The sequence below is a fragment of the Ranitomeya imitator genome, chromosome 1, assembly GCF_032444005.1.
Source record: "Ranitomeya imitator isolate aRanImi1 chromosome 1, aRanImi1.pri, whole genome shotgun sequence".
NCBI lineage: Eukaryota > Metazoa > Chordata > Amphibia > Anura > Dendrobatidae > Ranitomeya > Ranitomeya imitator.
Window position 1 is genome coordinate 786988139 of NC_091282.1, and position 144179 is coordinate 787132317.

Consider the following 144179-nt stretch of genomic DNA (forward strand, 5'->3'; position numbering starts at 1 on the left):
CTAATTTTTTAACATTTTTCTCAAATTTTTGATATTTTTTATAAATAAACACAAAAAATGTTGAACAAAATTTACCATTATCATAAAGTATAATGTGTCACGAAAAAACAATCTCAAAATCACTGGGATTTGTTGAAGCGTTGCAGAGTTATTACCACATAAAGTGACACTGGTCAGATTTCAAAAATTTGGCTCAGTCACTAAGGGGTTAAGCGATGTCCTTGCGGAGACAGCACATTTCTTGTTACTGAGGCTAAATGTCAGGTAAGGTAAACAAGGTACCAAAGGGAAAATGATGCCCTTTTTGAAAAACCACCACCCAAAAGCAGACAACCACAGATACCAGCACTTACATAGCCTCTATGGGTGACACATAAGCACTACAAGTCCCATCACAACCCAGCATTAAAGTACAAGTCTGCAGTGACTGTATATGACTCTATGTGACTGTATAGATTGAGGCTTGAAACAGTCTAGTCGGATTGTGACCGGGAGTATGCATATGGCACACTTGTGGTCACATGACCGACCATTGCTGGCGCTGACACGGGGGAATCTTCACAGTGGATGAGATGTAAGGATTCTCAAGTCTGTAGTTAGGACAGTCTTGTAGTTAGGTCCGGACACCCCCTTTAATGCACTAATACATTTCTCCTCTATTTACTCCCTTTTTCATATTGTTCTGCTCTGGTATTACATTCATGAACCCGTGGAGTCTTGAGGTGCACAATATTTTGTGAAGATGCAAAAATCTGCACCTATCCATCACTATAAGGCTGCCGTCACACTATCAGTATTTGGTCAGTATTTTACCTCAGTATTTGTAAGCCAAAACCAGGAGTGGGTGATAAATACAGAAGTGGTGCATATGTTTCTATTATACTTTTCCTCTATTTGTTCCACTCCTGGTTTTGCCTTACAAATACTGATGTAAAATACTGACCGTGTGACGGCAGCCTAAGTCATGGAAGGCCAAACTGCATATTGTTTTTCAGATTTCCTTTGCACGTTTTGCAATGACTGAGAGGTTCCTATTGAATTCATGATGGATGGCTCCTCCGATCGCTGATGCTGTTTATGATTATTGCTGCCGTCATTCACACTCCGTGTGCGGATCAGGCGGGATTAGCCGGAAAACAAATAAACTGCAGCTTCCATGACCCCGCCGTGATACTTGTAAACCACTGACCTTTCACAAATCCCTTTCCTCAGTCCCATTTCATCATCATGTTTTACCTTAATCCTTTTGTTCTCTTCGCCAACCGGAGATAGATCAGCAAGAAAGCGAACTCCGGGCGGAGACAATGAATCGACTTGTCGGAAAACTATCTTTTTTTATTTCAGATTTTTCTATCGAAGACGTGCAGAAACTGATGTGTAATGTCCTCGGGTGTTCTGTGCGGCCTTTTAATCATGGATCCAAAAAGTGTATTCTAAAGGGATTTTAAAGGGGAACTCCACCCCATGTTGGAGACAGTTACACAAAATCTCCTCCCGCTAAAAGTCCCATCACTGGGAGGCACATTTTCTGTAGAGGACTGTGTAATATCCTGAAGAGTTCAGTTTACCTCAGGCTCCAATAGACAATGCAGCTCATCCAACGTCACTGGTCAAAGTGCCATAATAGAAAAGAGCTGCAGTGTAAAGCATAGCAGAGACCCACTGAGATAAGAGCTAAGTTTCAGAGGACATTGGACTACCAGGCAATGTAGCTGAGCCAGAGTAACTGATCATTACGGTGCCATAAAGGAGCAGAGCTGCAGTGTAAAGAATGAGGAGCAGCCTGAGCCTCTACTGAGATAGCGGATGGATTACTGGTTACCTTAAGGTACCATTACACTAAACGACTTACCAATGATCACGACCAGCGATACGACCTGGCCGTGATCGTTGGTAAGTCGTTGTATGGTCGCTGGGGAGCTGTCACACAGTCAGCTCTCTCCAGTGACCAACGATCAGGGGAACGACTTCGGCATCGTTGAAACTGTCTTCAACGATGCCGAAGTCCCCGGGTAACCAGGGCAAATATCGGGTTACTAAGCGCAGGGCCGCGCTTAGTAACCCGATATTTACCCTGGTTACCAGTAAACCAGTAAACAGTACATACTCACATTCCGATGTCCGTCACGTCCCCCGACGTCAGCTTCCCGCACTGACTGTGTCAGCGCTGGCCGTAAAGCAGAGCACAGATCACACACGCCGATCCAGCGATGACAGCGGGTGATCAGCGACCAAAAAAAGGTCCTGATCATTCCCCAGCGACCAACGATCTCCCAGCAGGGGCCTGTTCGTTGGTCGCTGTCACACATAACGATTTAGTTAACCATATCGTTGCTACGTCACAAAAAGCGTGACGTTGCAACGATATCGTTAACGAAATCGTTATGTGTGAAGGTACCTTTAGTCGTTTATAGGCACTGGAGACACTGATCATGGCTACGCCCTAATGGAGCAGGGCAGCAGTGCAAAGCATGAAGACATACACTGATGAAACAGCAGTTCCATATCACACTACATTACAGCTCCCATACACATTAGACTAATGTCAGAAGACTGCACCTATAATAGTAGAGTAGAGCTGCAGTGTAAAGCATAAAGGGAAGCACTGATTGAACAGTAAGTGGATTTTCACCTACATTTGGCTCCATTAGGCGATACAACCGAGTGATCGTCACCGATCTATGTTGTGCCCTAGTGGAACGAAGTGCAGAAAGCCATTAGGTGGTCCCTGATATCTTACTGATTGGGATTGTCCTCCTTGGGACCCTCGGGGAGCCGTCGTCGGAGAAGCAGCCGGGTGACAGTGTAACAGCAGGACTGGATACATGTTCTATACTTTGTCATTCTTCCTTTCATACAGACCCTCAAGGAGCGGAGGAACGTGCGAGACAGTCACACTCGTCAGGTACCATGTCCCCTAATTTGTTCTGTCAATGACAGAAGTGATTTTGTAGAAGTCTGGCTTGTGGGCAGAGTCTGCATGGCGCGCAGAGCCGCCCTGGCACGTGCCCATGTGAACAGTCGCTTTCATTACCTGACAGCCCAAGGTACGGCGAAGCAGCGCTCCATCCAACGACAAATCTCGTTATCTCCACCGGCGTGGGCTTTAAAGATGGAGGCGATAAAGCGAGCAATGGTTTTCTTTGGGATGTAAAATTGCTCTTCATTTACACCAATTATAACGAAGGGAGAGGGATGTGTTTGGGGGCGGCGGGAGGTGAATTTCTGGTGTATTCCGGGTTTGAAGCCGCCTGCCGCCGTCCTGGGTATTAGCAGTTAATCTCGGCTTAATTGCTTTCTCTCCAGGCTTAGCAGCACAATTCACAGTACATTAAATGGTGCTTTCTTGTTTGACTTTATTAAGTAAGCAAACACTGAGACAAAGACACGACACCACTGCGCTAATGAGATCTAAGGAGATGGGGACATAAGTAACTGCCTGTCTTCCAGCTACAATGTCCTGGGCCCCCCCCCCCCCCCCCGAAGGTGGTGATGGCTGTCATCAGGGTTGGGGGGTGATGGGTGTCATCGGGGTCATGAGTGTCATCAGGGGTGGAGGGTGATGGATATCACTGGGGTGATGATGGGTGTCATTGGGGGGTGATGGGTTCAGGGTGATGATGGGTGTTATCAAGGGGTGATGGGTGTCATCAGGGGTGACTGGTGTCATCAGGGTGATGAAGGGTGTTATCAGGGGTGGATGGTGAAGGGTGTCATCAGGGTGATGATGGGTGTCACCGGGGTCATGGGTGTCATCAGGGGTGGAGGGTAATGGATGTCATTGTGATGATGGGTGTCACCAGGGTGATGGGTGTCATCACAGTGATGATGGGTGTCATCAGGGGTGGGGGAGTGATGGATGTCATTGGGGTGATGATGGGTGTCATCAGGGGTGGGAGTGATGGGTGTAATCGGGGTGATGGGTGTCATCATGGGTGGGCGTGATGGGTGTCATCAGGAGTGATGGATGTCATCGGGGTGATGATGGGTGTCATCAGGGGTGCGGGTGATGCGTGTCATCAGGGGTGGGGGTGATGGGTGTCATTGGGGTGATGGGTATCATTGGGATGATGATGGATGTCATCAGGGGTGGGGGTGATAGGTGTCATCAGGGGTGATGGGTGTCATCGGGGTGATGGGTGTCATCAGGAGTGATGGGTGTCATCGGGGTGATGTGTGTCATCGGGGTGATGATGGGTGTTATCAGGGGTGGGCGGTGATGGGTGTCATCAGGGGTATGGGTGATGGGTGTCATCGGGGAGATTGGTGTCATCATGGGTGGGCGTAATGGTGTCATTAGGAGTGATGGGTGTCATCGGGGTGATGATGGGTGTCATCAGGGGTGGGGGGTGATGGGTGTCTTCGGGCTGATGATTGGTGTCATGGGGCTTATAAGTGTCATCGGGGGTGATGGGTGTCATCAGGGTGATGGGTGTCATCAGGGTGATGGGCATCATCAGGGGTGGGGGTGGTGTGTGTCATCAGGGGTGAGGGGTGATGGGTGTCATTGGGGTGATGGGTGTCATCACGTGTGGGTGTGATGGGTATTATCAGGAGTGATGGGTATCATTGGGGTGATGATGGGTGTCATCAGGGGTGGGGATGATGGGTGTCATCAGGAGTGATGGGTGTCATCGGGGTGATGATGGGTGTCATCGGGGGTGATGGTTGTCATCAGGGTGATGGGTGCCATCTGGGGTGATGGGTGTCATCAGGGTGATGATGGGTGTCATCAGGGGTGGGGATGATGGGTGTCATCAGGGGTGGAGGTGATGGGTGTCATCGATGTGATGGTGTCATCATGGGTGGGGAGGGATGGATGTAGTCAGGAGTGATGGGTGTCATTGGGGTGATGATGGGTGTCATCAGGGGTGGGGGTGATGGGTGTCATCGGGGTGATGATGGGTGTCATCGGGGTGATAGTTGTCATCTGGGTGATGGGTGTCATCAGGGTGATGGGTGCCATCTGGGGTGATGGGTGTCATCAGGGTGATGTTGGGAGTCATCAGGGGTAGGGGTGATGGGTGTCATCAGGGTGATGGGTGTCATCACGGGTGGGGAGGAATGGATGTCATCAGGAGTGATGGGTGTCATTTGGGTGATGATGGGTGTCATCAGGGGTGGGGGTGATGGCTGTCATCGTGGTGATGGGTGTCATCAGGAGTGATGTTGGGAGTCATCAGGGGTAGGGGTGATGGGTGTCATCGGGGTGATGGGTGTCAACACGGGTGGGGAGGGATGGATGTCATCAGGAGTGATGGGTGTCATTTGGGTGATGATGGGTGTCAACAGGGGTGGGGGTGATGGCTGTCATCGGGGTGATGGGTGTCATCAGGAGTGATGGGTGTCATCGGGGTGATGATGGGTGGTAACACGGGTAGGGGTGAAAGGTGTCATCGTGGTGATGATGGGTGTCATTGGGGTGATGGGTGTCATTGGGGTGATGGGTGTCATCAAAGTGGTGATGGGTGTCATTGGGGTGATGATGGGTGTCATCAGTAGGTGATGGGTGTTATTGGGGTGATGGGTGTCATCGGGGACATGATGGATGTCATTGGGGTCATCATGGGTGTCATTTGGAGGTGATAGGTGTCTTAGTGGTGTAATTGGTGTCATCAGGGATGGGGTGATGGATGTCTTCGGGGTGATGATTGGTGTCATCGGGATGATGATGGGTGTCATCGGGGAGATGATGGGTGTCATCAGGGTGATGCTCTGAGCAGGGGCTGACTGGCAAATTTTGGCCTGGGGGGCAAGCACACAGCAGTGGCCCATGAGGAGCTGCTCATCCTTAAAGGGGTTGTCGGATCTTATGCTACATGTCTACAGTCACTATGTGTGAATCCTCATATCGTGCGCACTGTGCACTGTGAAGATTCTCTGGTGCCGGCAACAGGTGGTCTTGTGACCACAATCATGCAATATATATATATTCCCAGCCACATTTCGACTAGACTGTTTTGGGCCTTGTTCAATACAGTTGTATTCGCCATGCAAGTCTTGTCGGCATGTGACCGCATGTATGCAAATCACAAACTTGCAGCCAGACACCCGCCAAATAACCACAGCTCTGCGAGCAATGTGAGATGCACAAGTCTGCAGTCACATAGAATGACACAGAGTGAATGCACCAATGACACACACACACACACACAGCCCCACTGCATAATTACACACACGAACAGCCCCACTGTATAATGACACACACGCACAGCCCCACTGTATAATGACACATACGCACAGCCCTACTGTATAATCACACATACGCAGAGCCCTACTGTATAATGACACATACGCACAGCCCTACTGTATAATGACACATACGCACAGCCCTACTGTATAATGACACATACGCACAGCCCTACTGTATAATGACACATACGCACAGCCCTACTGTATAATAACACACACGCACAGCCCCACTGTGTAATGACACACACGCACAGCCCCACTGTGTAATGACACACACGCACAGCCCCACTGTGTAATGACACACACGCACAGCCCCACTGTATAATGACACATACGCACAGCCCTACTGTATAATGACACATACGCACAGCCCCACTGTGTAATGACACACACGCACAGCCCCACTGTGTAATGACACACACGCACAGCCCCACTGTATAATGACACACACGCACAGCCCCACTGTATAATGACACATACGCACAGCCCTACTGTATAATGACACATACGCACAGCCCTACTGTATAATGACACACAGCCCCACTGTATAATGACACACACACAGCCCCACTGTATAATGACGCACAGCCCCACTGTATAATGACACACACACACAACCCCACTGTGTAATGACAGGCACAAGCACAGCCCCACTGTATAATGACCCATACGCACAGCCATACTGTATGACACACGCACGCACAGCGCCACTGTAAAATGACACACACGTACAGCCCCACTGTATAATGACACACACACGCACAGCCCCACTATATAATGACATACTCGCACGCAGCTCACACACACACGCACACAGCTCACACACACACACAGCTCACACTCACGCAGCTCACACACACGCAGCTCACACACACACGCAGCACACATGCAGCACACACATGCAGCATCACACATGCAGCTCTGACACAAATGCATCACACACGCAACTCTGACACAAATGCATCACACACACGCAGCCATCACACACACAGGCAGCCATCACACACACGCAGCCAGGGGTGGATTAAGGGTAGCCAGTGCCCCGGGCTGTTCAGACACTGTGGGCCCCCCGGTCATGTGACGGGGGTCATGTGACGGGGGTCATGATATACCTGAACCAGATTATTCCAGAAAAATGGCTGGGCCCTACTCTACTGTAACCTATTAAATATTTGTTAAAATATGCAATACAATTTAGGAATATTTTGACCAATATCACATACAAGGAACAAATACCACCGCACCATGTCAACACCACATATTACCACCACTTGGTGACCAAATAGCACACACAAGGGACAAATACCACAACACCATTTCCAGACCACATATTATAACCACATAGTGACTGAATAGTACAATACTGATCAGTAATAAAAAAAAAACAAAAAATAAAAAACACAATACTATCACCATAAGTGCCAGTATTCACAGGAGATCTGTACTTAGTATGCAGTGTCTGTGTAGAGGTAATACAGAGATCACTGGTGACATTGTACACAGGACCTCTGTATATAATGTATAGGTAATACAGTGATAACTGGTGGTATTATACACAGGAGCTCTGTATATAATGTATAGGTAATACAGTGATCACTGGTGACATATTATACACAGGAGCTCTGTATGTAATGTATAGGTAATACAGTGATCACTGGTGACATTGTACACAGGACCTCTGTATATAGTATACGGTGTATAGTGTCAGTGTATAGGTAACACTGACTCACCAGTGACGTCTCTAGGTGAACTCCTTCATCTTTCATCCAGCACAGACTGCCATTATTTCTTCCAGCCAGGACTCGTTTCTGCAGGAAATAAGTTATCTCGAGCTCCGCTTGCAGAACACATTACTTAATTTTTCACAACTTCTACATAACACCACATGAAGAAAAAAAGGCGACATAGTGTCACTCTGCACAGTAACAGGACCGCTCCCCCCCCATTTAAAACAGTATACTCAAATAATAAAATAAATACATCACGACAGTAATAATATCCCTTAATTAGCCCCTATGGTAATAATATTCCCCATCCTGGCCCCGTATATCTCATCCTGGCTCCAGCCATATGTTCTCGCATCCTGCCCTCATGAGCATCCATTCTGCTCCATATGATCCATATGATCTCCCCATCCTGCCCCATAATCCAATCCTGCCCCATGTCTTTCATTCTGCCCCGTGTCTCCAATCATGCCCCATATCTACATTCTGCCCATGCCTCCAGTCCTGCCCCCAGTGTGTCCAGCAATCTGCCCCAGTGTGTCCAGCATATTACCTCAGTGTGTCCAGCATATTACCCCCAGTGTGTCCAGCATATAAACCCCAGTGTGTCCAGCAATCTGCCCCAGTGTGTCCAGCAATCTGCCCCAGTGAGTCCAGCAATCTGCCCCAGTGCGTCCAGCAATCTGCCCCAGTGCGTCCAGCAATCTGCCCCAGTGTGTCCAGCAATCTGCCCCCAGTGTGTCCAGCAATCTGCCCCAGTGTGTCCAGCATATTACCCCCAGTGTGTCCAGCATATTACCCCCAGTGTGTCCAGCATATTACCCCCACTGTGTCCAGCATATTACCCCCAGTGTGTCCAGCATACCAGCATATTACCCCCAGTTTGTCCAGCATATTAGCCCCAGTGTGTCCAGCATATTAGCCCCAGTGTGTCCACCATGCCCCCAGTGTGTCCAGCATTGCCCCCACTGTGTCCAACAATCTGCCCCAGTATGTCCAGCATATTACCCCCAGTGTCCAGCATATTAGCCCCAGTGTCCAGCATATTAGCCACAGTGTGTACAGCATATTAGCCCCAGTGTGTCCAGCATATTGCCCCAGTGTGTCCAGCATATTGCCCCAGTGTGTCCAGCATATTGCCCCAGTGTGTCCAGCATATTGCCCCAGTGTGTCCAGCAATCTGCCCCAGTATGTACAGCATATTGCCCCCCAGACAGTGTGTCCAGCAATCTGCCCCAGTGTCTGACTCCAGCATATTGCCCCCAGTGTGTCCAGCAATCTGCCCCAGTGTGTCCAGCATATTACCCCCAGTGTGTCCAGCAATCTGCCCCAGTATGTCCAGCAATCTGCCCCAGTATGTCCAGCATATTGCCCCAGAGTGTCCAGCAATCTGCCCCAGTATGTCCACCATTGCCCCCAGTGTGTCCAGCATATTACCCCCAGTGTGTCCCTAGTGTGTCCAGCAATCATCTGCTCCAGTGTGTCCAGCATATTGCCCCAGTGTGTCCAGCATTGCCCCCAGTGTGTCCAGCAATCTGCCCCAGTGTGTCCAGCATATTACCCCCAGTGTGTCCAGCAATCTGCCCCAGTGTGTCCAGCATATTGCCCCAGTATGTCCAGCATATTGCCTGTTGTGAATTCTGTGGCCAAGCTCCCTCCTGTGGTCGTGAGTGGTACTTCGGCTGGTTCTGTCTATGAGCTTCCTTTGGTGGATGAGAGTGGTACTGCGGCTTCTGAGTTTCCTTCCTCAGGTGATGAGGTTAAGTCGTTAGGTGCTGCTCTATTTAACTCCACCTAGTGCTTTGATCCTGGCCTCCAGTCAATGTTCTAGTATTGGTCTTGCTTCCTCCTGGATCGTTCCTGTGGCCTGTCTTCCTGCATAAGCTAAGTTTTGCTTGTGTTATTTTTGTTTGCTATTCTTTCTGTCCAGCTTGCTATATTGGTTTTTCTTGCTTGCTGGAAGCTCTGGGATGCAGAGGGAGCACCTCCGTACCGTTAGTCGGTGCGGAGGGTCTTTTTGCCCCCTCTGCGTGGTTGTTTGTAGGGTTTTGTGTTGACCGCAAAGCAATCTTTCCTATCTTCGGTCTGTTCAGTAAGTTGGGCCTCACTTTGCTAAATCTATTTCATCTCTGCGTTTGTATTTTCATCTTAACTCACAGTCATTATATGTGGGGGGCTGCCTTTTCCTTTGGGGTATTTCTCTGAGGCAAGGTAGGCTTATTTTTCTTTCTTAGGGCTAGCTAGTTTCTCAGGCTGTGCTCGAGGCGCATAGGACTGGTCAGGAGCGCTCCACGGCTACCTTTAGTGTGGTTGGATAGGATTAGGGATTGCGGTCAGCAGAGTTCCCACGTCTCAGAGCTCGTCCTATGTTTTTGGTAATTGTCAGGTCACTTTGTGTGCTCTGAACTTCAAGGTCCATTGTGGTTCTGAATTACCTGTTCATAACAGTACTGGAGGCCCAAAGTACTAATGCTTCTCAATAGAGGGAAAAGAGAAGTTCTGAGACCATTTTTTTTTCTTTGCACTGTGTTCTGTCTTTCTTTTCCCCTTTACATCAGGGTGGTTCAGAACAAAGGTGTGGACATGGACATTCAAGGTCTGTCCTCTTTGATGGATAATCTCGCTATAAATGTACAGAATATTCAAGATTTAGTGGTTCAGAATCCTATGTTAGAACCTAAAATTCCTATTCCTGAGTTATTTTCTGGAGATAGAGCAAAGTTTTTGAATTTTAAAAATAATTGTAAACTATTTCTGGCTTTGAAACCCCGCTCCTCTGGTGACCCAGTTCAACAAGTTGAGATCATTATTTCTTTATTACGTGGCGACCCTCAAGACTGGGCATTTTCCCTTGCACCAGGAGATCCTGCATTATGTAATATTGATGCGTTTTTTCTGGCGCTCGGATTGCTGTACGATGAGCCTAATTCAGTGGATCAGGCAGAGAAAAATTTGCTGGCTCTGTGTCAGGGTCAGGATGAGATAGAGATTTATTGTCAGAAGTTTAGAAAGTGGTCCGTGCTCACTCAATGGAATGAATGTGCGCTGGCAGCTATTTTCAGAAAGGGTCTCTCTGAAGCCCTTAAGGATGTCATGGTGGGATTTCCTATGCCTGCTGGTCTGAATGAGTCTATGTCTTTGGCCATTCAGATCGGTCGACGCTTGCGTGAGCGTAAATCTGTGCACCATTTGGCGGTATTATCTGAGCATAAACCTGAGCCTATGCAGTGCGATAGGACTTTGACCAGAGCTGAAAGGCAAGAACACAGACGTCAGAATGGGCTGTGTTTCTACTGTGGTGATTCCACTCATGCTATCTCCGATTGTCCTAAGCGCACTAAGCGGTTCGCTAGGTCTGCAACCATTGGTACGGTACAGTCGAAATTTCTTTTGTCCGTTACTCTGATTTGCTCTCTGTCATCCTATTCTGTAATGGCATTTGTGGATTCAGGCGCTGCCCTGAATTTGATGGACTTGGAGTTTGCTAGGCGCTATGGGTTTGTCTTGGAGCCCTTGCAGTGTCCTATTCCATTGAGAGCAATTGATGCTACGCCTTTGGCCAAGAATAAGCCTCAGTATTGGACCCAGCTGACCATGTGCATGGCTCCTGCGCACCAGGAGGATATTCGCTTTCTGGTGTTGCATAATCTGCATGATGTGGTCGTGTTGGGGTTGCCATGGCTACAAGTCCATAACCCAGTATTAGATTGGAAATCAATGTCTGTGTCCAGCTGGGGTTGTCAGGGGGTACATGGTGATGTTCCATTTCTGTCTATCTCATCATCCACCCCTTCTGAGGTCCCAGAGTTCTTGTCTGATTACCGGGATGTATTCGATGAGCCCAAGTCCAATGCCCTACCTCCGCATAGGGATTGTGATTGTGCTATCGATTTGATTCCTGGTAGTAAGTTTCCTAAGGGTCGACTGTTTAATTTATCTGTACCTGAGCACGCTGCTATGCGGAGTTACGTGAAGGAGTCTTTGGAGAAGGGTCATATTCGCCCGTCATCGTCGCCATTGGGAGCGGGGTTCTTTTTTGTGGCCAAGAAGGATGGTTCGCTGATACCTTGTATTGATTACCGCCTTCTAAATAAAATTACGGTCAAATTTCAGTACCCCTTGCCGCTGCTGTCTGATTTGTTTGCTCGGATTAAGGGGGCTACTTGGTTCACCAAGATAGATCTTCGTGGTGCATATAATCTTGTGCGTATTAAACGGGGCGATGAATGGAAAACAGCATTTAATACGCCCGAAGGCCATTTTGAGTACCTGGTTATGCCATTCGGGCTTTCTAATGCTCCATCAGTGTTTCAGTCCTTTATGCATGACATCTTCCGAAAGTACCTGGATAAATTCCTGATTGTATACTTGGATGATATTTTGGTCTTCTCGGATGATTGGGAGTCTCATGTGAAGCAGGTCAGAATGGTGTTCCAGGTCCTGCGTGCTAATTCTTTGTTTGTGAAGGGGTCAAAGTGTCTCTTTGGTGTTCAGAAGGTTTCATTTTTGGGTTTCATTTTTTCCCCTTCTACTATCGAGATGGACCCTGTTAAAGTTCAGGCCATTTATGATTGGACTCAGCCGACATCTCTGAAGAGTCTGCAGAAGTTCCTGGGCTTTGCTAATTTTTATCGTCGCTTCATCAATAATTTTTCTAGTATTGCTAAACCGTTGACTGATTTAACCAAGAAGGGTGCTGATGTGGTCAATTGGTCTTCTGCTGCTGTGGAAGCTTTTCAGGAGTTGAAGCGTCGTTTTTCTTCTGCCCCTGTGTTGTGCCAACCAGATGTTTCGCTTCCGTTCCAGGTCGAGGTTGATGCTTCTGAAATTGGAGCAGGGGCTGTTTTGTCGCAGAGAAGTTCTGATAGCTCGGTGATGAAACCATGCGCCTTCTTTTCCAGGAAATTTTCGCCTGCTGAGCGAAATTATGATGTTGGCAATCGAGAGTTGCTAGCCATGAAGTGGGCATTCTAGGAGTGGCGTCATTGGCTTGAAGGAGCTAAGCATCGCGTGGTGGTCTTGACTGATCACAAGAACTTAACTTATATCGAGTCTGCCAAACGGTTGAATCCTAGACAGGCTTGTTGGTCGCTGTTTTTCTCCCGTTTTGACTTTGTGGTTTCGTACCTTCCGGGCTCTAAAAATGTGAAGGCGGATGCCCTGTCTAGGAGTTTTGTGCCCGATTCTCCGGGTTTGCCTGAGCCGGCGGGTATTCTCAAAGAGGGGGTAATTTTGTCTGCCATCTCCCCTGATTTGCTGCGGGTGCTGCAAAAATTTCAGGCTAATAGACCTGACCGTTGCCCAGCGGAGAAACTGTTTGTCCCTGATAGGTGGACGAATAAAGTTATCTCTGAGGTTCATTGTTCGGTGTTGGCTGGTCATCCTGGAATCTTTGGTAACAGAGATTTGGTGGCTAGATCCTTTTGGTGGCCGTCTCTTTCGCGGGATGTGCGTTCTTTTGTGCAGTCCTGTGGGATTTGTGCTCGGGCTAAGCCCTGCTGTTCTCGTGCCAGTGGGTTGCTTTTGCCCTTGCCGGTCCCGAAGAGGCCTTGGACACATATCTCTATGGATTTTATTTCGGATCTCCCCGTCTCTCAAAGAATGTCGGTCATTTGGGTGGTCTGTGATCGCTTCTCTAAGATGGTCCATTTGGTGCCCTTGTCTAAATTGCCTTCCTCCTCTGATTTGGTGCCATTGTTTTTCCAGCATGTGGTTCGTTTACATGGCATTCCAGAGAACATCGTTTCTGACAGAGGTTCCCAGTTTGTTTCGAGGTTTTGGCGAGCCTTTTGTGCTAGGATGGGCATTGATTTGTCTTTTTCCTCGGCTTTCCATCCTCAGACAAATGGCCAGACTGAACGAACCAATCAGACCTTGGAAACATATCTGAGATGTTTTGTTTCTGCTGATCAGGATGATTGGGTGTCCTTTTTGCCTTTGGCTGAGTTCGCCCTTAATAATCGGGCCAGCTCGGCTACTTTGGTTTCGCCGTTTTTCTGCAATTCTGGGTTCCACCCTCGTTTCTCTTCAGGGCAGGTTGAGTCTTCGGACTGTCCTGGTGTGGATACTGTGGTGGATAGGTTGCAGCAGATTTGGACTCATGTAGTGGACAATTTGACTTTGTCCCAGGAGAAGGCTCAACGTTTTGCTAACCGCAGGCGCTGTGTGGGTCCCCGACTTCGTGTTGGGGATTTGGTTTGGTTGTCATCTCGTTATATTCCTATGAAGGTTTCCTCTCCTAAATTTAAGCCTCGTTTCATTGGTCCATATAGGATTTCTGAGGTTCTTAATCCTGTGTCTTTTCGTTTGACTCTTCCAGCTTCTTTTTCCATCCATAACGTGTTCCATAGGTCATTGTTGCGGAGATACGTGGCACCTGTGCTTCCATCTATTGATCCTCCTGCTCCGGTTTTGGTTGAAGGGGAGTTGGAGTATATAGTGGAGAAGATTTTGGATTCTCGTGTTTCGAGACGGAAACTCCAGTATCTGGTTAAGTGGAAAGGTTATGGTCAGGAAGATAATTCCTGGGTCTTTGCCTCTGATGTCCATGCTGCCGATCTGGTTCGTGCCTTTCATGTGGCTCATCCTGGTCGGCCTGGGGGCTCTGGTGAGGGTTCGGTGACCCCTCCTCAAGAGGGGGGGTACTGTTGTGAATTCTGTGGCCAAGCTCCCTCCTGTGGTCGTGAGTGGTACTTCGGCTGGTTCTGTCTATGAGCTTCCTTTGGTGGATGAGAGTGGTACTGCGGCTTCTGAGTTTCCTTCCTCAGGTGATGAGGTTAAGTCGTTAGGTGCTGCTCTATTTAACTCCATCTAGTGCTTTGATCCTGGCCTCCAGTCAATGTGTTAGTATTGGTCTTGCTTCCTCCTGGATCGTTCCTGTGGCCTGTCTTCCTGCATAAGCTAAGTTTTGCTTGTGTTATTTTTGTTTGCTATTTTTTCTGTCCAGCTTGCTATATTGGTTTTTCTTGCTTGCTGGAAGCTCTGGGACGCAGAGGGAGCACCTCCGTACCGTTAGTCGGTGCGGAGGGTCTTTTTGCCCCTCTGCGTGGTTGTTTGTAGGGTTTTGTGTTGACCGCAAAGCAATCTTTCCTATCTTCGGTCTGTTCAGTAAGTTGGGCCTCACTTTGCTAAATCTATTTCATCTCTGTGTTTGTATTTTCATCTTAACTCACAGTCATTATATGTGGGGGGCTGCCTTTTCCTTTGGGGTATTTCTCTGAGGCAAGGTAGGCTTATTTTTCTTTCTTAGGGCTAGCTAGTTTCTCAGGCTGTGCTCGAGGTGCATAGGACTGGTCAGGAGCGCTCCACGGCTACCTTTAGTGTGGTTGGATAGGATTAGGGATTGCGGTCAGCAGAGTTCCCACGTCTCAGAGCTCGTCCTATGTTTTTGGTAAATGTCAGGTCACTTTGTGTGCTCTGAACTTCAAGGTCCATTGTGGTTCTGAATTACCTGTTCATAATAATTGCCCCAGTATGTCCAGCATATTGCCCCAGTGTCCAGCATATTGCCCCAGTGTCCAGCATATTGCCCCAGTGTCTCCAGCATATTGCCCCAGTGTCTCCAGCATATTGCCCCAGTGTCTCCAGCATTGCCCCCAGTATGTCTAGCAATCTGCCCCAGTATGTCCAGCAATCTGCCCCAGAGTGTCCAGCATTGCCCCCAGTGTCTCCAGCAATCTGCCCCAGTATGTCTAGCAATCTGCCCCAGTATGTCCAGCAATCTGCCCTAGTATGTCCAGCAATCTGCCCCAGTATGTCCAGCAATCTGCTCCAGTATGTCCAGCATTGCCCCCAGACAGTGTGTCCAGCATATTACCCCCCTTTGTGTCCCTAGTGTGTCCAGCAATCATCTGCTCCAGTGTGTCCAGCATATTGCCCCAGTGTGTCCATCATTGCCCCCAGTGTGTCCAGCAATCTGCCCCAGTGTGTCCAGCATATTACCCCCAGTGTGTCCAGCAATCTGCCCCAGTGTGTCCAGCATATTGCCCCAGTGTCCAGCATATTGCCCCAGTGTCCAGCATATTGCCCCAGTGTCCAGCATATTGCCACAGTGTCTCCAGCATATTGCCCCAGTGTCTCCAGCATATTGCCCAAGTGTCTCCAGCATATTGCCCCAGTGTCTCCAGCATATTGCCCCAGTGTCTCCAGCATATTGCCCCAGTGTGTCCAGCATTGCCCCCAGTGTCTCCAGCATTGCCCCCAGTGTCTCCAGCAATCTGCCCCAGTATGTCTAGCAATCTGCCCCAGTATGTCCAGCATTGCCCCCAGACAGTGTGTCCAGCAATCTGCCCCAGTGTGTCCAGCATTGCCCCCAGTGTCTCCAGCATTGCCCCCAGTGTCTCCAGCAATCTGCCCCAGTATGTCTAGCAATCTGCCCCAGTATGTCCAGCATTGCCCCCAGACAGTGTGTCCAGCAATCTGTTCCAGTGTGTCCAGCATTGACCCAGTGTGTCCAGCATTGCCCCAGTGTATCCAGCATTGCCCCAGTGTGTCCAGCATTGCCCCAGTGTCCAGCATTGCCCCAGTGTGTCCAGCATTGCCCCAGTGTCTCCAGCAATCATCTGCTCCAGTGTGTCCAGCAATCATCTGCTCCAGTGTGTCCAGCAATCGTTAGGTTAGCAAAAAACAAAACAACAAACTGAGTTCTCCTCACCTTACCAGCGCTCCAGGCGGCGAGCTCCCTCCAGCAGCGTGCATTTGCCGGCGACTGACAATGACGTCAGACGCCGGCGACATGTGCACTGCGCGTGCGCCTGCGGCCAACTTCAGCTGCCAGCCTGTTGTGAATTCTGTGGCAGAGCTCCCTCCTGTGGTCGAGAGTGGTACTTCGGCTGGTTCTCTCTGTGAGCTTCCGTTGGTGGAGGAAAGTGGTACTGCGGCTTCTGAGTTTCCTTCCTCAGGTGATGTGGTGAAGTCGTTAGGTGCTGCTCTATTTAACTCCACCTAGTGCTTTGATCTTGGCCTCCAGTCAATGTTCTAGTATTGGACCTGTTTCCTCCTGGATCGTTCCTGTGGCCTGCTGCTCTGCATAGCTAAGTTCCTCTTTGCTATTTGTTTGCTGTTTTTTTCTGTCCAGCTTGTCAATTTGTTTTTTACTGCTTGCTGGAAGCTCTGGGACGCAGAGGGTGTACCTCCGTGCCGTTAGTTCGGTACGGAGGGTCTTTTTGCCCCCTTTGCGTGGTTTTTGTAGGGTTTTGTGTTGACCGCAAAGTTACCTTTCCTATCCTCGCTCTGTTCAGAAAGTTGTGCCTCACTTTGCTAAATCTATTTCATCTCTATGTTTGTCTTTTCATCTTAACTCACAGTCATTATATGTGGGGGCTGCCTTTTCCTTTGGCGTATTTCTCTGAGGCAAGGTAGGCTTATTTTCTATCTTCAGGCTAGCTAGTTTCTCAGGCCGTGCCGAGTTGCATAGGGAGCGTTAGGCGCAATCCACGGCTGCCTTTAGTGTGGTTGGAGAGGATTAGGGATTGCGGTCAACAGAGTTCCCACGTCTCAGAGCTCGTTCTTGTTTTTTGGGTTATTGCCAGGTCACTGTATGTGCGCTGACCTCTATGTCCATTGTGGTACTGAATTACCTTTCATAACACCAGCCTCCAATTGGCTGGCGGCTGTTGTTATTAACTATTGACGTGCGGGCACGCGCCCGCACGTCAATAGGAAACCGCCGCAGCGCCGGTAGGGGCCCGGTGAGCAGATGAGACGGGGCCTGATGCGGGCCCCCTCTCTCTGCCAACCGGGCCCATAAATGATACGCCAGTCAGGGCACGGGCAGTAATGCCCTGATGGCGGCGGGCAATCTGTGCGATAGCCCAGGGCCCCCCCCACACCACTTGGCCCTGGGCTACCGCCAATACTGACCCTCTTATAATCCGCCCCTGGTCACGCAGCCATCACACACATGCATGCAGCCATCACACACACGCAGCCATCACACACACGCAGCCATCACACACACGCAGCCATCACACACACGCAGCCATCACATACACAACACACCAGATACCAGGCTCATACACACATCACACAATCTCCTCTGTGGTGCAGGGGCGGCTGATGTCCATGTGCAGCTCTTCAGTTTCTCCTGCTCACAGCTCTGCACTGTCCGGGCACCTCCCCCATCTCTCCTTCTCTGCCGGGATAGCAGATAAGAGCAGAAGCTGGAGCTCCATGCACACATAGGAGGTATGCTGAGTCACTGACCTTTCATCTTGATTGCTGCTGGCTCTCTCCCTCAGAGTGGCAGCGCTGCACAGGAGCCTGCTCATCACATACCCTTGCAGCCTACATGTCGGCTGCTGGCGGGATGACGCCACCGCGCACTACAGGTGGCGCTATGTATTGCAATCACTGCTACTGCTAGTCCTCCAGCGGCCCTGTGCAGCTGCTTAGGCACCGGCCCGGGGGGCATATGCATTCCTGCCACATGGGCCAGTCCGCGCCTGGCTCTGAGTCTATGTCAGTACCAGTGGATTTATCTCCCAGCTCATTCCTATTTAGGTCTATTAGAAGAAGTTAACTAATTCCTCCCCAACATCATTATCATTCAAACTCACAGCAAAAACTTACAGGAGATAATTAATGAAACACTCAGGGACTACAAGTCCCATCATACCTTGTAATGGATGATTAAGCATCGGAGCACTAAGGGACTAGAAGTCCTCTCATAACCTAGTAATGGATGATTAAGCATCAGAATATTAAGAGACTACAAGTCCCATCGCAACCTAAAAATGGATGAATACATTCCAGAATATTAAGGGACTACGAGTCCCATCATAACCTAGTAATCATTATGCACCTGAACACTAAGGGGACTACAAGTTCAATCATAGCCTAGTAATGATCATGCATCGGAACACTAAGGGACTACAAGTCCCATCATAACAAATTGGGTAGTTAATAGAGATGAGTGAATAAATTTAAAGCAAACAAAATACATGTTGACTTTTTGGATCTTCGCTGGCTCAGGGAAATTCTAATAATTTATCTCTATTTTATGCAAAGCAGAAGGCTGCATCAGCCAGAGAAGGCTCACACACAGCTGGGCTTCCCCATTATGCCTTGCAGATATCACATGGTGAAACACAGCAAATCAGGAGGGACTATCATAGCCTGTATAAAAGCTGAGGCAGGAATGCAGAAGCCATAATGTTGTGAATGTGGATAGTGAGAGAACGTCACTGGCTCAGCAAAAGAGAAAAGGAGAGAAACCCATGAACACTGAAGAAACTGTACAGATGTGTGTGGTGGCTCAGCAAGGAAGAACAGCTCCCATCTATTTACCCACAGACACATACGTATGTGGAGGCCACATGGACGTTATTAAAGCTGTGTAAAGGGTTGGCCGCAGTCCTAGGAAGCCTCAGATTGTTTCACACTTGTATCCCAGGTTTCTATTCAATTGGAGGTTTTGCAGCATTTGCAATTTGTGGAAAATTTAGAGAAACAGTTTGGTGAAGCTGCAAATTCTAATTTCAAAAGATTTCTTGATTTATAGTAACTTCATAATGGAACACCGAGGCACTAGAAGTACCAGGATAATTTAGTAATGGATAATTACTCACTGGAACACCAAAGTACTACAAGTCTCAGCACAACCCAAAATGGATAACTACATATAAAGAACAGTGAGGCACTACAAGTCCTAGCATAGCCTAAAATTAACAAACTGTCACACAGAACTGTCTGTGCTGTTCTTCAGGGTTTGTGTAGGGGTCAGACCCATGTTGGAGCTGATGATGACCCCGTGCCAGCTCCTCTCTGTAGACTCCCAATATTTCATTGTTTTCGGTGTCTTCTTGCTTCTTACCTCACAGCTGCACCTGTCTCAGACAATCTGGAGCTGCTGGAATTTACGGTTCCCCTCCCTGGCAGCTCATTCATCATTTACAGGTTTGGTCTCGTTTCTTAACAACCCAACATATGCGATTCTTCCAATTTTAGGTCATTGCTGTTTGCTTCCACTTCCATTTGCTTTGATTATTTGTTCCCCGGACCGAACATATTTCCGGACTGTTCAGTACAACATACGTCATCTCTGGACCTGTCCCATTGGCTCAACACATGCTGAGACGTGTGGTGCGACATGGCCAACTGTGACCAGGACATGATTTTGTGATACTCTTCCATGATATGATAATGCTGATGTGGTATTATGGTTGTGATGTGGACTGCGGCCCATACACTGCGACCCCTACACTGCGGCCCCTACATTGCGGCCCCCACACTGCGGCCCGTACACTGCAGCTCAGGAGAACATATGGAGCTTGTATCTTGAGAAATTGGGAGTTTTATGTAGAAATGAATGGATGGACACATCGACCCCAGAAGGTGGCTCCTTGGAGGAAAAGATGAGTTGGACTTTCTTGGTCATTGTTGAGCTGAGACACTTCATTAATGTCCAGGGTCTTGAAGAAAACTCACCCAATGTGGTGGTTTCAGCAGAATGGAGATGACTCTGGCGCCGGACACCCGTCACCCTCAGATGCTTAAATACCAATTTTGGGGCTTTTCACTTCTCTTGTGCTTTGTGCCACGCGGCTCTTCTCTACTGGGGTGACCTGGTGACACCTTAGTGCTGACCGTGGAGGTCTGGAAGTGACTGTTCAACAACAAACAATAAGTTTCATCGTCACCATGAACAAAAATATTACAGGTGAATCAAATTAGTTTAAAATTTTACAAAAAGTCACAATTGTTTGGCACTTTGACCTCCTTGAAGCAAACAAAATCATGTCCAGCCAAGTTCCTCAAGTCTTTTCAGGGTCTGCAAGAAGATAAAATATTTAAAACCGTATTCTCACCTCACACCCCCACTGTCCCAGTGCCACAGCTCCCCGCCCGCTCCTCCACTCTGCCTCGCTTCCTCTTCTATCGTCACTCTGTAGGAAGATGGACCGGGCCAGGGATGCTTCTCTTGTGCCCGTTCCGGAACTATTGGGGCTGTCAAAATTGTTGCAGGTAGGAAAGCCTTCCAACCTGGACAGACCTTTGCACTTGACTGTAGGGGGCATGTCAGGTATAAAAGGGGTGGTACACGGGAAAGCAGGACACTTGGTGGGAAGCCAGAGTGTGCAGCAGAAGATTGACTCCCTCTCTGAGAGACTATGCAACAACTCGGGCCCACGCTGCAGTACCCCAGGCCCTGTGCACACTGACCATGGGAGACTTGAGGTGGTGTGTCCGGCCATCCTTACTACCAGAGCACTCACCTGCACTGCTCCGCTACCGGCCGTGAGTGTTCGGCCTGGAACTGACCAGGGGGACCGTCGTGGACCTGGTACCTACACCTCTGGCACCAGCGCTGTTCAGCAACATCTTCTAGTGGAGGCAGAGACTGCGACACTTGGTGGACTTAGCCCCGGCAACCCGCTACCTCATCTGAGATGGCCAGGAGATGCAATTTCAGGAGACAGTGCTTCACCTTCCTCCAGGATCAGGCCATAGACTTCACGCGCCACCGTGGGATTCCAAGCTTCCACCGCCTGGAAACCATCAGACTGATAAGTTTACCAGTTTCCTACCCTCATAACAAGCCCAAGTTTATTCCCCCCTTTAATCTTGTCTCTCCCTGCGTGGAGTAATCCCTGTAATAAACCCGTTAACTCTTGTTCTGCCTCCTGCTCGTCACTGCATCCCGCGTTCCTGCTATCTTACAACTCTTTGCCTCTTATGTTGCCGACTTGGCTTCAAGTGATGTCCTAATGTCACAGGTGAGCACACATCACTGCATTGCAAGACACCAAGTCCGGTAGCGAAAAGTGAAGGCTGGAGATGGAAGAGGAAAAAGGACTGGAGGAAGGAAGCGGAGGACCGGGCACAGAGCTATTGCATCAGCATAGGTGATGACATTACCATAAAGTTTCCCATCTGTAACCTGTGGTTCGCTGAGAGGTCAGCTCCGACGCACAATCCGGTAAAAGACAACAGTGACCAGGTTCCTCTGGGAGCCTGAGAAATGGCTGCCACATGCAAGGAATTCACCAGGCAGGAAAATTACCTACTGCCAACCCAGCCCAAAGTAGGGGATGAGAGGTACCTCTCTCATGGATCTTCCCTGAGGTTTTCCATTGACTTCTCTGGGTTGTAATTCTGTCCCATGAACCCGACATGTCAAAAACAATAAGAAAAATCGGATAAAGATGAAGTTTTCCGTTCAGTCTTAGCAGGTGACCAGAAGCCATCTCAACTCTGCTACATCTGCATATGAAGCATGATGACTGAGACTTGTAGTTCCACTGCAGCCAGCGAGCGGCCGGCCGAGGTACACGGACCAGTTATCTTCGTCTGCAGTCTCTTTTACCCACAGAGGAAGACAATGGCCTGATCAAATGTGGTCACCTTGAGGGTTCGGCTAATTAATGCCGGCAGATCATTAATATCCCATGTAGATAAAGGTGCGAGATGCGACTCACGGTGTCCGTGCATCCGAATAGCGTGCCAAAAAGATAATGGAAAATGTTTAAGATCAACTTTTCTGATCCTGATTCTTGAATTTCAATCACTCCATGAACGCTGTCTGTGGCCGGAGGGGCTGCAGATACCGCACAGAGGTAAATGGCCTCCGGCGCTGGTGGCAGGACACGTTGGCAGAGCAGAGGCAGGGGGGAGGATTACATGCTTGGTTAAACATCAAAATGCATTGAAAATATGGAGCTAACCAACTTATGAATCCCTGAATCAGCACCACCACTGTCCATGGGTCAGTTCTGGTATTGAAGAAAAAGAAAAAATGCCAGCTTACCACCTTGGTGTGTAACAGCGCAGACTCCAAGCGGACCACTTGGTAATGAATGAAAAAATGCAGGATGAATCCAGCTTATAAAAAGGCTTTGACAAAGACCACAGCTCATGTTCGAAATGCATAGCTGCGCATTTGGGTGCCATGTCACCATTTTTATGAAATTGGAATAAAGACAAGCCTTTTTATCAGCTGGACTCATCCTGCATTTTTTTAGTTCTGGTATTGCAGCTCAGCTTAATTTAAAGGGAAGGCACCGCATTTGTAGATCATTAATAAATCAATGTAATGTAGCATAACATGCTGTTATAACCAAGTTTTTATTGCATTTGAAACATATTTTGTATGTTATATGAGTTTAAAGAAGGCATCGGGGGCTGACATCTTGTTTTCACAGTAGCAGCACGACACGATCAGTGTCATAATACGGCACCCCACGGTCATAGGAGATAACAGACAGATGCCGACCATATCTATTGTAATAGAACTATCACTGTTGTGAACTGGGCATGCCTCTGTGGGCTGCACAATTCAGAGTAGTGGGAGTGTTCTGCTGGCATATTCATGGAGCCCTCGGATCTGCGAACATAAGCACTACTGCTTCCAGCAGAACAGATCCTAGATTGAGGTCTGAGGGGAGTAAAATGCAGGAGAAAAGTATGGGCAGAATAGTAGAGACATCAAGGAGGAACAGTGTACCATTAGCATTATTGGACCAGGAGCTGTCAGCTGCTGGGGCAGGAGCTGTGATTAATCCCTTCATAAGATAAGAAAAGTAGTTGCTGGTCTGCAGTGAATGGCCAGGCATTGTGGAGGGGGGTGAGATAATCATGTAATCTGGGTGAGAGAGACTGATGGGAGAGAGAGAGACAGTAATGGTATGTGCACACGTCAGGATTTCTGGCAGAAATTTTCCTGACAAAAACCTGACATTTCTGCCAGAAATCCGCATGCGTTTTTACCGCGATTTTACCGCGTTTTTGACTCGTTTTTTGTGCGTTTTTTCCCAAATGCATAGAATTGCGGGAAAAACGCAGAAAATCCGCAAAAATAATGAACATGCTCATTTTTTTACCGTGCATGTGCACAAAACATGCAGAATGCATTCTAAATGATAGAATGCATATTGTATGCATTTTTAATGAGTTTTTATAGCATTTTTAGCGTGCAAAAAGCGCGAAAAAACCTGAACATGTGCACATAGCCTAACTGCTAGTGATAGCAGATCACAGGGCAGTCTCACACAAAATGGCACTGCCCTGTGATGCTACTCTTCATTTTGCCCCAGGAAAACTAGAACACCCAAAAGGGGAGGGAAATGGTGATGTCAGCAGTTACTGCCCCAATTTTCCAGCTAACAGTAAAGCTGGTAAGTCTTACTATAGCTGCTTGAGGTCTAAAACGGAAAAATGGTCCCCCTCGTGGTAAATATATATTTGTAAGAAAATATATATTTTTCATATAGAAATGTTTGCAAACAGTGCAAACACTGCATTAATACATTTTAATTACTATTTTAAGCTTAATTTCACAAAAATAACAAACTACAAGAAAACTGGTGGCACCTTCCCTTTAAGAGAACAGGGATAATTTGCAATACCAAACACGACATGTTCACTGTGGTGGCGCTGTAACAGAACGCAGCCGTATTGTATTAATCCTTGACAAATCATCTGTTCACCCAGAAACATGTAAAGGAGAAGACTACAAATGGAGAAGAGAAACATTGTAAGGATTTTATATCAGTTATTCCACAATTTATACAATTCTGCTAGTTGTTATAAAAACAGTCAGTAAGTCTGGTGTTTAATTCAGGATGTAACCAGCAGAATAGTGAGTGCAGCTCTGGAGTATAATACAGGAAGTAACTCAGGATCAGTAATGTAATGTATGTACACAGTGACTGCACCAGCAGAATAGTGAGTGCAGCTCTGGAGTATAATACAGGATGTAACTCAGGATCAGTAATGTAATGTATGTACACAGTGACTGCACCAACAGAATAGTGAGTGCAGCTCTGGAGTATAATACAAGATGTAATTCAGGATCAGTAATGTAATGTATGTACACAGTGATTGCACCAGCAGAATAGTGAGTGCAGCTCTGGAGTATAATACAGTATGTAACTCAGGATCAGTACAGGATCAGTAATTTAATGTATGTACACAGTGACTGCACCAGCAGAATAGTGAGTGCAGCTCTGGAGTATAATACAGGATGTAACTCAGGATCGGTACAGGATAAGTAATGTAATGTATGTACACATGCAAATTGCCTGTTCAGAGAGGAAGAGGACTTGAACTCTATATAGCGCCAACTGTTGGAAGTAGCGATCCTACAAGTCACAATCAACCCTTTAACGAGTCTTGCAATATGACAGGATAAAAGCCAAATCAGAATCTCAATTTGCAGACACGGTGTTTCGGGCTATTGGCCCTCGTCAGTGGAAAGTATGATATCTGATTTGGCTAGGTGAGAGGCTCTGGACTGGGGTCTAAGGGGTAAGGCTTCTCCTTGTGGAGAGTGACATTCCATCTCTGGCTTGTCAAGGTAAGGAGGCTTATTTTCCATGCAATGCTCCTCTGGGAAATTTTATATGCAAATTACCTCTTCAGAGAGAAAGAGGACGTGTATGTACACAGTTACTCCAGTTCTGACACCGGCTGAAATCTGTCAGTAATTAGAAAGCAATCATGCCACTTAGTGACAAATAATATCAGCTGATTCCACTGATGGCCTATAAGAAAGTGTCCCATTACGAAGGTGCCACTCGATAAACATGTTATGATGGGGAAAACCAGTGAGCCATCTCAAGACCCCAACAACCTTATTGTTGCAAAATATCCTGTTGACATTGGTTACAGAAGAATTTCTAAACTGAAGGCTCTAGTGAGCACTGCTGAGGCCATAACCGTGAAGTGGAAAGAACATCATTTTACCATAAACTGGCCATGACCAGGTTCTCTCACAAGATTTCAGACACAGGAGTGAAAAGAATTATCAGTAGAGTCATTGAAGAGCCAATGACCACCTGTGGAGAGCTGCAGAAAGACCTGGAATCAGCAGGCACAATTGTTTTACAGAAAACTATAAGTAATGCACTCCACCTCCATGGCCTCTATGCATGCTCACCACACAACCTCATTGGCCTGTATGCATGCTTAGCATGCAATACTCCATTTCTGAGAAAAAAGCACTTCCAAGCACTTTTAAAGTTTACTCAACAAGATTTAGACAAGCTGGTAAAATACTGGGAGAATATAGTCTGGTCAGATGAGAACAAAATTGAACTCTTTGGATACCATAACATACCATGTTTGGAAGCCAAAAGGCACTAAAACCCTATACCAAAAGTGAAGTGTGGAGGTGGGAACACCATGGTGTGGGGCTGTTTTTCAGCATACGGCACTGGCAAACTTCATATAGTGTGGAGGGAAGTATGAATGGACAAATGTACTGAGACATTCTTAATAAAAATCTGCTGCCATCTACCAGGATGATGATGATGATGATGAAAGGAGGATGGATATTTGAGCAAGACAATGATCCCAAACACAAAGCCAAGGAAACTCTCAATTGGTTTAAGAGAAAGAAAACAAATCTGCTAGAATGGCTGAGCCGATCACCCGACCTGAATCCGATAGAAAATATATGGAAGGAGCTAAAGCTCAAAGTTTATAGAAGGAGCCCACGGGTGTGGAAGAATGGGCAGAAATTATACCTGAGCAAAGCCTGCGACTAGTTTCTCTATATAGAGGGCGTCATGAAGCTCCATAACCAACAAAGGCTTTTGTACAAGGAATTAATTACATTTCAGTAATCGTGTTCAATACTTTCCTCTGTATAATTTCTCATTATTACACAGAATTTATGAACATCTATGGGGATTTCTTTCCTGTGTGAAATGGATGAGTTGTTACCGACATCTGGGGAGAATTTCATGTCAATAGCAGCTTCACAAATAGATTTACTTTGAAAATTTGTGACGTGTTCAGTACTTCTTTCCTCCTGTATTTCCGCTCAACCAGGCTATGTAAGAAGACTCGGGGAGCAAGGGGATATACATTTCATACCTCTCTACCTCGGCTTAGACACAGTTCCCTGGTGCCGGTTCGCACTGCTCTGCATTTTACTAGTCACACATTGTGACCTCTGCTACATATGTACAGTGTTGTGTAGACTCTGTGGAACCCGGTAAACAGACGTAAAGGACAGATATGAATAATCAGCTCAGGCAAGAAAATCTCAGCTGAGCTTGGCGAATTGTGACAGATCCGCCGCCGCCTGTCAGGATTGACGAGATTTAATTGCTCTTTGTTGCTGTTTGATTAATACGTTTGGAGCCATAAATTGTCTTGTTACAGTTACTCCAGGGAAAATGCAGGAAAAGAGTTCATATTCTTTCAACTGGAAGGATGACAGATCTGTGAATGCTGAATGGATCTTTCACATCTCCCCTCGAAGAAGTAGAATATGGAGCTTCATTGGGAGATCTGCGGGAAAACGCGGCGTCAAGCAGAGAAAGATATCAGAACCACAATCCACTCTGTGTACTAAACATTTCCACTCTACAAAGTGCTAGGACGGAGGAATTCCTCCTTGTGTGAAGGGATGGAGTCACTTATATAATATCTAATGCCTTTTGTCAGAAACTTCTCCATTATTTCCACATGGGAACCTCAAAAGAAGTTTCAAATGTTGTTGAAAACTTTTGGAAACTTTTTGAGTAATTGGGTTGATGGTTGATCTCAGCAAGCCGATTCACAAGATCCTGATCCAGGGATCACATCAGAGATCTAATGCCACCGGACAGGAGCCCTGCAAAATACAACCTGCCTGCCGGCCTCCGGGGCACCTGTACTGATTTGCAGACATGGCGCGATGTCGACTTTGTGGCTTGATGCAGAAGAGGCGCCGGGGATGTCGGTAGGTAGGAGGTGGTGTGCTGGTCTCCTGTCTGGGGGCCACAGATTACTGCCATCGCCACTGGATCGGGGTCATGCAAGTTGACTGACTCATCTCTTTTTGGCGGCAAATTAAACAATTTTTTAGAACACGTCCCCAAATTGATACAAATAAATGTAATTAATTTATTCATATTCCGTTTGTTTACGTTTGTATCTAAGTATTTTTTTCTTTTAGGTGGCTCCGAAAAGTTAATCAGCGCCTGTTCACACACACATACTGCAGGACAGTGGTGACATCCTATACAGCCACACTGATTCATCAGATGCACAGTGATACGGATGATTTATATGGAAGGATTTACAGAACTTAATGTTCACAAGAACAGCATAGAATAATGGATAAATTTATGATCAGGGGTCCGAGCGATGGAGAACAGGGGTCCTTTGCATGTCATGTGAATAGGGCATAGACACCACTTCATCCACTTCTTGATCGCTCGGTCACGTACAGTACAATGGGTGCTCTCTGTACGGTGGGAGCCAGGCTCGGACTAGCCCATAGGGTAAGAGGGTACTCCCCCGGTGGGCCCCTGTGCAGATCTGGCCCCCCAACCCCACTGTATGAGAAGTACTTGGCATAATTCACTTGATTCTGTATAGAAAAAAGCAGCGTCTCATCATTCATTAATCAAACTACCCAGTTTATTATTATATAGAGATATAGGTAAATTTGTGAACAAAGTTAGTGTAATATTGGTATGCAAGTGGGCCCCCAAAGTCAGTGTTACTGGTGGGCCCTTGGCACCCCAGTCCGACACTGGCGGGAGCGTTGTACCACCACCTACATAGAGCGATGGTGACACGTACACTATTGCTGTATTTACATGGTGTACTCAGGAGCTCTAATCTTGGGGTCCCAGTGTTTGCTCCCATTTGACCATTCAATAACGACATACCATGTATTCAGCGGCCATGTCAGAAGTCTGGAGCAGCCGATAAGAAGTTGGCAGGAACGGCCTCCTACCTACCAGCGCCTCTACCGATTAGTGCTGTGGGTATGAAGCCACAATAATGATGTTGCGCCAGATCTGCAAATCAGTACTAGTGCCACCAACAGGTAGGAGGCATTTTGCAGGGCTCCTGCCCAGTAGCAACAGATCTCTGACATGATCCCTGGTTTAGGATCTTGTGAATCGATTCACTCAGCTGAACCACCAATCCCATTACACAAATTTATGACATTTGCAACTTTTTTTGAGGTCCCATAACCATGGCGAAGTGATGGAGAAGGTTCTCACTACAGGCAGGAGACATTTGTAGGGTTAATATATAAGTGACTCCAATCCTTCACATAAAAAGGAATTTCCTGTCCGACCACTTCATTATATGAATCCTCCAGAAAGGTGTTTGGACTTAGTGGCTTCTGGTTTTGAAGTTCCTGCCATGTTCTCTTAGTCATGTTCTTCCCAATGTGATCCCCAATCGATGACATTTGGCCAATCTCCATGCGCAAATGAATCTTAATAACAATTTTTTTGTGTGGTGCATCAACCTGTAATACATCTTGATAGGGAAATCAGGGACCACCTTAATGTATTCTCATAATTCATTCATGTGACTCTGAATATGCCCAGGCATGATCTCCCTGACTCAGACCGATACTGCTGACTATTGATTAAAGCTGTTTACGGGTGAGGCCAATCTAGATGGGACTTAGGACCTCCAACACGACATGTGTTGAACCCAAGTACCCTCTTGTGCAAGGATCACCTGTCTCCAGTTCTGCCCTTATTAGGGATAAACATGATGGATTAAGAATGATCTCATATGTAATAAACTGTTGATTTGTGCAGTACATGATGTATACGCCTACTCAAAAGTGTATATAACTGAAGGTCCTTCCTGGAATTAAAGGCTTGCGGTTAGATACAGATTCATCCCTGTCTCTGTCCGTCATTCTCCGGAGAAACCTCACCCATTTGGCAGCCATCCAATATCCCTGAGGGTCTGACTTGCAGACCACCCCAACAATCTGTTCAGGGGACTAGAGATCCCATTAAAGATCATTCGGTCTCACAATCTATCATTGCTCCCTGCAAATGGAACTGAATGAGTGTAGATCGATTTGGTACATTAATAATCATTGCTTATTGTGGCAGATTTTTATATGAAGACCTTGAGCTTCTCATTCCCTGATATCAGACCCAATAGATGGGAGAAGGAACCTTAATGACATGTAGTAAGAAAGTAAGACGCCGAGCATGTGCTGCTACAGTGAAAGGGTTAGTGAAGCAGGAGGGGTGTACTGGGATTCCCAGTGACGGGAGGGAGGGAGAGGAGAAGATATAGCTATTGAATATTGCTTCTTAAATCCTTAGTACTACACACATCTCCTGAGCTGCTCTTCTCCCTGACTGACACACAGACCTCACAGCCCAACAGCCTGGAGTTAAGTTGCTCCTTGGTGAACTTCTTATCTGAAATTCTCAGCTTTTTAATCTATTCTGAAGGATTCAAGCTGATCCAGAATGAAGTGTGGATCCAGAAGAAGTTACTGTGGCATGAGAAGGAAAAGTCTTATGTGATTGAGATCACCTCCAGCTTTATATCCAGTCACCAGCTAAGACTTGCAATATGACATCTTGCGATATTGTCTTCTTGGAGATACTTCGGAAGAGCTGAGACATTGACCATGGAAATTACTCTTTCGTTTTGTCTTCTGGTCATACAAGAAAGCTGAGACAGACCGATGAGTAGGACATTTGGGTCACTTTCTGGCATCGCATCTCCTTGGACAAGCATGGGCACCCCACTGCCAGCAGTATGCTCTGGGCTGCACCCCACATCTTGATGCTGTGCAGGGTAAGAACCTATTATGTAACATAGCAGCAAATACCAGAAGGTTTTCACATCCCACTTGGTGGGGAACGTCTAGAGAAGCTCCCTAGTTTTCAGGTTCTTGAGGTCTCTAGTTTTAGGGAATTTCTGGGCTCCCACCATATGGAAAGCTTCTGATAGCAGGTAGCTCTGGTGGTGTGGGTGGGGAGTGCAGCGGGGGTGGAAGGGTGGAAGATCAATGAGTGGGAAAGTTTCAAATATAGTCTCATCATCATCAACGCTGCATCGCAACAGAAGACTATAGTAACAGGTGTGTTACACCAATGTGCGTTACTTACATTTACATTAAATTAAGTAATTTGTTTTGAGATAAAAATAGGAGGACCCATCAGCTGCCAAAGTGAACAAATAAATTAGTTCTAGACTCAAATTATATTCTAAATTTAAAAATAATAAAAAAATAAAAGCTAAATAATTTGATTAAAGTTAACTATAAAAATATTTTGAAAATTATTTTAAAATAAATGTTACAAAAAAAATGTTTTTTTTTGCCAATTCTCAACTTTTTTAGGGGTATATATATATACACACATTTATATATATATATATATATATTTTATTATTTTTATTTATTTATTTGTTTATTTCCTGCTACCCATCCCCCAGCAAAAAAAGAAAAACCTTTTGAACTTCTAACTATCCATTCAGTAGTCTGGACTCCTTCTTCCCAGTGTTTGCACATTTATCATCATTCTGCTAGACTAGATTCACTGACATCTCTTTGATTTTGCAACGATCTTTATTATTATTATTATTATTATTAATAATATAATATTTTGATATTTTTGTTGCATTATTTTTTTATATTTTTATTTTATGTTAGAGAAAAAAAAGACATAAAATAATAACTAATGTGAAATGGAATGAAATTTGTGCAGAAATGTTTTTCTGACCCTTATTCTGCGGGGGTGATATTTCCGGCATTGTTATTTTCTGTGCCCCCCATTTTCTGGCATTAGCTATTGCTCCGATGCTGCCTTGATTAGGAAGTAGCAGTAAGTGATTTCCCAAGACGGAGATAGAAACACATCAGGCCGGTACCCAGATTTTCAGTCTCCTAGCAACAGCGTAGAAGACGTGAGACCCAGCAAAAAAGTGCGAATGTGGCACAAGTGAGGAAACGTCCCTCTCATGTATCAGCTGCACATTTCATGGATCAAATTATTCCCTGCTCTTTTGTACATGTGAAGCCCCCTCTTCCCGGCTTAGAATGGAATCTTCCACTAAAAATATCCAGGTGGAGTTAACCCTTTCAGACTGATGCTGAATATTATCCCAAAAGCGTCGGCAGACGGCAATAACAAGAAGAAAAGTCCAGGTGATTCCTCAGCAGCCCAGTGATAACTGCAGACATCCCTGTATACTCGTGCTCTGCTTTAGTCGATGTTTTCCCTCTTTCTACATTATGTAAAGTTCCAGATATTAGAAAGAGATGGAGGAATATTCAGTCTCTCGCAACAATGTGACAAACAAAGGAGACAGTTTTGCTGACGACAAATAAAATAATTGAAAACGTGCACAAAGATAACAATAATAATAATTAATAACATGCACACACTAGCATACATTTATACACACACACATGTAGATATATACAGTCATGGCCAAAAGTATTGACACCCCTGCAATTCTGTCAGATAATACTCATTTTCTTCCTGAAAATGATTGCAAACACAAATTATTTGGTATTATTGTCTTCATTTAATTTGTCTTAAATGAAAAAACACAAAAAGAATTGTCCTAAAGCCAAATTGGATATAATTCCACACCAAACATAAAAAAGGGGGTGGACAAAAGTATTGGCACTGTTCGAAAAATCATGTGGTGCTTCTCTAATTTGTGTAATTAACTGCACCTGTGACTTACCTGTGGCACCTAACAGGTGTTGGCAATTACTAAATCACACTTGCAGCCATTTGACATGGATTAAAGTTGACTTAACCTCTGTCTTTTGTCCTTGTGTGTACCACATTGAGCATGGAGAAAAGAAAGAAGACCAAAGAACTGTCTGAGGACTTGAGAAACCAAATTGTGAGGAAGCATGAGCAATCTCAAGGCTACAAGTCCATCTCCAAAGACCTGAATGTTCCTGTGTCTACCATGTGCATTGTAATCAAGAAGTTTAAAGCCCATGGCACTGTGGCTAACCTCCCTAGATGTGGACGGAAAAGAAAAATTGACAAGAGATTTCAACGCAATATTGTGCGGATGGTGGATAAAGAACCTCAACTAACATCCAAACAAGTTCAAGCTGCCCTGCAGTCCGAGGGTACAACAGTGTCAACACGTACAATCCGTCGGCGTCTGAATGAAAAGGGACTGTATGGTAGGAGACCCAGGAAGACCCCACTTCTTACCCCAAGACATAAAAAAGCCAGGCTGGAGTTTGCCAAAACATACCTGAGAAAGCCTAAAATGTTTTGAAAGAATGTTCTCTGGTCAGATGAGACAAAAGTAAAGCTTTTTGGGCAAAGGCATGAACATAGAGTTTACAGGAGAAAAAAAGAGGCATTCAAAGAAAAGAACACGGTCCCTACAGTCAAACATGGCGGAGGTTGACTGATGTTTTGGGGTTGCTTGCTGCCTCTGGCACTGGACTGCTTGACCGTGTGCAATGCATTATGAAGTCTAAAGACTACCAACAAATTTTGCAGCATAATGTAGGGCCCAGTGTGAGAAAGCTGGGTCTCCCTCAGAGGTCATGGGTCTTCCAGCAGGACAATGTCCCAAAACACACTACAAAAAGCACTAGAAAATGGTTTGAGAGAAAGCACTGGAGACTTCTAAGGTGGCCAGCAATGAGTCCAGACCTGAATCCCATAGAACACCTGTGGAGAGATCTAAAAATGGCAGTTTGGAGAAGGAACCCTTCAAATATCAGGGACCTGGAGCAGTTTGCCAAAGAAGAATGGTCTAAAATTCCAGCAGAGCATTGTAAGAAACTCATTGATGGTTACCGGAAGCTGTTGGTCGCAGTTATTTTGGCTAAAGGTTGTGCAACCAAGTGTTAGGCTGAGGGTGCCAATACTTTTGTCTGGCCCATTTTTGGAGTTTTGTGTGAAATGATCAATGTTTTGCTTTTTGCTTCATTCTCTTTTGTGTTTTTTCATTTAAGACAAATTAAATGAAGATAATAATACCAAATATTTTGTGTTTGCAATCATTTTCAGGAAGAAAATGAGTATTATCTGACAGAATTGCAGGGGTGTCAATACTTTTGGCCATGACTGTATATACACATTTATAGACACACATATAGTTATACATATTCATACATACATAGATATATACATGCACACATACTGTATACACACTTATAGGCATTTACACATGTACATACAATACTATACGCAAACGTTTAGACATCTTCAGAGGCATACATACCCAGATCTATATTATATGTGCACACACACTTACAGACAATATACAGTGGGGCAAAAAAGTATTTAGTCAGTCAGCAATAGTGCAAGTTCCACCACTTAAAAAGATGAGAGGCGTCTGTAATTTACATCATAGGTAGACCTCAACTATGGGAGACAAACTGAGAAAAAAAAATCCAGAAAATCACATTGTCTGTTTTTTTAACATTTTATTTGCATATTATGGTGGAAAATAAGTATTTGGTCAGAAACAAAATTTCATCTCAATACTTTGTAATATATCCTTTGTTGGCAATGACAGAGGTCAAACGTTTTCTGTAAGTCTTCACAAGGTTGCCACACACTGTTGTTGGTATGTTGGCCCATTCCTCCATGCAGATCTCCTCTAGAGCAGTGATGTTTTTGGCTTTTCGCTTGGCAACACGGACTTTCAACTCCCTCCAAAGGTTTTCTATAGGGTTGAGATCTGGAGACTGGCTAGGCCACTCCAGGACCTTGAAATGCTTCTTACGAAGCCACTCCTTCGTTCCCCTGGCGGTGTGCTTTGGATCATTGTCATGTTGAAAGACCCAGCCACGTTTCATCTTCAATGCCCTTGCTGATGGAAGGAGGTTTGCACTCAAAATCTCACGATACATGGCCCCATTCATTCTTTCATGTACCCGGATCAGTCGTCCTGGCCCCTTTGCAGAGAAACAGCCCCAAAGCATGATGTTTCCACCACCATGCTTTACAGTAGGTATGGTGTTTGATGGATGCAACTCAGTATTCTTTTTCCTCCAAACACGACAAGTTGTGTTTCTACCAAACAGTTCCAGTTTGGTTTCATCAGACCATAGGACATTCTCCCAAAACTCCTCTGGATCATCCAAATGCTCTCTAGCAAACTTCAGACGGGCCCGGACATGTACTGGCTTAAGCAGTGGGACACGTCTGGCACTGCAGGATCTGAGTCCATAGTGGCGTAGTGTGTTACTTATGGTAGGCCTTGTTACATTGGTCCCAGCTCTCTGCAGTTCATTCACTAGGTCCCCCCGCGTGGTTCTGGGATTTTTGCTCACCGTTCTTGTGATCATTCTGACCCCACGGGGTGGGATTTTGCGTGGAGCCCCAGATCTAGGGAGATTATCAGTGGTCTTGTATGTCTTCCATTTTCTAATTATTGCTCCCACTGTTGATTTCTTCACTCCAAGCTGGTTGGCTATTGCAGATTCAGTCTTCCCAGCCTGGTGCAGGGCTACAATTTTGTTTCTGGTGTCCTTTGACAGCTCTTTGGTCTTCACCATAGTGGAGTTTGGAGTCAGACTGTTTGAGGGTGTGCACAGGTGTCTTTTTACTGATAACAAGTTTAAACAGGTGCCATTACTACAGGTAATGAGTGGAGGAAAGAGGAGACTCTTAAAGAAGAAGTTACAGGTCTGTGAGAGCCAGAAATCTTGATTGTTTGTTTCTGACCAAATACTTATTTTCCACCATAATATGCAAATAAAATGTTAAAAAAACAGACAATGTGATTTTCTGGATTTTTTTTTCTCAGTTTGTCTCCCATAGTTGAGGTCTACCTATGATGTAAATTACAGACGCCTCTCATCTTTTTAAGTGGTGGAACTTGCACTATTGCTGACTGACTAAATACTTTTTTGCCCCACTGTATATCTACACATATGCACCTCTATACACACATATACATACATTTATTGACATTTATACATGTGCACAGGAGTAAAATGTCCTGCAGGTTTGGGACTGCATTTCAGCAAATGGAGTTGGGGATTTGGTTCAGATTAATGGTGTCCTCAATTCTGAGAAATCCAGGAGACACTGACCCATCATGTAGCATCATCAGGAGTTGTCTGATCTGCTTCAGATTTATTCTACAGCTGGACAACAACCCCATACATCCAGTCAATGTTATTAAAAATGAGGAGTCCTGGAAGTGCTGATTCGACCCCACAGATCCCTGATCTCCCATTATCCCATCTCCCTGGGATCACATAAAGAGACAGAAGGATCCACAGAAGCCTCAGCCTGTGTGAAGGATACACAGAAGATCTGGGATCAGTTCTCCAAGATGTTTGGTACATCCTCCTGCCGAGGTCCTCCATAACCTGTGTACAAATGACGAGACCAAGTGATGGAGATGACAGGCAGTCACTAGATAGTGATGATGGAAGTTACAGGCAGTCACCAGATACTGATGATGGAGGTGACGAGCAGTTGAAGCAATGGCCGGGGGACCACCACGGTGCAGGAAAACTACTGTACACAAGATGAGGTGCAAACAACATAGGGTAGATTTATTGGAAGGCAAGGAATGAAGTGGATGATGAAGATGCAAACAGGGGTATGCAATGTCAAAAGATAATTTACAAGAGTTATATTCTTTAGCTTGTCCATAAAATAGCACGGTGCATAACCTCCCTGGCCTTTACTAAGCAGGCCTCACGGCTGCCGTGTACTGACTCCTGAAGCCTACACTAGGCCCTGATGTGTGCACAAAACAAGAACAAACTCACGGTGATGTTGGGGACTCAGATCCAGTCCCAGGGGGCCCCCAACAGTCTAGTACAGTGGTGCGCATGGCTTTCTGTCAGCTCCATGAAACGTGGTCTTTTTCTTGCTTCTGGGTCCTGGAGGTGCTCCTGGAAACTGTAAATCCCTTTCTCGGTATCTTCGTGGCTCCTCGAACTAACACAGGACAGCCACCCTTGCTGCACCCGGGAATAGTCTGTCAAACCTCACAAGTCCACTCCGTTACAGGCTCGGGGTCCTCTCTTGCAGCTATATCAGGACACAGTTCTCCTCTCTTGCAGCTATCAGCACAAAGTTCTCTCTGCAGCAGCCTCAGCTCACACACGCTGTTCAGGCTCCACCCCTGCCATCTGCACCGTCCAGTTCATTCACACAGTCTATTGCAGGGGAGAAGCAGAACATTCCATCCTGCCAGACAAGGGGGTGCAGTGTCTTAAAGTAACAGTGTGTTTCTTACTGTCCATAACAGCACCACCCTCCTACATGCCTCCCTTCTTAATGATGGTCGTCCTCGGCCATTACAGCATAAAGGTCAAAGTGTAATGAAGGAACGTGCAATGCTGAAACAGCACCTATAGAGGAGGCAACAAAGTTGTAAAAACAGACAGAGCACACTGCTCTACATATCAGACTGGTAGAACCCCTGCATTAGACCTATGGGATCTCCGACGCTCTTGGCTGTCAGGCAAGGCTTGACGATCTTCCAGAGGAGCACTTGCTGCAGGAGTCATCATGGGCTCTTGTCTGGTCTCGTCCTCGTGTGGCGGTACTGGTACATCCATGGGATTACCATCTCTGTGCGGCTGAGGGCCCCCTACTGTGTCAGGGACGGTCCACGACTCGTCATCGATTTCACCATCAGGCATAACAAATTCATGAAGTGGAGTAGCGCCATCAGGCGACAATGGCGTAGAATAGACCTCAAACCGGCAGAGCCGCAGCATATTTCTGTGAAGTACTCTATGGGCGGACGCCCCACTCTCAATCTGCACCTTGTAGATAGGGCCGTTAGCATACACGCGCTCGATTACTCTGTAAGGCTGTACTTCCCATATTTCACTTAGTTTTCCCTTGGGGCGTTTCTCTCCGACTAATACTCGGTCTCTGGATTAGAGCGGTAACTCTTGAGTCGGTTTGCGGCCTGTATGTTCTTTTTCTTGCAGTTGCTGACCCGCCAACCGCCGTATCGTTTGTAATCGTTGCCGATGCTCTTTCACCCATGAGGTGACCGTTCACTTCTTCAACTTCTCTGGCTGTTACAAATTCAGCTCAATGATCTCTCGTCCAGCTCTTCCATACAGCAGAAGATAGGGGGTGTAACCCGTGGTTGAGTGGACCCGATTGTTGTAGGTCCAGACCAACTCTGGCAGGTAGTCTGGCCAACACGCCTTCTTATCCTCCTCCAATGTTCTCAGAATTTGAAGTAAGGTTCGGTTGAAGCGTTCACATGCTCCGTTACCTTGAAGTGGGTAAGGGGTGGTCCGGGACCGCTCGATGCCATACATACGATATAGTTCTTCCATCACCTTGCCTTGGAAACATGCGCCTTGATCGGAGTGGATGCGCTTTGGGCACCCATATATCCGGATGAAGTCTTGACAGATGGCTTGTGCCGCCGATTCCGCAGTCTGATCTCTAGTCGGGGTGACTACTGCGAACTTAGAGAAAAGATCGGTCATCATCAAACAGTACTGTAGCCCCCGGGCCGAGTGTCCCACGAGGAGATAGTCGATCATCAAGACTTCTAGCGGTTCCTTAGTTTGTATGGTCTGGATGGGTGCCCTCTGTTCGGTACTCTTAATGAGGTCACATACTTGACATTGGCGGCAAACCTCTTCCACCACAGACTCCAACCAGGGGCAATACACATACCGCTGTAACCATTAATAGGTCTTTGTGGGGCCGAAGTGAGCTCCAAATTCGTGGGCTTCTTTAGCTATTTCTTGAGTCATTCTTCCTGGGATGACCACCTACCACCTTACGCCTATATCTTTTGGCTGTTGTCTCTTACGATATAGCACTGACTCTCGCACTTCCAGTCTATCCCACTGGTGTAACACACTCTTCATTTCAGAGTCCAGATAATCTCTCTCTTGTTTGCCAGGCTTCCACTTCTGAGTTACCCACCATTTCATCTGTCTCAGCCCTTTGTCTTCATCCTGAACATGTCCCCATTCCTCATTGGTTCTCTCCAGGGACTGGGGTAATGCTCAGTCCTCCCTTCTTGACTGGGCCACAACCACTGGGGCCTTAAACTTGTGAAAGTCTGGAGTTTCCTCCTCTTCGAGTTGATCATCGAGATCCCCTGCTGGAGTCTCCACAGTCACTCTTGACAGCCCATCTGCATTTGCGTTTTCGGTAGCAGGGCGATAATGGATGGTAAAGTCAAATTTGGCTAGGCAAGCCACCCACCGTTGTTCTAAGGCTCCCAATTTAGCATTCTCAAGGTGGGCCAGGGGATTATTGTCTGTTCGAACTTGAATCTTGGTACCTGTCAGGAAGCCCGCAAACTTCTCTGTCATGGCCCACACCAGGGCCAGGAGCTCTAACTGGAAGGAGCTGTAATTGTGAGGGTTTCTTTCGCTGTCTCGCAGGGACCTGCTGACATTCCCGATGACTCTCTCATGTCCATCCTGTATCTAAGAAAGTACTGCACCGAGTCCATGAAGGCTACCATCTGTGTACAACAGGAATCGTTGATCGAAATCTGCGTAGGCCAAAATCGGCAAAATCGGGGCTGAGGTAAGGGCATTCTATATAGCTTGGAAGGCCTCGTCTTATCTCTGGGCCCAAGGGATGTACTGGGTCTTCGGCACTCCAGCGGTCCCCCTCTGCAGCTCATTGAGAGGACCCGCTACCTTCGCGAAGTCTTTAACAAACCGCCGGTATTACCCGGCGAGCACCCGGAAAGGCCTGGAGTTCTCTCACTGTTCAGGGGACTGGTCACTTCTGGATAGCAGCTACTTTTTCTGGTGAGGGTAGAACTTCATCTTGAGACACTATGTGGCCCAGGTACTCGATCTTTCTCTTGAAGAGGTGGCACTTCTTTGGCTTCACCTTCAGGTTATGAGCCCGCAGTCTTCCGAGGACCTGTCCAAGTCGGGAAAGGTGTTCTTCGAATGAGGCCAAAAACACAATGATGTCATCCAGATAGATCAGGGTAGCCTCAAAATTTAAGTCTCCCACACACTTTTCCATCAGCCGCTGAAACATGCCTGGAGCATTTGCGAGCCCGAAGGGCATCTGGTTAAACTCAAACATCCCCATAGGGAGGATGAAAGCGGTTTTTCTTTGTCTTTCTCTGCCACGGCTACTTGCCAGTATTCACTTGCTAGGTCCAGGGTGGAGAATTACTTAGCTTTCCCCAATAGGGTTGAGCGACCTTGACCTTTTTAGAGTCGAGCCGTGTTTCGCGAAACCCGACTATCTTAGAAGTCGAGTCGAGTGGAATCGGCCGATTATCGCGAAAAGTCGGGTATCGCCCGAAACACGAAACCCAATGCAAGTCATAGGGGGAGAATAGTCGGCAGTGAGTGGAGGCCAGGAAAACACCTACACTGCCCATTTTAATGGCAAAAACATCCATTCTTGTTAAAGAAGCTTGTCAATCGTAATTTACCTTATAATAATTGGAAGGCATTTGAAATTGGGGGTCATTTGGCTAAAGTTGTGGGGGGTAGGGCTGGTTCAAGTAATTAGTGGGCCCAGTAAATCTGGACCACGTCACGGCAGTGGAGCAGGGAGAGGTAAGTATTTAAACTTTGCAAGTGCTGTGATCCTGAGCAAGCAGGGGGGGCCCACTCGTTGGCATTGGCACTGGCACAGGGCCCCTCAAAGTACAGCGGTGTGTTTGCACGGCGGGGGCGCCTCCCACCGGCAGCAACACTTTTGCGTACTATGAGAGGCCCTGTGCCAGTGACGTCGCCAACTAGTATTCCTCCCCCCACCTGATGAAGGAACCTGCACTTTCATCTGCACCTTCCTCTTTGTCCCCGTGTAAGGTGGTATGGTATGCGGGAAGAGGAACCTGACTTTCAGCAGGGTCACAATCTTGCTGTGTAGCGTGCACGGGGAATTTTGCGTTATGGGTCAATGTACCAGCAGACTCATCTATCACTGGCTGGGCAATGGGCAGGATGAGGAGGAAACACAGATATAGGCCCAAAGAATAAAGTGGGCTAAATGCAGTTCAAAATTGGTAACACAGGACTAACCAGGGGGCATTGCAGTGGAGGACAACTGGAATGAGAGGCTGACACAGAGAGTAGGCCCAAATCAGTAAGTAGTCGACATGCAGTTCAAAATTGGCAACCGTAGTAAACAGGCGGCCCAGCTTTGTTCAGTTGAGGAGAACAGCAAGGAGTGGCAGACACCGATAGTAGGCCCCAACCCAACTAGTAGGCCAAATGCAGTCTAACATTAACAACTACTTAACAGGAGCCTGAAAATGGAATTTCAGGACAGGAAACCAGGAGAACAGCAAGGAGTGGCAGACACCGATAGTAGGCCCCAAACCAACTAGTACGCCAAATGCAGTTGTTCCATTTAACTACAATTTAATGAGAGCCTGAAGATAGAAGTTCAGGAAAGGCAACCTGGAGAACACCTTGGAGTGGAACACACCATCTCTCTACACCCCATACCCAATTTGTAGGCCTAATGCAGTGTAGTTTTCAACAACTACTAAACGAGAGTCGGAAGATCGAAGCAATGTGGACGAAACCTGGGGAACACCTTGGAGTGTAACACACCGTCTCTCTACACCCCATACCCAATTTGTAGGCCTAACGCAGTGTAGTTTTCTACAACTACTAAACGAGAGTCGGAAGACCGAAGCAATGTGGACAAAACCTGGGGAACACCTTGGAGTGGAACACACCATCTCTCTACACCCCATACCCAATTTGTAGGCCTAATGCAGTGTAGTTTTCTACAACTACTAAACGAGAGCATGAAGATCGAAGCAATGGAGAGGAAACCTGGGGAACACCTTGGAGTGGAACACACCATCTCTCTACACCCCATACCCAATTTGTAGGCCTAATGCAGCGTAGTTTCCAACAACTACTAAACGAGAGCATGAAGATCGAAGCTCAGGAAAGGCAACCTGGAGAACACCTTGGAGTGGAACACACCATCTCTCTACACCCCATACCCAATTTGTAGGCCTAATGCAGCGTAGTTTCCAACAACTACTAAACGAGAGCATGAAGATCGAAGCAATGGAGAGGAAACCTGGGGAACACCTTGGAGTGGAACACACCATCTCTCTACACCCCATACCCAATTTGTAGGCCTAATGCAGCGTAGTTTCCAACAACTACTAAACGAGAGCATGAAGATCAAACCAATGGCGATGAAACCTGGGGAACACCTTGGAGCGGAACACACCATCTCTCTACACCCCATACCCAATTTGTAGGCCTAATGCAGCGTACTTTCCAACAACTACTAAACGAGAGCATGAAGATTGAAGCTCAGGAAAGGCAACCTGGAGAACACCTTGGAGTGGAACACACCATCTCTCTACACCCCATACCCAATTTGTAGGCCTAATGCAGCGTAGTTTCCAACAACTACTAAATGAGAGCATGAAGATTGAAGCTCAGGAAAGGCAACCTGGAGAACACCTTGGAGTGGAACACACCATCTCTCTACACCCCATACCCAATTTGTAGGCCTAATGCAGCGTAGTTTCCAACAACTACTAAACGAGAGCATGAAGATTGAAGCTCAGGAAAGGCAACCTGGAGAACACCTTGGAGTGGAACACACCATCTCTCTACACCCCATACCCAATTTGTAGGCCTAATGCAGCGTAGTTTCCAACAACTACTAAACGAGAGCATGAAGATTGAAGCTCAGGAAAGGCAACCTGGAGAACACCTTGGAGTGGAACACACCATCTCTCTACACCCCATACCCAATTTGTAGGCCTAATGCAGCATAGTTTCCAACAACTACTAAACGAGAGCATGAAGATTGAAGCTCAGGAAAGGCAACATGGAGAACACCTTGGAGTGGAACACACCATCTCTCTACACCCCATACCCAATTTGTAGGCCTAATGCAGCGTAGTTTCCAACAACTACTAAACGAGAGCATGAAGACTGAAGCTCAGGAAAGGCAACCTGGAGAACACCTTGGAGTGGAACACACCATCTCTCTACACCCCATACCCAATTTGTAGGCCTAATGCAGCGTAGTTTCCAACAACTACTAAACGAGAGCATGAAGATTGAAGCTCAGGAAAGGCAACATGGAGAACACCTTGGAGTGGAACACACCATCTCTCTACACCCCATACCCAATTTGTAGGCCTAATGCAGCGTAGTTTCCAACAACTACTAAACGAGAGCATGAAGACTGAAGCAATGGAGAGGAAACCTGGGGAACACCTTGGGGAGGCAGACACCGTTAGTAGGCCCTACCAAATTTGTACACCCAATGCAGTTTTAAAATTCCTAGAGGCTGAAAACAAGACTATTGACGCGCAGCTTTTTTCAAAGGAACACAGCTGAATTGAGTGGCGCAGACAGACACAGGTAGTAGGACTCAAACCAAAAATGTGGCTCACTGCAGCAGAAAAAAGTTACAGGGGTACACAAGCTGCAGTGCTCTGGGCAGTGGAGGACAATTTCAATAGTGAACCACAGACAGACTTTGTACGCCTACTATTAAAAAAAGGATGCTCTATGCAATTATAAATAGGTTCTAGGGGTACACGGGCAGCAGTGGTGTGGTCAGTGGAGGCCTAGTGGAAGGAGTGACCGCAGACAGGCATCGAAGGCCTAAAATAATAACACATGGCTGTAGGCAATTTTAAATTGGTTCCAGGGGTACACGGGCAGCAGTGGCCTGGTCAGTGTAGTAGTAGTAGAAAGAACGGACCGCAGACAGGCATCGAAGGCCTAAAATAAAAAAATTGGGCTGGCTGTAGGCAATTTTAAATTGGTTCCAGGGGTACACGGGCAGCAGTGGCCTGGTCAGTGTAGTAGTAGTAGAAAGAACGGACCGCAGACAGGCATCGAAGGCCTAAAATAAAAAAATTGGGCTGGCTGTAGGCAATTTTAAATTGGTTCCAGGGGTACACGGGCAGCAGTGGTGTGGTCAGTGGAGGCATATTGTAAGGAGTGACCGCAGACAGGCATCGAAGGCCTAAAATAATAACACATGGCTGTAGGCAATTTTAAATTGGTTCCAGGGGTACACGGGCAGCAGTGGTGTGGTCAGTGGAGGCCTAGTGGAAGGAGTGACCGCAGACAGGCATCGAAGGCCTAAAATAAAAAAATTGGGCTGGCTGTAGGCAATTTTAAATTGGTTCCAGGGGTACACGGGCAGCAGTGGTGTGGTCAGTGGAGGCATAGTGGAAGGAGTGACCGCAGACAGGCTTCGAAGGCCTAACATAACAAAAATGTCAATACAATGGTATTGTCAGTGGCAGGCATTGAAGGATGTCAGCGCATAGACTAAACATTGGTGGAGCTGTGAGATAATTTTGCAAGTGGTAGAGACTGTTTGAGCTGGGGGGGGGAACTGTCTTGTGGCCGGCGGTACAGGCCCAGGGCCCCTCATATTACAACGGTGTGTCTGACGTTGGGTGCGCACCACCACCGCCAGAGACACTTTATTGTACTAGGAGGGACCCAGTGGCAGTGCCGTCGACCAAAAGCGGGCACACCCACCTCTTCAGACAAACAGCACTCTCACGGGTGCTGTCGCCAAGTGTCGATACCACGGCCCCGTGTGGGGAGTTTGGCCATTTAGTGAGGTGTAGACATGTCGTATGCTGGACAATCAGGTGCAGAAAATTACGAGATTGGAAAAGGCATTCAGAATAGTCCACAGGCAAGACCTTTTCATAGGAAAGCTAGGTGTCAGCCGGGCAAGGTGGGGCAAAAGATTTCGAAATCCAGTTGTGGTTCATTTTAATGAAGGTTAGATCATCTACATTTTGGGTAGCCAGACGAGTCCTTTTTTCTGTTAGTATTGAACCTGCAGCACTGAATACTCTTTATGATAGGACACTAGCTGCCGGGCAAGCAAGCTCCTGCAATGCATATTCTGCCAATTCTGGCCAGGTGTCTAATTTTGATGCCCAGTAATCAAATGGGAATGACGGTTGAGGGAGAACATCAATAAGGGATGAAAAATAGCTTGTAACCATACTGGACAAATGTTGTCTCCTGTCACTTTGAATTGATGCTGCAGTACCTGTCCTGTCTGCGGTCATAGCAAAATCACTCCACAACCTGGTCAGAAAACCCCTCTGGCCAACGCCACTTCTGATTTCTGCCCCTCTAACTTCTCTGGTCTGCTGGCCCCTGCAGCTCGTGTGAGAACGATCACGGGCGCTGTGTGCAGGGAATGCCAGAAGCAAACGGTCAACAAGAGTTGATTGTTTGGTTGCTAATATTAGTTCCAAGTTCTCATGTGGCATTATATTTTGCAATTTGCCTTTATAGCGAGGATCAAGGAGGCAGGCCAACCAGTAATCGTCATCGTTCATCATTTTAGTTATGCGTGTGTCCCTTTTGAGGATACGTAAGGCATAATCCGCCATGTGGGCCAAAGTTCCAGTTCTCAAATCTGCGGTTGTGCTTGGTTGAGGGGCAGTTTCAGGCAAATCCACGTCACTTGTGTCCCTCCAAAAACCAGAACCCGGCCTTGCCGCGCCACCAATTTCCAGTGGCCCCGGAAAAGCTTCCTCATTAAAAATATAATCATCCCCATCATCCTCCTCGTCCTCCTCCTCCTCTTCGCCCGCTAACTCGTCCTGTACACTGCCCTGGCCAGACAATGGCTGACTGTCATCAAGGCTTTCCTCTTCCTCAGCTGCAGACGCCTGATCCTTTATGTGCGTCAAACTTTGCATCAGCAGACGCATTAGGGGGATGCTCATGCTTATTATGGCGTTGTCTGCACTAACCAGCCGTGTGCATTCCTCAAAACACTGAAGGACTTGACACATGTCTTGAATCTTCGACCACTGCACACCTGACAACTCCATGTCTGCCATCCTACTGCCTGCCCGTGTATGTGTATCCTCCCACAAAAACATAACAGCCCGCCTCTGTTCGCACAGTCTCTGAAGCATGTGCAGTGTTGAGTTCCACCTTGTTGCAACGTCTATGATTAGGCGATGCTGGGGAAGGTTCAAAGAACGCTGATAGGTCTGCATACGGCTGGAGTGTACGGGCGAACGGCGGATATGTGAGCAAAGTCCACGCACTTTGAGGAGCAGGTCGGATAACCCCGGATAACTTTTCAGGAAGCACTGCACCACCAGGTTTAAGGTGTGAGCCAGGCAAGGAATGTGTTTCAGTTGGGAAAGGGAGATGGCAGCCATGAAATTCCTTCCGTTATCACTCACTACCTTGCCTGCCTCAAGATCTACAGTGCCCAGCCACGACTGCGTTTCTTTCTGCAAGAACTCGGACAGAACTTCCGCGGTGTGTCTGTTGTCGCCCAAACACTTCATAGCCAATACAGCCTGCTGACGTTTGCCAGTAGCTGCCCCATAATGGGAGACCTGGTGTGCAACAGTGGCAGCTGCGGATGGAGTGGTTGTGCGACTGCGGTCTGTGGACGAGCTCTCGCTTCTGCAGGAGGACGAAGAGGAGGAGGAGGGGGTGCGAACGGCTACAGCCAACTGTTTCCTAGACCGTGGGCTAGGCAGAACTGTCCCAAACTTGCTGTCCCCTGTGGACCCTGCATCCACAACATTCACCCAGTGTGCCGTGATGGACACGTAACGTCCCTGGCCATGCCTACTGGTCCATGCATCTGTTGTCAGATGCACCTTTGTGCTCACAGATTGCCTGAGTGCATGGACGATGCGCTCTTTAACATGCTGGTGGAGGGCTGGGATGGCTTTTCTGGAAAAAAAGTGTCGACTGGGTAGCTCGTAGCGTGGTACAGCGTAGTCCATCAGGGCTTTGAAAGCTTCGCTTTCAACTAACCGGTAGGGCATCATCTCTAACGAGATTAGTCTAGCTATGTGGGCGTTCAAACCCTGTGTACGCGGATGCGAGGCTAAGTACTTCCTTTTTCTAACCATAGTCTCATGTAGGGTGAGCTGGACTGGAGAGCTGGAGATCGTGGAACTAGCGGGGGTGCCGGTGGACATGGCAGACTGAGAGACGGTGGGAGATGGTATTGTTGCCGCCGGTGCCCTAGATGCAGTGTTTCCTACTACGAAACTGGTGATTCCCTGACCCTGACTGCTTTGGCCTGGCAAAGAAACCTGCACAGATACTGCAGGTGGTGCGGAAAATGGTGGCCCTACACTGCCGGAAGGGATGTTGCGTTGCTGACTAGCTTCATTGGCCGAGGGTGCTACAACGTTAAGGGACGTTTGGTAGTTAGTCCAGGCTTGCAAATGCATGGTGGTTAAATGTCTATGCATGCAACTTGTATTGAGACTTTTCAGATTCTGTCCTCTGCTTAAGGTAGTTGAACATTTTTGACAGATGACTTTGCGCTGATCAATTGGATGTTGTTTAAAAAAATGCCAGACTGCACTCTTTCTAGCATCGGATACCTTTTCAGGCATTGCAGACTGAGCTTTAACCGGATGGCCACGCTGTCCTCCAACAGGTTTTGGCTTTGCCACGCGTTTTGGGCCAGATACGGGCCCGGCAGATGGAACCTGTTGCGATGTTGATGCCTGCTGCGGCCCCTCCTCCTCCGCTTCAGAACTGCTGCCGCCTGCACCCTGTTCCCCCAATGGCTGCCAATCGGGGTCAAGAACTGGGTCATCTATTACCTCTTCTTGTAGCTCGTGTGCAACTTCGTCTGTGTCACCGTGTCGGTCGGTGGTATAGCGTTCGTGATGGGGCAACATAGTCTCATCAGGGTCTGATTCTTGATCATTACCCTGCGAGGGCAATGTTGTGGTCTGAGTCAAAGGACCAGCATAGTAGTCTGGCTGTGGCTGTGCATCAGTGCACTCCATGTCAGATTCAACTTGTAATGGGCATGGCCTGTTAACTGCTTCACTTTCTAAGCCAGGGACGGTATGTGTAAAGAGCTCCATGGAGTAACCCGTTGTGTCGCCTGCTGCATTCTTCTCTGTTGTTGTTTTTGCTGAAGAGGACAAGGAAGCGACTTGTCCCTGACCGTGAACATCCACTAACGACGCGCTGCTTTGACATTTACCAGTTTCAGAGGAGGCAAAAGAGCTAGAGGCTGAGTCAGCAAGATAAGCCAAAACTTGCTCTTGCTGCTCCGGCTTTAAAAGCGGTTTTCCTACTCCCAGAAAAGGGAGCGTTCGAGGCCTTGTGTAGCCAGACGACGAACCTGGCTCCACAGCTCCAGACTTAGGTGCAATATTTTTTTCCCACGACCAGCTGATGCTCCACCACTACCACTACCCTCATTACCAGCTGACAATGAACGCCCCCGGCCACGACCTCTTCCACCAGACTTCCTCATTGTTTTAAAAACGTAACCAAACTAACGGTATTTGTTGCTGTCACACAACTTACACGGTGAGCTATAACTTCAGTATGATTTAGCTACCCCTTTACAGGTGAGTGAGACCACAACGAAAATCAGGCACAATGTTACACACTCTGTTGTTGGTGGCAACAAATGAGAGAGATGCCACACACGCAGGACTGTCACTGAAGCACAAATGTAAATATTAATCTCCCACTGATTTGATTTTTTTTTTTTCAGGGAGACTTTAGGAAAAATAAAATAGAATAAAATGATTTTTTCAGGAAGAATTTAGAAACCAAATAAAATAAAATGATTTTTTCAGGGAGAATTTAGAAAACAAATAAAACAAAAAAAGGCTTTCTATGGCCCACTGAGTGAGAGATAACGCACACAGGAGTCAGGAGTGGCACACAAGCCCAGAGGCCAATATTTATCTCCCACTGATTGATGTAGTGATTTTTTCAGGTAGATTTTGGAACCCAAATCAAGCTAAAAAAATAATAGGCTTTCTATGGCCCACAATTGGAGAGAGAGAGAGAGATGGCACACCCAGGAGTCAAGACTGGCACACAAGCAGAAAGGGCAATATTAATCTCCCACTGATTTGATTTTTTTTTTTTTTTCAGGGAGACTTTAGGAAAAAAAAATAATAGAATAAAATGATTTTTTCAGGAAGAATTTAGAAACCAAATAATATAAAATGATTTTTTCAGGGAGAATTTAGAAAACAAATAAAAGAAAAAATAGGCTTTCTATGGCCCACGGAGTGAGAGATGACGCACACAGGAGTCAGGAGTGGCACACAAGCCCAGAGGCCAATATTGTTCTCCCAATGATTGATGTAGTGATTTTTTCAGGTAGATTTTGGAACCCAAATCAAACTAAAAAAATAATAGGCTTTCTATGGCCCACAATTGGAGAGAGAGAGAGAGATGGCACACCCAGGAGTCAAGACTGGCACACAAGCAGAAAGGGCAATATTAATCTCCCACTGATTTGATTTTTTTTTTTTTTTTCCAGGGAGACTTTAGAAAAAAAAAATAATAAAAAAAAAATGATTTTTTTCAGGAAGAATTTAGAAACCAAATAAAATAAAAATGATTTTTTTCAGGGAGAATTTATAAAACAAATAAAACAAAAAATATGCTTTCTATGGCCCACTGAGTGAGAGATGACGCACACAGGAGTCAGGAGTGGCACACAAGCCCAGAGGCCAATATTTATCTCCCACTGATTGATTTATTGATTTTTTCAGGTAGAATTTAGAACCCAAATCAACCAAAAAAATAAATAGGCTTTCTATGGCCCACTATTTGTGAGAGAGATGGCACGCTCAGGACTGGCACACAAGCCCAGAGGCCAATATTAATCTCCCACTTTTTATTTTTTTTCAGGGAAAATTTATAAACCCAATAAAAAAAATAATAAATAGGCTTTCTATGGCCCACTATCTGAGAGAGAGAGATGGCACGCTTAGGACTGGCACACAAGCCCAAAGGCCAATATTAATCTCCCTTTTTTTTTTTCAGGGAGAATTTATAAAACCAAAAAAAAAAAAAAAAATAGGCTTTCTATGGCCCACTATTTGTGAGAGAGATGGCACGCTCAGGACTGGCACACAAGCCCAGAGGCCAATATTAATCTCCCACTTTTTTTTTTTTGTTCCAGGGAAAATTTATAAACCCAATAAAAAAAATAATAAATAGGCTTTCTATGGCCCACTATCTGAGAGAGAGAGATGGCACGCTTAGGACTGGCACACAAGCCCAAAGGCCAATATTAATCTCCCACTGATTGATTTATTGATTTTTTCAGGTAGAATTTAGAACCCAAATAAAGCAAAAAAAAAAAAATAGGCTTTCTATGGCCCACTGAGTGAGTGATGATGCACACAGGAGTCAGGAGTGGCACACAAGCCCTGAGGCCAATATTTTTCTCCCACTGATTGATGTAGTGATTTTTTCAGGTAGATTTTAGAACCCAAATCAAGCAAAAAAATAAATAGGCTTTCTATGGCCCACTGACTGAGAGATGGCACACACAGGAGTCAAGAGTGGCACACAAGCCCTGAGGCCAATATTTTTCTCCCACTGATTGATGTAGTGATTTTTTCAGGTAGATTTTATAACCCAAATCAAGCAAAAAAATAAATAGGCTTTCTATGGCCCACTGAGTGAGAAATGGCACACACAGGGATGGCACTCTAGCAGAAATGTCAATCTTAATCTCCCACAAAAAAAAAAAAAAAAAAAAAAACAGGGAGTGTCCAACAATTACTATCTCCCTGCAGTAATCTCAGCCAGGTATGGCAGGCAGCAATAAGGAGTGGACTGATGCACAAATTAAATAAAAAGTGTGGACAAACAAAAAAGATAGCTGTGCAGAAAGGAAGGAACAAGAGGATTTGTGCTTTGAAAAAAGCAGCTGGTTTGCACAGCGGCGTACACACAGCAATGCAGCTATCAGGGAGCCTTCTAGGGCAGCCCAATGAGCTACAGCGCTGAGGGAAAAAAAAAAAAAAATGTAGCTTCCACTGTCCCTGCACACCGAAGGTGGTGTTGGGCAGTGGAAATCGCTACAGCACAAGCGGTTTGGTGGTTAATGGACCCTGCCTAACGCTATCCCTGCTTCTGACGAAGCGGCAGCAACCTCTCCCTAAGCTCAGATCAGCAGCAGTAACATGGCGGTCGGCGGGAACGCCCCTTTATAGCCCCTGTGACGCCGCAGACAGCAAGCCAATCACTGCAATGCCCTTCTCTAAGATGGTGGGGACCAGGACCTATGTCATTACGCTGCCCACACTCTGCGTTTACCTTCATTGGCTGAGAAATGGCGCTTTTCGCGTCATTGAAACGCGACTTTGGCGCGAAAGTCGCGTACCGCATGGCCGACCCCGCATAGGGGTCGGATCGGGTTTCATGAAACCCGACTTTGCCAAAAGTCGGCGACTTTTGAAAATGAACGACCCGTTTCGCTCAACCCTATTCCCCAATGCTGTCAAGGATTCCTTGATGCGGGGCAATGGATATGAGTCTTGAACAGTGCAGGCACTGAGTTTCCTGTAATCTACACAGAACTGAATGGTCCCATCCTTTTTCTTGACGAGCACCACCGGGGCTGCCCAAGGGCTCCGACTACTCTGCACCACTCCTGAATCCAGCATCTGCCTCAGTAATGTTTTCACCTCTTGATACATCTTGGGCAGGATCTGCCGGTATTGTTCTCGAATTGGACGAGCTTCCCCAGTCGGTATCTCATGCGTGAAGGCTTCAGTACAGCCGAAATCCTCGGCGTGACGGGCGAATGGTGCCTGATTTTCCCACAGCAAAGTTTCTATTGCTTGCACACGCTCAGGGCCTAGAGCCTTCACATCCATTTCCATTTGATCAATGATGACCCATCCACTCCACTCCGGGGATGGCGTCTCTTCGGCCCCCGCAGCAACTGCTAGGGGCCACCCTGCACCTTCTTTCGAATATAAAGACATCTCCTTCTGACTCACCACTTCACCCTTATGTAGGTACACCAGGGCCAGATCTGTACCTCATGGCAAGGTGACCTCCCCGGGGCCCACATTCAAAGCTCTTATGGGGACGTGTCCTTGCTTGACCACAGCTATCATATGAGCTATCATGACTTCTTGGTCCACTTCTCCGCCTACCACAGGCTGAACAATCACTTCCAACCCGTCAAGGTTGCGATGAGTCCCCACTGCAAGGTATACTATAGTTTCTCGCTCAGGAGGCAGGATTACAGGTTCTTTACCAGGAGCCCTGATGACCCCTACTGTCTGATAAGATGGCACACTCTTCTGCGTCCCACAGACGTTGAAGGGCTTCTTGAGTAGGCTTATGTGTAGTAGCCTTCTTCCAATATCCAGGTCCCCGTTTGGTAAACATAATCTGATCAAGTTCACGTAGCATATTCATTCCCAGTACTACAGGCACATCTTCTTTGATAGGCTCAGGGACTAGCAGGATCCCTTTTCTCCCTACTTCTTGCCCACAGATTTGAATATTCATCCACCCGACCCTGTGACCGGGATCAGTTGTTGGTTGGCAGCAAACAACCGGATCAATGTCTCTTTTTCTGGCTTGGCCAGGGCCTGGAAATGCTGCCTGAAATACGTTTCTGGCATCGTCGTCACTTGTGACCCAGTATCTAGCAGGCAATCCACTAGAACGCCCTCAAATTCAGCACGTAGCATGGGACACCTAGCAATCAAGTGTTCATTATGATATGGAGCGGCCTCTCTCCTCGCCTCCCCCACAGAGTGCCGCACTACTGCGGGGGTTGGTAGTTTAACGGCGGCTTCCGCTGGCCTTGAGTATAGTTCCGACAGTCTCTGGCAAGGTGCCCCGTCCTCCACATTCCCAGCATTGGATGCCTCCTCCTCTCTGGGGGGCACTCCGAGCCTGTCCTCGTGCCTCCGATGCCTGACAGGAGTCGGTTGCTCCCACTGATCCCGTATAGGTCGGGCCGAAGAATGGTTGCATGAGTACGGTGGGTCAGACTGTTGTAGTTCCCCCACTCCTCGCTTCATCTGGGTCAGTTTCTCTTGCATGTTTACAAGGGACCACTGCAAGTCTTGCACCACCTGGACCAGCACCTCCTGATGGTTTGGGTCCCCTCTGATATTGGCGCCCTGGACACGCATCACATCAGATGCGTAGCGCTCTTCTTTACTTCGGGCCACTGTTTCAACCAAGATTTGCCGAAATGTAAGAGCCGGATCTGCCTAGACCCGTTCTGACAGTACCCGCCTCAGGGATGTGCTGTGCAGTCCCAGAATTAATTTCTCCTGGAGTATTCAGTCTTTAGAGCTCATGCCGCCAAATCCATCCGCCTCTTTTCTCTGCACCTCTGCTAACACTTCTTGCAGCGCTGTTGAATACTGAGAAATTCTTTCTTCTTCCCGCTGCAGCCTAGAGAAAAATTTGGCGTGAAGGTGTCTGGCGCTAGCAGTCTCACTGTAGATCTCTTCCAGGAACTTCACTAGCTCCTTCAGGGTACTGCGGGTGAGTTCTGGTTGTAGGCAGACGGTATTATGAGCTTCTCCCTCTAGGGCAGTTGAAGCAATGTCCGCTTCACGGTCTGGGCTGATGTTATAAATCTTCAGGGTGCTTTGCAGCCGGAACACCCAGTCGGAAAGTGGCATACTATTGCCGTCAAACTTTGGTAGCACACTAAATATGGTGCCCATAGGGAGTGTCCTTGCAGGGGTTCCACCAATGCCCACAGCATCTCCATTAACATTAGCATTCCCGCCGTTGCTGTCTGCTGCCTCCATCTTGATGACAGTACCCTGTTCCCAGCGTCACCTGAAGCGATGGCCGGGGGACCACCACGGTGCAGGAACACTACTGTACACAAGAGGAGATGTAAACAACAAAGGGTAGATTTATTGGAAGGCAAGGAATGAAGTGTATGAGGAAGATGCAAACAGGGGTATGCAATAGCAAAAGATAATTTACAGGAGTTATATTCTTTAGCTTGTCCGTAAAATAGCACTGTGCTCCAATCTGTTACAGACTCAATATACGTCACACATGCACTTGGGTAGAAGTAATAAGATGTATAATTATGTGCTTAATTCTAAATCTCTGGGCAAAACCGTCAATGAAAAAGACCTGGGTGTATGGGTGGATGACAAACTCATATTCAGGGGCCAGTGTCAGGCAGCCGCTACAAAGGCAAATAAAATAATGGGATGCATTAAAAGAGGCATATATGCTCATGAGGAGAATATAATTTTACCTCTATACAAGTCACTAGTTCGACCACACTTAGAATACTGTGCACAGTTCTGGTCTCCGGTGTTTAAGAAAGACATAGCTGAACTGGAGCGGGTGCAGAGAAGAGCGACCAAGGTTATTAGAGGACTGGGGGGTCTGCAATACCAAGATAGGTTATTACACTTGGGGCTATTTAGTTTGGAAAAATGAAGACTAAGGGGTGATCTTATTTTAATGTATAAATATATGAGGGGACAGTACAAAGACCTTTCTGATGATCTTTTTAATCATAGACCTGAAACAGGGACAAGGGGGCATCCTCTGCGTTTGGAGGAAAAAAGGTTTAAGCATAATAACAGACGCGGATTCTTTACTGTAAGAGCAGTGAGACTATGGAACTCTCTGCCGTATGATGTTGTAATGAGTGATTCATTACTTAAATTTAAGAGGGGACTGGATACCTTTCTGGAAAAGTATAATGTTACAGGGTATATACACTAGATTCCTTGATAGGGCGTTGATCCAGGGAACTAGTCTGATTGCCGTATGTGGAGTCGGGAAGGAATTTTTTTCCCCAATGTGGAGCGTACTCTTTGCCACATGGGTTTTTTTTTGCCTTCCTCTGGATCAACATGTTAGGGCATGTTAGGTTAGGCTATGGGTTGAACTAGATGGACATATAGTCTTCCTTCAACCTTAATAACTATGTAATAACTATGTAATAATCTTAGGTTATACATTGTTATACCTTTGTTATGTGCTGTAAATGCAAACAATAAACAAAGAATGATGCTACTCTACATATAACCTCCCTGGCCTTTACTAAGCAGGTCTCACGGCTGCCGTGTTCTGATTACTGAAGCCTACACTAGGCCCTGACGTGTGCACAAAATAAGAACAAACTTACGGTGATGTTGGGGACTCAGATCCAGTCCCAGGGGCCCCCAAATGTCTAGTACGGTGGTGCGCAAGGCTTTCTGTCAGCTCCATGAAACGTGGTCTTCTCCTTGCTTCTTGGTCCTGGAGTAGCTCCTGGAAACTGTAAATCAATTTCTCGGTACCTTCGTGGCTCCTCAATCTAACACAGGACAGCCACCCTTGCTGCACCTGGAAAAGTCTGTCAAATCTCACAAGTCCACTCCGTTACAGGCTGGGGGTCCTCTCTTGCAGCTATATCAGGACACAGTTCTCCTCTCTTGCAGCTATCAGCACAAAGTTCTCTCTGCAGCAGCCTCAGCTCACACACGCTGTTCAGGCTCCACCCCTGCCATCTGCACAGTCCAGTTCATTTACACAGTCTATTGCAGGGGAGAAGCAGAACATTCCATCCTGCCAGACAAGGGGGTGCAGTCTCTTAAAGTAACAGTGTGTTTCTTACTGTCCATAACAGCACCACCCTGCTACACAGTCACCAGATAGTGTTCCGAAACACAGTCACAGGAAGTGTTCCGAAACACGCGCCGGGGTGCGCAGTTACGGGACGTGGCGACCCTTTAAGGTATAGTACCAATATTTTGTTTTGCCTCCTTTTCAGCACGTAGAGCTTTATTATAGGTACTCATATTGTTGTGGTGACCATACAAAGGTCCTATTTTTTGCTTAGCACATTGCACTTTGATTGCACATCTTTGGATTAATCACACTTGATGATTTATATCTATTTTTTATATTTTTTTATTAATTACACATGTTAGCATGATGGTTTATTACTATGAATTTATCTAATTTATTTTTCTGGGAGTGCACAACTATGGAATATATCTGTAAATAAGATTATTGGGTCTGCTTCAATTGGCTTTGTACATATTATGTACTTTTATATGTCTTTTAGTCCTGTTATGCGCACATATTTATTTTAAATTAATTATTTGCCATTTTATACAAATAAAGGCATTTTTATAATCTATTTCCAGCCTGATATACTTTTTGGCCGTCCATGTTTTTCGTTGCTTTGGTTGCCTTCTTACTTTAGTGGTATCCACTACTTTTCACAGAACACCGTGACTTTTTCATTTTATATGCACATTAATTAAAAAATAAAAGGGATATTTTATTTGAATATTGTCCTTGGTGTGTCTGTGGTTTTAACTGATGATGGAGGCGATGGACGTTCACCAGATACTAATAATGGAGCCGACAGATGGTCACCCGATGCTGATGATGGAGGTGACAGGCAGTCACCAAACACTGATGATGGAGACCATGGCCAGGTCATCAGTTACTGATGATGGAGGCGTCGGGTGATCACAAGATACTGATGATGGAAGTGACGGGCAATCAACAGATACTGATTGTGAAGAATATTGGAGGTATAATTTCATGCCAATCGTTTGTATCCTATGTGGCATGGGATTGTAATTCCCCTTTCAGTGTGCAGCTAGCCTCAAAGGCTATGAATGACAGATCTCACACCTTCATTCAGCTCAGACCAGAACAAAAGTCTTGCTTGCCATGTAGATCCATTGCTTTGTTGAGTCAGCTATGATTTTAAAAGGAGACTATGGACTTACCGTATGTTCTGGCCACATACTGGTAATATTTCCAAGATCCCCAGAACATGACGTACGGCCACCTGAGTCTCTGCCCATTCTAGCACCCAGGGGTATGAAGATACAAAGAACAGCCAGTAGAAATCAGATAGCAAAGCTGTGTTTGGTCTCAACACATAGCAGGGGCCAGGCTGGATCTGATGGCTTTATAACTGTAGCCCTAGGACTGTCCAGAAAGGAGTTATGAACTTATGATCTTTCAATGGTTTTGGAGTTTGCAGTTGCAGAGGCAAGTTGATGGGATTTAGGTTCAGCCCAGAGGGCCGGAGGGGAGTAAAGACTAGTGCTCGTCCATGTGGTCCCTCTCTCTGTGATGTACTGTGTGTGGTCCACTTTGACAGTGGGGGCTGTGTTGAGTAACGTGCTGTGAAGAACCTAGGAGCCAGCTTGCAGCTCATGGCCTCTTGTGGCCCAGAGAACCCATGATCTAACATCACCCAGTAATTTACATATATTCTGCTGATATCTTTTGTCCTACCACTATCTGTGTTTGCATATCTGACCATTGTATATGTGTAAACATCCTGTATTGTCTAGTGTGCCTTTAAGGTGATTAAATATATAATTTAACCTTGCGCTGATCTTTTATTTCGATTCACAAATCCACATGTCTGTTTCTCAGTTTAACTTCCCTAGCTACCGGGGTTGGTTTCTGGCCCGATATAATCCCATTAATAGACCAGGCTTATATCTGACGAAGAACTGGTGGCAGTCCAACCGTGCTGGCCCCTTTCTATTTCACTGGTGCTAGTGAAAGGGGCCTCTCAGCCTGTCATGGTTGTGAGTGAGTGTGCTGCCACGTCAGTGACTGTGTGGACCACATCCTCTCACTCTCTGTGTCTCACTGGACCCGTGCGGACAGGAGGAGTCTGTGTAACACTGTGCGAAGCTGACTTTACATGTCCCCAGGGGGGGTGGAGCGTCATGTTGGTGCAAGTGAGGAGAGCGTTCCACATGATCTCACTGACATAATAGTGACATCAGGTGGTGTGGCGAGGTGCGGGTTTATCACATTTGGTGGCAGCAGAGGGATTTTTTGTGATTTCTCTGGTATTATCCTTCACAAGTGGTGGCAATGGTAGCATTCTGTGTGATCTCTCTGGTGTCATCCTCCACACTGATGCTGGAAGCAACAGGCAGTTACCAGATCCTGATGGAGGAGGTGACGGGCAGTCCCCAGATACTGATGAAGGAGGTGATGTGCAATCACCAGATACTAATGATGGAGGCCACAGGCTGTCACCAGATACTAATGATGGAGGTGACAGGTGTTCACCAGATGGTGATGATGGAAGTGACAGGCAGTCACCAGATACTGATGAGATGATAGAGGCGATGGGCGGTCACGAGATGCTGATGATGGAGATGATGGGCAGTCATCAGATACTGAAGATGGAGGTGACGGATGGTCACCAGATACTGAAGACGAAGGTGGCGAGCAATCACCGGATACTGATGATGGAGTCCACAGGCAGTCACCAGATACTAATGATGGAGGTAACGGGCAGTCACCAGATGCTGATGATGGATGTCGATGGGCAGTCACCAGATACTAATGAGAATCATATTTTGCTTTTTTTGCTTGTGAATTTTGGTTGAACAAAAAATTGTTAAAAAAAAACAAACTAATGAAAATGGCCTGGCCAAAAATGATGGTTCCCTAGAAAAGATCAACAATAATTTGACCATAGGGACATAGGTGTGTTTTGTAATTATAATCAGAGGTGTCTACAAACTTGTAATCAGTCAGTCTGACTATTTATAGGGTGAAAAGTATTAATTGTGCTGTTTGTTATCATGGCGTGCACCACAATAAATCAGGACCAAAGAAAGCTGAGGAGAGAGTTGTTTCAGGAGATTAATATGTCAATGAAAAAGCCTATAGGGTGTACAGGCGGCTGGTGTGAGCCCTGCATTCCTGTGCATGCCTACCTAATGAAACTGGGTATGTTTTGTCTTTGCTGTGTGCCCTGTGTAGTTTATGATAGTTGACACAGTTTAATATGATAATGGCTAACACTGTTCTGTGTGTTAGGGACAGGAATAGGGACAGTCAGTGGCAGTGGTAGGTCAGTGTTGGTAAGGGTTATGGCAGTGTAGTTGTGGGTTAGTGTTAAGGGGGCACTATAGAGTAGAAGATTAGATTGTGTTGAGAACTGGTTTCAGTCAGAGTAGTGACAGTTGAGAGAGGGGGCGGAGCCAGTGTAGTGGCAAGGAGTGTACCTTTCTGAGGTAATTTTCAGGTAGTGGGAGGAGCTAGAGCAGAGTGAGAGGAATTGTTCTAAAAGGAGTGGTAGTAGTTGTGGGATGAGTTACAGTTCAAAAGACATAAGAACTTCTCCTCCTGCACTTTCCCTGGTCTTTTTCTTCAGATTATCTTCTAGCACTATGGCTTCCAGACCCGCAGTCCCCTGGGAATTCCAGCTTTCTGATACTCGGTGCTCCCCATCCACTTTCACCATCCTGGGCGAAAAATTAGGTTGCCTCTGCAATTCCTGGTCGGACCATAAGTCCCGGACGTCGCGGGAGGTAACCCACAGACAAGCCAACGACCCTTCCAGACTGCCTCGCTTTTCACGTGCTTTAAGATCTAACATCACCAGACCTGCTTCCCTCAGTGCTTCTGTCCCTTTCAACTGTAACTCACCACACAACTACTACCGCTCCTTCTAGAACAATTCCGCTCACTCTGCTCTAAATCCTCCCACTACCTGAAAATTAGGCTACTTTCACACTGGCTTTTTTTTAATACGTCGCAAATGCCCTATAGAGTTACATTACCGATGCATTGCTACGTATTGACACACGTCACAACTGTCTTGCGCCGTGTTGTGGCGGACCGCCGGGAGCAAAAAACGTTAAATGTAACGTTTTTTTGCAGCTGACGGACCGATTTTTCCGCCCCCCACCTCCCGGCACCTCACAATGGGGCAGCGGATGCGCCGGAGAAATGCATATGCTGCACCCGTTGTGCAGCACATCCAACGCTAGCGTCGGAATCTCGGCCCGACGCAATGCGACGGCCGAATCCGACGCTAGTGTGAAAGTAGCCTTACCTCAGAAAGGCACTCTCCCTGCCACTACACTGGCTCCGCCCCCTTTCTTAACTGTCACTACTCTGACTGAAACCAGTTCTCAACACAATCTAATCTCTACAGTGCCCCCTTAACACTAAGGCTACTTTCACACTTATAGCATAGCGATGGCCCGTACCGTGGCACGTTGTGAAATTTCTGCACGACGTGGGCAGCGGATGCAGTTTTTCAACGCATCCGCTGTCCATTCTGAAGTCCGGGAAAGAGGGGGCGGAGTTTCAGCTGCGCATGTGCGGTAGAAAATGGCGGACGCAACGGGTAAAAAACGTTACATTGAACGTTTTTTGTGACAATGGTCTGCCAAAACACGACGGATCCGTCGCACGACGGACGCGACGTCTGGCCATCCGTCGCGATCCGTCGCTAATACAAGTCTATGGGAAAAAAACGCATTCCGGCGGGCACATTTGCAGGATCCGTTTTTTGCCCAAAACGACGGATTGCAAAAAATGCAAGTGTGAAAGTAGCCTAACCCACAACTACACTGCCATAACTCTTACCAATGCTGACCTACCACTGCCACTGACTGTCCCTATTCCTGTCCCTAACACACAGATATCAGAACATTGTCAGCCATTATCATATTAAACAGTGTCAACTATCATAAACTACACAGGGCACACAGCAAACGCAAAGCATACCCAGTTTCATTAGGTAGGCATGCACAGGAATGCAGGGCTCAAACCAGCCGCCTGCACACCCCCTTAAATCTTCCTCCTTTTTCTGTTAGTTTTGCTTTTTTTTCCTCTTCCTTTACTCGCTCATTCTTTCCTATAAGGTTTGCTGCTCTTCTGTTTCTTTATGTTCTTTTACATCTTACTCTTGTAACTTTATCCATCTTCGTCTGCTTCTTACTCTTATTTGTTTCTATTCTTCCTTAAAACCTCTACCTCTTATTTGTTTCTGCCTTTACCCCTGGATGTTGTTTTTACTTCATCTTCCTCTTCAGGTATCTTCTCTTTATGTTGGTGTTGTTCTTCTGCATCTTTGATCTTTTGCATCTTGTTCTTAGAGATAATGTTTATTTTGCTTTAGTTTATCTTTCTACTTGTCTTGAGTATTGATGTTTTTCTTCCCCTCCTCCATCTTGTTTTTCTTTTAATCATCTTCATGGTACTGTTCATCTTCTGCCTATCTTTGCCTGTTGGTTTCATCTTCTGCTTCTTCTTACATAACTGTTCTGTTTGTTCTTATTCTTGTTTTTCTCCCTTTGGTTCTCCTGTTACTGTTCTCCTTCTGTTCCGCTGGTTGTTTATTTCTTTTTCTTTTTCCTCCCGTTTAGTCTTATTTACATTATGGTTCCTCTTGTTGTTCTTCATGTTGACAGTTTTCTTTGGCATCTTACTCTTGGAGATTATGTCCTTCTCTGTCTAGGTAAACTTTCTTTTTTTACACCTCTTATTCTTGTATTCTAATGCATCTTCCTGTATTTGGTCCTCTTCCTGGTGCTTGCTGTTTTGTTTTTATTCTAACATCCCAACATTTTCCTTGCATTGATCTCCATTTTCTTCCTAATAGACAGAATAAACTTAATCCAGGCTGTCTGATGAGTCTTACACAGAAGATGTGGCTCACACTGATAGATTTGGTGCATATTAAGAATTTTTTTTTAAATCTTACCCTTGGAACTGATGTTATTCCTCTTCCTCTTATGTATATTTCTTCTTCTGCCTCTTATTATCATAGTTATTTTAATGCATCTTCCTTCCTTGTTCTTTTTTGCCTCTTTTTCCTTAAGTTTGTTTGTCTTCTTCCACTTTCTTCACTTATTTTTTGTTCTGCTCGTTCCTCTAGTTTACCACCTCATTATTTCTCATGCTAATTTTCCAATTTTTCTTCTCTCTAAAGTTGTTCAACTTCTTACTGATGAAGTTGATGTTTTTCTTATTCTTTATCTTTCTTCTTCTGCATCTAATTGTTTTGTTCCCTTCCTCTTCTTTATCTTTTTATTATTGTTGTGTGGAACTCCTCCTCCTGTCATTCTTCTTTTTTCATATTTAAGTTGTTTTTCTTCATCTTTCTCTTCCACCTGATCTTATTCTTGTTCCTTTACTTCAGCTTTCTTCATTAGCCTCTTCATTCGCCTTTTTCCTCATGTTGATGTTTTTCCTCTTCTGCTTCTTCTGACTTTTCTCTTAATGTTTACTCTTTTTTTTACCTGTCAGTTCTTCAATTTGTTATGTGTCTTCTCACTTTCTTCATACTGAAGTTGATCTTTCCCACCCTGTTCTCCTTTTAATAGTTTATCTTTTTTTCTCTGCCCCTTACTTTTGATCTTTTTCTCCTACTCCATTTTAATGCATCTTCTGGTTATCTTTCTTCCTGCTTTTTGCTTTTGCCTATATTTCATCCCTTCATTCTTCTTTCCCCTGATTTTAATGTTTTTCTTCTTCCTTTCATTTTTATTTCTTCTTTAGTCCTTCTTGTGTTACCAGCCCATTCTTCATCTTGAAGTTGTTCTTTTGGATCTTGCTGTTAGTTCTAATGTTCTTTGTCCTTTAATTGATCTTTCTTCTCCTACCACTTAGGCCAGTCTCACACGTCCAGATAATTCCGGTACCGGAAAAATCGGTACCGGAATTATCCGTGTCCGTGTGCTCCCGTGGTACATCAGTGTGGCACACATGCACAAAAAAAGAAGAAAAAAAGAATGGACTAAGACAGGCCTGCACAACCACGTAGAAAAAAAACAAAACACATTTTATTGAACACCACAAAAAACAACATAAAAACACTTAAAATACAACAATGTGTAAAACACACCCCAATATATCCTGATAAGTAAGCAGCAATATATACACAATATGTATCATAAGACTATCCTAAACATGTAATCCCACATGCCAGTAAACCTGAGTATACCATAAGAAAAAGAGCAAAATGGTATATATAGAAAAATGAGCGCTCATAAAATATGAATAAAATACCTAAGCTCAAGAATGATGAAAAATATATGAGTCAAGATGGCACATCAAGATAAAGTTCATAACATGTGGGTAACCAAATGTGGCCCAAATAGGATATAGCCTGGGTGGATGAATCAAGGCTCCCCTATAAGAAAAAAAGACGGCATTACGCCAAAATAAATACTCAGCTGGATCTGAGGTATGATGGAGTGGAGCCAAGGAGCCCAAAGGCTAAAGAGGTGCTGCAGAGCCGCATGTCATAAGTGACCAACAAATGGTCAGGAAGGGGTGTGAAGACAGAGCCCCACGCGTATCGCCGCCGCAGCGGCTTCGTCAGGACTCATATTTTTCATCATTCTTGAGATATATATTGTGTATATATTGCTACTTACTTATCAGGATATATTGGGGTGTGTTTTACACATTGTTGTATTTTAAGTGTTTTTATGTTGTTTTTTTGTGGTGTTCAATAAAATGTGTTTTGTTATTTTTCTACGTGGTTGTGCAGGCCTGTCTTAGTCCATTCTTTTTTTCTTCTTTTTTGTGCTATATATTAGTGGACTTGGCCTTGCACCCCCCTCTTTTTTCATTTGATTTACGGCTAGCGTGCACCCTGAACCCATATGTGGCACACATGCGGCACACGTGTGCTGCCCGTATGCCGACTGGGTACCACACGGAGCGTGCAGGAGACAGCGCTAGAGATAAGTGCTGTCCCCCCACGTGGTGCTGAAGTGGCCATTCATATCTTCTCTCCAGCAGCGTTCTCTGGAAAGAAGATATGAAAAATCCTTTTTTTTCGTCCTCGTGTTTAAAATAAAGATCCCTGTCGCAACACCCCCGCCCCCCCCCCCCGCTGTTACTAAAATACTGACCCGGCTCCCTCGCAGCGTCCTGTCCTCGCCGCACCTTCTCCTGTATGAGCGGTCACGTGGTGCCGCTTATTACAGTAATGAATATGCGGCTCCACCCCTGTGGGAGGTGGAGCCGCATATTCATGACTGTAATCGGCGGCCCCACATGACCGCTCATACAGGAGAAGGTGCAGCGAGGACGCTGCGAGGGAGCCAGGTGAGTATTTTAGTAACAGCGCAGTGGGGGGGATGGGCGCACAGGTGGTGGGAGGGGGATGGCGACAGGGATCTTTATTTTAAACACGAGGACAAAAAAAAAAGGATTTACACGGCGCATGGACTGCACACGGACAGCGTCCGTGTGCGGTACTTGTTTTACACGGACCCATTGACTTTAATGGGTACGTGTAATCCGTGCGCTCCCACGAACACTGACATGTCTCCGTGTTTTGCACACGGACATACGGTCCGTGAAAACACGCTGACGTGCAGTGACACATTGCTTTCAATGTGTCTATGTGACTCAGTGTCTCCGGTACGTGAGGAAACTGTCACCTCACGTACCGGAGCCACTGATGTGTGAAACCGGCCTCAGGGGCTGATTCATCAGGCTGGTGTTTATAAGCTGGTCTAGATGAAGGGTCCACTGGAGTAAGATGCACCAAATTCAAGGCTTATGTCTCTTAATAACTATGGTGAAGCTTTCAGGTGCCATTTGCCAGAGGTAGAAATGGATCGCACTTATGGACTAGAGTACATTTTATGAAAATTTTTCGCACTTTTTGTGTGGTAAGTTTTGATGAATTTGCAGCCTGCGCTCCACTATGACTTGCCCTGATAAATTCCACTCACGTTTCAAAAATTTGTCAAATTTGGAGGAGCTGGTGTAAAAACATCAAAAGTAGCAAAACTCCAAACAGCAAACATTTTATGTTTCATACAGTTTCCCCTGAGTTCTGGAGCAAACTGGAGAATCAGAGCTTTAGTCAGAGAGGTTTTATTGTTACTCCCTTTGTTACTGTTACTCCTCCTATTGTTGCTGTTACTCTTAGGCTACGTTCACACTAGCGTTGCGCCACCCTGCGTCGGCGACGCAACGCGTGACGCACGAAAAAACGCGCGCAAACGCGCGCAAAAACGCGCGCGTTTTGCGACGGGTGCGTCGTTTTTTGACCAAAATCGGACGCACAGAAAATGCAACTTGTTGCATTTTCTTGCGTCCGACGCTAGCGTCGGAAACGACGCAAGTGTCGAAAAACGCCACCCTAAAAACGCACGCGTCCCCTATGTTAAACATAGGGGCGCGTCGCCGCTGCGTCGCCGCTGCGTCGCCGGCGCAACAGCGACGCACATTGGCGGAACGCCAATGTGAACGTAGCCTTATTGGTGCTGTTACTTGCTCCTATTATTGCTGTTACTCCTATATGCTGTTACACTTAGGCCGGAGTCACACTACCGTAGGATACGGCCGAGTGCTATGCGTGAAAACATCACATAGCACTCGGCCCAGTGATAATCTATGGGGCAGCTCACATCAGTGCTTATTTTCTCACTAGATGGTGGCCCGATTCTAACGCATCGGGTATTCTAGAATATGCATGTCCACGTAGTATATTGCCCAGTCACATAGTATATTGCCCAGCCACGTACTATATTGCCCAGCCACGTAGTATATTGGCCAGCCACGTAGTATATTGCCCAACCACGTAGAATATTGCACAGCCACGTACTATATTGCCCAGCCATGTACTATATTGCCGAGCCACGTAGTATATTGCCCAGCCACGTAGTATATTGCCCAGTCACGTAGTATATTGCCCAGCCACGTAGTATATTGCCCAGTCACGTAGTATATTGGCCAGCCACGCAGTATATTGCCCAGCTACGTAGTATATTGCCCAGCCATGTAGTATATTGCCCAGCCACGTAGTTTATTGCCCAGCCACGTAGTATATTGCCCAGCCACGTAGTATATTGCCCAGTCACGTAGTATATTGCACAGCCACGTAATATACAGCACAGATCCACGTAGTATATTGCACAGCCACGTAATATACAGCACAGAGCCACGTAGTATATTGCCCAGCCACGTAGTATATTGCACAGTGACGTAGTATATTGCACAGCGACGTAGTATACAGCAGAGCCACGTAGTATATTGCCCAGTCACGTAGTATACAGCACAGACACGTAGTATATTGCCCAGTCACGTATGTAACAGGTTAAAAAATAAAAAAGAAACATACTCACCATTCAAAGAGACCGTTGTAGTTCCGGCGCTTGTGTGCGGTGTCCGGTCCCAGGATTGGTATGAGCGCAGGACCTTTCATGACGTCGCGGTCACGTAGTATATTGCACAGCCACGTAATATACAGCACAGAGCCACGTAGTTTATTGCCCAGCCACGTAGTATATTGCACAGCGACGTAGTATACAGCAGAGCCACGTAGTATATTGCCCAGTCACGTAGTATACAGCACAGACACGTAGTATATTGCACAGCCAGGTAGTATATTGCCCAGTCACGTATGTAACAGGTTAAAAAATAAAAAAGAAACATACTCACCATTCAAAGAGCCCGTTGCAGTTCCGGCGCTTGTGTGCGGTGTCCGGTCCCAGAATTGGTATGAGCGCAGGACCTTCAATGACGTCGCGGTCACATGACATGATCATGGAAGGTCCTTCTCCCTTAGCATCTTTGGAAGCGGAACCTGCCGCTTGCAGTGCCGAGGAGAGGACGTGACGGCGGAAGGTGAGAATAAGGTTTTTTTTTAATTATTATTATTTTTAACATTAGATCGTTTTACTATTGATGCTGCATATGCAGCATCAATAGTAAAAAGTTGGGGACACACAGGGTTAATAGCGGCGATAACGGTGTGTGTTACCCGCGGCATAACGCGGTGCGTTACCGCCGGCATTAACCCTGTGTTAGCGGTGACCGGAGGGGAGTATGTGGGGGACAGGCACTGACTGCGGGGAGTAAGGAGCGGTCATTTTCTTCCGGACTGTGCCCGTCGCTGATTGGTCGCAGCAGCCATGACAGGCAGCTGCCGAGACCAATCAACGAATGAATAACCGTGACAGAAGGACAAACAGACGGAAGTGACCCTTAGACAATTATATAGTAGATGCGTATTTGAAGTGTGTGTATAATCACAGTATGCTGTGACTGGCACTGAGACTCTGTTGAGACTCGCCAATGCAAGCGGACCATGCGAGTGCTGTCCAAGGAGCAGATAGCAATTGTGTTGATGTCTGGTGAACACAGTACCCGGGTAATTGCAGCTGATTTCAATGCAAGACACCCTACACAAGAAAACTGTTATCATTCCCATTTGATTTAGGTGTATCCATATAAATGGCCTCATCACTGAACATGACCTAGGCACGGTTGACTTTACCGAACTTTTCCGCCAGCTTTGAGGACCCCCCAACGCTCAAATCATCATAACAATGATGTAACAGAACCTCAGTCAGGAGAGGAAAAACCCCCTGTGGGGGAAACCTCCAGGGAACCATGGCGATGGACTGCCCTTCCCCTGGGCTTAAAGGTAACTGCCAAATAAGTAGTTTCGTTTAAGTATTGTTCATGTCCTCGTCCGATCGGTTCATCTGCTACTGCGACCCGGCCTTCCTTCTTTTCCTCTGGGCTGGGTGGGTGGGGCTTGCTGTCCGGACGTCCTGAGGGAAAGAGGGTCCGGCTCCTCCTTGCGTCCTCTTTTAACCCCCCGTGTGCCCCCCCCTTTTCGTCCTGGTCCCTTCCCCTATGTCACTTCCCCTTTGCTTAATCCCCTACTACTTCTCCCCCTCCCCCCCTGTCGTCCCACTGCATGTTTCTTAACCCCTACTTATCGCCGTCACTTGCAACCTGCCCGGTCATGGCCCCCTCCTTTCGGACCCTCCGTGCCTTATCCGGGGGTTACTTGACCTAGGCACGGTTGACTCCCCGTGACTCCCCAGACCTTTCTTGAATAACCACACCACACCCATATTTTTGGATAATAACGGCCACAGCAGCCAATTTATTATTAATCAAAAGACCCTTGGTGAGGCCCTCAAAGCTAACCCGATCCTGGTCTGGTGATTATCCTGTCGGCACTGCCTCTTCCCTCTCAGCCTTACTTCCAGCCGCGTTTTTCCCATGCTCAGAAGCACCATGATTTGAGGGGAGAGGTTGCCTCCACACCGTTAGCCTGTACCCGACTTCCATCGTCAGGTACCCACCTAACGGTACCGCGCACCCGACACCCAACATCAGGTGGCCCTCCGGGTCCCCCGATAACGTGACCCCGACCTGCCTCGTCGGGTATCACGCAGGTATCACCAGACCACCAACAAAGTAACTATCCACGGTAGGGGGGGTCCCGCAATGCAAGAATCCCCCCTTTACCGAACTTTTCCGCCAGCTTTGAGGACCCACCAACGCCACACCGAGAGCACTTGACCCCCCTTCAAGTGCTCGAGACCCCACCAACAAACCCTGCTGTGGCCTTCCGTATACCCTCAAGCAAGCCCTCAATCCATAGGTCAGTGCCCGCGGTGTTCAAGTGCACCCCGTCCCCTAACCAGCAATCTCTCTCTGTGGAATCCAGGCCTGTATGGCGTATCGTCACCCCTCCGTTTCGTGACACAAACTTAGATACCTCTTTGTTAACTTTTACCCGGGCTTTGTTAATCTTTCCAACTGACCGTTCCCCTCGCCACTTTCTTCTAGGTACCATGTCAGACCATACTAGCCTCAAGTTTGGACATGCTAACCCAAGTTGTCCTATATCCCTTCTGATTTTGGCACTCAGCCCTTTTCCCGAGCTAGCCCCCAAGTCATTACCCCCGGCATGTAATACTAATATATCTGGGACCCCATAGAGGTCCACCGCCCGGTAAAACTCGTGCAGTACGCGGCCCCATGTTAAACCCCGATATCCCAACCACTTGATCACCGCCCTATCTCTTGCAATACCTAGCTGCCTCCCGCCTGTCCGCCTGTCAGCCCGCTGTGCTCCCCAGTAAACGTATGAATGTCCTAAGATCCAGATGACGATCGGGACTTGTCCTGTAACAAACCAAAAGAAATTAGTGTGATGTACCAACTCTGAGGGGAATCCCTGCCTCGTAACCTTGAGGTCGTACGTAAGACCTGTACCGTTGCGACTCCCACCGGCCAATTCGCTTCACTGTCTCCGGGCTCAGCCCACCCACCGCGGCCTCCGTTGCTGCCCCAATCTTAAATGAATGGCCTGTGTATCTGCCAGGATCCATACCTGCCTTTACCACACATATCCGGAATACTTTGATAAATTGATACCTGGACAAAAATGACCCATCCTCGTGACATAGCAGCGGTCCCCCTTGTTTAGGCCTGGCTGCCGAGAAAATATCGAAACATTTCCACGGACACATGTTAGAACCGCTGACTTTTCCCAATAACACCTTTTTTCCCTTTCCATTTTGGTCCGTCTTCGATCTCCTAATCCAAAATTCCAACCCCCCTTTTGTCTTTATAATGTCTTCGGCTAGAATGCCCCCCGCTATGTCATTGCCTGGTGCTACCAGTTCCCCTACCCTCATAGCTCCAAAGAATGCAAGTGAAAAAGCCAACCTAAACAGGCCAGTCTCAAATTGTGTCCTGCACACCACCTCTAACTGCCTTCCTAGTTCTTCTAACATGCCGAATGACACCGGCCGCCTGCCGTCCTTTCTAACCCTTCCCTTACGGTAACCTTTTAAGGCCTGTCTGACTAAAAAACTCTTTGTCAAATCAGCTCTGTTCCTCAGCTTAAACCCAAATGCTAGCCCTGCAATCAGTTGACTAACTTTTGCCGCTGACCAGCTATCATCTGCGGCCCGCCTAATTCCCATCAATAACACCCCAATCTGTTCTTCCTCTGACAATTCCTCGCTCCCACGGCCTAGCCATTGTTCCCACTGCCTCCACGACCGCCCGTACGCCGCCCACGTGCTACTTGTTACGGATGACTTGATCAGCGGTTCGGCAGCCCTGATGCCACGCTCCATAGTCCGAGAGGGCAGGGTAAGCCCTCTTCTTCTGCTTCAGGGGCCAACGCCCGAAACCGCTGCCACTGAAAACGAGAAAGTGCATCAGCGATCGAGTTAAATTCTCCTGGAACATGAGATGCTGTAATATGAGCATTGATAACTAAGCATTCCAACACCAGCTGTCTCAATACTCTAATTACTGGCGGCGAAGATGCGGTGACATTATTTATGGCCATGACCACTCCCATGTTATCGCACTTAAACCTAACCTTTCGGTTCTTCAGCTGATCTCCCCATAATGTTACCGCCACCAGTATTGGGAAAATTTCCAATAATGCAATGTTTTTTGTCAGCCCTGAGCACACCTATTCCTCTGGCCATGCTGCCGCGCACCACTGCCCCTGACAGTAAGCTCCAAAACCATGACTGCCCGCCGCATCCGTGTATAATTCCATATCCGAATTACAACATCCCCCTTCCATCAACAAGGAAAGCCCATTGTACTTTTCTAAAAATGTGCCCCAAACCGCCAGATCTGCCTTGTTATCTGCCGTCAGTCGCACATAATGATGCGGAGATTTTACGCCGGCCGTCGCCGCCGCCAATCTCCTCGTGAATATCCTGCCCATTGGCATGACTCGACATGCAAAATTTAAACTCCCCAGCAAAGACTGCACCTCCCGCAGCTTCAGTTTTTTAACTTTCCTGGCCCTGCCTATTTCCTCCTTCAGGGCTGCCACCTTCTCTCCCGGGAGACGACACTCCCACCGTATAGTGTCGATCATGATTCCCAGAAAAGAGATACACGACGTTGGGCCGACCGTTTTTTCGGGGGCCAATGGCACCCCGAACTCCTTAGCAACCCCCTGCAAACCTTTTAAGATGGTACCGCACACCTTTGATTGTGCCGGACCTACACACCAAAAGTCATCGAGGTAGTGGATCAACGATCCCAATCCCGTGATATCCTTCACTACCCACTCCAGGAATGTGCTAAAGGCTTTGAACAACGAACATGACAATGAGCATCCCATTGGCAAACACCTGTCTATGAAATACTCTCCCTCCCAATAGCACCCGAGCAATCGCTGACTCTTCGGGTGCACTGGCAGTAGCCGAAAGGCAGCTTCTACATCTGTTTTTGCCATCAGCGCCCCCTTTCCGCATTTTCTTACCCAATCTAATGCCAGATCAAATGATGCGTATAGCACCGTACATAACTCTGGATCGATGCCGTCGTTGACGGACTTACCACGAGGATATGACAGGTGATGGATCATTCGGAACTTGTTCGGTTCCTTCTTTGGTACAATGCCCAATGGAGAAACCACCAAGTCCGACACGACTTGTTGTATTTCTCCAGTGTGACGCCGGCCTTACCCTTATTGTTGCTGTTACTCCTATTGTTGATATTACTCCTCTTGTTGCTGTTACTCTTATTGCTGCTGTTACTCTTGTTATTTCTGTTACTCCTATTTTTACTATTACTCTTATTGTTACTGTTGCTCTTATTGTTGCTGCTACTCTTATTGTTGGTGTTGCTCTTGTTGATGTTATTCCTATTATTGTTGTTACTCCAATTGTTGCTGTTACTATTTTTACTGTTACTCTTATTGTTGCTGTTACTCTCTTTGTTACTGTTAGTCTTATTGTTGCTATTACTCTTATTGCTTCTCTTATTGTTACTGTTACTCTTGTTGTTGGTGTTAATTTTATTGTTGTTGTTACTCTTATTGCTTCTCTTATTGTTACTGTTACTCTTTTGCTTCCCTTACTGTTACTGTTACTCTTATTGTTGCTATTACTCTTATTGCTTCTCTTATTGTTACTGTTACTCTTATTGTTGGTGTTAATTTTATTGTTGTTGTTACTCTTATTGCTACTCTTATTGTTGCTGCTCCTTTTTTTTGTTACTCATTGTTACTCTTATTGTTGCTGTTACTCTTATTGTTGCTATTAATCTTATTGCTTCTATTGTTACTGTTACTCTCATTGTTGCTGTTAATTTTTTTGTTGTTGTTACTCTTATTACAACTCTTATTGTTGTTGCTCCTTTTATTGTTGTTACTCATTGTTACTCTTATTGTTGCTGTTAGTCTTATTGCTTCTCTTATTGTTACTGTTAGTCTTTTGCTTCTCTTATTGTTACTGTTACTCTTATTGTTGTTGTTACTCTTATTGCTACTCTTATTGTTGCTGTTACTCTTATTGCAACTCTTATTGTTGCTGCTCCTTTTATTGTTGCTGTTACTCTTATTGCTTCTCTTATTGTTGCTGTTACTCTTTTTGCTTCTCTTATTGTTACTGTTACTGGTATTGTTGCTGTTACTCTTATTGTTACTCTGAATGTTGCTGTTATTTTCCTTCTTTCTATACATGTTCTTATTTCTGTCCTGCCTCTTTTTCTTCTCGCTATGAATTTTCTTGTTGTTATTCGTCCCTATTAGTCCGGGGTCACACAAGTGTAGATTGCCTCATGCAAGAGAATCAGATTGATTATAGTAATGACACTTAGCTCAAATTCTGATTTGAGTGTCAGCTTAGTGTGATCCAATTCTCTTAGATGAGAGAATCGTAGCACATGTGAGGTGAAGATGAAGAACAAGATTTCTCCATTTTCTTCATTTTGTGAGTCCACGGAAATCGGACTACACTCGGATGTCATTAGAGTGCAGTCTGATGGCTTTCATGCACTCATATACTTGTATGAGTATGATGAGTATGATGCAATTTGCACAACATCAGCATGAAAAAAAGCTCAGCATTTCTCCATAGAGTAATATTGGCCCCAGTGCTATCCGATAAAACATTGGATAGCAACCATCCGATGTATACACTTGTGTGAGTGACGCCTATCTACCTCCTTCTTTTTTTTCATGTTGATGTTTGACTTGTTCTTCCTCGTCCTCTGTTTGTTCTTCTTCCGTTTCTTCCACTTGTTTTACCCACTCATTCTTCCTTATCTTATTTTTCCTTAATCTTCTTTGTTTACTTGCTGCTCATCTTCTCCTAATTTATCTTTTTTTTATCTATCTTTATTTAAAAATGTATACCTATTTTCTTCTTTTAATGCACTTTTTTATCATTCTTCTGTCTCTTCTCTTGCTTTTTTTTTTTTTTACTTTTTTTGCTTTTTTTTCCTCTATCTGGTCCATATTTCCTAATATTGGCCCACATTTACTTATTTTTTTGCCCATTCTCTGCTGCACTTTGCTCCAAAACTGCCGTTCTTTTCTTTCCTCTCTTTTGTCTTTATTTAATTCTTGAATTTTGTCAATGAGTGTTATTCTTCATTATTTCCCTTGAATATTTTGCATGCTGTCCTCATGTTTTTTTTAGTAACTCTCCTCCCCAGAGGGGTAACTTGAAGCTCACGGGTGTTAATGGAAGAGCTCCAACGGGGGCTCCAATTATTACAAATATTTACTAGTACTGGTCTTTTCATATAGGCCAAAGAGACATTTTGGGCCTCTTAGGCTCCAGGGCCTCTGTACCTATTGTAGTTACAACCCTGCTCCTCCCTTCTAATTTCCTTATATCTCCTTCACATTATTCTCACGTCTTTTGGTCCTTTTATCTCTATCACTAAAGTGTGATTTATCAGATTCTAGAACATTGGATGATATCACACACATTGTACCAGCAGAAGTAACTCTCCTCTGTGTTACACTGACCATATTAATGTTCCTGCATTAACCCCAGTGAGAGATAATAAGATCCCTTTCTCAAGGGATATTTCATATATAAAAGAATAAAAGAAATGATCAGCGCACCAGAGATTATAGATTATGGGAGAAGAATGAGCGCGGTTCCTTCTTTCCTAGTAAAGTGATATTTTGTGCGCAGCCGGTGACCCTTGAAGAGAGATAGATACATTTTTATCTTCTCTATAAAGGCACAGCCATGAGTCATAAGAGGCAAGGTCACCTGCGGCGTCGGGAAAGTATTAGACAGGTTTGTAGCCGGAGTCATAACATTAGGGAACAGTGATAACTTAATGGAAGAAGATTTGTATGGAGCCGCAGACAGAACGCCTTGCAAAATTGCCTGAACAGAAACTTTTTGATAAATGTTTGAATACATCTCCGAACACCTAACAGATTGTTCTTCTGAGGACGGTACGTTGCTGTAATTCTGAGCAGAGAGATGGCAGACATCAAACAGACACATAGATATGAGATGATACCTATGAGATAGATGGGCGATGTTAAAGAGATACATACAAAGACATGTAGATATGAAATGATAAGAGATAATGTGCAGAATAAATACGAGCTGTGGATACATCCTTCTCGCTCCCCTCATCACGACTTGTCAATGACTCCCGGGTCGTGCCTGTGACCGCCACGGCTCGCCACAATGGTTTTTCGGTGGGAGTAACACAATTCACACTCTAATTCTCCTCCATGATATGTAGCACATGTGACAGACGAGATTTGTAGCAGGGGCTTCTGTTTGTTGTTTTTCGCTTCTGGGCAACTCAAGAAAAATTCCAATGAAATGAAACCACATCTGAAACCTTTATAGGAAGCGGTCCCAGGTCTGAGGAGGCCCGGAGAGCCGGTGATACAATGCACCGACATACTGACACTGATGGCTTCTAGATCACAGAGCGTTCTGGTGGATTATCAGAAAGGCATAGGAAAAAGTAGGAGCTGTGCAGGAAGATCTGCTGGCGAATGATGGGAAGGATTGTAGTGATGTTGTTCAAGCTCCGGCAATGCAAGACTGGGAACCAGCAGAACTATGAATGCTGCTCTGGGGGTGGGCAGCACGGTGGCGCAGTGGTTTGCACAGCAGCCTTGCAGCGCTGGGGTCCTGGGTTCGAATCCCACCCAGGACAACATCTGCAAAGAGTTTGTATGTTCTCTCCGTGTTTGCGTGGGTTTCCTCCGGGCACTCCGGTTTCCTCCCACATTCCAAAGACATACTGATAGGGAATCTAGATTGTGAGCCCCATGAGGGACAGTGATGATAATGTGTGCAAAACTGTAAAGCGCTGCGGAATATGTTAGCGCTATATAAAGATTATTATTATTATTATTATATCATGTAAAGTCAGCACAGTCAGTTGGATAATGTGTGGAAAAAGGAGAATTGTCTTAGGACCTCCACTGGGAGCTCACTAAGTTTCTTCTTTTAAGCTTTCAGTTTAGGGTCCAAACAATGGAGTACGCCTTGTCTCAGGCTGTTGAGCTCTCACAAATTGGCCAATTAGTGTGCCAAGTATGTTCGTTTTTTACCATGGTTTCTACAGCAGTAATCCATGACATGTCTTCTATCCTCTCGGCTCCTGCAGTGATTTTACAGAAGCCGGCAGATGAATTACCGGCTTTTCTTCTATCTTTCTGTGCAACATAAATATATATATATATATGTGTTTTTTTTACTGACATCTATATATCTATGTATTCTATGTGTATATATCTATTCTATTCTAACCCGTCAGTGTGATTTTACTGTACACCACACTGAATTACCGGCTTTTCAAAGGACACCGGTGCATAAAAATCAGACAGCACTCGCATGGTCTGAGTGCTGTTTTTTTCTCGCAGCAATACGCAGTATGCTGCGATTTTTTTCTCAGTCTGATTTCAGCTGAGAAAAAAATCGCAGATGAGATGTCACCCATTGAATAACATTGGTCAGAGTGCTATCCGATTTTTTATCAGATTTCACTCCTCCGTTTTTCTCGCAAATGAGTATGAGCCCTTACAGTGTAAATGTTGTATCCTCTAAATAATGAAACACACAGCCATTAGTAACTAAACCACTGGGAACAAACGTGAGTACACCCCTAAGTGAAAATGGACAAATTGGGCCCAGAGTGTGAATATTTTGTGTGGCCACCATTATTTTCTGCCTTACCTCTCTTGGAAATGGAAATCACTAGAGCCTCACCGGTGGCCACTGGAATCATCTTCCCTCCTCCATGATGACATCACGGAGGCGGTGGACGTAGGAGACCTTGCCTTCCTCCACCTTCTATTTGCAAAGGTCCCACAGATGCTCCATAGGGTTTATGTCTGAGACATGCTTGGCCAGTCTAGCACCTTTACAAAGCAGTGGTGGTCTTGGAGATGTGTGTTGGGGTCATTATGTTGGAATACTGCCCTGCGGCCCAGTTTCCAGAGGGAAGTGATCAGGCTCTGCTTCAGTATGTCACAGTACATGTTGGCATTCATGGTACCCTCAATGAACTGTAGCCCCCCACAGCCGTCAGCAGTCATGCAGCGCCAAACCATGACACTATTATACAAGCCATACACTGAGTACTGTACATTGTATCAACATGTCAGAAAAGAAACAATGAAATATTTATAGAAATGCCAGGGGTGTACTAACTTTTGTGATATACTGTATATGTGGTATCGTGTGATAGTATTATTTGACAACTGTTCGGCTATTATGCTTTGCCTGGCGAGATAGATCTCTGGAGCCTTTGGTCTGGATGTGTAATTTTATGCAGCATGGACAGATGATGTGGCTGCAGCAGCGAGATCCACATGGAACATCAGGAAACTGAGGTGGCAGAACAGCAGCAGGAGGAGCAAACAGGAACCACCGGATCCGATGAAGCAGAGTTGAGATTATGGCAGCAGACATATGATGCGCCCACAGGGCAGTGGGGTACTCAGTACAAGGTTCGGTCGCAAACGGGGATGTCACAGTGGCTGCGACCCGGTCCGTGGCCCTGGGCATCAACGTTAAAAGGGATTAAATGTTCAAAGTTTGTTGTGACGCCACCTGTGTAGTTCGGTCAATAGGGGGACCGACGCTGCATTAGAGTGGTCCCCTGGGGGATGTTGCGGCAGCACAGATGTTACACTTCCCATAGGTGAAGCGGGGTCCCCAGGGGTCCTATGGTGTAGGGCATGGATGGTATAGCCGGTGAATAAATGAGAGGAGACAAGTTGTAAGTCTTTTCCTGGTTTACTGCAGGTTTCTGGCCACAGTCCAGAGTACCAGGCACGGATGATGTGGTCCGGCCGGCTCAGAGGCAAGTGAGAGTTCTCCTGTATCAGTAGAGGTCCGTGAGCCTTTCCAACTAGCTCCTTTCAGGGTGAGGCCCATGCTGCCTGAATCTTCCTACAGGGTCCTCCAGTTTCCCCCTGTCCTGGGACAGGTACATGCACGACGGGCAGTCTGAGCCTTTTTACAGGGACTCTAACACGCCCCAGGCTCCTCAGATGCTGCTGCGTCTCAGGCGTGGTGCGGGCAGGTAATGTGTAGTGTTGTGTCCTCTGGTCTGCTCTGTGTCCTAGAGTCCCACAAAAGCCTCGGGCTCCCGGTTCCCGGCTACTGCACTTCAGCTCTGAGGGTGCCCTGCCACAGTTCTCCTCTGAACTCTGTTCCTCTCCTGTGCTCCTTCCCTTCCGGCTACTCCACATCCAACCCTTCAGGTCTTCCTCCTTCCAGAGGCTGCAGCTCCCTCGTGGCTGCCAGGCCTCTCTGTCTGCACTGTGTCTCTCCTAGACATCTGCTCTGCTTGGTCTCCCAGGACCAACTGAACTCGCCCCTCCTCCAGGTCAGGATACTTAAAGCATAGGGAAACTCCCCTGAATCTGGGTATTGAGCTCCCCCTCCTGGCCTGGATTCAGAATATGTTGCATGTGTGTGCCTTACCTGGTGAAGAGAACTCCTTTGCCTCTGAGCATGCCATCACTTTCCCCGAAGGAAAAGCAACATCACTGCAGCAACCGGTTACCTGGGGTGCTGCACATAATACAGATGTAATCCAGGGGAATAGAGGTGGCTCAGTAATGAGCTGGTGAAGCAGAGCTGAGTTGCAGAGGAGTTTCAGTGCAGAATTGGCAGAAGTATGGCGGCATTTACTCAGTGATCTGTCCAATACAGAACTGGGCAGCGCTGTAGCAAAGTTACCAGGCAAAGTATCAGATCTAGGTTTGTTACAAGTACAATTCAGATGTGACCAGACATATAGTAGATCACCCAGAAATGTAGCAGAGCTGGGCTTGTCACTGTGTCCTATCAGCAGTATAGCAGAGTCAGCCAGGTGTGTAGCAGAATTGGATTAATCAGCAGGGCTGATGCAGATCTGATGTAGAGAAGCAGTCCACAGTAGAGGTATAGATGCCTACTGCATGAATACTCAGGCCGCATCCCGCCACCTGAGCCGGCATATACGGGAGAAGGGTGTCAATGGTGCGTATAGGGGTGCGATGTGATGCGCTAAGAGCAGGACGCAGCGCCCTGCACTAGATCCTACTGAGTTAACAGTGGTACTGTATCCTGCTCCATGCATCAATGTTGTGCAGTGCAGACAATATGGCAACATTATAAGGAAATGGCACGGTACTGATATGTGACACATTATAGTAGTATATGACACTTATGGCATTTATTGGGTAAACTATTCACTTTGTGGCACTTATGTGCAGGCAGAGGGCTGTATTATAAAATACCAGTGCTGTTCTGTAATTTAGCACTGTGTGGCGGTATTATTTCACCACTATGAGATTTGTTTAGTATATGACAATAGAGGGTTGGGGTTGGACAGTATGGCAGTATAATTTAGTTACCTCAGCAGTTATGTAATAAGTTTGTCTTCTTTGCACTTATGTGTAGGCATGACGGCTGTATTTGGCACTGTGTGGTGGTATTATATGAGCACTGTGTGCCACTGTTATCTGCAATGACAATATAGGGTTACTGTTAGGCAGTATAATATAAACACTATATAGTACTGTTATTTGGGAACTTTGTTGCTTTGTGATGTTTTCACTGTATGACACACTTTGTGCTGTCAGTGCGGTATTAATCATCCTATACCCAATATGTAACGCCATACTCTCCTGATTTCAGGTAAGACAGGGAAGAGGCACATTGGAATACATGACCAAGATGGTAATCACTGGCGGAAATGAAGACGACAGAGGAAGCCAAGAAAAGGAGAGCAAGGAGGAGACTATTCTGGCCATGCTGGGGATCATAGGGACCATACTCAACCTGATTGTCATAATATTTGTCTACATTTATACCACTTTATAAAGACGTAACCAACGAATGAAGTGCCGCCGGCCCTTTAAGACGCTCTAGCCTGAGATGAAGCACAACAGTCATCTTTACTACAAAACAAACTGTAAAGGTTTCCACTGGAGAGCGCCCCCTGTGGACCTGCTGTGTATATCTGTACCCCTACACCACCAACCGGAAATGAACTTGGTGGGAGCGGAATCAGTCGCTGCCCACCGCTCCTGCTGATTTTTACGTTTCTCACCTGGGCGGAGACTGAGCCGCATCATGAACTGCTAACACAATTTTTTTTCTCTTTCTTCAATTTCCTCCTGTTGATATGAATGTTTCTATCTGTGCTATAAGTGCAATACCTTCTAGCATGTGCCAAATATATCCGGGGGTTTAATAGCCATTAAAAGAAATTTCCATTCCGATGTGTAAGGTGTGTGCGAGACGTCATGTGACAGCGTGTGGAGATACAGGCCTGTCATCTGGTTACCACTTAATGTTATCCATCAGGGCATAGATTATTACCACTTACTGTAATCCATCAGGGCATAGATTATGACCACTTACTGCAAACCATCAGGTCATAGATTATTACCACTTACTGTAATCCATCAGGAAATGGATTATAACCACTTACATTAGTACATCAGGAAATGGATTATTACCATTTACCATAACACATCAGGGCACAGATTATTACCATTTACCATAATACATCAGAGCATGGACTATTACCTTTTACTGTAATACCTGTATGGATTATTAGCAATTGCAATAATACATCAGGGCATGAGTTATTGCCCCTTACCTTAATACAACAGGATGTGGATTATTATCACTTAACTTAATACATCGGGGCATGGATTATTACCACTTACTGTAATACATCAGGGCATGGATAATTACCATTTACCATAATACATCAGGGCATGGATTATCATCATTTACCATAATACATCAGGACACAAATTATTACCATTTACCATAATACATCAGGGCATGGATTATTACCTTTTACTGTAATACCTGTATGGATTATTAGCAATTGCAATACTACATCAGGGTATGAGTTATTGCCCCTTACCTTAATACAACAGGATGTGGATTATTATCACTTAACTTAATACATCGGGGCATGGATTATTACCACTTACTGTAATACATCAGGGCATGGATAATTACCATTTACCATAATACATCAGGGCATGGATTATCATCATTTACCATAATACATCAGGACACAAATTATTACCATTTACCATAATACATCAGGGCATGGATTATTACCTTTTACTGTAATACCTGTATGGATTATTAGCAATTGCAATAATACATCAGGGCATGAGTTATTGTCCCTTACCTTAATACAACAGGATGTGGATTATTAATACTTAATACATCAGGGCATGGATTATTACCACTTACTGTCACACATCAGGGCATGGTTTATTACCTTTTACCTTAATACAGCAGTACATGGGTTATTATGACTAACCACAATGCCACAGAGCATGGATTTTTACCATTTACCTTAAATGGAATCTGCAATCAAGTTTTTTTTTTTCATTTTATCTGAGAGCTGCAAGATGTAGAGACAGAGTTCCTGATTCCTGTGTTGTATCACCTACTGGGCTGCTTGCTGTAGATTTATTATAGAAGAAGATGGCATGCACACAGCTGGAGGAAGAGGTGCCGGCGGAAAGGAATGGCAAACTCTTGGATGATATAGTAGATAAATTGTTTCACCCCACAGTCGAGAGTTTACATGCAAATAATCTTTAATGATTGTGGATCGCCCCCGTAGGGCAGTGGGGTACTCGGCACCGGGCCCTTCGGTTCTCAAAGGGGGATGTCACGGTGGCTGACCCGGTCCGTGGTCCTCGGGAGGTCCGTTGTAAATGGGGAAAAGTCTTTAAAGGGAAAATGTTCGTTACGTGACGCCACCTGTGGCATTTGGTCAGGGTGACTGACGCTGCTTAGGGGTCCGCTGGGGTGATGTGATGGCAGCTAGATGGCATCCCCAGGGATTCCCAGAGTGTAGTTGATAGATGGTGGATGATGTGAGGCGCAGTGAATAATGAGGACACAAGGTTGCAGTCTCTTTACCTTTACTGAAGGCTTCAGCATCCACAGTCCAGGGCACCAGACCACAGGGTAGGCAGAGCCCGGCCGGTCTGAATGCAAATCCAGAGTCTCCTTATCCAGGTGGAAATCAGCAGCCTTCCCAGAGGCGTAGCTAGAGCTTTTGCCGCCCGGGGCTGTTCCCGACTTTGGCGCCCCCCCCCCTTCGACTCTACTGTAACCTATTAAATATTTGTTAAAATCTGCAATACAATTTAGGTATATTTTGACCAATAATATCACATACAAGGAACAAATACCACCGCGCCATGTCAAGACCACATATTACCACCGCTTGGTGACCAAATAGCACATTCAAGGGACAAATACCACAACACCATTTCCAAACCACATAATACCACCACACAGTGACTGAATACTACAATACTGATCAGTAATTAAAAAAACAACCCACAATACTATCACCATAAGTGCCAGTATTCACAGGAGATCTGTACTTAGTATGCAGTGTCTGTGTAGAGGTAATACAGAGATCACTGGTGACATTATACACAGGACCTCTGTATGTAGTATACAGTATAGTGTCAGTGTATACAGTCATGGCCAAAAGTATTGACACCCCTGCAATTCTGTCAGATAATACTCATTTTCTTCCTGAAAATGATTGCAAACACAAATTATTTGGGATTATTATCTTCATTTAATTTGTCTTAAATGAAAAACACAAAAGAGAATGAAGCAAAAAGCAAAACATTGATCATTTCACACAAAACTCCAAAAATGGGCCAGACAAAAGTATTGGCACCCTCAGCCTAATACTTGGTTGCACAACCTTTAGCCAAAATAACTGCGACCAACCGCTTCCGGTAACCATCAATGAGTTTCTTACAATGCTCTGCTGGAATTTTAGACCATTCTTCTTTGGCAAACTGCTCCAGGTCCCTGATATTTGAAGGGTGCTGTAACAACTCTGCTGGCATCACGGCATGGCCTCACATCTCTCACACAATCTTACCCACTGCTCCAGGTCATGATGTGGTTTCTGTTTCATGCCAGCTCCATGTTCTGTGTCTCTGCTCTGTGCATGCTTCATGGCTATGTGTATAGGGGGCCGGCGCCTGAACTCTCTGGTTCTTATAGGAATCAGGTGCATCTGTCTAATCAGTTCCTGACCAATTACCAAGAGGCCTCCTGTATATAGTGCAGCTCCACCCTGTGGTCTGGGCCTGTGCAACTTACTCCCTCAGTCAGTTCTTAGCTGCTGAGGTGCCAGGTCCTGTCTCGGTTACTCTCTCTTGTATGCCACCCAGGGGGGCGTTGTACCCTGGTCTGTGTCCTGTATAGCCACCCAGTGGGGCTTAGTACCCTGGTCTCTGTCTTGTGTAGCCACCCAGCGAGGCTTCGTACCCTGGCCTATGTCTGCCACCCAGAGGGGCATCATACCCTGGCTTGTGTCTATGTCTCTGTGTCTTGTCTCGTTCCTGACTCTGTCTTAGTCTAGTCCTATTCCACTGTCTGTTTATATCTGTCTTGGTTTGCCTTTTCTGCTCTGTTCGCACTGTCTGTGGCTCTGCTTCTCTTTGCTCAGTTCTACCACAACCTGTGCTTCTGTCCCTCAGCTTTTCCCTCAGCTCTGCTCTTTGTAACTTTGCTCTGCACTCTGACCTTGCTTTACACTCTTTGGCTTTGCTCTCAGCTCTGCACTCAGACCTTGCTGCGCACTCTGTGGCTTTGCTCTGTGGCTCTGCTCTTTGCGGTTCTACCTGGCTCCGCTCTTTGCGGTTCTACCTGGCTCCGCTCTTTGCGGTTCTACCTGGCTCCGCTCTTTGCGGTTCTACCTGGCTCCGCTCTTTGCGGTTCTACCTGGCTCCGCTCTTTGCGGTTCTACCTGGCTCCGCTCTTTGCGGTTCTACCTGGCTCCGCTCTTTGCGGTTCTACCTGGCTCCGCTCTTTGCGGTTCTACCTGGCTCCGCTCTTTGCGGTTCTACCTGGCTCCGCTCTTTGCGGTTCTACCTGGCTCTGCTCTTTGCGGTTCTACCTGGCTCCGCTCTTTGCGGTTCTACCTGGCTCCGCCTCCTGCGTTTCTGCACTTGGCTCTGCCTCCAGCGTCTCTGCTCTTGGCGGTTCTACCTGGCTCCGCTCTTTGCGTTTCTGCACTTGGCTCTGCCTCCAGCATCTCCGCTCTTGGCGGTTCTACCTGGCTCCGCTCTTTGCATTTCTGCACTTGGCTCTGCCTCCAGCGTCTCTCTCCGCTCTTGGCTCTGCCTCCAGCGTCTCTCTCCGCTCTTGGCTCTGCCTCCAGCGTCTCTCTCCGCTCTTGGCTCTGCCTCCAGCGTCTCTCTCCGCTCTTGGCTCTGCCTCCAGCGTCTCTCTCCGCTCTTGGCTCTGCCTCCAGCGTCTCTCTCCGCTCTTGGCTCTGCCTCCAGCGTCTCTCTCCGCTCTTGGCTCTGCCTCCAGCGTCTCTCTCCGCTCTTGGCTCTTGCGGTCTTTCTCTACTTGTTACTTAGTCCTCCTGTCTGAACAGGTTCCTACCTGTTTCACATACCTGCCTGCAGACCGGTCCCTCCCGGTTCTTCCTATGTTCCAGCCGTACCCGCCAGCCTACCAGAGAGCCAGCCGTGTCCGCCTGCCTGTGTCCCAGCCGTGCCCGCCTGTCAGCCAGAGTGCCAGCCGTGCCCGCTCCGTTCCTTAGTGGGATCAGCAGCCACAGCCAGACATCACCCTGGAGTGACACCTGGTAGCTTCCTATTGCACAAGTCTGACCTCACCATCAGAGGCTCCAGCGAACACCTAGGAAGCTACTTAGTTACGCCCCTTCCAGGGAAGCTTGCTCTGTGGTCCAGTGGGGCCACACCCCCGTATGCCCGTGCCAACCAGTCTGGGCGCGTGCGTGACAGGTTGTGACGGGGTGTACGGCAGAGCAAGAAGGGGCAACAGGCCAAGGGATGTTTCCACAGATTTATTATCAAGAACGCTGGAACAACACATGCAGGTAGATCTACAGAGTCCACAATTAGTCCAACGGAACAGGTTCGGGGGCACCTCCCGATAATCCTTGTGTCAGGTAACAAAGCAATAGTCCACACGAGTCCAAGGGATCCCAAAACAATCTCACGAACGACGAGATATGTCCTCAGCTCAAGTCTCGCCACGTTCGCTTCCACAGTCCCAGATGGGCGTGGGGTCTTGCCTCAGCTAAGAATCCCCACTCCTTCTCCTTCAAGGATCAACTCACATCTGATCTCAAAATAAGAATGGATTGTCTGAGTTCCTGGGATCCGCCCATGAAGGGGGATAGGGGTCACACCTTGTATTCAATGGTTGGGTCCACCAGAAGATTCTAGACTGGTGGGCTCCGCTTAATCTATGTAGTATGTACATTTGACTAGCCACCTGCTGTGAGGAAGAATGGCTATTCCTCCACTAGTGATGTTGATAAAGCTTAATTACATTATAGCTTAGGGCTGCAAGTATTGGGGGAAGGAGACATATTGTTACAGGTGAACTCCCAGCACAAGAAAATACATAAATTACAGCTAATAGAAACCAGAGAACAGTTACATACATCAAATGGCATATTATTCAAATACAGGACAGGGCAAAAGTACATATCATGACACAGGTGCCTTCTCCAAACTGCCATTTTTAGATCTCTCCACAGGTGTTCTATGGGATTCAGGTCTGGACTCATTGCTGGCCACCTTAGAAGTCTCCAGTGCTTTCTCTCAAACCATTTTCTAGTGCTTTTTGAAGTGTGTTTTGGGTCAGTGTCCTGCTGGAAGACCCATGACCTCTGAGGGAGACCCAGCTTTCTCACACTGGGCCCTACATTATGCTGCAAAATTTGTTGGTAGTCTTCAGACTTCATAATGCCATGCACACGGTCAAGCAGTCCAGTGCCAGAGGCAGCAAAGCAACACCAAAACATCAGGGAACCTCCACCATGTTTGACTGTAGGGGCCGTGTTTTTTTCTTTCAATGCCTCTTTTTTTTCTCCTGTAAACTCTATGTTGATGCCTTTGCCCCAAAAGAACTACTTTTGTCTCATCTGACCAGAGAACATTCTTCCAAAACGTTTTAGGCTTTTTCAGGTAAGTTTTGGCAAACTCCAGCCTGGCTTTTTTATGTCTTGGGGTAAGAAGTGGGGTCTTCCTGGGTCTCCTACCATACAGTCCCTTTTCATTCAGACACCGACGGATAGTACGAGTTGACACTGTTGTACCCTCGGACTGCAGGGCAGCTTGAACTTGTTTGGATGTTAGTCGAGGTTCTTTATCCAACATCCGCACAATCTTGCGTTGAAATCTCTTGTCAATTTTTCTTTTCCGTTCACATCTAGGGAGGTGAGCCACAGTGCCATGGGCTTAACACTTCTTGATGACACTGCGCACAGTAGACCCAGGAACATTCAGGTCTTTGGAGATGGACTCGTAGCCTTGAGATTGCTCATGCTTCCTCATAATTTGGTTTCTCAAGTCCTCAGACAGTTCTTTAGTCTTCTTTCTTTTCTCCATGCTCAATGTGGTACACACAAGGACACAGGACAGAGGTTGACTCAACTTTAATCCATGTCAACTGGCTGCAAGTGTGATTTAGTTATTGCCAACACCTGTTAGGTGCCACAGGTAAGTTACAGGTGCTGTTAATTACACAAATTAGAGAAGCATCACATGATTTTTCGAACAGTGCCAATACTTTTGTCCACCCCCTTTTTATGTTTGGTGTGGAATTATATCCAATTTGGCTTTAGGACAATTCTTTTTGTTTTTTAAGTTAAGATAAATTAAATGAAGATAATAATACCAAATAATTTGTGTTTGCAATCATTTTCAGGAAGAAACTGAGTATTATCTGACAGAATTGCAGGGGTGTCAATACTTTTGGCCATGACTGTAGGCAACACTGACTCACCAGTGAAGTCTCTAGGTGAAGTCCTTCATCTTTCATCCAGCGCAGACCGCCATCATTTCTTCCAGCCAGGACTCGTTTCTGCAGGAAATAAGTTATCTCGAGCTCTGCTTGCAGAACACATTACTTAATTTTTCACAACTTCTACATTACACCACATGGAGAAAAAAAGGCAGTATAGTGTCACTCTGCACAGTGACAGGACCGCCCCCCCATTTAAAACAGTATACTAAAAAAATAAAATAAATACATCACTGCAGTAATAATATCCCTTAATTAGCCCCTATGGTAATAATATTCCCCACCCTGGCTCCGTGTGTCTCATTCCTGGCTCCAGCCATATGTTCTCCCATCCTGCACTCATGAGTATCCATTCTACACCATATGATCTCCCCATCCTGCCCCATCTGTCTCCATCGTATCCATCCTGCCCCATGATCCAATCCTGCCGCATGTCTTTCATTCTGCCCCGTATCTCCAATCATGCCCCGTGTCTACATTCTGCCCATGCCTCCAGTCCTGCCCCCAGTGTGTCCAGCATATTACCCACAGTATGTCCAGCAATCTGCCCAGTGGCGTATCTAGGGGGGGCAGCCGGGGCATTTGCCCCGGGCGCAGCCGGCAGGGGGGCGCGGTCGGGCGCCTAATTCGGCGGTCCGCAGTGTCTCCCCCGGCGGCTGCATTCTGCCGCCCCCGCACTGGGAGTCAGCTGTTCTCTGTGCCGACTGTCAAGCTGACAGCCGGCACAGAGAAGCTGCAGAGTGCCGGCTCCCAGTGTGTGCAGAGGGGGAGGGGAGCCCCTGCAGAGTGGCTGCGGCGGGCAGGGAGAAATCCCTGCAGCTCCACTGCCCAGCCGCACGATCTGTCTTCTTCCTGCTTCCTCTCACACAGACGCGCCGCTAGATGACGTCATCATTCAGCGGCCGGCTGTGTCAGAGGAAGGCGATGGATCTGCTGCGCAGAGCGCGAGGAGAGAGGAGTGTGTGTATGTGTGTGAATGTGAGTGTGTATGTGTGTGTGTGAATGTGTGTATGTGAGTGTGTGCGTATGTGTGTGTCTCAGTATTGTGTGTGTGTGTATCGCGCTGCAGGGGAATGTGCAGAGAAGTGAATGGTGTGTGTGTGGGGGGGAGGAGAGGGCAATGATGGGGCTGACAGGGGGCATATGCCCTTGGAGGGGGGGGCGCCAAAATGAATTCTTGCCCCGGGTGCCAGAAACGCTAAATACACCTCTGAATCTGCCCCAGTGTCTCCAGCATTGCCCCAGTGTCTCCAGTAATCATCTGCCCCAGTGTGTCCTCCAGCATTACCTCAGTGTGTCCAGCAATCTGCCCCAGTGTGTCCTCCAGCATTACCCCAGTGTGTCCAGCATTGCCCCAGTGTCTCTAGCAATCTGCCCCAGTGTGTCCTCAAGCATTACCCCAGTGTGTCCAGCAATCTGCCCCAGTGTCTCCAGCATTTCCCCAGTGTGTCCAGCAATCTGCCCCAGTGTCTCCAGCACTGCCCCCAGTGTGTCCAGCAATCTGCCCCAGTGTCTCCAGCATTGCCCCAAGTGTGTCCAGCAATCTGCCCCAGTGTCTCCAGCATTGCCCCAGTGTGCACTCCAGCATTGCCCCCAGTGTGTCTAGCAATCTGCCCCAGTGTCTCCAGCATTGCCCCAGCGTCTCCAGCATTGTCCCAGTGTGTCCACCGTTAGCTTATCAAAAAAACAAAACAAAAAACAAACAAACAGAGTCTCCTCACCTGACCAGCGCTCCAGGCGGCGAGCTCCCTCCAGCAGCGCACACTCGCCGGCGACTGACAATGACGTCAGACGCCGGCGACGTGTGCGCTGCGGCTGACTTCAGCTGCCAGCCTCCAATTGGCTGGCGGCTGTTGTTAACTATTGACGTGCGCGCGCCCGCACGTCAATAGGAAACCGCCGCAGCACCGGAAGGGGCCCAGTGAGCAGATGAGAAGGGGCCCGATGCGGGCCCCCTCTCTCTGCCCACCGGGTACGGGGGCACATAAATGCCAGCGGGCATTCAGTCACACCCCCGCATTGTGCCGCCCGTGGTGGCCTGCCCCCCCCGCACCCCTGTTCCTACGCCACTGAGCCATCCTCTAGCGCCTGGATGTTGTAGTCCCTTACTGCTGAGCTTCTCATAAGGTCCTCACAACTGATGCTGGTGTTCTAGATGTTATGTCTTTCTCTGTCTCCCAGATGGATAGGACAAACCCGTATGACTGATGGCCTGAGGCTTTTTACAGGTACTTTAGCACGCCCCGACCCCCACAGTTGTCACCGTGCCTCCTGGGTATAAGTTTGGGCAACTAATATGGAATTAGCTGTCCTGCTGGTCTCTGGAGCCAGGCTTGGAGATGATGACTCCCTCGGTGTTCCAGCTACCGGCTACTGTGCCTCAGAAAGGAGGCAGCCTTTTACAGGGCTCTCCTTTTGCTATGACTTCGTTTCTCACTCTCTGCAAAGCAATTCTCCTTCAATGTCTCTTTCTTAGGATGCTGCCACACGTCGGGCCAACGCAGCTTCGTGGCCTTCTGTCTAGGCCTCTGACAGGATCCCACCCCTGTCAGGGACCCACTACCTGAGCGGAGCCCAGATAGCAGCTCACTGGGTGAAGCCCAGCTCACTTCTGCCTAACTTCCTATCCAGACCACCAGTTTTACCTAATTGTGAAGAGTGCCCTACTAAATAGGAGCGCAGCTCCCCCTGGTGGACTGGAGTGTGAAGTGTGTTGTGTGGTTTATGATACCTCATAAAGTGATCTCCTTTATTGCCTTCAGGCGTAACATCACTCCCCCTGGTGGAACAATGACATTACTGCAACAACCAGGACCCTGGGGCGCTGCAATTGTTCAACATAAGTGCTAGTGGTGGACAAAACTCAGATATGGTTACAGGAGGTGTGGGAGCACCCTGACAGTCACCCCCATTACTAATTGTCAGCTTTCTGCCTAAGCACAGTGTACAAAGAATAATGCCAATCAGAGTTGTGGGTGAGGTCTATGGCCCTACATCATGCTGCCTTCAGATGTTGACAGGTTCCCTTTAAAGAGATTATCCACTACAATGTGTAGTGGGCATATCAATATAAACCTTTGAAATAAGCCTGTGTTCAAATACCTTGTGTTTCCATATATGCCTGTGAGAGGCGCTATCGCTTTCCGCTCATCCCCATCACGTGACATCCGGCTGCAGCTGACTCTGAGCCGGCATCACCAAGGTGGAACCCATTCTCCCTGAGTGACTGGGTTGTGGGTGGATCTTCACCGCACGTCACAGCTCAGGATGGCGTGGGCTTGCTCTCTGTTAAAGAAAGCAGTGCAGGAGAGAGCACATGCTATGTTGGGCTGTGACATGTGATGAAGCTCCGCCCACAACCCAGTCACTCAGTGTTATGATCTGGTGGCCTTGGAGCAGCATGAGACGGACTCTGGAGAAGGTGGTCCCTGTACTGACCGCAAACCCTGAACCTAGCAGCGCAACTAAAAGTAGCCGTGGGGGGTACCTAACACTCCCTAGACCCCTCGGCACAGCCTAAGATCTAAACTACCCCTAAAGACAGAAACAGGAAACCTATCTTGCCTCAGAGAGAATCCCCAAAGGATAGATAGCCCCCCACAAATATTGACTGTGAGAGGAGAGGGAAAAAACATACGCAGATATGAAATCAGATTTTAGCATAGGAGGCCATCAGCGTCACATCAGCGCCTTTCTTGGTCAAATCGGTCAGAGGTTTAACCACACTGGAGAAGTTGGCAATGAAACGACGATAAAAATTAGCAAAGCCCAAGTTTTTCTGAAGGCTCTTCACAGATGTGGGCTGAATCCAATCATGAATGGCCTGAACCTTAACCGGATCCATTTCTATAGATGAGGGAGAAAAAATGAAACCCAAAAAAGAAACCTTCTGCACTCCAAAGAGGCACTTTGACCCCTTCACAAATAAAGCATTATTACGGAGGATCTGAAATACCATCCTGACCTGTTTCACATGAGACTCCCAATCATTGGAAAAAATCAAAATATCATCCAAATATACAACCATGAAATTATCAAGATAACTCCGAAAGATATCATGCATGAAGGATTGGAACACAGATGGGGCATTAGAGAGTCCGAATGGCATCACAAGGTATTCTAAATGGCCTTCAGGCGTATTAAATGCAGTTTTACATTCGTCACCCTGCTTGATACGAATAAGATTATATGCTCCTCAAAGGTCAATCTTAGTAAACCAGCTAGCCCCCTTAATCCTAGCAAACAAATCAGTAAGCAAAGGCAAGGGGTATTGAAATTTGACCATGATCTTATTCAAGAGGCGATAATCAATACAGGGTCTCAAGGAGCCATCCTTCTTGGCAACAAAAAAGAACCCCGCTCCCAACGGTGAAGAAGATGGCCGAATATGCCCTTTCTCCAAATACTCCTTAATATAGCTCCGCATGGCGGTATGTTCAGGCACAGACAGGTTGAAAAGTCGGACCTTAGGGAACTTACAACCTGGAATCAAATCAATAGCACAATCACAGTCCCTATGCGGTGGAAGGGAACTGGATTTGGGCTCATCGAATACATCCTGGAAGTCAGACAATAACTCAGAAACTTCAGAAGAGGGGGAAGAGGAGATTGACATCAAAGGAACCTGATCATGAACCCCCTGACAACCCCAACTAGTCACAGACATGGATTTCCAATCTAACACCGGATTATGTAGCTGCAACCATGGAAAACCCAGCACAATATCATCATGCAAATTATGCAACACCAGAAAATGACAATTTTCCTGATGGGCTGGCGCCATGCGCATGGTCAGCTGTGTCCAAAACTGAGGTTTATTTTTAGCCAACGGTGTAGCATCAATGCCCCTCAAAGGAATAGGGTTCTGCAAAGGCTGCAAGGGAAAACCACAACGTCTGGCAAATTCTAAGTCCATTAAGTTCAGAGCGGCACCTGAATCCACAAATGCCATGACAGAAAATGATGATAATGAGCAGATCAAGGTCACAGATAACAGAAATTTAGGTTGTATAGTACTGATGGCAACAGAACTAGCGATTCTCTTAGTACGCTTAGGGCAATCAGAAATAACATGAGCAGAATCGCCGCAGTAAAAACACAACCTATTCTGACACCTGAATGTTTGACGTTCAGCTCTAGACAAAATCCTATCACACTGCATAGGCTCAGGGCTCCGCTCAGAGGACAACCCGCTCAGAGGACAACGCCACAGTGTGCACAATTCTGCGCTCGCGCAAGCGCCGATCAATCTGAATGGCCAGAGACATAGAATCACTCAGACCAGCAGGCGTGGGGAACCCCACCATAACATCTTTAACGGATTCAGAAAGACCCTTTCTGAAAATTGCCGCCAAGGCATCCTCATTCCATTTAGTCAGTACAGACCATTTTCTAAATTTCTGGCAATACAATTCTGCCGCTTCTTGACCTTGATACAGGGCTAACAAGATTTTCTCAGCCTGATCCACAGAATTAGGCTCATCATACAACAACCCCAATGCCTGAAAGAACGAATCAACATTAAGCAAAGCAGGATTGCCAGATTCCAGGGAAAATGCCCAATCCTGTGGGTCACCACGCAGCAGAGATATGATGATTTTAACCTGCTGAATAGGATCACCAGAAGACCGGGGTCTTAATGCAAAAAACAGTTTACAGTTATTTTTGAAACTCAAAAATTTGGATCTGTCACCAAAGAATAAATCAGGAGTGGGAATCTTAGGTTCTAAGGCAGGAGTTTGAACAATGAAATCAGAAATACCCTGTACCCTAGCAGCAAGCTGATACACCCGAGAAACTAACTCCTGAACATTCATGTTAATACTAGACTCCGTAGCCACCCAGAGGTAAAGAGGGAGGAACAGACCAAACAGGCTAAGGAAAAAAAATGGTTCAAAATCTTTCCACCCTTCTTCTGAGATGCAATTAACTCATTGTTGGCCAGTTGTACTGTTATGATCTGGTGGCCTTGGAGCAGCATGAGACGGACTCTGGAGAAGGTGGTCCCTGTACTGACCGCAAACCCTGAACCTAGCAGCGCAACTAAAAGTAGCCGTGGGGGGTACCTAGCACTCCCTAGACCCCTCGGCACAGCCTAAGATCTAACTACCCCTAAAGACAGAAACAGGAAACCTATCTTGCCTCAGAGAGAATCCCCAAAGGATAGATAGCCCCCCACAAATATTGACTGTGAGAGGAGAGGAAAAAAACATATGCAGATATGAAATCAGATTTTAGCATAGGAGGCCATACTAGCTAAAAAGAAAGAATAGAACCGAGTACTATGCGGTCAGTATAAAAACACTAGAAAATATCCACCGCAGAAAATACGGATCACCACATCTGACTAAAGACATGGGGGGTATATCTGCATCTCCAGAGAAATAGCTAGGCTGCAAAAAATCCTTCACAGACCAAGCTGGACAAGACAAATACATGAAAATGCACAGAACTATAAGGTCCACTGCAGGTGGACAGCAAAAACAAAGCCAGGACTTATCTTTGTAGAAATACACAGCAAACTGGAGAGACCAGCAGGGAAGTGAATCCTTCAAGAACAATGGACAACTGGCACTGACTAAAGGATCCTGCAAAGCTATATACCCCAGTCAGTCCTGCAATTAGTAGATACACATGTCCACTCCTGCAATCCAGGCACAACTGCATTACCCTCTACAACCACCGGAGGGAGCCCAAAAGCTGAATTCACAACACTCAGGGAGAATGGGTCCTGCCTCGGTGATGCCGGGTCAGCTTCCATCACCGGACATCAGAGGCAGCTGCAACCGGGGGTCACGTGATGGGGATGAGCGGACAGCGATAGCGCCTCTGACAGGCACATGTGAAAACACAATGTTTTTGACGAAAGGCTTATTTCAAAGGTTTATATCGATCTGCCCATTACACATTGTAGTGGACAACCTGTTTAAAACAGCAGAGCTTGGATTATTACCCCTTAAAGCGAACCTGTCACTAGGTTTGGCCCATACGAGTTACGGCCACGGCCTTTCAGGACTTATATACAACATTCTATAATGCTGCATATCTGCCCCCAGCCCAACCTGCAAGAGAAGAAAAATAAGTTTTATTATACTCACCTATGGGACGGTCCAGTCTGAGGTGTGTCGCTCTTCTTGGTCTGGTGCCTCCCATCTTCTTGCGATGCCGCTCTTCTGCTTGCTTCATGGCTCCCTGGCATATCGCTCCTGCGCAGGCGTACTTTGTCTGTCCTGTTGAGGACAGAGGAAAGTACTGCAGTACGCAGGCGCCAGGAAAGGTCAGAGGAGACCAGCACCTTCGCACTGCAGTACTTTGCTCTGCCCTCAACAGAGCAGATACGTACGCCTGCGCAGGAGTGTGATGTCAGAGATCGATGAAACAAGCAGGAGGGCGGCGTCGCAAAAAGATGGGAGGCACTGGACCAGGACCTGTGACACCCATCGGACCAGACCGCCCCTGGGTGAGTATAATAAAAGTTATTTTTCTTCTCTTACAGGTCAGACCGGGAGCTTGTCTACCGCATTATAGACTGCTGTATATCAGCCCTGAAAGGCAGTGGCCGTAACTCGTATCGGCCAAACCCGATTCCAGGTTCGCTTTAACTTAATACAGTGGAGTACAGTGGGGTATGGGATATTAACATTAACCACAACACCTTAGGGAAAACATCCAGCCCTCTGGCTGCTCCAGTCCGGCCCATGAACTGAGACAGCCAAAGGGCTGAAACAGTGGCCCACGGGCTACACTGTGCCGTCCCCCTGTATCCTCTGGTTTCAGACAGGAGAGAATATATTGGCAGAGGAGGAGCCACTGCTTCTTCCACCAATCAACATATGAGACAGTTATGACATCATTTCGTCATGACAGCTGTGTACTGTGAAGGCAGTAGCAGAGGCAGAACACTTTGGGAATAGGAGATAGGTGAGTATATGGTGTTTTTTTTCTAGTGTATGGGATGTTTCCATGTATATAGAAAGGCTATATGGGGCTCATACTATATATATAAGAGGCTATGTGTGGGTCTCATACTGAATATAGGAGGCTATGTGGGGGCTAATACTGTACGTAGAGGGGCTATGTGGGGCTTATACTGTTTATAGAAGGCTATGTGAGGGTTCATTCTGCATATAAGAGGCTATGTGGGGGTTCATATTGTATTTAGAAAGCTATGTGGGGCTCACACTGTATATAGGAGGCTATATGGGGCTCATGCTGTATATAGGAGGCTACATGGGTCTCATACTGTATAAAGGAGGCTATGTGGGGGCTCATACTGTATATAGAGAATTCTATATGGGGCTCATTTTATAGGGTGGTATGTGGGGGCTCATATTGTATATAGGTGGCATTGTAGGGGCTCATACTGTATATAGGGGGCTATATGGGGTATCACGATGTATATTGGAGGCTATGTGTGGGCTCATGCTGTGTATATGTGGGTCTCATACTGTATATAGGAGGCTATGTAGGGGCTTATACTGTATATAGAGAGGCTATGTGGGGCTCATTTTTATAGGAGGTATATGGGGGCTCACACTGTATATAGGAGGCATTGTGGGGGGCTCATCTATATATATAATTGTCTAAGGGTTTTTCTGTCTGTCTGTCTGTCTGTCCTGGAAATCCCGGCTCTCTGATTGGTCGAGGCCGCCAGGCCTCGACCAATCAGCGACGGGCACAGCGACGATGATGTCATAAAGGACGTAGAAATCCCGCGTCTGATTGGTCGAGGCCGCCAGGCCTCGACCAATCAGCAACGGGCACAGCGACGATGATGTCATAAAGGACGTAGACATCTCACGTTTCTGATTCAGCGACGGGCACAGTATCGACGTAGATGTCATAATGGTTGCCATGGCGACGATGATGTCATAAAGGTTGCCTCGACCAATCAGCGACAGGCACAGTCTGCCGCGAATTCTGGAATCATCATTGTCCATATACTACGGGGACATGCATATTCTAGAATACCCGATGCGTTAGAATCGGGCCACAATCTAGTACTGTATATAAGAGGCTATGTGGGGTTTTACGCTGTACCTAGGAGGTTATGTGGGGCTCATACTGTATATAGCAGGCTACGTGGGTCTCATACTGTATATAGGAGGCCATTTGGGGGCTCATACTGTACATAAGGGGAAATGTGGGGCTCATATTGTATTTAGAAGGCTATTTATGGGTTCACGCTGTGTAAAGGAGGCTATGTGGGGGCTCACACTGTATGTAGAGACGCTATGTGTGGCCCATACAATATATAGAAGGCTATGTGGGGGCTCATACTGTATATAGGAGGCTATGTGGGGTTTTACGCTGTACCTAGGAGGCTATGTGGGGCTCATACTTGTATATAGGAGGCAATGTGGGGCTTATACTCTATATAGAAGGGAATGTGGGGGCTCATACTGTATATAGGAGGCTATGTGGGGGTTCATACTGTATAGAGAGAGGCTATATGGGGCTCATTTTTATAGGAGGGTATATATAGGAAGCATTGTGGGGGCTCATACTGTATATAGGAAGCTATGTGGGGTTTTACGCTGTACCTAGGAGGTTATGTGGGGCTCATACTGTATATAGGAGGCTACGTGGGTCTCATACTGTATATAGGAGGCTATGTGGGGCTCATACTCTATATAGAAGGGAATGTGGGGGCTCATACTGTATATATGAGGAAATGTGGGGGCTCATATTGTATTTAGAAGGCTATGCAGGGGTTCACGCTGTGTAAAGGAGGATATATAGGGGCTCACACTGTATATAGAGAGGCTAGGTGGGGCCCATACAATATATAGAAGGCTATGTGGGGGTTCATACTGTATATAGGAAGCATTGTGGGGGCTCATGCTGTATATAGGAGGCTATGTGAGGCTAATACTATATATAGAAGGCTATGTGGGGTTCATTCTGTATATAGGAAGCATTGTGGCTCTCATACTGTATATAGGAGGCTATGTAGGGGCTCATGCTGTATATAGGAGGCTATGTGGGTCTCATACTGTATATAGGAGGCTATATGATGGCTCATACTGTATATAGAAAGGCTAGGTGGGGCTCATTTTTATAGGAGGGTATGTGGGGGCTCATACTGTATATAAGAGGCATTGTGGAGGCTCATACTGTGTATAGGAGGCTATGTGGGGTTTTACGCTGTACCTAGGAGGTTATGTGGGGCTCATACTGTATATGAGGCTAAGTGGGTCTCATACTGTATATAGGAGGCTATGTGGGGCTCATACTCTGTATAGAAGGAAATGTGGGGGCTCATACTTTATATAAGAGGAAATGTGGGGGCTCATATTGTATTTAGAAAGCGATGCAGGGGTTCATGCTGTGTAAAGAAGGCTATGTAGGGGCTCACACTGTATGTAGAGAGGCTATATGGGGCCCATACAATATATAGAAGGTTATGTGAGGGCTAATACTGTAGATAGGAAGCATTGTGGGGGCTCATGCTGTATATAGGAGGCTATGTGAGGCTAATACTATATATTGGAGGCTATATGGGTGCTCAGACTGTGCTTAGAGATGCTATATGGGGCTCATACTGTATATAGGAGGCTATGTGGGGGCTCATACTGTACATAAAAAGGCTATGTGGGTCTTATACTGTATGTAGGATTATACTGTATGTAGGAGGCTAAGTGGGGGCTCATACTGTATATAGGAGGCTATGTGGGGGCTCATACTGTACATAGAGATGCTATATGGGGCTCATACTGTATGTAGGAGACTATGTGGGGGATCATACTGTGCATAGAAAAGCTATGTGGGTCTCATACTGTATATAGGAGGGGCTATGTGGGGGCTCATGCTGTATATAGGAGGCTATGTGGGTCTCATACTGTATATAGGAGGCTATGTGGGGGCTCATACTGTATATAGAGAGGCTATATGGGGCTCATTTTTATAGGTGGGTATATATAGGAAGCATTGTGGGGGCTCATTCTGTATATAGGAAGCTATGTGGGGTTTTACGCTGTACCTAGGAGGTTATGTGGGGCTCATACTGTATATAGGAGGCTACGTGGGTCTCATACTGTATATAGGAGGCTATGTGGGGCTCATACTCTATATAGAAGGGAATGTGGGGGCTCATACTGTATATATGAGGAAATGTGGGGGCTCCTATTGTATTTAGAAGGCTATGCAGGGGTTCACGCTGTGTAAAGGAGGATATATAGGGGCTCACACTGTATATAGAGAGGCTAGGTGGGGCCCATACAATATATAGAAGGCTATGTGGGGGTTCATACTGTATATAGGAAGCATTGTGGGGGCTCATGCTGTATATAGGAGGCTATGTAAGGCTAATACTATATATAGAAGGCTATGTGGGGTTCATTCTGTATATAGGAAGCATTGTGGGGGCTCATGCTGTATATAGGAGGCTATGTGAGGCTAATACTATATATTGGAGGCTATGTGGGGGCTCATACTGTGCATAGAGATGCTATGTGGGGGCTCATACTGTACATAGAAAGGCTATGGGGGCTCATACTGTATGTAGGAGGCTATGTGGGTCTCATACTGTATAGAGGAGGCTATGTGGTGCTCAAACTGTATATAGGAGGGTATGTGGGGGCTCAAACCATATATAGGTGGTACTGTGGGGGCTCATACTGTATATAGGAGGCTATGTGGGGGCCCACTCTGTAAATAGATGGCTATGTGGGGCTCATATTGTATATAGGAGGCTATGTGGTGGCTCACGCGATATATAGGAGGCTATGTGGGGCTCATACTGTATATAGGAGGCAATGTGGGGGCTCATATTGTATTTAGAAGGCTATGTAGGGGTTCAAACTGTATATAGAAGGCTATGTGGGGCTCATGCTGTATATAGAGAGGCTATGTGGTGCCCATACTCTATATAGGAGGGTATGTGGGGGGGTCATACTGTAATTATGAGGCTACGAGGGTCTCATATTGTATATAGGAGGCTATATATGGGCCCACTCTGTATATAGAAGGCTATGTAGGGCTCATACTGTATATAGGAGGCTATATAGGTGTTTATACTATAAGTTGGAGGCTATGTGGATCTCATACTGTATATAGGAGGCTATTTGGTGGCTCATACTGTGTATACTAGGCTATGAAGGACTCATACTGTGTATAGGAGGCTATGTGGAGGCTCAAGCTGTATATAGGAGGCTATGAAGGACTCATACTGTATATAGGATGCTATGAGGTGCTCATACTTTTTTTTTAGGAGGTGTAAGGTGTGTGATGGGGTATGCGACAGAGCAGGAAGAGACACCAGACTGATAAACAATCCAACAAGATTTATTGGGAGCAGGGAACTGGGACAACACAAATGAAAGTAATTCTGCAGCATCCGTAATTAGTCCACAACGAGTCCACATTGAGTCCACAGAAAGGGAGCAGATCCAGGGGTGCCACCCGGCAATCCGTCACCTGGAAAATAGAAATAGTCCTTGAGTGAATTCAATGGATCCAGCAGATGAGGGAAACAACACAGTCCCACGTGGCAGCTTCTAACAATACACACGGACGGTCACAGGGATCTCGCCTCAGCATAAGATCCTAGCCTTCGCAAGTTGCCACACAACAGTCTTTAGATTCAGTCCTTAAATCCAGTAGGGTGGTGAGACATCACAAGTCCATGTGGTAAAATGATCTGCAGATCCTTGTCCTTCAAAGCACACAGCATCAACTAACATGTAGCTTATTGTCCTACCACTCTTGGGATCAGCCCCCTTGTTGAGCAGAGATACAAACACCCACCCACTTAAACATTTCAATGACTAAGAATGTTCCAGAAACTCTGTCTGCAGTCTGTCTTCAGGTTTGTGTATTGAAACCCGTTGAAGCACTAGCACTGCGCGAAACGGCCGTCGTCTCCTCCTGCTCGCTTGAGCTCCACTCCACCCTTGCCCCGGCCGTGAAGTTTTTCTTATGAAGACTCAATAAAGCTGCTATTTTTGAAGATTGGTGAGTGCATTCCGCTTTCTTCTCTTTCATCATATGGATCACAATTATCATTATGGAGTTGCACCCGTGATCTTTTTGGATATAGCTGTCTTACATTAAGACTTACTAAACACACCGGCTTTTTAACTGAAAAGGTGTTTTAGACAGTGCCGTTCATCTTTTTCTTTTTATGTATCCATGGGGATGCTAAGAATTGGCACCACATCGTAGGAATGGGGGTCGTGAAGGACTTGCTGCACCCAATATTAATTGTTTGGGGACTTTGCAGTGGTCTGGGACATGTGGGGCGAAGCAGGGATACCTGGTTGCTCAGACAATAGACACAGGGCTGCCACTAGGAATTTCAGGGCCCTATACTGGCAAAATCTTCGGGCCCCCTTGAGACTCTGCCCAGGCTGCACCCCAGCTCTGCCCCCACACCTCAAACCTTCCACAGTCCCACCATCCACTCTTGGAAAAACTCCTCTTCTGCCCCACGTCCTCACCAATCTAATATTATCAGTTCCCATCAAACACCAGATCACACACAGCCATCAGCTTTTGTTTTTTCCCAAAAAACTTTTAAGTCGCTGCCATGACAAGGTAAACTCTTTTGGACAGGCTCTACTCTACTCTAACCTGTTAAACATTTCTAAAAATATCCAATACTCTAGGTATATTTCTTTTTACTTTTCTTTAATGGAACAAGTCACATATTTTTTTAGAATGGCCATTAATACCACATACAAGGGACAAATACCGTCACACCATGACCAGACCACATATTACCACCACATAGTGACTGAATACTACGACATACAAGGAAAAAATACCTCCACACCAAGACCAGACCACATATTACCATGGCATAGTGACAGAATAATACCACATACAGGGAACAAATACCGCCACACCATGACCAGACCATATATTACCACTACATAGTGACTGAATACTACAATACTGATCATTCATTTAAATAAAAAATACAATACTAATACCATTATACACAGGAGCTCTGTATATAGTGTCAGTGTATAGGTAATACAGTGATAACAGGTGACATTATACACATGGGCTATGCATATAGTGTCAGTGTACAGATAATACAGTGATCACCAGTGACATTATACACAGGAGCTCTGTATTTAGTGCATAGTGCACAGGTAATACAGGGATCACCGGTGACATTATACACCGGAGCTATGTATATAGTGTCAGTGTACAGGTAATACAGTGATCACTGGTGACATCATACTCAGGATCTCTGTATATAGTGTCAGTGTACAGGTAATACAGGGATCACCAGTGCCATTATACACAGGAACTCTGCATATAGTGTACAGGTAATACAGTGATCACCAGTGACATTATACACAGGAGCTTTGTATATAGTGTCAGTGTACAGTTGATAGTGATCACCAGTGACATTATACACAGGAGCTCTGTATATTGTGTAGAGTATATTGTCAGTGTACAGGTAACACATTGACTCACCAGTGACGTCTCCAGCTGAAGTCCTTCATCTTTGCTTTTCTTTTTCATGCAGTGCAGACCACCATCATTTCTTCCAGCCAGGACTCGTCTCTGCATAAAATAACACAGTTACCTAGAGCACCGCTTCCAGAGCACATCCTCCATTTTTCCCCTTTCTTCTAGACTACACAGCTGAATACAGACGTGAACCCACAATCTACTATATAATTGTCTAAGGGGTACTTCCGTCTGTCTGTTCGGCCTTCTGTCACGGTTATTCGTTCGCTGATTGGTCTCGGCAGCTGCCTGTCATGGCCGCTCCTTACTCCCCGCACTCACTGCCCGGCGCCCGCATACTCCCCTCCAGTCTGCCCTCACACAGGGTTAATGGCAGCGGTAACGGACAACACCGCACCGTCCGAAATCATACTCCTATTACTCCGTACCGGAGCATATATAGTGTGGGATCCACTTCTACATAGATGTCTATGGCACTGTCAATATTTTTGTGTTTTTGTTTACTTTTTTCCCCTATTCTGTGTTGGTAAGGGTCACATGGGCACAAGGGTTTCCTTTCCCTGTTGTTTTGTTTTGTTTGTTTATAGATTTTATATTTAGACCTACCGTATATACTCGAGTATAAGACGAGATTTTCAGCCCAAATTTTTGGGCTGAAAGTGCCCCTCTCGGCTTATACTCGAGTTACGGTCGGCGGTGGGGTCGGCGGGTGAGGGGGAGAGGGCGCTGAGGTATACTTACCTAGTCCCAGCGATCCTGGCGCTCCCCGCCTGTCCCACGGTCTTCGGTGCTGCAGTTCTTCCTCTATCAGCGGTCACGTGGGACCGCTCATTAGAGAAATGAATAGGCGGCTCCACCTCCCATAGGGGTGGAGCCGCCTATTCATTTCTCTAATCAGCGGTAACGGTGACCGCTGATAGAGGAAGAAGCTGCGGCACCGAAGACAGCTGTCCGGGGGAAGGAGCCGGACGCCAGGTGTTATGGCTGGCAATCAGGCAACACAGCGTGCAGTAATCAGCGCACATACAGAGATCTGGCAATAACCCAAAACAATAGGACGAGCTCTGAGACGTGGAATCTCTGTAGACTGCAGTACCTGATCTATCCTCACACAACTGGAAGCAGCAGTGGATTGCGCCTATCAACTACCTATGCAACTCGGCACTGCCTGAGGAGCTGACTAGCCTGAAGATAGAAATACAAGCCTGACTTACCTCAGAGAAATACCCCAAAGGAATAGGCAGCCCCCACATATAATGACTGTTAGCAAGATGAAAAGACAAACGTAGGAATGAAATAGATTCAGCAAAGTGAGGCCCGATATTCTAGACAGAGCGAGGATAGCAAAGAGAACTATGCAGTCTACAAAAAACCCTAAAACGAAAACCACGCAAAGGGGCAAAAAGACCCACCGTGCCGAACTAACAGCACGGCGGTGCACCCCTTTGCTTCTCAGAGCTTCCAGCAAAAGATAATAACAAGCTGGACAGAAAAAACAGAAAACAAACTAGAAGCACTTATCTAGCAGAGCAGCAGGCCCAAGGAAAGATGCAGTAGCTCAGATCCAACACTGGAACATTGACAAGGAGCAAGGAAGACAGACTCAGGTGGAGCTAAATAGCAAGGCAGCCAACGAGCTCACCAAAACACCTGAGGGAGGAAGCCCAGAGACTGCAATACCACTTGTGACCACAGAAGTGAACTCAGCCACAGAATTCACAACAGCCAGGACCAGGTAAGTATGTAATATTCACCTGTCCGCGTTCCAGCCGCCGCTCCATCTTCCTGGCGTCGCTCCATCTTCCCGGCGTCTCTGCGCTCTGACTGTTCAGGTCAGAGGGCGCGATGACGCATATAGTGTGCGCGGCGCCCTCTGCCTGATCAGTTAGAGCGGAGACGCCGGGACGAGACGACGGAACGAGACGCCGGGAGCTGCAAGCAAGAGTGGTGAGTATGTGTTTGTTTTTTTTTTACTGCAGCAGCAGCAGCGACAATGGCAGAGCTTTCTATGGGGCAATATGAATGGTGCAAGAGCACTATATGGGGCAATATGAACGGTGCAAGAGCACTATATGGGGCAGAGCTTTCTATGGGGCAATATGAACGGTGCAGAGCACTATATGGGGCAGAGCTTTCTATGGGGCAATATGAACGGTGCAAGAGCACTATATGGGGCACAGCTATAGGGCAATAATGAACGGTGCAGAGCACTATATGGGGCAGAGCTATAGGGCAATAATGAACGGTGCAGAGCACTATATGGGGCAGAGCTATAGGGCAATAATGAACGGTGCAGAGCACAATATGGGGCACAGCTATAGGGCAATAATGAACGGCGCAGAGCACTATATGGGGCACAGCTATAGGGCAATAATGAACGGCGCAGAGCACTATATGGGGCACAGCTATAGGGCAATAATGAACGGTGCAGAGCACTGTATGGGGCAGAGCTATAGGGCAATAATGAATGGCGCAGAGCACTATATGGGGCACAGCTATAGGGCAATAATGAACGGCGCAGAGCACTATATGGGGCACAACTATAGGGCAATAATGAACGGCGCAGAGCACTATATGGGGCACAGCTATAGGGCAATAATGAACGGCGCAGAGCACTATATGGGGCACAGCTATAGGGCAATAATGAACGGCGCAGAGCACTATATGGGGCACAGCTATAGGGCAATAATGAACGGCGCAGAGCACTATATGGGGCACAGCTATAGGGCAATAATGAATGGTGCAAGAGCACTATATGGGGCAGAGCTATAGGGCAATAATGAACGGTGCAGAGCACTATATGGGGCACAGCTATAGGGCAAAAATGAACAGTGCAGAGCACTATATGGGGCACAGCTATAGGGCAATAATGAACGGTGCAGAGCACTATATGGGGCACAGCTATAGGGCAATAATGAACGGTGCAGAGCACTATATGGGGCACAGCTATAGGGCAATAATGAACGGCGCAGAGCACTATATGGGGCAGAGCTATAGGGCAATAATGAATGGCGCAGAGCACTATATGGCACAGCTATGGGGAAATAATGATCTATTTTTATTATTGAAATTCACCGGTAGCTGCTGCATTTCCACCCTAGGCTTATACTCGAGTTAATAAGTTTTCCCAGTTTTTTGTGGCAAAATTAGGGGGGTCGGCTTATACTCGGGTCGGCTTATACTCGAGTATATATGGTAATAAAGGTTACGTTTTATCCAATCGCTATTTATCATTACTTTTCTTGGATTTGGTACCCAGCTGCAATATATGCAGTGGAATAAAGACCTGTTTTCTGAGTTGCCAGGCCTCACTCAGGTGATAGAACATGAGGTACTCAGAGCTGCATATTTGAGTCAATCGGAAGTCGTATCAGATTTCAGTGTTTCACAGAGGGATGATCTAAAAAGAGATGAAGCGGATGCTGATCTAGGGGTCATTGAAGAATCCAAGAGTGACTGCTCCAGTTCCATATTCATTGTGCCAAAACCAGATGGTAAGTGGCCATTCTGTAATGAACACAGGAAGCTCAATGAGGTCTCGAAGTTTGACACCGACCCAATGCCTAGGGTAGATGAGCTTATGGAGAGGCTAGAACCAGCTACAAATTCCCCTGTCCAAAGAGGCCAAGGAGAAGATGGCCTTCTCAACGCCAGATGGATGTTATCAGTATGTCAGGTTGCCGTTTTGATTGCAGGGAGCTTCATCCACTTTCCAGAGAGCCATAGACCAGACCTTAGCACCCCACAAAAAGTATGCAGCGGTCTGCCTAGATTACATCATCATATTCAACCAGGACAGGGGAAGTCATCTTGGCAAAAATCAGGCCATAGTTGATGCCCTAAGGAAGGCAGGCTTTCCTATAAACTCCCAAAAATGTATTGTGGGGATTGAGGAAGCAAGGTATGTATCTGGGCAATGTGGCAGGTAGAGGTGAAATAAAACCTTGAATTAATAAAGTGGAAGCGATTCACAGCTGGCCACAGCCCCTCTTGAAGAAGCAGGTCAGGTCATTTCTAGGTATCGTGGTCTACTATCGAAGATTTGTCCATAACTTTGCCCTAATAGCAGCCCTGCTGACGTATCTTCTGAAAGGGACAAAGTCAGCTATGGCTAAGTGGTGCCCGGAAGCTGAGGCAACCTTCCAAGAACTGAAACTGTTCCTCCTCTAGACCAGGGGTCCCCAACTCCAGTCCTCAAGGCCCACCAACAGGTCATGTTTTCAGGATTTCCTAAAGGTACCTTCACACATAACGATATTGTTAACGATATCGTTGCTATTTGTGACGTAGCAACGATATCGTTAATTAAATCGTTATGTGTGACAGCGACCAACGATCAGGCCCCTGCTGGGAGATCGTTGGTCGCTGAATAAAGTCCAGAACTTTATTTCGTCGCTGGACTCCCTGCTGACATCGCTGGATCGGCGTGTGTGACACCGATCCAGCGATGTCTTCACTGGTAACCAGGGTAAACATCGGGTAACTAAGCGCAGGGCCGCGCTTAGTAACCCGATGTTTACCCTGGTTACCATGCTAAAAGTAAAAAAAAACAAACACTAGATACTTACCTACCGCTGTCTGTCCTCCAGCGCTGCGCTCTGCACTCCTCCTGTACTGGCTGTGAGCCGGAAAGCAGAGCGGTGACGTCACCGCTCTGCTTTCCGGCTCCCAGCCAGTACAGGAGGAGAGCAGAGAAGCAGAGCGCAGCGCTGGAGGACAGACGGCTGTAGGTAAGTATGTACTGTTTGTTTTTTTTTACTTTTAGCATGGTAACCAGGGTAAACATCGGGTTACTAAGCGCGGCCCTGCGCTTAGTTACCCGATGTTTACCCTGGTTACCGGCATCGTTGGTCGCTGGAGAGCAGTCTGTGTGACAGCTCTCCAGCGACCAAACAGCGACGCTGCAGCGATTCGGATCGTTGTCGGTATCGCTGCAGCGTCGCTAAATGTGAAGGGGCCTTTAGTCTTGCCCAGGTAATAATTGCATCACCTGTGCAATGCAAAGGAAATCCTGAAAACATGACCTGTTGGTGGGCCTTGAGGACTGGAGTTGGGGACCCCTGCTCTAGACAGTCATTTTTTGGTGGCAGCCAATTTCTCCAAATAGTTTGTGGCCCAGGTGAACGCACTGGAGGTGCCAAGCCTCAGTGATGTAGGACTTGGAGATGCAGGCTCTAGCACACTTAATGCTAAGAGGTGTTTTAATGGGCCCTGATTATGGATCTGGGTTTTATGAGCAGCTGAAAGAGCTGGGTGGGATCGGCTGTTCTCTTAACTCCACTCCAGGTCTTGATATGGCTGATTTCAAGCAACTGGGGCTGTCTCACTCTGTGGGTTTTGCAAGGTGAGGAAGCTTTTGCAGGTGCTGCTCAGACCCTGCTGATTGATGTCTGAGAGGAAAAAACAAACGTTTAAAACAGGTGAGCCCGTGTGTTATATGGACTGGTGATTTCCCATTTTGCTCTGTTATACCTTTTGTTTATTTGGAAGAGGCTGTTTTTTTTCTGTTAATACTGACGGTTCATGAACTTAAATAAACCGCTTGTTTGTTCGAATCAACAAAATAAGTCCCGTGTGTGAACCCGTGTCGACCACAGAGTCAACCCCTCACAGAGGCTATGTGGGGCTCATACTGTATATAGGAGGCTCTGTGGGGCTCATACTGTGTATAGGAGGCTATGAGGGGCTAGTACTGTATATAGTATAGTATGCACTACTGCAGGCAGAGCAAAGGACCTTAAAGTGCATGCCCGCAGTAGCGCAAAGCAAAGTGCACCTGTGCAGCCGAAGATGTTACTGCGCTTCGTCAGTCAGGGCCGAAGGACGGCTTTTACTGACAGAGAGGAGGAACAGACACCACAAAGTAGGATGCCCACTGGACTAGAGCAGCCTGTACAGGGGCAGTCAGGAGGTAATGTAATCATTTGTGAAATGCATAAAAGCAAAAAAAGTGGTGATATTTGTTGGGAAAGTAAAAAACTGATGACAGGTTCCTTTTATAATATACAGGGCTTGTGTGTAGGCTCTTACGGTATATATGGGACCGTGTGTGAGCTCATACTGTAAATAGGAGGCTATGTGGGGGCTCAAACTGTAATTAGGAGGCTATGTGGGGACTCATACGGTTTAAAAGGGGTATGTCAGCATATTTAATTCTGCTCAATGTTAAGTGATACAATTAATATTAACCCTTTAAAGACCGCCGATACCCCTTTTTAACAGCGGCAGTTCAGGGTACTTATTCCTCAGCACTGCTTTTTAACGGCGCTGAGAAATAAGGTTATAGCACCCTTCAGCATCAGAAAATCTCCCAGAGAACATGATTCGGGTCGGTTTTTACTGTCCCCAGTTTCGTGCTCACCGTTATTCAAGGAATAATGCCGATCGCGACAAAAAAAAGTCAGATTACCCATTCTCTCTCCTCTGATATGATCTAGCATACCAGAGGAGAGAGAAATGGGGTCCCCCGAGTCCCCCTGATACCTCCGGTATCCCTGTACCCTCCAACTCTGTCCACCTACACTCGGCTTCTTCTTCCTGGAAGAGATCTGCCGGCCGGCACCTGGCAACATTAGGAGATTTTCCTATTGGTTCATTTTGATCATTGTGATAGACCATATTACAATGATCAAAAAAAAAAAAATAATAATATTAATCAAACCCCTCTTTATCTCCCCTTTAGTTTGGTAAAAATAATAAAATAAAAAAATGAAAGAAAAAGAATTTTTTTTTTCCGTTAGGGTTGGGGCTAGGGTTAGGGTTGGGGGTTAGAGCTAGGGTTTGGGTTAGTTAAGGTTGGGGCTAGAGTTAGCGTTAGGCTAGGGTAAGGCTTATGGTTGTGGTTGTAACAACTCTGCTGGCATCACGGCATGACCTCGCATCTCTCACACTGTCTTACCCACTGCTCCAGGTCATGATGTGGTTTCTGTTTCATGCCAGCTCCATGTTCTGTGTCTCTGCTCTCTGCATGCTTCCTGGCTGTGTGCATAGGGGGGGGGGCAGCGCCTGAACTCTCTGGTTCTTATAGGAATCAGGTGCATCTGTCTAATCTGTTCCTGACCAATTACCAAGAGGCCTCCAGTATATAGTGCAGCTCCACCCTGTGGTCTGGGCCTGTGCAATGTGTTAGCTCAGTTTGTGTTTAGCTGCTGAGTTTGCCAGGCCTTGCTCTGAGTTACTCCCTCTCTGGAGGCTTTTCTCTGTGCTATTGCCTTGATCTTGTTGTCCGCCCTCCAGGAGGCAGAATATCCTGGTCCCTGTGTCTTTGTCCTTGTTTCTTGTCTTCTTCCTTGTCTGAACTTAGTCTTATCTCGGTCTCCTTGTCTGTGGCTTCCTTCCCTGCTGTGTCTTTCCTCGTGTTCTCAGTCTGCTTACACTCCGCACTCTTGCGGCTCTGCCTGCTCTGTACCTTTGTGGCTTTACCTCTGCTCCGCACTCCTGCGGTTCTGCTCCTTTCTACTCTGCTTATCTTCTGCTGCTGCAGTTATTCCGTGCTGCAGCTCCTCTCCACATTCCTTGTGGCTCCGCTCAGCTTTGCTGCAGAAACCTCTCGCTGTAGCTCCTCTCCGTATTCCTTACGGTGCTGCTCTGCTTAGCTTTTGTTGCTACACTATCTCTTGCTGCTCTACCATTCCTATCTGCAGCCTTGCGGTTTTCTTCCTGTGTGAACAAGTCCCAACCTGTTCCTTCATTCTCCTTTCCTTCTGGCTTGTTTCCATTCCTACATCTCCTGTGTGAACAGATCCCAACCTGTTCCTTCATACCTCATTCATTTCTGCTTGTTTCCTTTCCTGCACCACCTGTGTGAACAGGTCCCAACCTGTTCCTTCATACCTCATTCCTTTCTGCTTGTTTCCATTCCTGCACCTCCAGTGTGAACAGGTCCCTACCTGTTCCTCCAAACTACATATCCGTACCTGCACCTCCAGTGTGAACAGGCCCCTACCTGTTCCTTCATATACCACATCAACCAGTCCTGTGTTCTCTGCCGTGCCTTCCAATCCTGTGTTCCTGCCAGTCCTGCCGTTCCTGCCGTGCCTTCCAGTCCTGTGTTCCTGCCGTGTCTCTGCCAGCCCTGTGTTCTCTGCCGTGTCTCTGCCAGCCCTGTGTTCTCTGCCGTGTCTCTGCCAGCCCTGTGTCTCAGCCGTGCCAGCCTACTCGTCTGAGTTCTAGCCGTGCTCTTCTGCCAGTCCTGCCTGATGCCCGCACCAATTCTGGTGTTCCTGTCTCCCAAGTGGAATCAGCTGCCACAGCCAGACACCACCCTGGAGTAGCACCTGGCAGCTGCCTGCTGCACAAGCCTGACCTCACCATCAGAGGCTCCAGTGAAAACTCAGGCAGCTGTCATAGTCACGCCCCTTCCAGGGTAGTCTGGTTTGTGGCACAGTGGGGCCACAAACCCCCCGAGCTCATGCCCACCAGTCAGGGTGTGAGCATGACAGTGGTGTTGGGGTTACAGCTGTCGTGTTGTGATTACAGTTGTGGTGTTGGGGTTAGGGTTGTGTTGGGGTTGGGGTTGTGTTGGGGTTAGGGTTGTGTTGGGGTTGGGGTTAGGGTTGTGTTGGGCTTAGGGTTGTGTTGGGGTTAGGGTTGTGTTGGAGATATGGCTGGGGTGTTGGGTTTAGGGTGGTGCTGGAGTTGGGGTTAGGGTTGTGGTTAGGATTAGGGTTGGGGTTAGGGTTGTGTTAGTGTTGATTTGGTCTCCAAACATGCCATGGCACCCGCCATTGATTTCAGCTAATTTTGCATTCAAAAAAATCAAACGGTGCTCTTTCCCTTCTGAGCCCTGCCGTGCACCCAAACAGTGGTTTTTCCCACATCGGTGTACTCAGAAGAAACTGCACAACAAATTTTGTGGTTTATTTTCTCCTGATACCCTTGTGAAAATAATAAAGTTTTGGTCTAAATTAATTTTTTGTGAAAAAAGAAAAATGTTCATTTTTTCCTTCCACATTGCTTTTGTTCTCGTGAAATACCTGAAGGGTTAATAAACTTCTTGAATGTGGTTTTGAGCACCTTGAATGGGGGAAGCTTTTAGAATGGTGTAACTTTCAGATACTTTCAGTCATATTAACCCCCCAAACTCACTTCAAATGTGAGGTGGTCCCTAAAAAAAATGGTTTTGTAAATTTTCTTGGTAAAATGAGAAATCGCTGGTCAACTTTTAACCCTTATAACACGCAACAAAAAAAGTTTCCAAAATTGTGCTGATGTAAAGTAAATTAGTGGGCAATGTTATTTATTAACTATTTTGTGCGATATGACTCTCTGATTTAAAGGCACAAAATTAAAAGTTTGACAATTGCATAATTTTTAAAAGTTTTGCCAAATTTCCATATTTTTCATAAATAAACGCAAGTTGTATCGAACAAATGTTACCACTATCATAAAGTACAATTAGTGGGATCCATTGAAGCATTCCAGAGCTATAAATTCATAAATGGACAGTGGTCAAAATTGTAACAATTGGCTTGGTAATTAAGGACAAAATTGGCTCTGTCACTAATGGGTTAAATAATTATAATTAATATGACATAGACATGAGCTCTGTATATAGTGTCCATGTACAGGTAATACAGTGATCACTAGCGACATTATACACAGGTGCTCTGCATATAGTGTCAATTTATGGGTAATATAGTGATCACCAGTGACATTATACAGGAGCTCTGTATATAGTGTATAGTGTACAGGCAATATAGTGATCACTAGTGACATTATACACAGGAGCTCTCTATATACTGGTAGTGTACAGGTAATACAGTGATTACCTGTGACATTATACACAGGAGAAATGCATACAGTGTCAGTGCACAGGTAATATAGGGATCACCAGTAACATTATACACTGGAGCTCTGTCTATAGTGCATAGTGTACACGAAATACAAGGCTCGCCAGTGGCATTATACACAGGAGCTCTGTACTGTATACAGTGTCAGTGTACAGGTAATACAGCGATCACCAGTGACATTATACACAGGAGCTCTGTATATATTGTACATGTAATACAGTGATCACTAGTGACATTATACACAGGAGCTCTGTATACAGTGTACAGATAATACAGTGATCACCAGTGACATTATACACAGGAGCTCTGTATATATTGTACATGTAATACAGTGATCACTAGTGACATTATACACAGGACTTCTGTATATAGTGTCAATGTACAGGTAATACAGTGATCACCAGTGACATGGACAGGAGCTGTGTATATAGTTAGTGTACAGGTAATACAGTGATCACTGGTGACAATATACACAAAAGCTCTGTATATAGTGTCAATGTACAGGTAACACCACGACCACCAGTGGCAGACAGGATCTCTGTATATAGTGTCAGTGTACAAGTAATACAGTGATCACTGGTAACAATATACACAGGATCTCTGTATATAGTGTCAATGTACAGCTAACACCGTGACCACCAGTGGCAGACAGGAGCTCTGCATATAGTGTCAGTGTACAAGTAATATAGTGATCACTAGTGATATTATACACAGGAGCTCTCTAGATGCTGGTAGTGTACAAGTGATATAGTGATCACCAGTGACATTATACACAGGAGAAATGTATATAGTGTCAGTGCACAGGTAATACAGGGATCACCAGTGACATTATAAACAGGACCTCTGTATATAGTGTATGTGTACGGTAATATTAAAGATAAAGCCGTGTGCACTACTACTAGTGGTGCCCAGGTAGGTTCCCACACCATGTGATACTAAAAGAAAGAATGTCTTGTCACAAGTGGGGATTCCGTGTCTGGACACAAGCACAGCACCTATCAGCGTGAATAAGTCCAGTCTGTGTGCCTAAACCTAGCTGCGCAAATACCAGACGCAGACCATGCTGTGCCTTATATGACACTACAGTCATTTACTTTTTCATCATAGTACGTAACTGATGAAGGTCCAGATATAGGACCGAAATGTTTTTTTGGCTACTACGATTAAAATCTCACGAGCATTAAGTTGAGTGCCAGGTTCTTTCTTTTTGTGTACGGTAATAGTGATCACCAGTGACATTATATGCAGGATATGCATATAGTGTATAGGGTACAAGTAATACAGTGATTACAGGTGACATTATACACAGGAGCTCCGTGTGTAATATACAGTATATATTGTCCGTGTACAGGTAATGCACGGATCACCAGTGACATTATACACAGGAGCTCTGTATATAGTGCATAGTGTACACGAAATACAAGGCTCACCAGTGACATTATACACAGGAGCTCTGTGTGTAATATACAGTGCATGTTGTCCATGTACAGCTAATGCACGGATCACCACTGACATTATACACTGGACCTCTGTATATAGTGTTAGTGTATGTGTACGGTAATACAGTGATCACCAGTGACATTATACACAGGATATGCATATAGTGTATAGAGTACAAGTAATACAGTGATTACAGGTGACATTATACACAGGAGCTCTGTGTGTAGTATACAGTGTATATTGTCCATGTACAGGTAATGCACGGATCACCAGTGCCATTGGACACAGGATCTCTGTATATAGTGTACAGATAATACAGTGATCACCAGTGACACTATACACAGGAGCTCTGTATATAGTGTACAGATAATACAATGATCACCAGTGACATTGTACACAGGATCTCTGTATATAGTGTATACAGTAGTGTGCGTGTACATTTGATACAGTGACTCATGGGTGATGTCTCTAGTTGAAGTCCTTCATCTTCACTTTTCTTCTTCATCTGGCACAGACCGCCATCACTTTTTCCTCCCATGAATCGACTGCAGGAAATTACAATCATTAATAGCTGATTGGTTCTAGAGCACATTCCTCACTTATCCACTATGCCAGATGCAGAAAAAAAGTGACACAGTGCTGCCCTGAACAGTAACAGGGCCTTCCTTTTGTCCTTTCCCCCCAGGGAAAGCAGTCTCTTAAAAAGTAAATTATATTACAGTATTAATAATGTATCACACTTGCCACCATATACCAATAAATGTATGTTCCTCATTCTGGCTCTTAATCAGTAATTAAAGGGAACCTGTCAGGTCGCCCATGCCCTCTAACACATCAACATTCACATATGTATGAGTAAATTCCCTGAATTATGTTTTTCTGTAAAAATGAGGTTTTCAAAAGAATTTATAATGTCCTTGCTTACAATGCTAATGAGGGCTTTGACTAGTCAATGGAGCGTTAGTTGCCTTTGACTAGTCAGGCCTCTTTCCCTGGTATCACGCCCCTGTGGGTATGATAACATAATTTGCAGGAGATGTCATCATCGGCAGCCCCTGCAAATCTCGCTCACACGCGGCGCACGCTTCGCGGCTTCAGAGGTGTACTGAGCATGACCGGAAGCCATCTTCTGAACCTTCAGTCATGCGCAATACTACTCTGAAGTCAAGAAGCGTACACCAAGCTGCAGAGGTGCAGTGACACTGCTGAAATATGCGGCGCGCGTGCATGAGATTTGCAGGGGCTGCTGATCACATAATTTGCAGGAGCTGTCGTTATCACGCCCACAGGAGCATGATAACAATAGAAAGAGGGCTGGCACCCCACTGACTAGTTAAAGCACTAATTAGTATAGGAAACAGGGACATTATGAAGGCTTTTTAGCCCCTTCATGACAGAGCCCTTTTTAGTTTTTTCATTTCTATTTTTTTGCTCCCCTTCTTCCCAGAGCCATAACTTTTTTTTATTTTTCAGTCATTTTGGCTATGTTGGGGCTTGGTTTTACCATATCATGTATTCAAAAGCGGGAAAAAAATTCCCAGTGCGGTGAAATTGCAAAAAAATTATGATTCTCCGGGTCATTACGAGTTCATAGACACCAAACATGTCTAGGCTCTTTTTTACTTAAGTGACGACAAAAAATCCAAAGTTTGTTAAAAAAAAAACAAAAAAAAAAACAATTTGCATTATTTTCCGAGACCCGTAGCGTCTCCACTTTTTGTGATCTCTGGTTGGGTGAGGTCTTATTTTTTGCGTGCCAACCTGGGTAGCTTGATAAGTGGGGTGTTACCAAATATGAATGTGGCGATACCAAATATGTGTATATTTGATATTTTTATGGATTAATTTTGAATGGGGCGAAATAGGGGTGATTTGAACTTTTATTTTTTTTTCATTTTTTAAATATTTTTAAAACCTTTTTTTCTTTTACTCTTGGCATGCTTTAATAATCTCCATGGGAGATTAGAAGCTGCCATAGCCCGATCGCCTCTGCTACATACATTTGATGAGCAGATCGGATCGCCTGTATGTTGCAGAATTGCTTACTTGCTATGAGCGCCGAACACCGGCTTTGTCATCTCAATATCTCAGGATATGGATTATTATCAGTTACCCCAGTATCTCGGGGCATCGATAATTACAGTTTATCTGAAAGTGGCAATGAATATTGTTACTTAGTTACCTTAGAATAGCAGGGCATGGATTATTACCATACACCTTCATATTTTAGGGCATGGATTATAAATAATTACCTTATCATTTCAGGCCATAGATTATGATAACAACACACTGTCACAATACATGGGATATTATCACTTACCTCAGTATCATATAGTATCATCTTGGATTATCATCACTTACTTCTCTTATAAATGAACATGAAATATGTTTTTATAGTTAGGAGCCACCTCTTTCATATATTTCATATAATGTGAGAGGCAAATGAGCCGCGCTTCTCTATGAGACTACAACAGGATGACACTGCAGCTGATACTGACCAACCAATAGACATAGTTTTGCTTTCCGCTTTGATTTGCGTTGCCTTCACTTCGTCTCCCGTTGAAGAGAATGTAATCTGAGCTGCAGTACCCATAATCGGCCACTACACAGGTGTGGCGTTGTCACCTTGACTCAGTTTACGGTGTACTTCCGGCCTCCGAGGGAGCTAGCTAATTGGTGAATGTGACGGGTGCTGTGTGCCAATCCTCTGTGAGCTAAAACTCTCTATTTTCCAGGTCACTTGGCTCTTATCTACGTTTACACATTGTAGCAAACCTTCAGCTATGTTATTAATCCCTTAACGACCGCCGATATGCCTTTTAACGGCGGTAGTTAAAGGTACTTAAACCACAGCGCCCTTAAAAAAGTGTATAGCGCCCCCAGAGTTGGATTTTCTCCTGGGTCTCGGCTGCCGGGGGTAGCCGAGACCCCAGAAAGCATGATTTGGGTCAGTTTTTACGGGCCCCTGGGTTGCGATCGCCGTTATTAACCGTATAACGGTGAGCGCAAAATGAAAAAAAAAGCGTGATTTGCCATTTAATTTCCCTGTCCTCTGATGTGATTGCACATCAGATAACAGAGAAAATAGGGTCCCCGATAGCCCCTATTTTTCCTATTGGTTAATTTTGGTCACTGTGTTAGACCCAAAAATAGCAAATAAACCCCACTTTATCATCTAATTTGGTTAAGGAAAAATAATAAAATAAAGAAAATTTATTTATTTCCATTTTCCAATTAGGATTAGAGTTGGGCTAAAGATAGGGTTAGGATTGGGGCTAAAGTTAGGGTTAGAGTTGAGATTAGGGTTACAGTTGGTATTAGGGTTAGGATTGGAATTAGGGTTAGGGGTGTGTTGGGATCAGATTTGGGATTAGGGTTAGGGGTGTGTTGGGGTTAGGGTTGTGATTAGTATTACGGTTAGGGTTGGGATTAGGGATAGGGGTGTTGGGGTTAGGGTTGGAGTTAGAATTGGGGGGTGTCCACTGATTAGGTACATCAGGGGGTCTCCAAATGAGACATGGTGCCACCATTGATTCCAGCCAATTTTGCGTTCAAAAAGTCAAATGGTGCTCCCTCCCTTCTGAGCTCTGCCGTGTGCCTAAACAGTGGTTTACCCCCACATATGGGGCATCAGCATACTCAGGACAAATTGGACAACAACTTTTAGGGTCCAATTTCTCCTGTTACCCTTGGAAAAATAAAAAATAGGGGCTAAAAAATCATTTTTGCGCAAAAAAAAAAGTTTTTGTTTTATTTTCACGGCTCTGCGTTATAAACTTCTGTGAAGCACTTGGGCATTCAAAGTGCTAACCACATATCTAGATAAGCTCACTGGGGGGGTCTTATTTCCAAAATGGGGTTACTTGTGGGGGTTTTATACTGTTTAGGTACATCAGGGGCTCTGCAAACGCAACATGATGCCCGAAGACCATTCCAGCAAAGTCTGCGTTTTAAAACGTCACTACTTCCCTTCTGAGCCCCGATGTGCGCCCAAACAGTGATCCCCCCACATATGGGGTATAGGCGTACTCAGGACAAACTGGACAACAACTTTTGGGGTCCAATTTTTCCTGTTACGCTTGTGAAAATAAAAAATTGCGGGCTAAAAAATCATTTTTGAGGAAAAAACAGATTTTTTATTTTCACAGCTCTACGTTATAAACTTCAGTGAAGTACTTGGGGGTTCAAAGTGCTCACCACACATCTAGATAAGTTCCTTAAGGGGTGTAGTTTCCAAAACGGGGTAACTTTTGGGAGGTTTCCACTGTTTATGCACATCAGGTTCTCTCTAAACGCGACATGGCGTGCGATCTCAATTCCAGCCAATTCTGCATTAAAAAAGTCAAACGGTGCTCTTTCCCTTCCGAGCTCTGCCATGCGCCCAATCAGTGGTTTACCCCCTTATATGGGGTATCGGCGTACTCAGGACAAATTGCACAACAACTTTTAGGGTCTAATTTCAGGAGAAATTGTACAACAAGTTTTGTGGTGGATTTGCTCTTTTTACACTTGTGAAATAAAAAAAAAATGGTTCTGAAGCAAAATATTTGTTTCAAAAAGTTAAATGTTAATTTTTTCCTTCCACATTGCTTCAGTTCCTATGGAGCACGTAAAGGGTTAATAAACTTCTTGGATGTGTTTTTGAGCACCTTGAGGGGTGTAGTTTTTAGAATGGTGTTACTTTTGGGTATTTTCATAGTGACCATAGTATCCTCATAGTGACTATAAATGTGAGGCGGTCCCTAACAAAATGGTTCTGTAAAATTTTGTTGTAAAAATGAGAAATCGCTGGTCAATTTTTAACCCTTATAACTTCTTAACAAAAAAAATTTGTTTAAAAAATTGTGCTGATGTAAAGTAGACATGTGGGAAATGTTATTTATTAACTGTTTTGTGTGACATATCTCTCTAATTTAAGGGCATAAAAATTCAAAGTTTGAAAATTGCAAAATTTTTAAAATTTTTGCCATATTTCCGTTTTTTTCATAAATAAACGCAAGTAATATCGAAGAAATTTTACCACTAACATGAAGTACAATATGTCACGAAAAAAAACAATCTCAGAATCAGTGGGATCTGTTAAAGGAGTTATAACTCATAAAGTGACAGTGGTCAGAATTGTAAAAATTGGCCTGGTCATTAAGCTGCAAATTGGCTCTGTCACTAAGGGGTTAAGCCTCCAAAATGCAAATAATACTGTTTGCTTTCACTGGCAGTAAGCTGAGATTGTGAAAATGTTGAGCAATCAAAGAACAATGTTCATCAGAAAATTGTAAAAACTTTACTGAAGACTGAATTGTCCCTTTTAAAAAAAAAGTTTAAGAGAATCGGAGCATCACTTTAAGCTCTGGGTCTTTGCGGGATCTGGCTTGTGCCCGTTGTGAATTTCGGAGTGTACCAGTTCCTGCAGACACTTTTTCTTCAGCGCATCGATATTTATAGATATTTGTTCCTGAGACGGCGGCAGATGTAGTTTTGCTTTCACCCAGATGGTTTCTTCCTTCTGTTCCCTCTGTCTGTACAGATCTACAAACCCATCCTACCATGATGAAGACAAGAATGATCTGCTCACGGAACATCCCTGTCCCTTTAAATAGCTGGAAGCATCTGCAGTCACTAGTGTAGGTTTTCAGGGATTTCCATGATTTTTATGTACCATCCACCGATACAAAAGGAGAATTGCATGAAGAGCAACTCCTGTGATATCAGCCGTGATAGTAAGGTATCATCAAAGCAAAGATCAAGGAATCGTCGCACTTCTGGGGCGGAGACGTGCGGTCGCCTGACAATAGGATTTAGGGCCCCTTTCCACTTGTGTGAGAAAAAAGCGGTCCGATTTACGGACCGAAAAAACTGATGTAACGTCTGCGAGTGCCATGCGAGTGTCATGCGAGTGTGATGCGAGTTTTTTATCGCAACATCTGTATGACATCCGTATTGCTGTCCGATTTTTACGCACCCGTGTCCTTAGAAAAGCCGGCAATTCAGTGCAGAGTACAGTAAAATCACACTGACAGGTTAGATTAGAGTAGATATATACACATAGAATAGGTATATATACATATATATATGTCAGGGAGACACCTATATATATATATTAATATTTCTTCCAGCGCGAGATAGCTTTAACCCCTTTACCCCCAAGGGTGGTTTGCACGTCAATGACCAGGCCAATTTTTATAATTCTGACCACTGTCCCTTTATGAGGTTATAACTCTGGAACGCTTCAACGGATCCTGGTGATTCTGACACTGTTTTCTCGTGACATATTGTACTTCATGATAGTGGTAAAATTTCTTTGATAGTACCTGCGTTTATTTGTGAAAAAAATGGAAATTTGGCGAAAATTTTGAAAATTTCGCAATTTTCAAACTTTGAATTTTTATGCAATTAAATCACAGAGATATGTCACACAAAATACCTAATAAGTAACATTTCCCACATGTCTTCTTTACAACAGCATAATTTTGGAACCAATTTTTTTTTTGTTAGGGAGTTATAAGGGTTAAAAGTTGACCAGCAATTTCTCATTTTTACAACACCATTTTTTTTTTAGGGACCACATCTCATTTGAAGTCATTTTGAGGGGTCTATATGATAGAAAATACCCAAGTGTGACACCATTCTAAAAACTGCACCCCTCAAGGTGCTCAAAACCACATTCAAGAAGTTTATTAACCCTTCAGGTATTTAATAGGAATTTTTGGAATGTTTAAATAAAAATGAACATTTAACTTTTTTACACAAAAAATTTACTTCAGCTCCAATTTGTTTTATTTTACCAAGGGTAACAGGAGAAAATGGACCCCAAAAGTTGTTGTCCAATTTGTCCTGAGTACGCTGATACCCCATGTGTGGCAGTAAACCACTGTTTGGGCGCATGGGAGAGCTCGGAAGGGAAGGAGCGCCGTTTGACTTTTCAATGCAAAATTGACAGGAATTAAGATGGGACGCCATGTTGCGTTTGGAGAGCCACTGATGTGCCTAAACATTGAAACCTCCACAAGTGACACCATTTTGGAAAGAAGACCCCCTAAGGAACTTATCTGGATGTGTGGTGAGCACTTTGACCCACCAAGTGCTTCACAGAAGTTTATAATGCAGAACCGTAAAAATAAAAAATCATATTTTTTCACAAAAATTATATTTTTGCCACCAATTTTTTATTTTTCCAAGGGTAAGAGAAGAAATTGGACCTCAAAAGTTGTTGTCCAATTTGTCCTGAGTATGCTGATACCCCATGTGTGGCAGTAAACCACTGTTTGGGCGCATGGGAGAGCTCGGAAGGGAAGGAGCGCCGTTTGACTTTTCAATGCAAAATTGACAGGAATTGAGATGGGACGCCATGTTGCGTTTGGAGAGCCACTGATGTGCCTAAACATTGAAACCCCCCACAAGTGACACCATTTTGGAAAGTAGACCCCCTAAGGAACTTATCTGGATGTGTGGTGAGCACTTTGACCCACCAAGGGCTTCACAGAAGTTTATAATGCAGAGCCATAAAAATAAAACAAAATTTTTTTCCCACAAAAATTATTTTTTAGCCCCCAGTTTTGTATTTTCCCTAGGGTAACAGGAGAAATTGGACCCCAAAAGTTGTTGTCCAATTTGTCCTGAGTACGCTGATACCCCATATGTGGGGGGGGAACCACCGTTTGGGCGCATGGGAGGGCTCGGAAAGGAAGGAGCGCCATTTGGAATGCAGACTTAGATGGAATGGTCTGCAGGCGTCACATTGCGTTTGCAGAGCCCCTAATGTACCTAAACAGTAGAAACCCCCCACAAGTGACACCATTTTGGAAAGTAGACCCCCTAAGGAACTCATCTTGATGTGTTGTGAGAGCTTTGAACCCCCAAGTATTTCACTACAGTTTATCACGCAGAGCCGTGCAAATAAAAAATATTTTTTTTTCCACAAAAATTATATTTTAGCCCCCAGTTTTGTATTTTTCCAAGGTTAGCAGGAGAAATTGGACCCTAAATGTTGTTGTCCAATTTGTCCTGAGTACGCTGATACCCGATATGTGAGGGGGAACCACCGTTTGGGCGCATGGGAGAGCTCGGAAGGGAAGGAGCATCATTTGGAATGCAGACTTAGATGGATTGGTCTGCAGGCGTCACATTGCGTTTGCAGAGCCCCTAATGTACCTAAACAGTAGAAACCCCCCACAAGTGACCCCATATTGGAAACTAGACCCCTCAATGAACTTATCTAGATGTGTTGTGAGAACTTTGAACCCCCAAGTGTTTCACTACAGTTTATAACGCAGAGCCGTGAAAATAAAAAATCTTTTTGTTTTCCCACAAAAATTATTTTTTAGCCCCCAGTTTTGTATTTTCCCAAGGGTAACAGGAGAAATTGGACCACAAAAGTTGTTGTCCTATTTGTCCTGAGTACGCTGATACCCCATATGTTGGGGTAAACCCCTGTTTGGGCACACGGGAGAGCTCGGAAGGGAAGGAGCACTGTTTTACTTTTTCAATGCAGAATTGGCTGGAATTGAGATCGGACGCCATGTCGTGTTTGGAGAGCCCCTGATGTATCTAAACAGTGGAAACCCCCCAATTATAACTGAAACCCTAATCTAAACACTCCCCTAACCCTAATTTCAACGGTAACCCTAACCACACCTCTAACCCTGACACACCCCTAACCCTAATCCCAACCCTATTCCCAACTGTAAATGTAATCTAAACCCTAACCCTAACTTTAGCCCCAACCCTAACTGTAGCCCCAACCCTAACCCTAGCCCTAACCCTAGCCCTAACCCTAGCCCTAATCCTAGCCCTAACTCTAGCCCTAACCCTAACCCTAGCCCTAATCCTAACCCTAGCCCGAAAATGGAAATAAATACATTTTTTTTATTTTTCCCTAACTAAGGGGGTGATGAAGGGGGGTTTGATTTACTTTTATAGCGGGTCTTTTAGCGGATTTTTATGATTGGCAGCCGTCACACACTGAAAGACGCTTTTTATTGCAAATAATATTTTTTGCAATACCACATTTTGAGAGCTATAATTTTTCCATGTTTTGGTCCAGAGTCATGTGAGGTCTTGTTTTTTGCGGGACGAGTTGACGTTTTTATTGAAAACATTTTCGGGCACGTGACATTTTTTGATCGCTTTTTATTACGATTTTTGTGAGGCAGAATGACCAAAAACCAGCTATTCATGAATTTCTATTGGGGGAGGCGTTTATACCGTTCCGCGTTTGGTAAAATTGATAAAGCAGTTTTATTCTTCGGGTCAGTACGATTACAGCGATAACACATTTATATCATTTTTTTATGTTTTGGCGCTTAACGATACGATAAAAACTATTTTACAGAAAAAATAATTATTTTGGCATCGCTTTATTCTCAGGACTATAACTTTTTTATTTTTTTGCTGATGATGCTGTATGGCAGATCGTTTTCTGCGGGACAAGATGACGTTTTCAGCGGTACCATGGTTATTTATATCTGTCTTTTTGATCGCGTGTTATTCCACTTTTTGTTCGGCGGTATGATAATAAAGCGTTGTTTTTTGCCTCGTTTTTTTTTTTTCTTACGGTGTTTACTGAAGGGGTTAACTAGTGGGACAGTTTTATAGGTCGGGTCGTTACGGACGCGGCGATACTAAATATGTGTACTTTTATTGTTTGTTTTTTTTATTTAGATGAAGAAATGTATTTATGGGAATAATATTTTTTTTTTCATTATTTTGGAATATTTTTTTTTTTTTTTTTTACACATTTGGAAAAATTTTTTTTTACTTTTTTACTTTGTCCCAGGGGGGGACATCACAGATCAGTGATCTGACAGTTTGCACAGCACTCTGTCAGATCACCGATCTGACATGCAGCACTGCAGGCTTCACAGTGCCTGCTCTGAGCAGGCTCTGTGAAGCCACCTCCCTCCCTGCAGGACCCGGATCCGCGGCCATCTTGGATCCGGGGCTCGAGCAGGGAGGGAGGTGAGGAGACCACATCGCGTTGCTGCGGGGGGCTCAGAGAAGCCCGCAGGGAGCCCCCTCCCTGCGCGGTGCTTCCCTGCACCGCCGGCACATCGCGATCATGTTTGATCGTGGTGTGCCAGGGGTTAATGTGCCGGGGGCGGTCCGTGACCGCTCCTGGCACATAGTGCCGGATGTCAGCTGCGATAAGCAGCTGACACCCAGCCGCGATCGGCGGCGCTCCCCCCGTGAGCGCTGCCGATCGCTATGACGTACTATCCCGTCCAGGGTCAGATAAGCCCAGGGCACCTCGACGGGATAGTACGTCTAAGGTCACAGAGGGGTTAAAGCTGCTAATTCAATTACCGGCTTTTCCTATCTCCTTCACAAACCCGACATGATATGAGACCTGGTTTACATACAGTAAACCATCTCATATCACCATTTTTTTTGCATATTCCACACTACTAATGTCAGTAGTGTGTATATGCAAAATTTGGCCGTTCTAGCTAGTAAAATAAGGGGTTAAATGATGGAAAAAATTGGCGTGGGCTCCCGCGCAATTTTCTCCGCCAGAGTAGTAAAGCCAGTGACTGAGGGCAGATATTAATAGCCTGGAGAGGGTCCATGGTTATTGGCCCCCCCTGGCTAAAAACACCTGCCCCCAGCCACCCCAGAACAGGCACATCTGGAAGATGCGCCTATTCTGGCACTTGGCCACTCTCTTCCCATTCCCGTGTAGCGGTGGGATATGGGGTAATGAAGGGTTAATGCCACCTTGCTATTGTAAGGTGACATTAAGCCTAATTAATAATGGAAAGGCGTCAATTATGACACCTATCCATTATTAATCCAATACTAGTAAAGGGTTAAAAAAAAACACACACACATTATTAAAAATTAATTTATTGAAAAAATCACAAAGGCTGTTGTATTAATTTATTCTACTCTCAATCCACTCACTGAAGACCCTCGATCTGTAAATTAAAAAAAAATAATAAACCAACAATATACATACCTTCCGAGGATCTGGCACGTCCAACGATGTAGATCCATCTGAAGGGGTTAAAATATTTTGCAGACACGAGCTCCGCTAATGCAGGATGCTCATGTCTGCAATACCCCGGCAAATGAAGCTAAATATAGGTCAATGACCTATATTTAGCTTCATTTGCGGTGAGGCGCCCTCTGCTGGCTGTTCCTAGATCGTGGGAACTTTCCTAGAATGCTCCCAGGCTCGAGTTCATAAGAGGCGCCCTCAGCTGGTTGTCCTCATATGAACTCGAGCCAGGTGTGTAAAACACGTACCGCACACGAACGTTGTCCATGTGCAGTCCGTGTGCCGTGCAGGAGCCAGCGCTACAGTAAGCACTGTCCCCCCCACATGTTGCTGAAGCCGCCATTCATATCTTCTCTGCAGCAGCGTTTGCTGTAGAGAAGATATGAATATTCCTTTTTTTTGTTTGTTTCTCGTGTTTACAATAAAGATCCATGTCCCCTAACCCCCTCCCACCCCCTGTGCGCCCGCCCGCTGTTCTTAAAATACTCACCCGGCTCCCTCGCTGGCTGGCGCTGCTTCCTGTCCTGGCCGCACCTTCTACTATATGAGCGGTCACGTGGGGCCGCCGATTACAGTCATGAATATGCGGCTCCACCTCCCATAGGGGTGGAGCCGCATATTCATTACTGTAAATGAGCAGCCCCACGTGACCGCTCATACAGTACAAGGTGCGGCCAGGACAGGAAGCAGCGCCAGCCAGCGAGGGAGCCGGGTGAGTATTTTAAGAACAGTGGGCGGGCGCACAGGGGGTGGGAGGGGGGTGGGTACATGGATCTTTATTGTAAACACGAGAAACAAACAAAAAAAAGGAATATTCATATCTTCTCTACAGCAAACGCTGCTGCAGAGAAGATATGAATGGCAGCTTCAGCACCAGATGCAGGGGACAGCGCTAAACTTTAGCGCTGTCTCCTGCACGGTGTGTGTGGTACCCAGTGGGCACACGGACGGCACACGTTTGCCACACTGATGTGCCACAGAAACGCATGGGCACACGGACACGGATAATTCCGGTACCGATTTTTCCGGTAGTGAAATTATCTGGACGTGTGGGACTGCCCTTAAAGGGATTGTCCACTTTCGAGAAACTTTTACTCCTTACCCTTTAAAGACCTGGATATTTTTATTTTTTTATGTTTTCACTTTCATTTTAATCTTTCTTCTTCCAAGAGCTATAACTGTTATTTATTTGTAATTCTGAATGACAACATTCATTTTACCATACAATATACTGGAAAATGTAAAAAAATATTCCGCGTGAAAAATATAATTTTGCCTTCATCTTTTGTTTTTATGGCACTCATTGGGTGATTAAAAAAAAGTTTTTTCTTAAATAAATTTTATATATATATATATATATATATATATATATATATATGTATATATATACACATATACAGTGTATATATATATATACATATATATATATATACAAAGAAAAAAAGAGGCAGCACTCCATAATAAAGTGAAAAAAAGTGGAAGGTTTTAATCGACCCACATAGCCGGGCGACGTTTCAGCTCCATCTGAGCCTTTCTCAAGCAGTGAGTAACCATACCTAACATCCATTTATACGTGTCTCAACACATTACTAATTAATCCAATTATAATTTACATTCAATTTGTGCTCTTATATATAAAAATATATTTCATCCTTTGCTTATATTATCATCATGTGCTCATGTTCCTAAAAGTGACTTGTGCTTCAGTGTAAATAAAAACTCATTCCTCTTCCATAAACCTCAGATTCACATCATATTCTACCCATGATTATCGGAATAATAGTAGGTACCCCAATATCCGTTTTCTATATTTATTATACATACAACACTGTCCACTTACCCCTGTTGCACATGTGGACTGATGGAGGACGATTTGTTTGTAAGTCGGCGTTCCTTGCCGCTTACTGCGCATGTCTCTGACGCATCACTAAGCAGGTTCGCTGTTCTGACCAATTAGACGCTCTGTGTGGCATTCTTTTCTCGGCGCATGCGCAGTAGCGCTATAAATCGCCATATTGGTTGAGGAACATTACGCTCCAGCGTCCTGTATTACTGACACCTGCGCAATAGCGCTGAAGTGAATAACATAGTTCTTTTTGGAGCGCTGTAAACCTGCCCTGATTATTGCACACTGTGTTATCACCATTTGGGCAATAGCGTTGAAGATCCTACTAGATCCCTTACCACGGTGCTGCATACATAATAGGACTACATACAACTAGTACTGCATTATTGATATTCACTATATTAGTCTGCAGATCTGCATACACCCATCTGCCCAGATATGGCAAGTATACTATAAAGTCAATACCTAGTGGATCGTCACATTGGGTCGTAAATATAATCCATAATAAAAATGAAAAAAGACAAATAGTAATAAGCCGGCATATATTACAATGATCTCTTAGTTTTTTAGCTCTATTTTTTCTTTACTTATATATTTATTTATTATTTATTTATTATTTTTAAGTTGAGCTACTGGGATTAATAGGCATGCCTCAGATATCTTGGCTATATGGATGGCTGCTTATAAAGACAGCCCCCATTAGTCAATGGAGTCACACTGCCCCTCAATTGTCCCTCCGGACCAAAGTGTTGCAGTCATGACATCCATATGATACCGCTACCAATATCCCAATACCACTGTGTTTATTAAAGATCAGTTATATATCCCCTATCATTTATTATTATTCAATGGAGCTACTGGGATTAATAGGTATGCGTCAGATATCTTGGCTATATGAATGGCTGCTTATTAAAGACAGCCCCCATTAGTCAATGGAGTCACACTGCCCCTCAATTGTCCCTCCGGACCAAAGTGTTGCAGTCATGTCATCCATATGATACCGCTACCATAATCCCAATACCCCAATGTTTAATAAGGATCAATTATATATACCCTAGAATAGGGCCAAAAAGGTGCATACTCGTGTCATATTTCAGTGAGTGGGTTCCCTTCTTCAGTGGTTAATAGCAAACAACCCCTCTATGGTTCCTCCGGACCAGGGTATTGCAGAAATAACAACCACTGGATGCCAGCCACAGCATGACAACCATAGGATGTTCACACTCATATCAAGACACTGTACTCCATAAACTGATGCCATAATATATTTATTTAGACCCAAATGAGTGATCCACCAAATACAAGTGCTACTTATTCAGCCAAAAACCAGGCAGATAGGTGCATACATATATTTCAACAACACGGAAATCAACAATTAATAATTTCATATTTATATGTAATTTGAATCCTCCATAGTTCCACATATCCACAGGGGAAGTTTTTCTTTCCGGGATTGGTATCTAAGGAATGAAAGATAGAAATAAAATTACAGATATAAAATATCATTTTTAAAAAATTTTTTTTCCCTGAGTTACAATTATACCAAGAAAAACAAGGTTACTGCATACCTTCTTATAACACCGTGTGAACATTAAAGTCTACATTTAGTCCTTTCGGTTTGAGTGTTTTTAACTCATAAATCCATTTGAGTTCCTTCTTTTTTAAGATCTGCTCTCTATTACCTCCTTTCCTTTGGACTGGGACTACATCAATTATTCTACACTTTAGATCTTTCTCTTGATGATTAAATTCTACAAAGTGTTTAGGAACCGGAAGATCCATTCTCCTCTTTCTAATGGTGTATCTATGCTGATTCATCCGAACCTTGAATGGACATATTGTTTCTCCAATATACCAGAGGTTACATGGACAGCTTAGGAGGTATATTACGTGATCCGTGTCACATGTCAGGTATTCCTTAATTTGGTAAACCTTCCCTGTTGTTGGATGCTCAAAAGTAGGGCCTCTTACCACATGTGTGCAATTGACACAAGTTAAGCACGGGAAACAACCCCTCTTTTTTCTACCAGTCAATGTCAGCTGTTGGTTTCTTGACAATGATCCAATGTCCGATTTTACTAGGTAATCCCCCAAATTCCTACTCCTTTTATAAGAATATAGTGGTGGCATAGAGAATTCTTTTACTTCAGGATGACATCTGCCTAGCATACCCCAGTGTTTAGAGATGATCCTGCTTATCTCTCTACTCTCCTCTACATAAGTACTGACAAAGGGAACTCTATTGATCCGTTTTTTACTACGTACATCTTTAGTTATCAATATCTTCCTATCTTCCTTTTTTACTTTCTCTTTGACAGAGTTCAAGAGCTTTCTGGGATATCCCCTTTCAATAAATTTTGTTATCAATGTCTCCAATGCCTCATCTACATCCTCCTCCTTTTTTACAATTCGTCTCACTCTCAGTAACTGACTTAATGGTATTGACTCAATGATTTTACGTGGATGTTGGCTATCGTATACTAACAGATTATTTCTATCTGTATTTTTAACATAGAGTTTAGTGATCAATTCATTGTTTTTTGTATCACCAATACATCCAAAAATTGCATTTCCTTAGTAGAGGATACTAGCGTAAACTTTATGGTTTCATCTATGGTGTTAAGGTACTGGTGAAACTCATTCAACATAACTTCCGTACCTGTCCAAAGGAGGAAGACATCGTCTATGTATCGCCACCACACCTTTACATATTGGAAGTGGTGGGACACATAGACGAGGTCTTCCTCCAACGTTTCCATAACCAAATTTGCATATGCAGGGGCCATATTGGCCCCCATTGCTGTACCTCTTTTTTGTGTATAAAATGTATCACCGAATAGAAAATAATTTTTTGTCAAAATTATTTCCAGTAGCTTGAGCAAAAACATATTACCCTCCTCTGTATATCCAGCTAGTTCTAATTTTTTCTTTATTGCACTGAGCCCACGACCATGATCGATAGACGTGTATAGAGAGACTACGTCGAATGACGCCAAAATCATCTCTCCATCCAACTCTACCTCCTCTAGTTTCCTCAAAAAATCAGTAGTGTCCCTTATATGCGACTTACCTCGCTTTACAATGGGGTTAAAAATCCTGTCCAAAAATAAACCCATTTTATTGAATATTGAGCCTACCCCTGAAATTATGGGGCGCCCTGGTGGATTATCAAGCCTTTTATGTATTTTAGGGATTACATATAACATCGGTGTTTTAGGAATTTCTACCCATAAATATTCGTACAGTTCCTGATCTATGACAAATATGTCTAACGCTTCTTTCAGGCAACTCTCAATTTCTTTACTAATTTTAAATTTTGGATCTCCATCCATTTTTTGATAAACTTCCGTATCCGCCAATTGTCTGCTAACTTCTGTCAAATACATGGACCTGTCCATGACGACGACAGCTCCCCCTTTATCAGCGGGTTTGATGATGATGTCGCCGTCATGGACAAGCTCCTGCAAAGCCAGGAATTCTTCCTTCAAGATGTTCGGGTGTCTATATGTACCCTCATTTTTGTTCCTTAGTTCCTCCACCTCCATTGTAACCACTTTCTCAAATGCATCTATAGCTGCTGGACTTGCACATGGGGTAAAGCTACCTTTGTTTCTCAGTTCCAAAGTACCCATATCAAATTCACATGTTCTATTTTTCATGATAATATCCTTATTAGAAAACCATTGTTTAAGTTTTATCGTTCTAAAAAAGCGCGCTAGGTCCAATTGTAGATCAAACCAGTCCGTGTGTGAACACGGACTGAACGACAGTCCTTTACTAAGTACAGATACCTGCATATCAGTCAGTTCCTTACTGGAAATGTTCACGACAAGTTCTATTCTCGTTTCCTGAGGTTCGGTTGTCTCTGTGCTTGTTGTTGTAGTTTGTTTCTTTCGGTTTTCTTTCTGGCTCCTGTTATGACGCTTGCCTCCTCTTCTTTTGCGTCCTCCTTTCCACCTATATTCTCTAAGGGGTATAAAACAATTATTAGGAATATAGTCATTGGTATCATTATCATCTTTTCTCTCCAATTGACCTCTTTTTCTCCAGGGCACTTTAGAGTTGTCAAACTGCCACGCATATACTTGTCCAGTTTCGTAATCCCCATTGTCTCTACTCCATTTTTTTCTTTTAGTTTCCTCCAAATCCCCCCGAAATTTATACATATCCTTATCTACTTTTTCTTTGAATATAGTCCATTCCTCTATCTTCATAATTTCTTTGATTTTAATCTCTCCCTCCGTTATATTTTGTTGTAATTTCTTAATGTCTCCTTGTAGAAATTCTATGTTAAGTAGCATGACATCCATGGCGTATTTATTGGAGATCATGGTGAACCTTGTACAAAAGGTTGGATTGTCCAGAAACAAATTAGGTCTAACATTGGATCTTAATCCTCTCGGGATTTTCTGTTCCTTATAATGTTGCCCCAATGTTGTAAGGTGCAGTTGTAGAGTAATTAGACGTCTAGAATCATTCTCATAACGTTTTTTCATTTCAATAATAGATGGTGTTTTGAGAAAAGCTGCATCACCCATGACACCGCTAAGTATGCGTTCCGCATCCTCTGATGTATAATTGAACACTCCAGGTTCCATAGGATTCGCATCCATGTTACCAAAAAATGGCTTAAAATAGTTGAGTACACAAAATATAAAAATAAACGTAATAATAGGTGTGCAAAAATTTCCGGACATAGACATAATAGGAAAAAAAGGGAACAGCACAACTTAAGTACTTATCTTCGGGTGCAAGGCCCCAGGCAACCAGTCCAACGATTGCACCAAAAGCACAAAGAAAAAAAGAGGCAGCACTCCATAATAAAGTGAAAAAAAGTGGAAGGTTTTAATCGACCCACATAGCCGGGCGACGTTTCAGCTCCATCTGAGCCTTTCTCAAACAGTGAGTAACCATACCTAACATCCATTTATACGTGTCTCAACACATTAGACTAATATAGTGAATATCAATAATGCAGTACTAGTTGTATGTAGTCCTATTATGTATGCAGCACCGTGGTAAGGGATCTAGTAGGATCTTCAACGCTATTGCCCAAATGGTGATAACACAGTGTGCAATAATCAGGGCAGGTTTACAGCGCTCCAAAAAGAACTATGTTATTCACTTCAGCGCTATTGCGCAGGTGTCAGTAATACAGGACGCTGGAGCGTAATGTTCCTCAACCAATATGGCGATTTATAGCGCTACTGCGCATGCGCCGAGAAAAGAATGCCACACAGAGCGTCTAATTGGTCAGAACAGCGAACCTGCTTAGTGATGCGTCAGAGACATGCGCAGTAAGCGGCAAGGAACGCCGACTTACAAACAAATCGTCCTCCATCAGTCCACATGTGCAACAGGGGTAAGTGGACAGTGTTGTATGTATAATAAATATAGAAAACGGATATTGGGGTACCTACTATTATTCCGATAATCATGGGTAGAATATGATGTGAATCTGAGGTTTATGGAAGAGGAATGAGTTTTTATTTACACTGAAGCACAAGTCACTTTTAGGAACATGAGCACATGATGATAATATAAGCAAAGGATGAAATATATTTTTATATATAAGAGCACAAATTGAATGTAAATTATAATTGGATTAATTAGTAATGTGTTGAGACACGTATAAATGGATGTTAGGTATGGTTACTCACTGCCTGAGAAAGGCTCAGATGGAGCTGAAACGTCGCCCGGCTATGTGGGTCGATTAAAACCTTCCACTTTTTTTCACTTTATTATGGAGTGCTGCCTCTTTTTTTCTTTGTGAATTTGGTGCAATCGTTGGACTGGTTGCCTGGGGCCTTGCACCCGAACATAAGTACTTAAGTTGTGCTGTTCCCTTTTTTTTCCTATTATATATACATATATATATATATATATATATATATATATATATATATATATATATATAGATAGATAGATATATATATATATATATATACAGTGTATATATATATATATATATATATATATATATGTAATGGGAATATAGCTCAGCAGGGATCTTTGCTTTGGCCCAAGCAGGTGGCTATGGAGTCACAACGGACAATAGCAGGCTAGCGAGTTCCACACAGGTATGTGTCAGGTGTATTTATTGTACACATTTGCCGTACAATGTTACATGTGTCAAACATGAAATAAAATATCTAAGGCCGTCTGGCCACTAACTAACTAACAACAAGATTCTAACTGCAAAATAAACCTACACAACAAGCCAGAAGTTTGTGCAGCCTTAGGCCAGCGTCACACTCAGCGTAAGACAATACGGTCCGTATATTACGGCCGTAATACGCTGAAAAGTCCCCAAAATAGTGGTCCGTAGCTCCTCCGTAGGCAGGGTGTGTCAGCGTATTTTTGCGTATGGCATCCTCCGTATGTAATCCGTATGGCATCCGTACTGCGTGTTTTTCTCGCAGGCTTGCAAAACCAACACACAGCTATACAAGGGATCCATGTGTTAAAAAAAAATTCTATATATATATATATGTGTCATTAGACACATATATGTATATATATTATTACTTCATACAGCGCTAGATATCTTTAAAGCCGGTAATTCAATTACCGACTTTTGCTATCTCCTTCCTAAACCCGACATGATTTGTGACATGGTTTACATACAGTAAACCATGTCATATCACCTTGTTTTTTGCATATTCCACACTACTAATGTTAGTAGTGTGTATATGCAAAATTTGGCCGTTCTATCTACTAAATTAAAGGGTTAAATGGCGGAAAAAATTGGCGTGGGCTCCCGCGCAATTTTCTCCGCCAGAGTAGTAAAGCCAGTGACTGAGGGCAGATATTAATATCCTGGAGAGGGTCCACGGTTATTGCCCCCCCCCCCCGGCTAAAAACACCTGCCCCCAGCCACCCCAGAAAAGGCACATCTGGAAGATGCGCCTATTCTGGCACTTGGCCACTCTCTTCCCATTCCCGTGTAGCGGTGGGATATGGGGTAATGAAGGGTTAATGCCACCTTGCTATTGTAAGGTGACATTAAGCCAAATTAATAATGGAGAGGCGTCAATTATGACACCTATCCATTATTAATCCAATAGTAGTAAAGGGTTAAAAAAAACACAAACACATTATTAAAAATTATTTTAATGAAATAAACACAAAGGTTGTTGTAATATTTTATTCAACGCCCAATCCAGTCACTGAAGACCCTCGTTCTGTAACCAAAAAAAATAAAATAAACAAACAATATCCTTACCTTCCGAAGATCTGTAATGTCCAACGATGTAAATCCATCTGAAGGGGTTAAAATATTTTGCAGCCACCAGCTTTGCTAATGCAACGTTGTTCGTGGCTGCAAAACCCCAGAGAATGAAGGTAAAGTAGGTCAATGACCTATATTTACCTTCATTTGCGGTGAGGCTCCCAGGCTCGAGTTCATAAGAGGCGCCCTCTGCTGGTTGTCCTCATATGAACTCGAGCCTGGGAGCTTTCTAGGAAAGTTCCCACGATCTAGGGACAACCAGCAGAGGGCGCCTCACCACAAATGAAGGTAAATATAGGTCATTGACCTACTTTACCTTCATTCCCCAGGGTTTTGCAGCAAGGAGCAGTGCTGCATTAGTAAATAGTAAAATATTTTAACCTCTTCAGATGGATTTACATCGTTGGACATTACAGATCTTCGGAAGGTAAGGATATTGTTATTTTTTTTTTTTGTTACAGATCGAGGGTCTTCAGTGATTGGATTGAGCGTAGAATAAAATATTACAACAACCTTTGTTTTTATTTCATTAAATTACTTTTTAATAATGTGTTTGTGTATTTTTTAACCCTTTACTACTATTGGATTAATAATGGATAGGTGTCATAATTGACGCCTCTCCATTATTAATTTGGCTTAATGTCACCTTACAATAGCAAGGTGGCATTAACCCTTCATGACCCCATATCCCACCGCTACACGGGAATGGGAAGAGAGTGGCCAAGTGCCAGAATAGGCGCATCTTCCAGATGTGCCTTTTCTGGGGTGGCTGGGGGCAGATATTTTTAGCCGGGGGGGGAAATAACCGTGGACCCTCTCCAGGCTATTAATATCTGCCCTCAGTCACTGGCTTTACTACTCTGGCGGAGAAAATTGCACGGGAGCCCACGCCAATTTTTTTCCGCCATTTAACCCTTTAATTTAATAGCTAGAACGGCCAAATTTTGCATATACACACTACTAACATTAGTAGTGTGGAATATGCAAAAAAAAAAGGTGATATGAGATAGTTTACTATATGTAAACCATGTCTCATATCATGTCGGGTTTAGGAAGGAGATAGCAAAAGCCGGCAATTGAATTACCGGCTTTAAAGCTATCTAGCGCTGTATGAAGTAATAATATATATACATATATGTGTCTCAATGACATATATATATATATATATACCTATTCTATGTGTACACATTTATTCTACCTATTCTACTGTAAGCTGTCAGTGTGATTTTACTGTACACCGCACTGAATTACCGGCTTTTCTCTCTAACACCGCTGCGTATTTCTCGCAAGTCACACTGCTGGTCCGTGTGTAATCCATATTTTTCTGGCTTCCATAGACTTTCATTGGCGTTTTTTTGCGCAATACGGCGACAAACGCAGCATGCTGCGATTTTCTACAGCCGTAGAAAGCCGTATAATACTGATCAGTAAAATACGGCAGATAGGAGCAGGGGCATAGAGAATAATTGTGCCGTTTGTTTTGCGAGTTTTACGGACGTATTTTCTGTGCTCTTACGTCCGTAAAACTCGCAAGTGTGACGGCGGCCTTACTGTGTCAACTTCCCAGACCAGCAGATGAGAGACTGAGATCCCAGCAGTTCCTGATTATATCAGCTGAAGCAGTCAGGAGTCAAAAGCTGGATTGCATGTGTGGAAGGGAAGCACCAGTCCTTTCAGGCTGATCACTAAAGAAACCAGGACCGGATTACAGAGAAATAAACAGCTTCACAATCAATACCGTGATACATATGAAATGAAACGGGGAGAAACATATCTGTTTTCTAGTACTTCTCCCCTTGGCACCTCACTATATATATATATATATATATATACTGTATATATATATATATATATATATATATATATATATATATATATATATATATATATAAATAAATTTGTTGTAAGTTTTTTAATTTTCCGTCCATGTAGCTGAGCGAGAACTTATCTTTTGCGCCCTGAGCAGACATTATTGATACCATTTTTGGCGCATATGAAATTTTGGCCAACGTTTATTGGATTTTTTTAAGGAAGTGCAACAACCAAGAAATGGTAATTCTGGCTTTTAATTTCTTTTTGCATTTAACGTTATAAATAGTTTTATATTTTGTTAAATTGGACTTTTTTTTGGATACAATGAAACCAAATGTGTTTATTTTTGCTTTCAGCAGATGAGGATATTCCCTACCCTGCCAGCTGATGGGGCAGGTGGACATTTTAATTGACAGCTGAACACTATATAATGCCGGTTTCACACGTCAGTGGCCCCGGTACGTGTAGTGACAGTTTTCTCACGTACCGGAGACACTGACACATGTAGACCCATTCAAATGAATGGGTCTATGCACATGCCTGCGTGTTTTCACAGACCGTGTGGCCATGTGCAAAACACGGAGACATGTCCGCTTTTCTCCGGCAGCACGGTCCGCAAAGCGTCCCGCACACAGAGAACAGTGTGCACTCTCCTCCGTGTGCACGTACCGCTGCAGGAGAGACAGCGCTACAGTTAAGCACTGTCCCCAGCGTGTGGTGCTGAAGGCGGCATTCATCTCTTCTCCCCTGCAGGAGAGAAGAGATGAAAAATAATATGTATTTTTTTTGTTAAAAATAAAGTTTGGGTCACCAACCGCCTCCGACCCCCCGTGCGCCTGCCCGCTTGCAGAGAAATACTCACCCAGCTCCTGCGATGCCTCCTCTCAGCACCGGCAGCCTGTCCTGTGGTACCGCTCATTACAGTGATGAATATGCGGCTCCACCACGGGTAGAGCCACATATTCATCACTGTAATGAGCGGTACCACGTGGCCGCTCACACAGGACAGGCTGCTGGCGCTGAGAGGAGGCATCGCAGGAGCTGGGTATTTCTCTGCAAGCGAGCGGGTGCACGGGGGGGGGGGGGAGGTGACCCCCAAACTTTATTTTTAACAAAAAAAAAAAATTTGATTTTTCATCTTTTCCACACGCTGGGGACAGCGCTTACTGTAGCACTGTCTCTCCTGCACGGTCCGTGTGGTCCTCAGGAGGCACACGGGCAGCACACGGCTGCTGCACTTGTGCCACACTGATGTGCCACGTGAGCACACGGACACGGATAACTCCAGTGCCATTTTCTCCGGTACCGGAATTGTCTGGACATGTGAGACTGGCCTAAGGTGCCTGGAACGCCACCTGCCCCAACCAAGGCAGAAAATACAGAGATTTTAGCCCCCCCCCATTAATTTGAATGCTACAGATCTGAAAAAAAGAACACTTTGATGGTTCACATCTACAAAAAAAGATAAACAATTCAGCGCAAGCAGGAGATCTTATTCACTTTCCTGGTACCGTCAAACTCTGCAACTCTTAACCACTGACCAAAAAAATTGAAATAGCACCAAGTATATTTCCAGGCTGGGACCAAACCAATGTATTAAATTCCCTGTAATAATTTACTGAAAGGTGGACTCCTTCAAAACCATCATACACCCAGAAAACTACTATTGGAGTAGCCACAAAGCACCAAGTCAAGATAAAATAAATTTTACTGAAAAAATATTTTAAATAATGTACGTATTTACAAATTGCAATGGTCTAATATGGAGTAAAAAAAAGTGCAGGAGGAAATTCACCACACTACATCAGGGTTAAAACCAATCACATTCAAAACATAATAGTAAAATGGTGGACACAGCAGGAAATCCATTCTAACAAGTAGTAAATGTATCAGAATTGGTTTAATAAATTACTGTACAGAACACAACTTACTCATGGTGTGTCGGGCATGAACCTTCCATGCTGCTCCAACATGCATTTCCGTTGTTGCGTTCTGAAGGGGATACCTTAACCCATCAACTCCTCAACATTGCCTTTTTCCACGCAGGTTACAGCTATGTGATGGAGCTTCATACAGCCCTTAGCCCTTATGTATGCCTGTATGCTGAGAGCTCCCCCTAGTGGTGGCTGCAGACAGGATCTTATCATGTGTCTATGCATACAGCTCCCTCTAGTGGTGACTGCAGAGAGGATCTTATCATGTATCTCTGTATACAGGTAGCTCCCCCTAGTGGTGACTGCAGATAGAATCTTATCATGTATCTACAGTATGTATACAGGGAGTTCCCACTAGTGGTGACTGCAGGCAGGTTCTTATCATGTATCTCTGTATACAGGGAGCTCCCCCTAGTGGTGGCTGCAGAGAGAACCTTACCACGTATCTCTGTATACAGGGAGCTCCCTCTAGTGGTGGCTGCAGACAGGATATTATCATGTATCTCTTTATACAGAGAGCTCCCCCTAGTGGTGACTGCAGGCAGGATCTTATCTTATACAGGGCGTTCCCCCTAATGGTGGTTGTTGACATAATTTGATGAGCATAGAATTTGTGCTCATATGGTGTCAGTTTAAGAATATTGAAATCATTTATAATAATTTTCGAAAACTCATTGTGATTTTTCTGATACAAAATTGCAAAGCTTTATAAAGAGGTCGGTGATATGTTTCTACTCTGTAGATACTGTCATGGGGATACTGTGACAGAGAGGGGCCAGAAGATTGTGGTGTCTGGTTACACAAACTTCTGTACTTATTAGAACACCTTCACCATCCTATTAACCAGTATTAAACACAAAGATTTTTCTTCCTCTGTCATTGCAAGGGTTAATCAGTTCAGTTGATCTCATGGAGCTCTCCATCCTGAATTGTCTCAGCTGTTCTGTGTTGGACACCCCCCTCCGGTACATATGCTCATCAATGGCAACTGGGAATTGCCAGTGATAGTTTTACTACCTGGTTTGGTGGTGAAGGAGAAAATTCAGTGTTTGGAGTAGGTACTTGGAGAGCTTTTCTGGAGATTGCTGCTTGGAGTTGGTTTGCTCATTTTTCCTTATCCTCTCACATTTGGTTTCTTCTTCCTATACCTCCTCTGTTTCCCCCTCTGTTTTGTGAGTATATTTGTATGATTGTAGTTTTCTTTCATTCCTATCTGTCTATCCTTGTCTGTCTGGTTAGTGTTTTCCTATATACCTCCGCTCCTCGCCTCCCTGGGTGTGGGAGGGAACAGACAAGGGTTAAGTAAGGAGCATAGATAGGTTTGAGAGCCCGGTGTCTCCACCTTCAGGAGTAATCCGGGGGACAAGAGTAGACTAGGGAGCTCCTAGTTATAGGAACTGGGTAGGAGCCCAGTCCCTAGTTACTACATAACATTATCACTGGCTCAACCTTTTTGGTTCTATTATGGATCTTGTGGCTGCTCTGACAGGGCAGCTACTACATCTCTGCCTGGAGGTGGCAGACTTGCGCTCTGTGGCTCTGTGGCTTTACAGCATCCATCGATTCCAGCCTCAGGACACGCAGCTTCTGTTGGGGCCCAAGCTTGCTTTCCCAGAAAGGTTCTCCGGGGTCGGGATAAGTTTGTGATTTTTCAGGGATGCCTGTGTGAAGAGCAGAACAAAAATGATTACCTCAATGAACAAAAAAAAAAAAAAAAAAAGAATTTGTGATAAATATTGACCTGTCCATTCAAGGACATTTTAGCTATAGTATGAAATCCTGTTTTTCTTGTCTGTGGAATTGCCTTTGTACTGTTTGTTGTGAAACTGCCGCCCACGAAACTGTTTTCTTTTCTTTTCTTTCTTTCCTGTTTTGTCTCTTTGTTTAAACATGCAAAACTTGTATAACCACTAAACCTACTGAAACAACTATATAAAGAAGGGATAGCACCTTGAAGGCAGGCGTGCTTCAGAGACTTCCCAGTGATACACTATACAAGACGTGTCTTGTGTATTATTTCTGGTGATTCCCCATTTCCAAAGGCTGCTCCGACTGAGTGTGATCCCGACATTTCCTGGCGCCTGAACAGGGACCCGAGGTCTGTGTATTCCTTCAAGAACACCGGCAGAATACGAACGAAAAGAGAATCTGGGATAATGGACGGCAGATGAACAAAAACCTGGCCAGGTAAGAGACACTGTTAGATCTCTTATATCTGCCCTGCACTGTCCGTAAGATTTTCTGTGTCGTGTTCTTTAGCGGGTAGTTCTAGTAGAGGAGGATACCTATAGCTCGGGTTCTTGAACTATTTAGGAATTGATCACCTCACGGAGTACGGCATTGAATGAGAGTGAATGTGAATAGAAGGTGTGTGGAAGTTGGGAATAGCCCTATAAGCCGCCCAGGGGGTTGAAACAGAAGAAGTGACTGTCCGACTGGGCAACGTGGTTGCGTCCTTTCGGGGAGACCTCCGCGCCTATGTTCAATCTCTGATCCTGTCTTTGACAAAAACCTGGTGACGGATAAGTGTATGATAGTATGAGCCCAGGACAGATAAATTAGCCTGGGACAAGAATACGTTGTATGTGATAGTATAAGCCCAGGACAGATAAATTAGCCTGGGACAAGATACGTTGTATGTTCTTTTTCTTTTTCTGTCTGGATGCATTTGTGTTGTTTGCTATAGGTGTAGGAATCAGGATTTTCTTACATCAACACAGTTTAAACATCCTAGCTCCTTAGGAAGAAGGTAACGAGGTATTCTCATACCCAAACGCCACCTAGGGCAAGAAAAAGACATCCTAGCTCCTTAGGAAGAAGGTAACGAGGTATTCTCATACCCAAACGCCACCTAGGGCAAGAAAGCTCAGGATAAGAAAATGGGGAATAAGCAAACAAAGTCGGAACCAGAAGAATTAGATATCTATACTATCATAAAGGAGAGAAGTGGTGAAGATGCCACTAAGGGGCTGAAAAAGATTTTTAGTAAGTTTGGAGTTACTAGGGCAGAAGCTTTTAGTAGAAAACTATGGGAAGGAATTCAGGAAAGGAAAAAAGGCATAATCAGAGACAAGAAATGGATAGATCAGATCCAAGCATTGATTGATGTCTCTAGGGTAGCAGAAAATGAGGGATGGACATATAATCAACAGAGTAAAAAGTGGTGTATTAGACCCACAGGCTGTGGAGAAAAACAAAATGTGGAATCTAAAAATACCCCACCCCCATACCTTAACCCACATGCCCCATCTTTTCTCCAAACACCACCTCAAAGTTTAGCCGGACCAGGAGGATGGGTATGTCCGCACTGTGGACAACAAAATCCAGACTGGAGAAATGATTGCCTAGCCTGTGGTACACCTAGACATGGCGCTGTACTTGCCCCTGTTAGGGTAGTACCAAGACCCTTTAGGGAACCTGGTGCTGACGGAGTAATGGGAACTAGATATCACCAAACTCGATAATATTTCCCTTGGTCCCCCGCTGAAGGCTTGTCTCTCTTGCATAACGCACCAGATCCCACCCAGTGTCCAGTTAGATTTGCACAATATATACAGCAAATTATGCAGACTCACGCTGGAGTTTGGGCAGATGGAGAAGAATTATGTAGAATGAAAATGACTCCTGGACTCTTCCAGGAGCTATTAGCGAATCTACAGGTACATAGGCCCCAAGCAGGAGATGGTGCCTTACAAACGATAGAATCAGGTACACAATTTGTAGATCACTTAATGGTTTTCATGAGGGAGAGACAGAGGCAGAGAGGAACAACGGGAGTGGTGGCTCAGAAATCTGGACAATCAGTAGACGAATATTATCTAAGTGTAGAAAATAATTTCAGAGATGAAGGCATGGATCTAACCGCTCCAGGAATGATGAGGTTAGTTACAAAAACCTTTATAGATGGATTGTCTCCAAAAGTGAAGGAAAAGCTTAAGGCCGCAACCCCTGATTGGAGAACCTTGGAAGACCCACACCTGGCTAGACAGAAAGCTGTAGGGATAGAAATGGACTTAAGAGAAAATTCTAAGCCAGTAAGAATTGCACAGGCTAATACTGGCTCTGCTAATCAAAAGTTTACTTGTCATTACTGTAAGAAGCCAGGACATTTCCAAAGGGAATGTAGGAAGAGAAAAGCAGATATAGATTCAGGAACCTTTGTACCCAAAAATAGGATAAATAACCCAGTGCCTGATCAAACAGACAGCTCAGAATGACTGAAAGTTATGCAGGTCTCTCTTCCTTCTAGAAGACCAATAATACAAGTTGAAGTTGAGGGTAAAAATGTACCTTTTCTGATAGATACGGGAGCAACATCCTCCATTTTAAATCAGGACTTTTTACCATATCCTGACAATATATCCTCAAAGGTTACATATGCAGAAGGGTATGATGGTAAAATTCAGGCGTTGCCCTTTACAAAACCTTTAAATGTGAGCTTTGGCCCTAAAACTTTTGTATCCAAATTTTTATTTGCTAAAGGTGCACCTACCTGCTTGTTGGGTACTGATGTCTTAAGTAAAATGCATGCAAACATCCATTTTAGAGAAGATGGCACAGTTATGCTGACCATCCCTGAAGATGCAGAAACTCTGGAACCATATGTTAGAATACAGGCAATGGAGGATTTTCCCGAAATTTACACTCAACAAGCAAAAATTGACTTGTCTCGGGTTCCTGACAGCCTATGGGCAAAAGGAGACACTGATGTAGGATTTTTATCAGTAGCTCCTATACTGTTAGAAACTGCCCCGGGAACCATATTACCTCAGCTTAGGCAATACCCCATCAGCGCCCAGCAAGAACAGGCGATTTCTCAACAAATTCAGGATTATGTGTTACAAGGTGTTTTGGTAGAAATCAGGTCACCCGCCAATACACCCTTATATCCTGTTAAAAAGAAAGTGTCCTCCAAAGAAACTATGGTGAAATATCGCATGGTGCACGACTTACGGGAAATCAATAAGGTTTTGGCACCGGTCACCCCTGTGGTACCGAATCCTCATACCTTACTGTCTCAAATTCCCAGCACTGCTGCATATTTTACGGTAATTGACTTATCAAACGCATTTTTTTCTGTGCCACTACATAAGAACTGTTGGCATTTGTTTGCCTTTACATTCAAGGGTAAACAATTAGCATGGACAAGATTGCCACAAGGTATGGTACACTCACCAACTTTGTACTCTGAAGCAATGCAGACCGTGCTAAAAAAATTTCATCCCAGAACCAGGAGTAGTCATTCTACAGTATGTAGATGACTTACTTATTTGTTGCCCTGATGAACAGACGGCAGTTACCTCAACTGTTAATTTCTTAATTTTCCTAGCGCAAGAAGGCTGTAAAGTAAATAGACAGAAACTCCAGGCTTGTCAACAAAAAGTCGTGTTTTTAGGTCACTGCATATCACATGGCATCAGACACCTCACACCTCAACGTACGGAAGCCATACGTAACATGCTTGAACCCAGGAATCACAAACAGCTGCGTGCTTTCCTAGGTATTGTTTCACACTGTAGACAGTGGATCATACATGCAAGTCAACTCATGCAGCCTTTATATGACTGTATTGCCAACACACCATATTCACTCAGTGAAGAGGCTAAACAGTCATTTTCCTCTTTGAAAACAGCACTGGTATCAGCTCCGGCTTTGGGACTCCCAGACTACACTAAACCTTTTCAATTGATGGCAGCTGAGATATCCTCACATGCTACAGGGGTGCTCACACAAAAACATGGAAACAAACAGAGACTTGTGGCATACATATCAGCTCATCTGGACCCTGTAGCTAGAGCCGCACCTTCTTGTGTAAGAGTAGTAGCCGCAATTTCACTGTTATTAGATAAAGCTTCTGAGATTGTTCTTGATCACCCACTTCTAGTTCAGACCACTCATGATGTACATGGCATTCTTAACCAGGTCCAACCTAAACATATTTCAATGGCCAGACACCTCCGTCTCCAATGTTCCCTACTACTGCCGCCCAACATTTCCTTTGCCAGGATTCAGACTCTTAATCTCGCGTCTTTGCTCCCTTTAGAGTCTGAGGGGGGTACCATACCTGAGGAAACTGCAACTGCACTCTCCAACTCCTTTGACCCATCAAAGTCAATGCATGATTGTGTACAATTAATGGAACAAGAGACTCAGGGCTTATGTAATGTACGTGACAAGCCACTCTGTAATGCTACATTTGAACTTTTCATAGATGGCAGTAGATATGCAGATATGAATGGACAATTTCATACAGGTTATGCGGTAGTAACTCAGCATGAAGTGCTGAAAGCAGAACCTCTCCCTGCTAATCAGTCTGCACAAGAAGCAGAACTTACGGCATTAGTTGAAGCTCTAAAAATAGCCAAAGATCAGACAGCAAACATATACACTGATTCTAGATATGCACATGGCATTATTTTCGATTTTGGCGTAATATGGAGAGCCAGAGGTTATATGACTGCTTCAGGCCAACCTGTTAAACATGCCTCCCTCATTAGACAGATTCTGGAGGCAGCACAAGAAACTAAAGAAATAGCGGTGATAAAGGTAGCTGCACATGTGAGACTCGACACCGAGGAAGCCAGGGGTAACGATAAAGCCGATAAGGCAGCAAAACAGGCAGCACGTAAACCCTTACATCATGCCCACACACTAGATAGCTCTAGTGATGAGGAAAGATTGAAGGAAGCTCAGAAACAGGTAGACGACGAAGAACGAGGGCAGTGGCAGAAAAAAGGGGCAGAAGATCAGCAAGGATTATGGAAAAAAGGAACTTTGTTGTGTTTACCCAGAGCTTGGTACCCCGCAGTGGCAAGTGACCTCCACCTACCCACGCATGTGTCGGCAAATGGTATGACGCTCAAGGTAAAAGAAAGGTGGTTGGCTCCAGGCTTTGGTAATTTTGCTCGGAACATGTGTGCTGCATGCGCTATATGCCTGGCACACAATCCAGGTCAGGCCATTAAAACCCCAACCAAGCATCATGTAAGACCACTGTATCCCTTTCAAAGACTCCAGATCGACTACATCCAACTTCCTAGGTACAATGGATACGAATATGTGCTTGTGTGTGTGGACATGTTCTCAGGGTGGCCAGAGGCTTATCCAGTTCGTAAAGCCTCAGCAAAAACTACTGCCATTAAAATAGCACATGAACTGATACCCCGTTACGGCATGCCTGAGGTGATCGAGTCAGATAGGGGTACCCATTTTACTGGGGAAATATTCCAGAATGTTATGAAAATGTTGGGAGTAGAAAACCAGTTTCACACTCCATATCATCCACAGAGTTCAGGTAAAGTGGAAAGATTAAATGGGACAATAAAATTAAAAATCCAGAAGGCCATGGCAGAAACAGGAAAGCCTTGGACCGAGTGTCTACCACTTGCCCTGTATTCCATCCGAAACACCCCAAGGGGGAAGGCTAAGCTGTCACCACATGAGATTCTTTTTGGTAGAGCAGCAAATTTGGGTTGTTATTTTCCACAACAACTGATGTTGAATACTGAGACTTTAACTGCTTATGTACAAGAATTACAAAAACGTTTAACTAAAGTGCATTCGCAAGTTTTTGCTTCCCTTCCAGATCCAGAAAATCTCGAAGGAGGCCACAAGTTGGAACCTGGTGATCAAGTCTACGTGAAAAGACACACCAGAAAGACTCTGGAACCGAGATTTGACGGACCTTTCCAAGTCCTGTTAACAACTCCAACAGCAGTCAAGCTTGAAGGAAAGGCATCATGGATACATGCAAGCCATTGCAAAAAAGCAGTATAAGACTCATGATATTGATGTTAATAATGTTAACCTCAACGGAGGCATGGGAAAGACTGAATTCTCTAGCCCCTTTGAACAATAGATTCGTACAACATCATAGAAAATTAGTGCATGACTTGTTAAATAATACGCAACCCCTGGCAGATTGTTGGATCTGTACCCATTCACCAGTATCAGCCACAAGTATACCTTTTCTAGCAGTTCCCGTGTCAGCTGAAGAAATATTCGCTTGGCCTAATTGTTCAGACAACCTGGCCAACAACCAACCTGGCAATACTAGACTATGGAATACTACAATCGCCATACCAATTGTGGGATGGGTAGAATTTCCTTGGTGGCAGGGCAATCTTACAGGAAAAATAGACAACTTACAATATTTAGCATTCAAGGGAGGAAAATGGGTACCTAGGAATAAGACTGGATTAACTGATTTAGGACAGGTCCCCACTGAAAATCTACAGCTCAGTTTCAGTACAACCACCCCTTCCTCTGATGCTTTCAAACCTACAGTATTGGAAAGATACATACATAATAGAAAATGGGAACATTCTGAGTTGTTCCCCCAAGGTGATGCAAACAGTTGTACAAGTAAGCCGGGGAACCTGGTTTGTAATGAATCCAATGAGTATGTCAACGGAATGCATGTATGTGGGAATCCCGCAGCCGGGTACTGTAGCCCCTTGGGACAAAAACCCTCTTGGTGTATGCTTCAGAATGTATCTAGTTTTGTGGATTTGGCTCACAGATTGGTATTGCAGCACTCAGCTTTGTGGGATCTGCCTGAGGGTACATTTTGGATATGCGGAGAAGGAGCATATAAATGGCTTCCCGTAGGTATAAAGGGTACTTGTACATTAGGACGCCTAACCCCGGCTACTTTCATAATTTCAAATAAACAAGTGAATATGCAAGCCGTGCCCAAGCACACACTGTATAAAAGAGCTGCAGATAACTCACCACGTCCCTCGGGGAGGCCGCATATAGTACAAATGGGAATTCCCAACAAAATTGCTAGTACCATTTTTATTTATCCTATGTTAACACAAATGTGGGATAAATTAGTTAGAGCCACGGATTATCTAGATGATCAGATTTGGGATATATTGGACATATTAAATACTAGTATAGCTGTACAGAATCAGCTTATAATAGTCACTAACCAACATACCCTGGTATTGGATTACCTAACTGCCTCACAAGGGGGTATGTGTCAAATCATCGGACCCACCTGCTGTCATTATATAGACCCGAATAGTACTATGAGTATGAGATTTAAATTAAAAGACGTACAACGACTCAGGGATCAGTATGACAAAGACAATGACCAAAATAAGGATAGCTGGTGGTCAGATACCTTTTCTTTTCTTAACCCGGCCAATTGGTTCAGAGGGATCGGTGGGTGGGTTACCGGGATTATGCAAAGCCTAATACATACAGTTATGGTTATTGTAATTATATATGAATTATTCAAGGTTGTACTCAAGGGTATCTCGGTATGCACAAATAAATTTTGTGTAATGGATGCGAGAATATAAAGTTTTTTTTTGTAATATCACAAAAAGAATGACTAAAATGATCGACAAGGTTTTGAATGGAATATGTCAAAGGGGGGATTGTGAAGAGCAGAACAAAAATGATTACCTCAATGAACAAAAAAAAAAAAAAAAAAAGAATTTGTGATAAATATTGACCTGTCCATTCAAGGACATTTTAGCTATAGTATGAAATCCTGTTTTTCTTGTCTGTGGAATTGCCTTTGTACTGTTGTTGTGAAACTGCCGCCCACGAAACTGTTTTCTTTTCTTTTCTTTCTGTCTGTCTGGTTAGTGTTTTCCTATATACCTCCGCTCCTCGCCTCCCTGGGTGTGGGAGGGAACAGACAAGGGTTAAGTAAGGAGCATAGATAGGTTTGAGAGCCCGGTGTCTCCACCTTCAGGAGTAATCCGGGGGACAAGAGTAGACTAGGGAGC

General features: G+C 45.3%; 1 protein-coding gene across 1 annotated transcript; it reads left to right on the top strand.

The window, feature by feature from the left end:
* Positions 1-29919: 29919 nt before the first annotated feature.
* TUNAR (TCL1 upstream neural differentiation-associated RNA) lies at positions 29920-78360 on the top strand. The gene is made up of 2 exons (XM_069745669.1): positions 29920-30428; positions 77787-78360. The coding sequence occupies exons 1-2, from the start codon at positions 30390-30392 to the stop codon at positions 77970-77972; spliced, it is 225 nt and encodes a 74-aa protein (XP_069601770.1). The 5' UTR covers positions 29920-30389; the 3' UTR covers positions 77973-78360.
* The last annotated feature ends 65819 nt before the right edge of the window (positions 78361-144179 follow it).

Coding starts and splice junctions, on each gene's coding strand:
- TUNAR (XM_069745669.1), top strand. CDS start 30,390: ATGCTCTGGGCTGCACCCCACATCTTGATGCTGTGCAGG. Junction 30,429..77,786: donor ACATCTTGATGCTGTGCAGG/GTAAGAACCTAT, acceptor TCCTGATTTCAG/GTAAGACAGGGAAGAGGCAC.